Raw genomic sequence first — 121,896 nt, 5'->3', positions numbered from 1 at the left:
TTCCGCTTGCGTCGGCGAGTTTCTGGCAAGTCAAGGAGTCCAGACACGCAGCGGAATGAGTGGGTTGAGCGCGCAACTCCGACGTCACGGGCAGGTAGATACAAAGGTAAAAGGTGGAGGTATACGTATATATGTATAGGTGGATTAGGGCAAGGGCAGAGAGGCAGGTAGGCCAGACTTACGCTTCGCCGTCCTAATTATTGGTTCCGCCACAATTCCATCCGTGGAACGAGATGATAATAGATGAAAGCGATCAATTTTTAAATTGCGCCTGATGAACGGAAAAAAAGCGAGAATATCTCGCGCGGGATATTGGAAACTGTAAGGAGGACGCGATGCAAGAAAAATCTCGAACCACCTGGGGCCGATATAAGCTATCCGCGAGAAAAAAAAGTGTTTTAATGTAAGAACCTAAAGGACATTATATCTTAAAGTCATCTAGTGACTTGAGACACCTATTGTATCATTGATAATGTATGAGAATTTGTGATTTTTTAAAAATATTGTATAATATAGAACATGCATTATATATACATATTTCATTATACAAAACGCTTGTTTTATAAATATCTTCCTATTTGTTAAACAGAAAAATTCTAAAAATTGTAATTCTTAAAATTTCAAGTTTGAAGGCTTTTAACGTGAAAATCTAAATTCACGAATATCCGAAAGTATTAAGAAAGTAAGGAAAGTATACAATAAGCAAAGAGATTGCAATATCTAAAATTTCAAAATTTGAAAAGTTGAATTACGAAAATCAAGAATTTCTTCTTTCTTTACATTTTCCATTTGTTCTTTCTATCTCACAACTTTTTTGCATTTTTTTTTTTAAGGGAACATCGAAACACGCGAGACGAAATCGCGCGTCGAGCCGCGGAGACGCGCGCGTTCGCATTTTGCACGCGCGTCCCCGCCAAAAAAATACGGAAGGTTTTTAAGTAGAGGATTATCGTTCCGACTACTTAGGAAGAATTTTCGGGCGGCTGTGAGGCGATCTCCGAAATCCAAGACGGCTGCGCGCGCTCGGAATGGGGAATGACAGAGATCGGGTTGCCACGGACCACCGTGTCGCGGTCGCCGCAAACCTTATCCTACCTGTTTTCGCTAATTGAGCGAGTAAAGATGTAACTGGACCTTACGCCCTTAAAGTATTTGCACCCTTTTGTGTAGACGCGATCCGTTTTTATCTCGGGGAAAACCGGGCGAACCCGGGGTCTGTCGATCTCTCCCGGTTCACGTAGCGCTCGAACAGAGTTGTTGCATTCCGGAAAATGTCTAAATGATCTGTCTTCAGATCATATTTAGAGATTAAGCGTTTTTTATTACAAATCACTGCAACAAACATTCAAGAAACCTACCGAGTTTTTACGAGACGAAACGTTCTGGAGGTAAACCGACTCTCTTCGCACTGAATTTTCGCTAAACTTATCTATATAATCTTCCAACAAAAATATTGAAAAAAATGGCAAAACTCGCTTCTATGACAAATCGACTCTCTTCGCACTGAATTTTCGCTAAACTTATTTAATCTTTCAACAAAAATATTGAAAACAATGGCAAAACTCGCTTCTATGACATCCCCTGCATTCTAACAAATTACATTCCTGGATATATAGTTATATAAAATTCGTAAGGTGATCCAATTGCGATACTTAATACAATATTTTCCACCTGCCACGAGTGTCCGTTGTGTATCTGACCACAAGGTGCATATTCTCCCTTGCGCACATGTTAAGAGCAATTTTCCGGTGTCGCGCTTGAAGTGGCGCAAGAACATATCTACCGTAGAACGAGGAAGTGCCTTGACAGCAAGCATTATTACGAAGAGGGTGCCCTTCATCATTATTTCGTTTAATCGTGTTCGTATGTACATCGCGAAGAGCTCACGAAAATTTCATTACGCGTAACATAAGATGAAACTTCAGCAAGTCAATCCGACTGCAACCGAGCTTAACTCGCATTTTCGAGAATGCTTGACCGCGATTCATTCACTCGCTACTCAAGTTCCTCTGCTTACATCTTTTTATGCGCTATGACTTTAATGGCTACGCGGGGCTCCGTGTGCGAGGAGATCGTGCGTGTACGACGGAGGCGCCGGGCCACCTGTTGCGGCCCCCGCTCGCGTACCCCGAGTCCGGGGTCCTGGTACCCATCGTAAAGTGGGGAACCGAGCTCGGCCACGATTGGTGGCCCGGCACGTGCTACGCGAGGGTGCCTCGCTCCGCGAACGCATAAATATCCCGACGCCGGTCCACCCGGCTTCAGAACCACCCCGTGGCTCGACTCGACGTATCGATCGAGGCGCGAGAAAGTCATCCTCTAACTGTTGACAATCTTAGTATCATCGTGCCCTTCGACATATCGTTCGTCTCAATTTGCGATTCCGATAAAAGGAGCGAGGCCGCGGAACAAGAGGGGAGGCGGATTCTTCGTTCTCCACCCGTTCTCCGTTCAACGAAGTGCGAAGTTTCAGTGAAAGGATCTTTCCGAGCGGCGGAAGAAAAGAGCGGCGCGGGATCCTTCGCTCTTCACGTGGAGTAGTCGCGCGAGCGCGCGCGCGTGCATTGTTCCAACGCGTAAATCCTGCTATGGAACTGCAGGAGATGTTCCGTTACGGATACATGTTTCCGCCGCGCGAGGACGAGCCGCTTGTGCCTAGCTGCGCGTACCTGGACCTGCCGAGTTACGCGAAGACGACGGGCAAGACCGTTGGCCTGCCGCCCGTCAGCACCCTCGCCGTGCCGCAGAGCCTCGTCTACGACAGCAATAACTGCAGCGACGGCTGGCATACCCCGAGCCCCACCGCCAGTCTACGCTCCGTCAGTCCCGCCACTACGTTGTCGATCTCGTCGGAACCGGAAACGGTCAACAGCGCGCCGACGTATCGGCTGCTGGGCTCGATCATCAAGGATAAGAGAAACGCGACGATGAAGCGGGGATCGTCGACGACATTGGGCTTGAGCGACATCGGGAACAAACGGCTGCGCGTCGACGCGATGGACCATCTCGTGGCCGAGGAGATGATCAATCTGGACGGCGAGCGCGAGGACGTCGAGGAGACGATCAACCTGGACGCCGATAAAACGCGGTCCTGCCACGGCAGCGTCATCAGCAACTCCAGCAGCGGCCTGTCCGACCGGACGTTGGACGGCGACAGCGAGGAGGACGCGGACGAGGTCAGCGACGGTGGCGCGGATCATCCGGAGAACGCGCACATCACTTCCGGCGGACGTGACCCACGCAGGCGGGGCAAGTACGTCAACTCGACCATCGTGAGGAAACGCCGGCTGGCCGCGAACGCGCGCGAGAGAAGACGGATGCAGAATCTGAACAAGGCGTTCGACAGGCTGCGCACTTACCTGCCGTCCCTGGGCAACGATAGACAGTTATCGAAATACGAGACCCTGCAGATGGCTCAATCTTATATCACCGCGCTTTACGACCTGCTGCAGTGAGCAAGAGGAAGAGGAAGAGGAGGGAGTGCGTTTGTTCGCCACGATACCGGAAACCAATAAGTTTCTCTAAGCTCGGCAAAGAGAAGCCGATCGAACGATACGTGATTCGCGAGTTCGTCTCTCTCGACATTATTTAATATGCCGCGATCGAAGCTAAGCCAATTGCTAACGTAAGCGCTAACGTGAAAACTGTATCAGAAAGATAGAAAGTAGTAGATTGACTACGTAATATAGAGATTTGGAGAACGATTATTCTCTAATGCAGTTAATATTATCGCATCTGAGACACGTGCCTTTAAATTAAAAAATTGTTCGTACATAATTGACAAATTGAATGAACAGTTATCTTGACTTGTATCTATCGCTTTGAAAGCATGTTTGATAATATTTGTCAATATTTTCAACATTTAAAAAATTTTTGAAACTCATGAAGCTATTTCATATTCATAGCAATTGCATAAATACTGGAAAATGTGATAATAACAGATAACAGCGATCTCATACAGAATATTAACGATACGTATGTAAATAAACCTGTAAATTTTGTATCATAGTCCCTTAAGTTAGTTAGTGTTAAGTGCTGTATCATATCGCCCGCTAAACTGTGTATACTATAATTTATTTTTAATACAGCATATAGCTATACTTCTTGCGAGACTGAAAACGCGATGTATTTTTACAAAATAAAACTATATTCTACAGTAACTATTCTACAATAATTTTACACAGAAAAAAAAAGAAATGTCAAATCAAGACTTGTATACTCATATATACGCAACAATCTATAATCTTGAAATGATTATTATATTGCGTTAAACGAAGAAAACTTGCTTGAATAAAATTTATATTTTAACCAAGAAAAAGGATTGATATAAAGAGTAAATTAAAATTCTAGAAGATTATAGATTGTTTTACGTATATACGAGTATATAAGTTTTGATTTGACACTTCTTTATTTTCCGCGTACATACCTCGACCTTTAAATATCTACGATTGCGCGACATCGTATCACATATAATGTCTGAAATTATTTCGATTGCAGATCTAACTTCCCATATTGTTTCTCGTACTTTCAATTTCGCGCGATCCGTTATCGTCATCATCTTTCGCATTTCTCCCCGTCGCATTTGTCCCCGTCGACGTCGACGTCGATCGTCGATCCACTTTTCGTGCGTGCACGCAACTCCTCGGAGCAAGAATTCGCCAGCGCGACGGGGTCGATGGATGGATGAGTATCCGTCGAAGAAGCAAAAGAGATGGGCAGCACCACCATCGGTGGTCCGGTCGTTATATGAAACCCGCGCGACGCGTCGGTGCCTGGTTTCATCGCAATTTGAGAACCTGCAGACTTCTTCCTTCGGCAATGACTCCTTCCTTCCCTTTCTTCCTTCTCGCGCGTCCTGCGTGTGCACCTTACACATTCTCAGCCTATCCTTCCTTCAGCGGATGAAGCTTTTAAATTTCGCTTAGCGAAATTTAAAAAATCATGAACGACCATTATTCTCGTCTGCGACGAGAAAAATTATGCTTTTGAGAAACCGCTTTTTTATGCAACATGTAAAAAATATAGACAATGATTTGGTACAGTGACAATTCTAATCTTATCTTGACAGAAAACTCGCAAGAGACTATATGTTTTCTCCTTAAATCTCGACGTAGCTTCGCGCATGAAGTTAGGATTTTTCGAAACATTTAATTCCTCGGAGAATCTCTTGGATTTATTTAAGAGTTAAGCTAATATACTAGTAATTTGTTATTCATTGTTCGTCATCAAGCTATGTACGATTGGCGACTATAACAGTCAATACTAATACATATAAGAACATTAGGACTTTGTGCAACTGAAGCAATTCGCTTCCTTAAACAATTAAGAAAGTGGATAGCTTCAGTTTCATAAAGTTCGGCTTCCAAGTTTCGCGTGTGAAAACATGTAAGCGTGAACTTCCGTAAACGCTAGATAAATATGAAATTCTTCGGGATACCGATAAACGAAGTGATGCGGCGTCTAAGTCAACACTGTTGGAGAATCATAAACCGACCAGTGTTCCAGTGACAATAGAAGTGCCTCCGTCCTTTCCGTATTTAACGCTATTTGGGCGATAGAGCAAACTTCCGTGCGCAAACCGACAGACTCACGAGCATCCCTTTCAGCCAGAACGGCGAGAAAGGTAAATCCCAAGTGCTAACTTGTACTGCAACATCCCTTTTCCCGAAAAAGCGCGTTTTGCCAATTGCTTTATTACATTGCCGATAATAAAAAAAAAATTTTCCCCCATATTTCACATATTCATTGTAACTAAGCTAACAAGCTTAATTACAATTCCGCTGCAACAGAAATTATTATAACTGAGTACCTACATATGAAAATTATTACATTAAATACATATAACATCTATTTTAAAAATTCCACAACTTTGGGAACTAAAATTATTAATACGTTCGATGTGAGATCCTAAGATCTAATTATAATCTCTCTATAATAGCGCGTTCACAAGTTTTCTCCCTGCGTTATGAAACATATTAATTAAAACATTCAGGAAGCTAATTATACTTCTCGCGCTTCGTCACGTGGCATTTAACGTTTTTTCGCCCCCCGCTGCGGTCTCCGTCGCGATAAGATCAAACTACCGTAAGTGGTCATCGCGAAGCACCGATTCACGGTCGCATCTAACCGCGAGGATCTCCACGATGGAGGAGAAGGAGGAGGAATACCGAGGGACCCAGGGACCGTCGTGGGAGCGAAGAAGAAAGGTGGAGACAGGCGATGGGACAGGCCCTTTTGGACGAGAGAACGTAAATATTCCCCGAGGCGATTAATTCTGCGGAGTCGACTACCACCTCCGCTCTGTCAAGTAGGCTCTGTTTTCTGACAAAGGGGGAGTCCGGCTGCGGCCAGCGGTCAGCGCAATGGCTACTTTCGCGATCGGGCGGGAAGGGGAGGTGGATAAAGGGACAAACCGCCGCCGCGTCGTTGTCCGATCTTGGAGATTGCTTTATTTGAGAGACGGTCTAACGCGCGCGCTGAATACGCAGCCGAATATCTACGGTCCTCGGGATCGGGCTACCGCATCGCATCGGGATCGGGACCGGGACGGGGGATTAAGCGTCGGGATAGCGCAATCTCGCGACCGGATCGAGCGATAACCACGATCGGCCGGTCGAAATTTGTCGAATGCCGGCCGCGCATTCGGCAGCCCCCGCGCCGGTGTCTCCGCAGCACCTGTGTCTCCTCCTGGGCCCCTCTTCTTCGTGGGCACAGCCGGACAGACTGAATAATAATTTATGGATGAGATATCTAAGTGACTGGAATTAGGGATTGCGACGAAATATGCGGCGGAAATATGCGCGCTTGGTTGATAGGAGTGTTTTTTAAACCACACTAGCATCTGATATTAATTGTAGACTTCAGGAAGGATATTCTAAGCTTTTTATTTTTTCAGAAAGCTAAAGAGAAGATTTCTAATATTCATTACAGCTCTAACATGATGACTTGCTGTACTATAAGATACCTACATACCGCAGCTTTAATTTAACATTTGTAGAATCTAATTCCGATACTTTCAATTCACTAACGCAATAAAAAATAGATTCTATTAAACATTGCGTACCAATCGCAAGACTTACATACATTCTTAAGTATATTCTAAATAAGCAATACTTAAAAATAAAGCTCTAACGACCCTTCTAATATTTTAAAGCATATCCCGACTTTGAAGAATCGGACAATCGTTCGCTAAAAACATTTTCGCGTTTTTAATCGATCTCGTTGGAATTGAGAGGCATCGAGACACGTGGCAGAATGAGACTCGGCCACGTGGGAGAAGATAAACAGCGTATACGTCTACTTGTGCACCCGTCGCAGCGGAATTACTCGGAGTGCCGACCGCGGTGGACATGAATCAGTCGCTCCTCGTCGACGACGTTTCGCTGTCATTCGCTCGCACGACCAAGTCGCGACCAACGTACGCCTCCTGCCCGCTCGTTCAAGCTCGAGTCTGCTGTATAATACATTCAATGAACTCGCTCGAGCTTGTTCGCAGGGAAAATGTTTTCATTTTGCAAGGCAGAGATGAAGAAATGAATAAATGTACGGAGTGACTCTCAATCGCGGGCGCAGAAGTCCGTCGACGAACAATCGACAAATGCAATAGATAATTTCTGCTCCCTTTCAATAGGGGTATCACTTAGAAAAGCTCTAAAATCGTCGCACAGTCTCCCGCCCGGGTGGTCCGACGGAAGTCGATCGCGCGTATTATTTAAGAAGAAAGGGAAGAGGGGATCCAGGAGAAATTTCCTTTTCGTACGAGAGATCGTACGAAATCACATCGCGATCCCACGATGCGGTATCTCTTACAACGTGCCCGCTCGTGCGTGATCCCGCGAACGCTTCCGGATTATAGACGCAGGTAGACGGACAGTTCGATCCTGGAGAAGGCAACGAGCAACACGACCGCCCATTGTGCCCCGCGTCGACGATCCCGCGTTCGCGCGTCTCAAATCGTAAATCGACGGAGGATCCTGTACCTGCGGTCGTTTTTCCCAACGCGTTTCACAGACCGGCGCGTACTCGGCTCCACCCTCTAGAAGATACAATATCTCGTAATCTTTTCAAAGTCCTCAATCCTCGATTATCTCTAAGTATCGAAGGCTACACGAGATGTGGGCAAAATACCGTTCTATTATTTCCAAAGAAGTATTTATGTGACAAAATATCTTTCCTTTAGTAACTCTTTTCGATACTATTGAAATTTATAATAACAAATTTATTTATTTCGCTTTATAAATTCTTTTTTTCATTATCTAAGATTATAAAGTTATCTAAGATTATTCTTTTCACGCTGTCGTTTAAACAAATAAATTTATATCGTCACGAACAGCAACAAATGCTTTCCTTGCGATGCTCACGGAAGAAAATTGAACGTGTTTCGTTCACGATACACGTATATGTATAGAAGAAAATTAAAACTCAGCAGAACGTAAATGCGAGTTTGCATCCCCGGTATCCCAAGGGATGTCGACTCGTCGGAGATCAACATCCTTCCCATGGCACTCCTGTCGTCGTTACGCTTTGTACAATACGCGCGTACTGAAAACGAGTCGCTGACGCCAGTCAACGGTTTGTTTGCACGATCGTTTGGAGGCCAAATGAGATCCGCTTAATGCGATCGAGCGAACGGTTCGACGGCTCGATCCTCTCCCGGTTCCACGTGGAAAGGGCTTCCGCCGTGGCTGCAGCGGCCGCGGCGGAAGGGTCGGCCCAACCGGAGAAGCGGGCTCGAGAGGGCACGTGGGGTGGCGAAGGGGTGGCGAAGGGGTGACGGAGAATCGAGCCATGGCGACTTCGGGGAGGCACGCGCTCGTGACACGCGCTCGTCTCCCCTCACTCTCCGCCTTACCACTCGAGATCGCCCCGGGGACATTAATCCCGTTTAATCAAACACCGGCCGGACCCGTAACCGTCGTCGTCTCATTGTGTTTATTATTCGTTGCGGGAAAAAATGAAGCGGGGAGACCGTGTTTGTGCAAGCATTGCAGCATTGTTTAGAAAAAAAAGCACGACTTTGCGTAATTTAATCATCAGAATCGCAATCTTTCTTCTAAAAGTACGAACTCACTCGTAAGATTCTTGAGACATTTAACACGAGTGATATTAACAAGAGATTGTAAGAAAGGAACTGATAAGAAATACTTATGTTACAAGATTAAACGGTGAAATCGCATCAATCTTGTTTCATGCTCGCCCTTTATTTTAACTCCAACAATTAAGTATTTTGTTATAAGCAACTATTACGAATATAAAAACTGTTTTGTTACTTATTAATTCCCAAGAAGCTTAATTCGCGTGAAGTGCTCTTAATTTAGTATCATTAGTGCTTCAACGTTCTAGTTAATAAAAAAAATTATCTAAACGTTAATATCTAATTGGTGGAAGAATTTGCAAATAAAATAAGAGCGCGAAACTGAGCGACGATTTAACGTGTGCTATTTGCATTTTACCTTCGCAAGTTGATTAACATCGGTAGTACGCGTTAAAATTAAACGCACCGTTGTTTCTATTATCGTATAAGCATGATTTAATTGACAAATACAGCTCTTAAGACACGCTATTTAATTACATGCTACTTCTTAATTCGCTCGTAGGCTATTCTATTACTGAAGATTAATATCCTTTCATTATTATAAGACGAAGCAAGCTTAAGAAACAGGTTTTAAAAAATCTCATAGACACCTGGAATATTACATAAATAACCTCGATTAGAGAACAGATTCATTCCTGAACCGTTTTAGAAGATTCATCCGAATGATCGTCATCAGTATCGTCTGTCGCATCCTCGGCCAGATCATTCTCAATCTCCCGCCCGTTACTTCGTCGATTTCGCATATCGATCAACAAACTCTGCCTGCACAACGTCGAGATCGTGCTCATATTACCGCCATCGACGTTCCGGGTGCGAATCAATCGCGATAGCTTCAGTTTCCCGACGATCTTCGCCAACGGGCTCGAGGAGTCGCGGCGCTTCGCGATCACCCTCGGCAGAGACTCGCACCCGCGATCGGTCGTGACCAGCCGATCGAACGTATCGGGATCCACGTTGATCATGCCGGCGCTCGCCGATTTCACCAGGGAATCCGATCGAACGGCGACGTCGATCGTGCGATCTCCTACTTGGCGCGCGTCGACCTTGTCCTCGCCCAGAGAGACGGTTTCGTTTTCCGCGGTCAACGTCGTTGTTCCCGTTCGGTTTCTCACATCTTCCGGTTCTTCCGACTTCGAAGCAGTTTCCATGATTCCGTTCGATCCCGATATTTCCGTGGGCATCGATAACTGAGTCGTCAACGTCCGTCCCCAAGGATCTTCAGGGTTGGCGGCAACTTCCATCACGGAGCGACAGAAAGGACCGCCTCGCCGTGACAGGAAGCTCTCCTTGGCGCGCCGTATTCTAGAGGAACGCGATTCTAAGCTGCTGACCACGGAGGAGTCCGCCGTCGTCGTTCGCCCTTCTCTTTTCGCCGCGGCGTCCGAGAGTATCCTGAGCTTGTGCATCAAGTCCGACGGTACAGCGTCGCATCTCGCGTGATTCTCGTCTTGCTGCTTCGCTTCGCTCTGTTTCCGACCGAATTTTACCTCTTGCCATCTTTCTTCGCGCTTTTGACTGTGGTTTCTTTCCCTGTCGCCTCTACCTTCGAATTGCACTTGACTCCACTTGATATTGCGTTCTCCATCGTCCTGTGTCTGACTGCATTTGAGTTCGCCTCGTATTCGGCACGCGCTTTGATCCCACTCGGTTATCTTTGATTTCTCTAGATGCTCAGAAATTCGTGCAGAAGTTGTCTCGATCGAGCACACGTTCAAGGGAGCGGTCGCAAACTCTGTGTCTGATTGACGAATTTTTTCTTCATCTACATATTCTACATCAATGAATGGTGGCTCTTCGTTACTTAATTGTTTGTTCAGTTTTTTATTTTCCACGTTATTCTCTTCGTACGGTGAATTTTTCACCGGGGTCGTTGTTGCGTCTTCCACCTTGCTTCCTGAGCTTCTCCTGGACTCAGCTTGGAAGGAAACCTCGTTCTCCTTCGACGTCGAGCGCAGAGGCCACGGCAGCGACAACGAGACTCGCAGGAGAGCGTCCTGTCGGCACAATTTCGGCGACGCCGATCTCGATTTGCTCTTGGATTTCGACGAACGTCGGTCGGAAGATCGACCGTCGACGGAGCTGTCGCTCTGCTTTCTCGAGGACGGTCGATCCTCTGATCGACGAAACGGGCCGAAGATCATGCGCTTCGTCTTCACGAAGACGTTTTTGGTGGAAGAATCCTTCTTAACACCCTCGACTTGATGATCGCGTGTCATTTTTTTAGATACGTTATTATTGACGGCCGCGGTCTCGTCCAGGCTTGAGAAACGATCTCGAATTTTCTCCGCGGATTTCGTCCCGCTCTCCGTACACGCCGTGGGGACAATTATCTTATTTAAAGTCTCCTCGTTGATAAGAATTCTCTCTAAACAGCGTGTTTTGTCGTCCCTGGCGACGGTTATAGGAACAGTCTGAATGGTGGAATTGGTAAAAAGACCTCTCGGACTTTCCAGATTTGACTTCTTCATTTCCGGTAACGAAGAAATCTCTTTTACACAGTTACTTCTGTTGTCGTAGGAGCTGCAAATTTCGTGATAGTCGACTGGCTCGTACAGACGATTATCCATCGTATCGCCGCACATCTCGTTTTTAAACGTAAGAATTTCGTAATGCCGATCCGCATCGGTCTGCAACTCGGGTGACCCGCAACTCTCATAATGTGCTGAAGCCTCGTTTTCGCCATCAACGCGATATTCCAATGTATCCTTGTTATTCTCTGCGACAGAAGAATTAACATAATGAGATTCTTGTAAGAAAAAAAGATATAAAGTAACGGTAATTAAGGCAAACAAATAAAATAATGAAAGTTATAAAATTCAAGAAAAATATGAACTTACCTGAATTTAAATTTGACAATTTCAGTGAGATTTCCTTGGAATCGCGAGAGTCCGACGATGGTACCGTTTTTGTTGATTGATAAGCGCAAAAATCCGCGTCGAAAATTATCTCTCCTCGTTCGGCCTTCACGTCGTCTTCGTCATCTTGGAGATTCTTTGCCTCACTCGTCCGTTCGTTATTCGATAATTCATCCGCTAGACTCTCGATCGTCTTCTCACACGTCTCATCCTTACGCGCCTCGTCCATCCCCTTGCACGTGAGCGGTGGGTCCTGGTTGTACCGACAGGACTCTAATTTCAATTGCGTTATGATAAAACTTACTTTTCCAAAAAGTTTGAGCCTCGGGCGCAGTGACTCGATCGGTCTTGCGAATTTTGACGAGCGGGATAAAGCAAGTCTTACCCGTAAAATAGACGATTCGTTCTTTTATTATGCATTCATGCTTCGCGCGAAAAATATTATAGTTAGATAAATGGCAACGTGCGAAAAATTTATACATTAAAGTAAGATTAAAGTAAGATTGAACTTTAGTTTTAAATGTACCGTAAGTTCTCCCGCATTCGAAGCCGTCGATGAGGTTTCGAGACTCTTCGCAAAGTGCGTAGATTCGACGTTGTCACTTTCTGAAATAGAATATCGGAAAATAAGGAAAGTAATATTATCTTTGCTTTCCTTCCAAGGTGCGCAGTTTACGGGAAGTTGACAAACTTAGAAAACATCGCGAAATGAAAGACGTAATTAACTGTTAAAGACTTCAACTTGGTAATCGAAAAAAAAAATAGTATTTGGGATGTCTTACCGAGAAAGTCTTGCTTTCTTTTATCATTTTTACTCTCGCAAGTCGGCGTAGAGGGCAATTCGAGTCTCAGCGAATCTCTGAGAACACATCACCGATTTTTTACACGATTGTCAAAGAGCGATAACTTGTCGAGGAAACGATTCGTAGACTTACCTGTTTGCTTCATCGCCCGATTCGTCCCAAGTGTCTCGATTCCATCCGATTGAACAGTCGGACTTAACGGAATCGCCGGAATCCGGGATCGAGCGCCGCTTTTTCTCGGTCCATCCCGTCGAGTCGTCGTCCTCCTTGCTTTCCTTGCACCAGCTCGGCTCCCAGCTCGACCTGTCCTCGTCCAAAGACGTCGTTTTTCCGTGCCAGTCCTCAGACACCGGAAAGTATTCCGGACTCGGACTGTTCTCGCTCGAGCAAGCCTGCGGACCGATTTTCCCGCCGGTGTTCCATCGTTCGCAGGCCTCATCCTCCTCGGCCTTGATTAGGAACACCGGCGAGGGCTCGTGGCTCGATGTGACCGTGCCAAGAGGAACGGCAATGCTGGTGGTTTCGCTGGCCGCGACACAGTACACTGGCGTTTGATGGGGTTGCACTCCTGCCAAAGGGCTGGCGGTCTCCTCGATAACGTCCTCGATGTCGACAATCATCGCCTCTGGCTCGGAGTCCTCTACCATTGCGTCCTCCGGATCTTTGATCCCCTGTGAGTTATCTGCGACAAGTAAATGCAATAATTATTACTATTAGTAAATTGAGAGAAAATTAGATGTGACGGCAGGTATAACTTACAATTAGACAAATCAAACGTAAATAAGCAAAAGTGAGATATTTATATAATTAGGTGTGAAACAAAGTGTAAAATAATTAAGAATATAAATTCAGAATTTTTGTGTACAAATGTAAGGATTGTTTGAGAATGTTAAAAATGTTAAGAACGTTTCGGAAAGATCATTAGTAGAATAGCGTACTTACTAGAGACCGGTAAGACGCCCATCCGAGTGTCGTCTTCAAGCTTGTCTGCAGAAGTGAGAGATTGAAGACTCGCGGAGCGACGTAGCGTGATCGATTCGTCACGAAGGCTCCCTTCGAAGACGCTTCCGTCGGACTTAGATCTCTTCAGGGTCCAGTGGAATGCATGATTCTTGCCTGCAATTACGGAATAACAATATTTTAGCAGCTATTACTTCAGAATATCAAGTCTCGCAAAATTACTCAATATTACGCGTCGTACTTGGTTCTTCCAACGCAACTCCGTCCGAATCTTGCGCGAACGGCGTGTAGCCCGGCCCCAAGAGGCGGAACGTAGAGGATCTCGGTGATATCCCGCGGTACTTCTCCCAGTCGTACAGCTTCCTCGTAAATTCTCGAGATATACCCTCGAAACGGTAAGAGCCGACGGAGGTGCGAATCAACACTTCGTTGCCGCAGTTTACCCCTCGAGATGTAGTCATGAATCTTAAATTAATCAAAAATAATAATTCACAGAGCTCAGTTTCTATTTACTTTATATTTATATTTAATAAAAGTATCGCGATGAAAAAGGGATCCACTATATATTGTTTCTAAATCTTGAAATTATGTCCTTTACCATAAGAAAATTGAAGTTTCCTTTGTTTTGACACATAATAAAATTTATAGAAGCTTTTTCTGGTCTTATTTTTCTGCTTTAGTTTGCAAACTTATATATTGTGAAATTATACATTTTAAAATCAAAAGTTTTAAGTCAGAAATTGGTCGCAGCATTCAGAAACAAATTTAATAAATTAGATCTTTTTTCTATAGCGTACAGAGGACAGTGATTTAAAAAAGATAGAGCAAAGTACGCCCGCGAATCTGTAAATTAAATTAAAGCTATTCTTGCTACACCGCTCGAATTTTTATACCTTGAATCGCCATCGAAGCAATCGTTCAGCTGTCTCGCGTCACTCTCTCGAAGCTCCTTCCTGGTTCTCTGCCCGAACAGCAGTAGCAGCTTTTCCAGAGCGAGAAACTCCGTTTCGTCGATGTCAGACGCAACACGACTCGTCGTCGGTGACTTCGGTCTCTCGCTGCTTCGACACGCGGCCTCGCTCATCCTCCTCCACGTCTCCATCCTTTTGATGAAATCCTCGCAGAGATGCTGCTTCCCGTCGCTGCCGAAGCTCCCCGCGCTGCCGATACTCGCGCAGCTTCCGCGCGAGCCGGTCGAGTTCTGATTTTTCTGTCGTGCAAGACATGTCGAAAGAACAGTCAGAAATGTTGCGAATCAAAGAATAGGCATAGATATCGTATCATTCGCGACACGAAAAAGATCTCTTATAGTTGCGCGAAGTTTCAGAAGTGGTCCCTGATCTTAGATCTTACTCTAAAAGTCTAGAAGAACTAATCGTATAATAAAAGATTTTGCGATTTGAATCCAAGTCGTCCCAAACTTTACAAGATTACAAGCTTTAATCCGGCCCTCTTTTTCCCCGAGATACTTGTTACTTTTCACGCGATTGCTCGCGAGATCAACGTACACCGTAACATCTGGGCTCGGGTTTCGAGGAGGAGCGCCAGAGCTGCCAGTCGGTCAACCGTCGACGGCTAACGCGCTGCTGCTCGATGGCCGCGGCAGACCGACGACCTTTCTTCGCTCGCTTCCAGTCCTGCAGCTTCTTCCTAAACTCGGGCGCGAGCCGTTCCTCGTTCAACGGCAGGCCGTTGCGAGCGTTCTGCGCTGGCCCCTTCAGCCGCTCCCACTCGATCAGCTTCCGATGGAACTCGGCGCCGAACTTCTCCCGCAGCGCCTGATAATCCCTGCGCGCTTCCCGATAGTAATTGCCGTTGTTATTGGTACCTGCAACGGTTTTACCGAGATCCTCGACGCTTTCGCTACAGCTGCGAGCTCGGCGCGTATCTGCATTTACAACGAAGACATTTTATGCGGCGACGAGAAGCGCAGTGGTAAACATGCAAAACAGTTAAGAGACCTTCGGGATTTTTGCGGGATTTGCTCGTGTTTCTCAAGCATAGGCACTTAAAGCTAGAAATAGAAGGGTTTATAGAAGCTTGATGACTGACATTGAACTAAAAAGATACAGCGCGACGTACACTCATAAATCCGTACATTAAATTCAAGCTATTCTCGCGAGGTGCGTTTAATAGCAATAGTAGCAACACAGAGTACATATTAAGCGATAAGTATAATAAATAGTTCATAAAAATATTAACGTCCTCAAGAATCTTTTATTCTTATATTTAATGTGTATTTGAATTGACACTTTAATATTTCTTTTTAACCAAACCGATGTCTTTTGTTTATCACGCATATTCACGATTTTTATTTCGTTTTGACAAGAGCAACATGTGACACTTATGCGAGTGGGTATGTTGCCAAAAAATTTTCAAGTGTGCTGTCAAATTCTGAATAATGTTGCGAAAACTTCATTGCCCGTTCTTCACTTCAGTAAGAAAGTGACACGAAATGGCAAGTTTATCGAGTGGCCAGAAAACGAAATTCGTTTAACCCCCGAACAGTACCGAAAGAAACTTGAACGATGTCCAAAACCATCTCTCGCACAACTCTGCTGTAAGAAGTTGTTTTCCAAGCCTAAACCTAAAGTAAGTCGCAAGTTACTCTTCACCTTATTTTTAATCCAACCCCTACAAATTTTTGAATAAAACCATGCAAATAGGTTAAATACAAATTTTGAAAATGTTATGCGTTTAAAGTAGATCTCTCAATAATTTAGATAAAGTAATTGTGTTTTATTGAGAAAAATTAAATTATTGATATTATAAGAATTAAAAGCCCGTAACTCGAGTATCTGATTATTTAATAAAAATTGCTTTATAAAAATAGACTATCTCGTTGCTTCTAAAAATATCTTCGCAAAAAATATGTAACATATATGACAATATTATAATTTATTAATGTAATTTCATAAAGCGTAATAAATTTTAGTGCAAAGCAATTACAGCCGGTGACGATTATATAAAGGCGCGACAATCCCTAAAGCTCCACATTAAAAATCTGGTAAAATTCGTGGAGCATGAATCGCAATTGATTGCAAACGATGTGAAGAGTCGTTTAGATAGCAGTAAGGCTGCTCGTGCAACTCAATTGGAGGATCTCCTCAAGAAGACGACGAGGAAGCTGGATGAACTGATCAAGCTGGATGTTTCTTACGGCAGCTGGATGCGAAAGGAGACGTTGATGCTCAACGACGAGATAAGACGATCTTTCGATGCTCTAGAACGAGCGATCGAGCCGAATGTGAAGCGCATAGCATTTATGCTGAATAGATTGCGAAGCGACGTGTCGACCTCCGTCGAGAGCGCGGAGAGAAATCTCGTTGCATGTCGTAAATATGATGTTCTTCTCGATTTCGCGAAATGTACGAAGGAACAATCGGACGAAGCGACGAGGATTCTCGATCGGATGAACGAGGAAGCGCGTCGCAAGTTCGAGGAGATCGGCAAGTTTCGCGAGACGGTCCTGAGAGCGCACGAGATAATGGCGCGGGAAGCGATAGAGATAAACCGTAAAAAAACAGCCGATTTCTCGAGATACCTGGAGAAATGTATCGTCCAGCTGAGAAAGTCGGGCAAGTGGCGGAAAAAAGATAAAACTCGGAAATAAGCAAACAGCGTGAGCGAGCTGTTAAACAAACTCGAGAAATGTAACGAGAATCAAAATAATAGAAACGAAAAAGTTATCTCTAATTAATCATTTCATTGATCAAACGATCTTAAAATTGCGGATAATTCGGAGAACTCGACCCCCCCGCTGTTTCGAACTTCAGAAATAAATGCGTAACAGAATCGTTTACCTATCGCGTGCCTTTGTGTTTGGATATACGTACATAATGTTTCTTTTGAATGAAGATTTATGGCAGAAAAGTGTAAAAGACTTCGCGAGAATTGGTAGTAAAACTACTGGATGTGAAGACGAGATTCTAAAAGAGATCGAAAATTTACTCAGGCTTTTTTAAAGATTTAATTGATAGATTTAAAGATTTAATTAAAAATTTAATTGATAACTGATTCTATTATAGATATCTTGCATTAGTAGCTTCTTCGCAATTAATACAGTTACTAATGTTAATTCAGAATTCGCAGAATTCGGTCTAGCAATGTTCTCTGGGAAGCTTTACCGTACTGTTTAGTAAACTCTTACCATCGTTCGCGAACGATTGCGCCGCGACCACTCTAATCGGGCTCGGAGGAACGCTGAAGGTGGCGTTTGTCAGAAAGGCGCGTCTGACCTTGTTCCATTTCGAATCTTGCTGCTGTATCTTTGGCGCGGGCGTTACCGCTTCCTCGATCGTCGAATACTGGAAGTAAACATCAGATTCTGCGTGTCACGGCGACGTGACAACCGTTTGGCAAGGGAAAGCATCGCCGCGGAATTCGCGCTATTTACAGCCTCATTTTCTTCGTAGACGAATACGGGAGGCGCGTTTCGTCCAAATCCCGCAGCAATGCATCCCCAAACGCGCGTTAAAGACGGAAAGAAAGAAATTTTGTTTCAGTTTCGGCGAACGTCATAGGGGGAGTGGGCTTTCTCTCGACTTGACGATTAAAGTCTATATTTAACGGTGACGAAAGCAAATATGAAGATACAGGAAAATATCGCGAACGCCAGAAATTTGTGCGAATCACTCGTCCAACCTGCCGTTTGAATTCCCTCAGGCTTAAAATGTCCGGCCGCATCCTGGGACGTTGCGGCGAGCTTCCGCCGGAATCCTGCGCGCTCGACGGCAGAGGAGACATCGATTCCGGGGAGGACAAACTTCTGATCTCCTCCTCGTTCGACGGTATCGTGATCGTCAGAGTCGGCGTCGGTCTCTTCGCCGACACTTCAGGATCTTTCCCACTTCCGCTTGCAGCGTGCATCGTCGCGTCCGATTCCGGTATAATGCGAATCAGTGGTTTACCGCGATTAGCCTAATTGAGAGAACGCAAACATTTTACGCGATAATAATTTTTTAAGATTTCTATCTTCTTCTTTTAAACAAAAATAGAATACATTTATGAGTTCCACGGTAATCAATAACAAATAATGCCCGTTTATTAATACATGTAATATATGCCAAGAATAAATTAATATCTTGAATAAAAAACAATCCAAAACATTCTGTGGAAGAAGAAGAAACAAATTACACCCTTAAACATGGGACATGGAATCCGCATTTCCTCAATTCCAAAATCGGAGAATCGGGGATTCGCTCTAATTTAGATATCGAGATAATTGTTAACAACGGTAAAACTCAGTTACAAATGTACGAGCGCGATTTAAAGACTGTCTGGAAGAGATTTGTCTCATTGTCAGAATGCTGGAACCATCTGTCCGTTAACGGATACGCCCGCGACACGTTGATCAAAGAAATTCAACGGGCGCGGTCGTGCGCGGCACGCGCGCATGTTGCCGTGGATATTTTTAAGTCGGCACTTGTATGTACACCGCCACTCGTGTCGCGGAAAAGGAATTTCGCGAGACGTTCTTATCAAACTGCTGCTTTCGCGAATTACCGTCGACGCTGGCAATTGCGGACACGTTGCGCACGTAGAACAAAATTTGTACGAGAAAGACTGGTGCCATGCAATTAAATTACCAGATTTCCCGTAATTTAATTGCAGCATTAATTAAATTGTGGGATTTCCCCCATTTTGGCGTTACCTCATTATGAGATTCTATGGAATCGGCGCTCTCAGTAATGGGAGTGTCACGATCCAGCGATCGACCGTACCGATCTGGATCGTCCCTTTTCTTATCGTCCTTCACGAGAGGCGAATGTCGATCTGGATAGTTGACGATATTTTTGCGCGAATCTAAAAGGATGTATTATTATTAGCATAATTTTTTCTTATGCATAATTTTTCGTACTCCAAGACTCGAATTTACCAATTATTGTAAACGTGTAGAGAGGTAGTTTTGTAGTATTTTGTAATATTGCAATATTGTAAAGATACAAGTATGTCGTATCGTTGTTGCATTAAATTTTCAGCATATTAACAATCAAACATATTTATTATCAAATTTAAGATCAAGTTTGCTCTTTTAATATTAAGTATCTTGATAATTTTTTATTAAGGAGAAATCTGCTTACGGCTAAGAAACTTTTATAATTATCAATTTACAAATTTTAATATTAAATATCTTGGTAATTCTCCATTAAGAAAGAATCTACTTATGGCTAATCAGAATCTTTTATAATTATCAATTTTGAAATTTGGTCCGTAAACACCCTTAATTTTAAAACGACTCCGATATTAGTCTCGAAATTTCTGTCCTAGACCAATTTGCTTTTGAATCAATGAATGTATAATGCAGCGTCCACTTTGGGACTGCATTATGAAAACAGTAGATTCATATTCTCACCGTCGAACACGTCGTCGTTGGACGACGACGTGGACGATACTCTGCCGATCGGCGTGGATGGGCTGGAGACTTCGCTGGTGCAAGGCGACAGCGCCGATCCGGTGCTCCAGCTTCCGGCGGTGGTTGCATCCGGGATTCGCAGATACTTCGTTGTCGGCGTCGGCGACGTGGTCGCCGGTGGTGCGTCCGATTCCGCGATGTCCGCGAGATCGTTCGTGCACGCACGCTCCCATTTGAAGGCCGCCTTCACCCTGGTCCACTTGCTGATCTTCGGGCCGCCGTTGCGACCCGCGTTCCTCGCCCCACGTTTGTCCGCCTCGCCCGTCCGCTCGACCAGGCGCGATCCGAGATTCTGCTCGATCGGCACGAGCGATCGGCTCCGCTGTCTCGACGACGCGGACGATCGCACGCTCGAGCGCTCGCTCCTCCGTGGCGTCGAGGACCCGGCGTCCCGGCAGTTCGACAGCATCGCGTCCAGCAGCGACTCCGCGAAACCGGTGTCCTCGTCGGCGAAGTCATGATGCAGCTCCTCGCCGTTCGCCAGAGCGATCTCCAGCCGACGATTCGCGTTCCGCTGTACCTTCGCGCGCTCCAGACCCCGCACGCGCCGGAAGTACTCGGAGTTGCGCGCCCGCAGTTCCAGGATCTGCTCCGTCAGCGCGCACAGCCGGTCCAGGTGCTCGAACGCCTCCTCGGTGAAGGGGATCGCGTCACCCCCCATCGCCGAGGTCGCCGAGTTCGGCATGGTGTCGTAGTCGAACGAGTGACCCTCGAACGGCGACGCGCCGAGCTCGCCGAGATAAACCGCGAGATCCTCCTCTTCCTCCTCGCCGGGCCCACCGCGGGACGTCATCCCCGAGCGGTAATCCCGCGCGAGCGCGACCGGCGAGCACTGCGGATCCGGAGGCGGGGTCGGAAGTCGACCCTCCTCGGGCTTGTCCTTGACCCTGGCAGCTCCTCTTTGATCTCGCGAACGGCTCGGGCAGCCCGACCTGTCGAGCTTCCTCTCGGCTTCGAACGCGCCGGATTCCTCGGCCGGCCGGGCATTATCTTTCGCCATCGGATGGATCGCGGGAGCGAGGATGCGAGATCTAGATACTCCGCGGAACGCGACGGGCAATATTTAACGAACGACAATTATGGGAATTTAACGACGGTGTCATCTTTTATGTGGTTTTAGTGGTTTTACCGAAACAGCGCCGTAACGTGTCGTCACGTGCGGTTACACGTCCATAAAATTCGAGTAACTTGGATTTGTATCAGAAATCTTCTCGGATTCTAAATATTTATTTTAATTTTAATGTTAGGTAATATTATTTCATTATATATTTTGTTGTTTCAGTAAAAAGAAATCTGTAATATCGGAATATTTATATCTTGTTAAGCGATCATAAGCGCTGTTTTTTTTTTCTATTTCGTCATTATTATGCGTATCAAGCGGTTTTTATTGAAAGAATTTTATTACGTATTCTTTTACGCCACTCGTATATATTTCGTTTACTCCGGTTTACTTCGAGAAATCCGAATATCTTTGTCCAAATGTTTGTACCATAATAAATGTTCTTTGTCAGATTTGTTTCTGTACGCTCCGGTAGACGGAAATGCGATCTATAAATTGATGGTACGAGCGAAGTGTTGATTCCTCCCATAAACATCCGATCGTATAAATATTATGGGAAGCGAACGCGCGGTAATGGATTTCGAATGCACTAACGCCGCTTTTCCTCCTTGCCGTAAGAACCGGAGAAGCACAAAAACTACAAAGTAGAAACATCAATTCCTTTCTTTATTTATTCGGCACTGAGACTCTCCACCACGATTTACGCTTTCTATAGTGTTCATATGATTGCTTCATCCAGTTTCTTCACCCGTCTCTTTTTTTTATCCAATCGAACGTGATGTTTTTGGCTCGATGTATTAAAAAAGTTTATTAGATCTCACTCATATGGCGTATGACATTAGCTGCGATAATATTAAATCGCCAATTTAATTATCTATTTATATAGGTCAAAGAAGCACATCTTTTTGTTTTACGCGGAGCACGATTTCTTTGTTACGATCCGCCCGATTTCTTCCACGTCGCTCTATCCGGAGAAGAGAGTGATGTTACACCCCCGTTTTGAATTTTTACTCTCAAAATTCATTCCATCATAGAGTCTGTCTTTCAAAATATAGTTGATACAAACTGGGAATATATATTACTTTTTCACCACCCACGTACACCATTGTTACCATGGTATCGAAAGACTTTCTTGATGAAGCGTTTCGATTAATCAGTCGCAATTACGTCCACGCGAGAACGTGTCTTCCTTCCTTCTTTTTTTTTTATATTCAATCGCCGAAATTGAAATCGTAGATTCGCATTCTCGGCGCACTCTCGATCGTTTCGCCCTCGCGACGTCCTCCGAAACGACGGGAATCCGGTCGCGCGACCTCGCGAGGTCGCCTCTTCGCTGGCGAGAGCGAGAAGCACGTCGGACGCCGCGCGTTTCGAGACTTCGGCCGATAGCGCGCCGAATTATTTTCGGTGACGAGCATTCGGCCGTACGTATTTACGGCGGATGCGTGCGTGTGTGTGTGTGTGTGTCGAGTACACGCACGAGTTGCAAAGGCGTCGCGACGCCGAGACGGGAGTCTTCGCGTCGGTAGGCGGGCATGCGCGACTGCTCGCGTGCGAGAGCGCTCTTCCTGTTCCCGTCGTCGAAAATAGACGGGAAGGCGGCGGCGGGAAGACGCGACCGTACGGTCCTTATTTATAAGCGCCGCGAGCGCGGAATGACGCTACCGATCATAAAGGCTCGCCGTGCTACTTTCGCTATCGCGCGTTAGAGAACCCTTTCTAAGAATTGCGGGTCCATTATAGGAAAATGTAGAATATAAGATTTCTTGGCTTGCCTAGCGGGATATTAAGCTGATGTTTTAAGTTATACCTTATTGTTAGTGATAACAGAAGAAAAGAAGCGTCAAATCAAAATTTATATACTTGTATATACGCAACAATCTATAATCCTTTTATAAAAATTTTAACTTTTTTTCTTGGTTGAACTGTATAAAACTTTGTTAACTATAAATGACTTCATTCAAGCAAGTTTTCTTCGTTTAATGCAATATATAATCTCATTAATTCAAGTCTGTAAGTATTTATTTGACACTTCTTTTTTTTCTATGTGCAATTTAATAAATTTAACAAATTGTTCAACGCTGATGGACCTTGGCGAAGTGCGCGTAAAGTAAAATTTTATTTGAGAAAAATACAATTGCGACTCTGAAAAAGTACATCTTCCCTTATATACATATACATATATACGTATGAACTATTCCTTCATCGGTAATCTGGTTAAATCAGGCACTAGTAGCATCACAATCGCCGCACCTGCGAGATATTCGACATTTAGTACATCAAAATCATAAACACAACGAATCGCTTCTTCGTACCCATCAAGCTGGCCGACGCGACGATTATACTTAGCAGGCAGGTCGTCCTCAGGAAGAGCTGCAACGCGAAAACCGTCAAGTGGGGAAGTATCCTCGTCAGACCCATTACCGTGCCTCTGGAACCGATACCAGAAAAGCTATACGAATTTTATTACTACCGCGCGTCCGCAAACATTTGATTCCCGAAAACGCGTCTGATGGTCTAAGATTAGCCGGAACGTGCCGCGGAACGAACGTTCCGTTTCGCGCGACCTACCTCAGAGCGGTGGGATAATTTTCCAGCAGCAAAACGCACGTCGTCGTGCATCCGATAGCGTAAGCGGCCAGGAAAATCGACGACAGAATTACACGAATCGCGTGGTGCAATCGAAAAATAAGCATGAGCGAGGCCACGCCACCCGCCAGTCCCGAAAATACTGAAGGCAATCAAAGAAGAAATCCTTTTACGCTAAATATAATATAACGTAGTATATCTTCACGATTATATTAAAAAGATTTCAAGTCGATAATTTAGAAATTGTGAATTTTAGAAAACGTAAAGAACACAAAGTTTTGAAATTCAATTGAATAGTGCATTTTGGTTGGACGCTCTTAATTGCGATAGCAATCTTTGGCGGTCGTTTAGAAGTTTAGATGTTTACTTAAACACGGCCTTCTGCCAACGACGTCGATTCCAACGATGAGCAACGTCTCTCCCAGCACGTAGCCTAATGACACCAGGGACAGCAGCTCGAAACGTGTCTCGTTCACCTCGTCGCAGCTTCGTAAAAAGTCCAACGCTATGCTCTGGACGTCGACGTTACACGTGCCGTTCCCGCTTACGACGTAGGCCTTCTCCGTTTCCTGGAGAACGTGCGTGTTCCACAGAGCGAGCCAAGCGAATCTTAAACATCGTTCTCGTGATTCTCCTTGCGATCGGAGTGCAAGAGACAAATAGCTCACGAGGGAACCTCCTTTATTACCCGGGCAAGTGCAGAAGACACGCTAACATTCCGCACAGTGTCACACGCTTATACGGAGGCTTGTATATTCTGCGGATCCGTTCGCAGGTCTTCGTGAAGTACCTTTGAATACTGCCACTTTCATCTTCGTCGTCTGGACGCACGCAGCCTTCTAAGTCCCTGATCTGGATCTGGTAAAGAACAATTCCGGGGAAATAAAAGAGTCATCAAAGAGAATAAAATATATAAAAATATCAAAAGACACATATTCATTTCAGATAAATATTTAGATGCGATAAATTGAATGATAATTATATGATATAATTATATGAATGTAAATTAAATAATTAAATGATAAATTATTAAGATATTCATTCCTCATCTAGTTATAAATAAATTATCTTTCTGTAATTATATATGATTTAACTGTCCTATATATAATTTGCTATCCATGCTCCTGTTTTATCTCTTCCCACAAACCGAGTTTATAGAATCGTCTATTCAGGATTTGAGCGATAGCAGGCGAGGATTAGAAATGGAATGGTCTAGTCTAGGAAATAACGAGATCTTCGAGGGAGGATTGAATTGCCGTACCGGGTAGATGTCGGCGTGCTTCGAATTATTGATGGCGTACATCTGTTGGAGCACCGCAAGCGCTTGTCTCGGTCGTTGACGATGCAACGAGTACCGAGGACTTGGCAATAGGAGACCCGAGGTGCAGACGATCACCAAGCTCAGCGTGCCGCAGATAATGACGAGTACTCGCCAGGAACTCGGTCGGAATTCCTTGTCCAGCATGCGTATGACGGACGGCATCATGGACCAGGAAATGCCTTTCCGAACAAAGGAATCTCTTTGTAATTTTTCGACATAACGTTTCTCTCGACGAGAAAATAACTGAAAATTTCAGTAGAGTTTAAATCTTTCTGTAAATATTAAACATTAATCTTTGAACTCATTGTCAGTTGTTAATTGGATAAGATTAAATATAGATTGACTCTTCCTTTTAATCGGTCTACAACTGAATCTTCCATTTTCTTTATTTCGTTAACGTTGAATTGTAAAAAGCGCACAAATGAAATTATCTTTAAAAGTCGTTGTATTTTTTAAATAAACAAAGATGTCAAATGAAATAAAAATAATTTACGTAAATGTTCAGTCCAAAGCTTATCTTTTACACTCGTTAAAGTTACATTTTAACGCATTCGGAATGCAGATATCAGAGAAATAAATTGTTTAATAAAAAGAATAAATTATGAATTGAATTGGAATTATAATCAATGATCAAAAAGCATGGAGAGAGAATTTAATAAATTAAATAAATGTAATAAACTTAAATCATGAGGAATTATTTTGTAAAATCATTCGATATTACCTAAGGCTGATAAATAGCCGACCACCCAGAACATGTCGATTACAGCTAAACACGTTCCTCTCTTTCTCATCGGTAGGCACTCGATGAGATAAACTCTCAGAACGATATTATTTCCGGCCACTCTACGAATATCAACTTTACGTCAATGACGCAATTATCACCCGCATGTTAATAAAATTCACTGTCATGCAACTACGGAAGCATGATCTGCATTTTGATGTATTGTTTTTACGATATTTTTCGCTTCTTTGCATACCAAAAATGCAAGCAGAAATATTTTTAGTATTTTGATAAAAAAAACTGCAAATATGAAATACATATGCTAATAAAATTTCGTTATAAAAGGTTGAGAACTTACCCCAATCCTAACATGAATACCGACAAGTTTATCAAAAAATTAGCTTGGGCGAAGGAAAGAGTAGCTGAGGCGAAAAACACGATGCACATAGTAATCGGGATAGATTTTCTACGGCCTGCAACGTCTGATATAGTTCCAAACAGAAACGTACCTACTGCCATTCCTAAGTGTGATCAATGCGATTAAAAAACCATAGGGAACTGGTATATGTTTTAACGCGCGCACAACTAAAAATACATAATTTTGCTTTTGTATACAAATTTAGCTTTTGTATAATAAGAAAAGAGATATAAATTTATATTGGATAACTAATTCAATGGAATAATTTAATTTCAATCTGATTAAATTGCCAATTTAACATTTTAGTGTAAAATTCACTAAGATATTAGTTTTTAAATCGTATACCGAAACTGGAAGTAGCGATAGGCATTGTGGCTTGATCTCTATTGAGCTTTAAATCGCACGCTATCAGCGGTGCCACGATAGGAACAGTCAGGGAAGTGCTTGCTTCCGCAAGCGACAGTAAGCCGCATAAAGCGACGGTGAAATAATGCCAGATACCCCATCCTGCATTAAATTTACAAATTTAAAGTGTGCATTTTTAGATATTTTTCTAATTAGAAAAACTTATTTCTCAAATGCAGATGTAAGTATCATAATTATCGTGTAATGTCAAAGTTATGTAACGCGTCTCGTTATGGTTGGGTTTTTCTGTCCGGAAATATATAATTGATACAATATAATAAGCAATTTTCCCAGGAGAATGCAAATAATTTGGTCCAATTTTTCGTCCTTACCTGTTTCAGTTATTGCAGTCTCGCAATCGTCACTCATGCCACGTGATGTGACAATCTTATCGCAATAGGCAATAGCGTAGAAAATTCGCCAAAGAATAGGTTATTAAATCAAATATCAAACGTAAAATAAAGTTTTTTGCAATTTGCCAGCTCAAAATTCTCGTCGAAATCCTTATGTTGAATTACTAATTATGACACAAAGATTAATAAAGGAAAATATTGGCAGTTACGACTACTATAACGCGTTGAAAATAAGGCGGCATTTCTGACGACTTGAACTTGAACCTCGCACGGACTTCGATAGTAATATTCCAGTCATTTGAGCTTTTTCCTATCGAGATTTTTGTGCCGCTAAACTCACTCAGCATTTCTTAATCGATACTCGTGACGACTTGTGACAACCCGTTATCACGAGTACCGTCTGCGTATGTCTGTCTCGTCAATTGCTTTTGATATATCGATAACAAACGTTTCATAATTCGTACACGTAAGGTGATAAAATACTCTTTAAGAATGTATAGAAAATAAATCCGTTTATTAAACTAAAGACGGATATTTCAATGTGAAGATCGTGATATGTATATCTAACTATGCTAAGTAGAAACAGAATGTGTCAAACTCGAAGAGTACGCAGCGAAATAGTATAAAACACACATATACATGAGTGCAGTTAACAGTAGGTATGAAGAAACATTAGTATGAATTTATTGTCTATTGATCCTTGAAGTATTCCTTTGAGCCAACGACGTCGGGCTTCATAGTCTTCTTGCCAGGTTTCCAACCGGCCGGACAAACCTCACCGTGCTTGTCGGTGTATTGGAATGCTTGAACCAGACGCAGAGTCTCGTCCACGGATCTGCAATAAATATGCAAAATCATTAGTATTGCAAATATAATATGCAAGATCATTAGTATTACTAGCAATACCAAAATCGCATTAAATCCTATATTTTTAAATCCCTTATATCGCGAGGTACAAAACAAATTTTTAAATTTTAAATTTGCCACAACTTTAATAATTGAGCAAGAGCCTCACCTTCCTACGGGCAGATCGTTGATGGTGACCTGACGCAACTTCTGCTTGTCATCGATGATGAAAAGACCACGGAAGGGGATTCCCGACTCCTCGTCGAGCACGCCGTAGTCGCGGGCGATCTTGCAGCTCTTGTCCGCCAACAGAGGAATGTTCATCTCACCGAGACCGCCCTGTTTGCGCGGCGTATTTACCCACGCGAGGTGGCTGAAGTGGGAATCGGTGGACGCGGCAATCACATGGCAGCCGATGTCGGTAAACTCCTTCACTCGGTCGGAGAAAGCGATGATTTCCGTCGGGCACACGAAAGTGCTGCGGTTAAATAATTATGCAAATCGTAGCCCATGACAGTCCACTTAAATTGTCTATTTCTTACTCCGAAAGCTTTAAGTTGTGCAATGTGATTTTAAAAATGTTTTTCCTGTAAATACAAATCTCTCGAAATTCAGGTATTTCTTCGTTAAATCCATCAGCCAATTGTTAACCGTAATTGAGATAAATGCGTGACGTAAATTGCTATAAACTCTAATTAGCAGCGCGATTTTAAAACGTGGAGCTGTTTTCCAGATCTCTTAAAATGTAGAACACAATATCTCTTTGTTATCGTTTCAAATGTATCAGCTAAGAGTCAAGAACGTACTTTGTGCAAATACTAAGCAACTACACAACAGCACTTCTTGTACAGCGGCGACTGAGGATAGCATAACTGTCTTGTTACATCCCGCCTATGAAAGTACGATAGTAATGTGCTTACAAGTCCAACGGGTAGAAGAAGAGTACAACATATTTGCCCTTGTAGTCGGAGAGCTTAATATCCTTGAATTGTCCGTTCACAACAGCGGTGCCGGAGAAAGCGGGCGCCGGTTTCTGGAGCTCAGGCACTGGCATGGTTACTGCTGTTTTGTTGCTGCAATCAAGAATACAAAGGAACTATAATATGAACTATACAATCTCAGATCTTGCGACGATGATGACATGCATTCATTAACATGCGACTTACTCCTAATATTATCTAATATTATTATCCAATAAGTCGTTACGCAAAATCTCGCAGAAGCTTTGCAACGAATCCGCATCTGCCTCCCCGCGATAAACGTAAATTCAACGATGCATTACAAAGCTTTTTTTTATTGCCAAGTCTCTGCCAAGAAACGACCCTGAGCATTCGCAAGTTCGCGCGATAAGACCTTTCTGGAAATATCAAATAGCGGAAATATCGCGTTTCGATAGAGAACGCACTTAAGATTAAATAAGTCGTAAAAGTAATCAACAGCGTTAAGTCAGCACCACTCAGCACGAGTGGATTCGCGCGATAAGGTTTCCAGCACCGTCACTAGCTAAACGTTTGGTCAACGATAAGTTGTGTAAAGATCCCCGCGTGTTTTGTGTATCAACTTGTCACGAATTCACATGGCGCACGCATGCCATTATTATCTCCGTTGATGACCAATAAATACGAAATGTCAATCGCGACAACGGGACAGATGAAAACACGAATAAGAAATAACGCGACCCGTAGGAATTCGATGACGCAGAAACGCGGGAATCAATAATGATTTAACATACCGAATTTATTCGTCGGAATAATATTAATTATTAAATATTATTTACTCGGAAACCGCGAGTAAATAAATATTTAAATGAGCCGTCGGTCTAAGAAAAAGCCATCCGCGAATTTTATGAATAGTCAACTCGTTTATTTGAATGTCTCGCATGTCAGTTTATTATAAATCGGTAATATATATATCTTTGACGCACGCTAGGCACCGAATTAAAATTTACATAGAGCTTTCCGCATTCTGCATAAATTAACATTAAAGATTTACTCGGTAGTTCTTGAACTTTCGATAATGCAAGAGGGACGCTTTACGGGAAAAAGATTCAGTTATTTCCCCAGGACCAAATGGGATAAACACCGAGGGATCGATTGAACCAGGGACACCAGGTGGGAGCCTTCGGGTCAAGGCAGGTATACACAAGCCGAGATTTCGTGTGAAAAAGGAAAGGAAAATAAAGAGGCACGTATGGTATAAAGGAAAAGAACTGTCGCTTGTATAAAGCGACTTCGCGCAGAAGTGCGGAAAAGGACATTTCAACTAATCGCACAGACGACCTCGCGTTATAGCGAAACTTTTCTTTGTTGCACGGCTCCATTCCGAGCTCGCTAATTCCAGTAATAATGTGCACTCCAGCGATAACCGCAACCTTGCATTCTTTCTATCTTAAAGAGAGAGAAATGAGTTAAGGGCTAGTTTTACGGAATTTAATGTTTACTCTTGTATCCGTAATAATGTTAAACATCGAATCTGGATCCTAATTGACATTCCAGATTAGGAGGCAATTTGTTTTTTTCTCATACTTCGACGAATTGTCAAATATTATAAAATACATTACGTAGACAATGTGAAGATTGTATTGTGTATTGCACGCGATTAATATAATAAATTAATACATAACATGTAATTAATATTTGGTACTCAATTTATTGTAGTATATAACACTCAGTGTGTTATTCGTGTTTCCATTAGAACCTCGTTGGATTATGATCGAACGTGAAAGTCACATTTAACGGAATTTAATGTTTACTCTTGTAACGCTACATCGAATCATAACAGTGTCGAACAACGTGGAATGTCCTTGACATTCAAAACTAGGAGGCAAATTTCCTTGTTTACACCGAAGAATTACCAAATATTATAAAATATATTATGTAGACAATATAAAGATTATGTAATTGTGCATGTGATTAATATTATAACTTGATACATAATACAACGTAATTAATTATATCTGATTTGTTGCCTTCCACACGTTCACAACATTATTCATGTTTATCGTTAGAACCGCCGTTAAATTTCAATTCGTTTCTGACGACGACGTATTCTCGAAGGAATTTTCATGAGAAACAATACGACTAATCTGTTCGGTAATTTGCTCGACGTAATTAGCTGACGGTGATTACCGCGCATAAATCCATACGCGATGCGTGCCGGCAAAAGCAACTCAACCTGGCATCGTTCTGCATACCGAATTGCGTTAATTTGCGCAACGACAGAACTCGGAATCGGTCTAACAAAAAAAAAGATCTGCCACGAATTCGATATCGTCGTTTCTTTTTTCCTTGCTATCACGCGAACGTGAACGTTTCCAAGAAAAAATGTTTTCCAATCGTCGAAAGAGTTAAAAGAAAAATACGTTCCAAAGATTTATAAAACGCCAAGAAAGTTTTTTAAGTTGAGTCAGATTAAATAAAATTTTAATGTTGAACAAAAATACACACAAGACTATATTTTCAGTCTTTCGTTCTCGAAATTAAGAGCAGAATTAACGGTAAGAACGCAAAAATTCACACATTTTCCCCGACGGCACACTAAATTCTCGGCGACGGGATTCTTAGGCTGTCGCTCCGATATTCACTGTCAGTACTGAAAATCTACAATATGTGCGCGACGTAAACTATAGATTTCGAGTACTGGCATGGTGAATATCGGAACACAAACACAGCCTTAGTCGAGAGAATAATTATTTCCTCGAAATTATTTGCGTTCCTGTTCCGACGGAACGCATAAGTCTCCGCAAACTCGTTTCGTTCCGTAATACGCGACTCGCCGGATAGTGACGGTGCCGACGGCCGAATAGTTGTGGTAATCTGATGATCTGAATCCTCTCCAACTCTATCTCTCTCTCTCTCTTTCTCTCTCTCGGCTGACCTCCGGTCTTGCGAAATAGAGCGCAATCACGCGAAATGGAATCGCGAAACGGTATTACGCGCCGGAACTGCCGAATTACGTAATTCGTTTTCGTGGCCCGCCCGGTGGTGCCTCGATCACAATAACGCGAGCGGTTTCGTCGTCCGATAAACCGCCGGGTTTCGACCGTCGGCGTCGGACAGGGAAAAATAGGCCGCCACATTTAGAGCGATCGTCTCCGGCGTAATTCGTCCGTTTGCTCCAGTTTGCTCGCAAATGTCTTGATTTCACAGGAAATTACATGACGCACGGCGAACGAGCGTAGCGGGAAAATTCGTTGACGACGGTGGTTACCTTGAGTAGCTTCCTCGAAGAAGACTGCGATCTCCGAAAGACGTAACGGTGACGAGAAAGGAATCAGGAACGTCAGGAACTCGCCGGCGACCGGTCTCTGAGAACCTTTTGGTATCGACCGCTACATATATATACCACGAAGAAGCCGAGCGGCGTCGGGGATCGTCGCGACATCTAGCAGTCGGCCGTTCTACCGCGTGAACTTAGGAACAAATAGGAACAAAAGATCCGAGGTTCGTCTTGCACTTTGTGCACTCGCGCGTTTCGCCTCTCTTTCTCCCCCGAGCGCCCGCGAGTGCATCCATCTCTTTTCGGGTGCGAAGAACGAACTGCTAGGGAGTGCAAACAAAACAAAAACCTTCGGGCTTTGCTCTAATTAGATATTAGATTATATTTTTTGCACTTCGAAGGAGACGAGTCCTTAATCGGAAGAAAAGAGAGGGAAGTTGACGTCTGTGAAAAGTTCTGTTATTTCGAGGACAATGGAAATCGGTTGAGAAATCCCCAGATTGATTTTCCTTCGGTTGACGTATGAAACGCGAGAACGGCTGGTCCCCCGCGGGTCTCGCGAGAGAGAGCTGGGGGGAACGAGCCTCCTGAAGTTAGCCGCACTGATATTTACCTACCGGGCGGATAACAGCGGATGCAGTGACGCCGGTGACAGGTGACAGATTTGTTCGAGTATCTTGCAACGTTTGCTCCGAATTTACGTCGCGGCCGGATTCCATCAGATTACGTTTCGGTTCGCGCGTGCTCTGGCGTATTTACGTTTTACATCGTTTGAAGGAAATTACGTTTGTCGCACAGTTAACGACAGCTAACCTCTCCAGCGGACGTTATCGTTGTCGGAAAGTTATCGCTTAAAGGTAAGTTTCTCTCGTCGCTATTGTTTCCTCATTTAATTTGCCTTGAGAAGTTGAGTAAGAATTTCTTAAAAAAATAATGTTTGAAAATGTCGAAAGACGAAATGTCCTTCCTTTCCTTCATTTTCTCCTTACACAAATTAGCATGTCTCTTTATAGCGCGCTATAACCACTTTGCACAAGAAAATATATATAGTGAAGAGAACGTAATAATAACAATAGAGTGAAGATAATAAATAGTGAAGACTGAAGAGAAACGTAATAATGAGCACTAGAGTGAAGATAATAAATAGCGAAGAGAAGACAGTCGGGGATGAATAAATCGCCGTCTCGTAAACCATAATGTGTCGTACGTGCTAATTATTTCTGCGTTATTTGTTCTTTAATAACAACAATCTGTATAAATAATACATCTTTCGCGTTATGCCGCGACATCGAAAGAACGATGCTATAGCGAACGTGTTTCTACGCGCGATTCCGCGGCGTCGCGTCGCCGCCGCGGATCCCGGGCGGGATACACGATTCCGATATATAAATAACACGCCAATTATATCTGCGTGTGCGTTATACCTCTTATCTGTAAGAATGATAATATACTTTTTGGCACTTACTAATAATTAATCGAGACCTCGGGAGGGGAGGGGGGGGGGTGAAAGGGAGGGGGATTTCTTTATTGAACGTTAGATTGCGTTAGGCTCGATTTCGCGAGAAATTCCTCGCACAATCCCATCCTTTTTTCTCTCGCTTTTCTCCTCCGTTTTCCCCGAACTCCGCCTTAAGGTCGTTTTCGAAGCGAATCTTATATATAGGAGAGCCGATCTCTTTTCTCGCTAGAGAATGTCCGGGATAGTTCAGTACGTGGTGGTGCGGGGAGATCTTATGAGGACGATGGGGTGGCCGTTGGGCGCCGTGGTCGCCCAAGCGTGTCACGCGTGCACCGCCGTTATCCATCTCTTTTACAACGACGCCCACACGCAGGCCTACCTCGCCGATTTAGACAACATGCACAAGGTGGTCCTCGAGGTGAGTATTGACTTTCGCGAAGGGAGCTCCTGACCCTTAAGGAAGCTTAATCCGCGAGAGGATCGTCCGCTCGACGCGGTTGCATGCGCAGGGAGAATTAACTTTTCAATCGAAGAAATCACGAGTAATGAATAATAGGCCGCCGATGAAGCCGATCTGCGGAAGCTGTGCGCGAAATTGACGGAGGACGACATTCAGCACAAACTGTGGATAGAACAGCCCGAGAACGTCGCGACGTGCCTGGTGACGAAGCCCTACCCCAAGGACAAGGTGCAGCCGTACCTCAAGAAGTATAAATTACTCAAAATGTGACGGGTATAAATGGTAATAAACACCCGCATTACAGATAAAGAACGGAATATCTCGAGTTACTTTCCACGTTACGCTTGAATCCAAATTAATCCTCCCGGCGCGGGCGCCGCGCCGCATCTGGAGAAAATCCAGCCGTCTGCGGGGGAAAAAGATCTCCGGAAAAATTTTGCACGGCCGTGATCGAACGCGATAACCGAAAGATCCGACAGGCTCTGAGAGGGCTCTACAGATGAGATACGACTCTCCGGCGCTCGCACGAGATAAATACCAACCTCGGAAGGGGAATGCCATTTATATTTTACTCTATTCGTGCGGGGAGGATCAATGCGCCGGAGATAAGCCGCGCTCTACGCGCGTAGCCTAGAACACGTAGCGTCTGAACGTCGATACTGCAACGGGCAACACCTCGGCATAATTTTTTTCTTTTCTTTGTTTTCCCCTTTTTTTCCACGAGCGACGTCGTATGGAAAATATCCGCGCGTGTGGGGGACGGGCCACGAACGTCCGGGAGAGACCGAAAAAGAAAACGGCTGCGAGACGCCGCGGCGCGGTCCGATATTTCTGACATCGGGAAGATATACCCTCGCTGATTCATTCCGCGATGTACCTCGCAGGTATCGACAACGCGCGTGCCCTGCGTTTACGCACAGTACTAGCGTTAAAATATATAATTCTAATCTAGACGGGACGGCGCGTCGCTAATCAACTAGTCGTATCAAAAAAACTCCCTCCCGTCGCGCGAGTCTACGGTTGTTCTATCTATGTGGTAAAAGTACGGCGAAGCTCGTCTCTTCACAGGTACGAATCGGCGTCTCTCCCGCGGGATTAGCTGAAAGGCGGCCTGACCGCGCGCCGGGATAAAACGCAATTCTTCAGGAATTTTCCCGGATATCCTATCTTAATATGGTCTCGCATTTTTTTTGAAATTTTACGCAAAATGTTTGCAAGACGAAAGAAAAAAGAGAATGAAAAGGGGGGCATTCGAAACGCGCCTCAGGCCGTGGCTAAGAGCTAATCCATCGGTTGCGATTTTTTCCCACTCTTCGTTCGTGTCTCGTAGCTCTCGTCTCAAATCCGCGGAGAACACGTCCTTCCACGGAGAATATGTCGCCGCCGCGAGACTCGCATGAAAAGCGCGATCCTCCTTCCCCATCTCTCGGCACCATCACGTTCGTCCGCGAGATGCGTCCTTCGCGCACTTCACTGCGATTCTTTCGGGATTATCCCTCGTCTCCGACTTTGCTCCGGAGGGTCTCCGCGGTCCTGTGACGCAGTCCCGACGTTCCTCCGCGCGAGAGGATCGTCGGCGAATCTCCATCCCGGAAGACTCCTTCCCCGTCTTCCCTCGCGCACGGAAACCGGAGAGTATCGATCGCGGATCCGTCACCGTATACTTTTTGTATGCATGTGTGTATGTGTGTGGTATTAGCCGACGATACCGACGACCGTCGTCGTCGCCGATACGATCGTAGATTCGCAGTAAGCTCTAATTACTTATGTACACGCACTGCGGACGCTAGACACTGTAAGTACACATATTTACAACACTCTCGATGGCAAGATGATTATTTTGGCGTATATATAATATGTATATATATATATTTTTTTTTTCTTTCTCGTAACGCGGTCGAAACGAGACGGGGGCGGGAACGGGAGGGTATACAGAAGTCCTTATGAAAAAAATGCGCTATTGTCCTTGCAACATCACTGCCGCTCGTTCTCCACCTCCTCCCCATCCTCCTCCTCTTCCTCCAGCCATTGGCGCAGGATGTTGATCCTCGGCTGCAAAAGCAAAAAGGACAATTAGTCCACCGTTTCCTTTTATTCTCCGCACAAGCAAGCTTGAGATCGTTTATTCCCGAATGGAAAATCGTCTCGATGCGTCCAATGGGCGCAAGACAGAAGCTAGAGAAGAAGATCTAGCTGCACTAGATTTCTAGAAATCTTTCCGAGAGTCTGCCAGCTTAATTTCGAGACGTAGAGAGTCGTGTGTGGAGGAGAGAAACGAGCAAACAAGCGAGCGGGTAGTAACATGCAGACAGCTATAAGCAATAAAATCTTGGACATTGAGTGTGAGATGTTCTCATTTAATCTCGCATTTAATACTTCTTTTCTTACGAACTCTAGTATCTTTGGATGGTCTCCAAATTTTTTTATCGCGTTGCATTAATAAATTACAAAGGGATGAGAAAGAATTCGCGTGCTGTCTATAACTACACATACATTTAATAATTAATAAAAATTAGGAAGCCGTTGATTCTGGATACATGCAACATAGGAGTTCGTGAGTACGTTGATATGGCGAATAAAAAATATGCGAGGGATTTGCGTCTAAAGAGATAGGCTTAGGGATTCTAGCTAATTCTACTCGCACGGCAAATTCCGCTAGGTTTCAAACACGCGTAAAGCAACGTTTTGTCCTCGGTATCGCAACCGATATTACCGATAGATATCGCATTAGGAAGCGGTGAGCGCAAATAAGATCTCGACAGCGAGACCAAGCTGTCGACGAGCATCACATTGCGTTAGTATTATCACGGGATTCGCAATTACCGGGGACCACGTTAGTTTGGGAGAACGGGGTGAGACGAGTGATGAGGGTGGCAGTGGTGGTGATGGTGGTGGTGGTGGTGGTGGTGGTGGTGATAGTTGTCGGTGGTTATTAGTGCAGCGCACAAAAACGAGCATTATTGCTCGGCTAGGTTCCCGTTCGGGTCCGTATAGTCCTCGTACTCGTCCTCCGGCTCCTCGTAATCCGTCTCCGCGGGCTCGGGACCCTCGATCGCCGGCGTGGACGTGCTCGTGACGTCCTGCTAAGCACACACCAGAATCCAAGCATACTCCGCCACTACTACTACCCCTCTATCCCTTTTATCTCGCGTTCGGTGTTAGTAGACTATTAGTGTCCGCGCTGTTGTTACAATACCCCCGCGATAACTTGCAAAGAAGCACCGTTTTTGCTCGGATAATCCGATTTTACCGAACAACACTTGCAGAGAAGTTCTATTAATGATCAATCGATTAACTCGAAATCCGCGAAAAACTCGTGGAGCATTCCTTCATTTTATTTCTCTATCGCGCCGCGAGATAATTGGCGTTCAATGGAATACCCGTGCATTTCTCCCATCTTGCGAAAGCGACTCGTTAATTTTATCGGAAGCTGCGTACTACAACTGCCATTGATAATTGATCAATTATATCGTTATAAATCTGAGATATTCGTAAAAATTTCGTAATATACGTGTACATTTGTCTCAATACTTTGTTAATTTACTGCGCTACGAGTACGAGTCGAGATTATACACGGGGGCGTAACTTTTATTCCCACAATTCCTCCTGCCCACAAACTCCGAAGCAAAATAAAGCTATCGATTACCTGCGGTGGTCTCCAGCCGCAGCCCGGTAAGGGGAGTCCGTCCGGTCCCAGCGGACACGGGGCATCCAATCCTGGAACACCTTGATCTCCCTTGTTGCCCTTGTCGCCTTTTCTGCCGCGTTTACCCGGCGGCCCCTGCGCGCACACGCGAAATGCATCATCTCTCTGGACAGCGCGAAACACCCGATGCAAAGTACGCGACGTGCAAATAAGGCCAGGCATAATATTTTTGGATTATGCATTATAGTACTTGATCGATCCGGTGCAACAATACCCCGACGAGTACAAAGAGCGAAGGTGAGCCTGTCGCGGGTCGCACGTTTAATTATAACGGATTTTTAACTGATAATCACTACCGTGTAGGTCTTTTTTATTCCTCGGTGCCGACCGTGCCCTTTTGACTTAATTCGCTAACATTTACCGGATCGCTGAGGCACGATCTTTTCTGTCATCAAAGCTGAGAGAGAAAGAGACAGAAAGAGAGAGAAAGAGAGAGATAAAGGCGACGGCGACAGCGCTCCCGTTGGCGCTTCGTTCGTCGAGCGTTTAATGTTAGCGTCTCTCTAACATTATTCGCGCCTCGTCACTATACGTTTTCGCGGAACGGTGGTGGCAGCATATATATATATATATATATATATTTTTTTCAAATTTCTATGCACGCGTAAAGTATGTTAGTCTCATGTGGAACTTGGTGGGAGTGGTGGGCGGTGTGTGAGGATATTCTCCTCGTGTTCCTACAACTAGAGCTTCCTCCGCTTCCTACTTTTCGTGACCTTGTGGCTCCGCGGAGATCCCGCAGTCTCCTCGTCGCGAACGACGACGATGACGACGACGACGTCGGCGTGGGCGGCACGGAGGAGAGAGTCCCACCGACGTGCTTGCAGCAATAGTCGTGAATAAAATATGAAGTACGAGGATGCGAAAGGTACGAGAGTCGCGCGCGACGATCTTGTTTGCTCAACGGTCACGAAACTCGATACGTGCTTCCCGCTCGTTCTAATTCAAAACGTCGCCCCGGAATCGAGCTAATCAAGCGAAGTCCCGAAGACGTTGCGGAGCCAACGACGGTAATTAATTTCGCCCCCGCGCCGTCGGTCGTCCGACGTCTCCAACTCGATGACTTTGACAAGTAAGGTAAACTAATCGACTAATGCAAGGATCCTCCGTGTACGAGAGTATTCGCTAACTTGCCAGGACACGTGCATATAATTGTACGTCCGTTCGGAGGCGAGCGCAGCATCCGGATACAGCACTCTTTTCGCGGTTCATCAGTTATCTCTCGGCAAATAATCCCCGTAAAGCGTACGAGCGATTACGATCGCTTTCGCATCCTCGCGAGAAAAAGAGAGAGAGAGAGAGAGAGAGAGAGAGAAAGAAAGAAGGAGAGAGAAAATGACGATATAACTCCGAGTGGATCGCGCACAATCGGCGTCGCGCGGCGGAGCACGCGCGTCGAGAACGTGAATTACTCGAATTAAGTCAATACTCACAGATTCGCCTTTGGCACCTTTCTCTCCCTTCGGTCCCTGGAATTGGTGAACACGGGTCAAAAGGAATTTATTCGGTAAACGTTGGCCGTCGTTTTGCGCGCGCGAGACGCACGGTCGTTCCAGAAAAGAAGCGGTTTCCAAGGGCCTCGAAAGGGGGCTCGAGGAAGGGTGCCGCGTGTGACCGCGATAGTCGTATAACGTTATATCGATCTCAGCGGCAAGCTTTTCCGTTACCGTCAACCGTCACCTATCGAGCCGTAACGGGTGGGTATAGGGTGGCATATCGATTCGCGGCCGGAACCACGGGCACGGCATTTCGAGTGGATCACTTGGTTATTGCTCTTCCCTCCGACGAGAGACGTCAATAAACCGAGAATATCCGATGTCAATAAACGGCACCGATACGAGAGAGGGTGAGACGCAGGCATAGAGAGCTCTCCGTTTTAGATTCAGTTTAACTTTCCGGGCAATTAGAATTTTGTTAGCTGCACAGACTCACGTGCGATTATTTGCGTAAATGTCACGATTAAATTTTCAAAATTGCAAACTTGAAAGAAAAATAAAAGCCAGCAAGATATGGAGGGGTAAAAGCCATAGTGGGGTAAGTCAAATTTTTTAAGATATTGACTCGTGTACGTAGATGCAATCCATACAATATATAAATTGCATCTATGAACAAGAGTCAATATTTTAAAAAATTTGACTTACACCACTATGGCTTTTACCCCTCCATATATAAATAATTTTCCAACTTCTTTCCCCGATATATTAAAAACACGCTGCGCATACTGAAGGTACAGCTTAATAAATATCAAGCTGCGACATTTGTCACAAAATTAATAATAAATATCACGCCGCGACATTTGCCGCAAAGGAACGAGTGCTTTTAAACACGCATGCTTTTAAAAGGATAACTGCTCTCTTAAATAAAAAGGAAATACTGCGCGCCGCGGTTCGAGATATAGCTGTCGTATGTCCAGAGGTGAAAGGGATTATCCTCTCTCGAATACCTTCCTGTGCATTCGAGCGTACATACGAGAGAGTCGGTCCGTTTATACACTCCCGCATTAATGCGCATCGAGCGGTCACACGAGCACTTGCTCGAGCATCCTTCCGGACACTCCAGAGAGAAGCATGAAGGAGTTGCGCGTTTCCCCCTCCGTTTATAATTCGGCCGTAAATTTTGATCGGGCGCGACCCTCTCCAACTTGATCGTATATATCGAAAAGGTGGCACATGAGTCTTTCCCAGTTCTTAAATCGGTTCAACAGCTACTTGCCCGCGCAAATAATATCAGGCATGACCTGGTCTTCTTTTCACAAACGCCGAATATTATTATGCGCGAAAATATTAAACGATATACGAAATCGATCGTGTTGAGTAAACGACTCCAAAAAAATCCTCTATATAACTCTATATAACTGAACGTTAATTGAGAGTCTAATTATTGAAAAATCATCTGCGCAGATTATGATACGTGAAGGACTTTTTCATGAGTGTAATTGAATGCGACATGCCGAAAAGAATACAAAAAAAAGAGTTTGCAAGAACAGATTCCGAACGAAAGAGGGAGAAAGGCGCAAGACGCTGCTCCGTTCTCTTCGAAATCGGACGGAGGAGGCAGAAAGAGGACGGCGATTTTCGATTTCTTTTTTTTTCTTTTTCTTTTTCTTTTTTTTTTTCCGAGACAGTCCCCGGGGTAGATCAGGCGGAATGTGTCGTCGTTACCCCGGGCTGGTCAGACCGTGTCAGACTGTGTCGCAGTCGCGCCGGAGGACGAGCGATAATCGAAAGCCAACTGTACCTCCGCGCCGGGAATCCCGTCGGTACCCTGGGGACAAACACAGATCGACTCGTTAGCGTGTCTCTCTCCGTGACGACGGTGAGATGTAATCGAGTCAACGGGTTGACTCGACGCCGTTCCTCGGACATGACTCGATCTCGGTACGTGCCCGCGCGACGATCACGGGACTCGGGAAATCGCGGGCGGTGTGAAACAGAGAGATCAAGAGGGATCGGCAATCGACGGAGAGGAACTTCGCGATTGACGATTTGATCGAATTCCAACGTGGCAAGAGAACGGCGAGATCCGCGCGAGATTTTATTCGAAGCTTATTTGTCAAGGAATTCGATTCGCCGATGGAAGATCGACTTTAAATGTATAAAGAGAGAAATCTATATCGGTAAAATATTTATTCGGGAGCGCGCCTCAAATGATCCGAAACCGCGAAACCGGAAAATTATTGTTTGATGAAGATTGCCCCGGGATAATACTCGATAAATCTCGGGATATATATACCCGAGAGTTCTCGATAAACACGAGTGGCAAGCGGGCGGTATCGCGCGTTCAGACGGATCAGATTCGACGGCGGATAAATACTTGATGAAGCGTTAGGACTTACAGGCAATCCCGGATCTCCTCTTTCTCCCTTCGTCCCTGGCTCGCCCTGCGCGCCCTGAAAGTACGAAGGAACATGACGGGCGATTTTGGGGAACTCGGCTCGCTCTCGTCGTTAAGGTAAAAAGCCAATGAGGATGAAACACGCTCGCGACTTTTCTCGGCTCGGCGTCTAATTTCGGCCGATCGATCATAATATTTCGGATCGCGTGACGTGACGAGACGAGACGAGACGAGACGGAAATAGAGCGTGTCCGAGAACGAGAAAGGTATAATTTTATAGTGAAAACGGGGTCGTCCCGTGGATCGCTCACCTTCATGCCGTCTAATCCTGGTGATCCCTGAAAGGTAGAGGAAACCTCGTCAGATACACGGCGTAGCCCATCGATAATATCGAGCGTGTAATTATTGTCGACAGCGACTTAAAAAACTATGTCGCGCAGGGGGAGAGGGGGGAACTTTTTTTATTATAATATTTAGAGATCGCCCTTTTGACACCGTCGCTGCGCCCTCGAGTGTTTCAGGATCGGTCCTCGTTTTAATTCCCGCGTGTCGCGCGTCGATCGATTTCGCGCGAAAATTTGTCGCTGGCTCGGCGAGAAAGAATATTTGCACAGCGCCGCTGTTTCGCTATATAAATACATATAGCTGCAACTCTCGATCGCGTTACATCCCCCGCAGCTTCCCCGCGCGCCGCGATGAAGTTTCGAAACTCTCGTTCGGATTTTCAAATTAAGTTATAGTTGCGCTGTATCGGCGCTTGATGTGCCCGGGTACAGATATTGGCCGGGGATATTCGATCGGTTTTCGTTGTAACGAAATTGCGTTTCTATTGAATTCTGTACTGGCGCGCTCTTGTTACAACGAATATATCCCCGTCCTCGGTAAATATTTGAGGTGTAATTGCGGATTTATTATACCTATATATAAATTTCGAGGTGGGGAACGCTTCGAGCTATTTCCGCCCTTAAAAACGGATGTGCAAACATTTCTTCCGCGGAGTAAAACTCTCACTTGGCGTGTAATGAATTAGATTCGTTTAGTTGCCGTTCTTCAGGCGTTTCAACTACGAAACTCATCTTCGACCCATCGTCGCGTCGCAAGATAATCTCCACTCCCGCTTTCATATTATCAAAATTAATCCCGACACCGAGAGAGAGAGGAAGAAAGAGAGAGTGATAGAGAGAAAGAGAGAGGGACAGACTGACAATCGAGGGCGGTCGGCGTCGTGGAAGGTAAAGCAAGAACTTGAGTAAAGTTGAAAAAAAAACGAGCGCGTACTTCGTACCGAAGCGTCGACGCTTTTGCATCGCGTCTTTGTGTTCATCCATTTTTTTATATATCTTTTTTCTTCTTTCCGATCTTATTTCTAAGGCAAGATTAATCGTCGGCCTGAATGATCCGCCGATTAACGCCACCGTCGTGGTCGCAGCAAATTAACACGTGTTAATTTTTTGGTTGTTTCTTTTTTCCTTGTCTTTAATCGTTTTCCATTGCAACTTGCAAACAGATGCAAATATACATAGAGAGAACGGAAGAACGAATAGTGAGCGGAGACTCGTTTATCCGGACTTGGGCCGGATCGCAAAAAAAAAAAAAAAACAGTCGGAGCACAATGCAAAAGAAGCGGGTATCTGATTATGTTACTGGATTAACCGTGTGTGAAAGCATTAATCTGGTAGGCAGTTTTAGAAGCAAAGGACACAGGCACATGCACATTCTGTTTATTAATCGGGACAATGTAAAACAAAACTGCTGTTAGAGTCAGTATTCACATACGCATTCAATTAGGTCGCCTTAAGTTGATCGGCTTAAGAGGAGCGCCGCCTTAACAATTATCGCACGCACACACACGCCTGGGGGGCGTCTCGTGTGTACATATACCGTACATATATCTATATACATATACATACATATATGTATATACGTATCATGTGCACACACAGAGCGTCTCCTGTGTCTACCGTGAAACATTCCTCCAATTACATGGGTTCTTCCGCGAACTCGCGCAGTCGACTTTTCGTTCGGGCGAAAATTTGATCAAATATTTGGCAGGCAAAGTTGAAATTTTTGCTAAGACAAAACTTGTTTTATGAATTACCTGAAAAATTAGCTGCTCCAGTACCAGAGTAAAATTTTAATTCGGGAAAACCCTTTAATCTTGGATGTCGGGGAAACATCGTAATTAGATTCCGTTCGAATTTTCGTCAGGGGATCGTCGACGAATCCGTAGCGAGAAGAGGCCTTCGACACGACGTGACAGCCTCTGTGTGTGTGTGTGGGTATACCTGCACACGACACGCATTTACGTGTGTGCACCTTTTACTTGTACTTACATTTATAGACATACACATACAAATGAGTATACAGCGCGAGTTTCATCCGGCGAACTTTCGCGATCCATCCGGAGCACTAAAACGGAACTTTTTAATGGGCACTCTCGCCCGCCACTGAATTTCGACGAGGATGGAGAGAATAATACATCGAATCGACTTAAAACAAGCGTGGATATCCTCCTGCAGGATCGATAATTACAGCTCTATCCATATCGGCTTACACTCCAGCTTCCTTGCCGAGATAATGAGATACTCTCGCGGGCGAGGGTATCTAATAAAAATTGAGAAATTCCGTTCCGGCGTTCCCGAAGAAACCGTACATTCGCCGGATAGGATTGAGAAATCGCCCTGTATATTTATATACACATCTCTCGACTTGCGCATCTCGACGCGACTGCGTTTCTCGTTTCACGCATACGTTCCTTCGTGTATATGCCAACGTGTGTGTCGCGCGTGTACGTGTGAGCGTTTTGTATACATATATGACGTGTTCGTGCTCGTGTATTAAATATGTATATGTGGGCGGTCGTAGACTCTCTTTACACGCACAGGAGAATTGCCGCCGGATAGGGTCGTCGTCGGTGTTGGAGTCGACGTGGAGCGCCTCGTTTCGCTCTCGCGCAGTCTCTCTCGTCCAGTTATCCTCTTAAGACTAAATCTGCGTTAATTTATCGGGGGGTGTACACACAGGGATAAGGTGTTAGAAGTAATCCGCTCGTACAAGTCCGTGGTATACGGTACATCGATTGTGTGACGGCGCGCCGAGAGCCACCGTCTATTCTACACTGTACATTCTCTCGCGATTCTTCTTGCTCCTTGTATTTTTAGACGCCGAGGATGGTGCGCGCGATCGATCGGCGCGGAAGTTGATTTAAACGACTCAAAATACTGTACTCGACGTACGCGTATAGTGGTACAACAGCACTTTGCGACACGAATTTGGTTCAATTAATTGTCAGCAGTTCCTGGGTGAAAATTGTTATTAATTCCTGTACCTATTCGTGGATGAGACGGTTTTCTATTAACGTTTCAGAGTTTTAAAACTGAAGGGACAATTTCAAGTGATCCAAATCAATTTCCGTGCGACCGGAGCGGCGCACCAGCCGCCGATATCCTCCGCAGAAAGTGGTTAGTACCTTCGACTTTCCTACCGAGATCGTCTTTAAAGATGCTTTTTAATAGGGCATCTTGTTGCACTTGGAAAAAGATCCTTCTTAGGCCGAGCGATTACCTACCGGTAATTACATTTTTTTTTGCGTGTATCGTGCGATTCCCGCGAGTCGACGTGAGGATCGTAACTCACGGTATCGAAACTCTTCTCACATTTCCGTCAGCATTCGCGAGACATTCTCGTAAAAGAACAAAAGGACTTGGTTAACTCCAGAATTTGTCGACCTCGTCGCCGAGAAACGCTTGTCGAAATTATTGACTACCGTAAACGTTAAATCGCGTCCGCAGACGCTTATGTATAGTTGACGTCTAGTTTATCGCCAGCGAGCATGTCGTATCGACTTTATTATTGATGAAAACGTCACGCACCCGTGTTTCTCAGCTACGTTAGAGTTTCCGCAGGAAAATATCGCGAACTATCGATAGCGCACGTTAGTGCACCCGACGGGATAGTAGCGGAAAAGCCGAAAGCGGGCAGAGAGAGAGAAAGAGAGAGAAAGAGAGAGAGAGAGAGAGAGGGAGAGAAAGAGGCAGAGAGACAGGTGTATCTCCCACTTGTTATTCGTGACGGCCAGCCTTGGAAACGGCTTTACTGCTGTACAGCGAACGTGAAATTTTCTCGCGACCGATGCTCACGCGCGATATCACCAACGTTTCCCACGACTCTCGTAAAAGGTTCCTGCCGAATGTAAGGGGGCCGAATACCCCGGCCTTTTTCCCGCCGCTCTCCCTCTCTCGCTGCCACGCCTCGACTGCTGCTTCTTTATGCAAGCTTTGTGCAAGCGATGATTTAAAACGCATCCAGCTGTTCTGCGCGAGGGAAAAGCCGCTTTTAGCGAATTTAATTGTCAATCAACGCGTTCTTATCAACGTTCGCGTCCGGATCGAGCAGCGTTGAGAGATGAGAGACGTTATTGATGTTCAATCGATGTTTCCTGATGAAGCCATCCTGACGCCACCAACGAGTAATCAGGAGAATTTTTAACGCGATACCTATGCGTCGATATAAAGTTTTGTTTTTATATATTTGTGTTTTAATTTCTATCACAAAAGAAAGGATCTCTCTTCACGTCCGATTTCTCGCTTATGACGTCACAATTTAGTACAATAGCGATGCGATATCAAGAGTCTTAATTTTTTATTCCCTTCTATTTTCTCCACTTTTTTTCTCCTTCATCGATATATCTTGCAGAATTCCCCACGTAACCGTGCGGAATTCTTGATGGTTCGTGAAATGCGACTGGAATGCTACGAAGAAATGTAGAACGAAGAGGAATCATGATAAATGGCTGGGTTATTATTAGGTGCCGGCGATGCTGCGAGAGCGAGCTTTCGTTAAGTACAAGCCGACTGAATTATTCTCAGGAGAGGCACAACGGAAAAGTAGATTTTGCCAGACAAGGGCCAGACTGCAAATTGTTTCTCGAAACGCGTCAAATTAGTTTTGACGGAAATTAAACCTCTATACTTTCGATTTTGCTAGGCCAGTGTAACTTGATCGTTTCTGTCCATCAAATTTACCATTTAATTCTTTTTTCCTTTCTCGTGACTCATGTTTGTAAGAAATATTTAATTTTTAAATAAAAATTGAATCCTAAATTGAAAAAAGCACGCTCCTCAAGTTTTATGCATAACTTCCTACGCAAATTTGTCGAATGCGATTCGAGAAGGTAAAATATCGCGAAATTACCGGAGAACGTTTACGAATATTTCGTACATATGCGTGATTCGCGATGAAATGTCGTATACTTTACTTTTGCTGCAACAGTGCGGTAACTAAAGTGCCTTTACGTTTTACTCGATAAGATCGTGAAGTCCTTACACGCTTACACTAATGACTCGTTCGGAGAACAGAGTCCGAACGCTTTTTTTTTCTCGTATACGCTGATGATACAAAATTCAGCGGGACGGCGAAATTCGTATCCTTTCCTATCTTTCCACCAAACTCTGAGTAACTCGTGTCCGCGATCGAGAATCTGTTCTCGGTCGGCGCGAGCGGTTTGCCGACGTGTAGAGTAAGTTAAGAGGACGGATGGTGGCGATGCGTTAACGCTGCGTTAACGTGCGGTCGCGCGCGCGCGCGAGTTACGCGCGGACCGAGCGAGCAGCTTACTTTGAAAGTGGCGCAAACCAAATCTCGTGGACCTCGTTAAAACGGCTACGGTGGGTATCGCGGTTTCTCTTTACCCGCGAATTATACATTAACGCCATTTCCCGTAGATCTGGTTTAAACCTTTTGCAAAATTAGCGGCTCCGCGACGTACGCGGCATCGAACGTACAGGGATGATCTCGGGAAGATATTTTAGCGACGATTTTTTTGACGAATCGGAATCGGAATTTTTTCTCAGCCGATATAATTTCAGGGCGATTTAATTAAAGGAAATGTGTCACATCGAAAATACGCCTTTAAAAATTCGTCAAAGAATCCGTCTTCTAAAATAATTTTAGGCAGTAATCGGACAGCCCGTGTACAGCCGTAATTTTCACTTCCTGGCCAACTTCGACGAGCTTTAATAACCTGGAAGACGTTCCTTCCGCGTTCTTGTAGTCCCCAACGTCCGGCATCGGCATTCGATTTCAATCGACTCACTCGACAAATCTATCCCACGCCTGTGAACGCTGTGAAAAATTACAATCGCAGTCTACAGGGAACTTGCATCCAGCTTCTGGGTTTCGTTCTCGAGCACGAAGTCGCGCGCGAAGAAACACGCGTATTATTTCGGAACAGGCGAGACACCCGCGTGTCTCTCAGACATTCGATCGAAATTATACAGCGACGTATGCGTACCACTTCCCGACACGTCGGGAGGGAAAACGCGCGGCCTCGGCGTTCCGGCGCACCGAGTTTTCTCAATTCCGGAGAAGGCTGACGTAGAATCTCGCGTTAAGACACCTCGAACGTAGAGTCTGTGGTCACAGCGATCTCGCTGAGCAGAGGAGACCGACCGACGACGGCGCTCGAGATCCATCTCGGACGATGGCGGAGTCCAGCCGACTCCGGGACTGAACACCCCGCGATTGCTATTTCTATCGATCTAACGCGTTAACGGCAGTCGTCGTTGGCGAAAGCGACTGTCCTCGCGAGCGCCAAGTGTTCACTAGGCTTCCTCTCGAATCGCCGCTCTCTCGACGGTGACGACGACCGCGCTCGTCGACGCTCCCTCCTTACCCTATGCCCCCTTTTTTTTTTATGTATGTATCGTATGTACACTCAGAAGCAAGCGTACTCGAGAGGCGATCGAGAGGCACGCTCGCTAGGCTGCGTCGCGGGCGATAATGTGAACGCACTTATCGGCTTATCAGCGAATTCCGCGGCGGCGAAGCCAAGTTACGATGACGTTAGGAGCGGGAGGTCCGCGATCTTACCATGGCGCCAGGTTTCCCGGAATCCCCGGGCTTTCCGGACTCTCCCCTCAGTCCCATGGGGCCCTGAAAGTAGATAGACAGAACGCCCATCAGCATGTCTCGTCGCCGATTCGACGCGCGGTTTTGCGACCCCCGTCAGCGGGTCTTTCGCACGTTTTTGCAGGTGATGGCCAAGCGCGCGACTTTTTCGCCGCTTGTGGGGGAGGATGAGGAATATGTGCAGGATGTGCTCTAACGCTGCTTGTATTCGTATTCGTATTCTTTTTGTCATGCAGAGAGATTGCGTATACCTTCGTAACATTGTGCGCACGCCTCCTCCCGTCTTTCTTTCTCGTGTACCTACTTCTGCCGATAAAGTTCAATTCGTTAATTATACCACGTGTGCCAATACCCTACAACCCTTTCAGTCTCAAGTTTTTCAAGTTGCCAAGGAATGGGGAAAGAAATCTCATACATCACATATTCGGGGGTGTTGGTCAAAGATAAACTCGTAGACGATGTTATTTTCCTCTGTTTTCGCGTGAAAAGTGTACCGATAAATTGCAGTAAACTCACAAAATTGACTGAAAGAGATACTAACGCTAACAACGCAACGTTCGCGGAATTTTCGGAACGCGATTTTTGCAGAAAAAGCAAAAGCGAGGACACAGGATTTTTTTTCCCCCCCCGAGAATCCCCGTTCGGGGGGTCCTGTCTGCGTTCTATCCTGCCTTTGTGCGTCCTGTATCCGCGTTTCCTTTTTAGAGCGCGCTTAAGGCTAAAGGCTATATATGTGCGCGTGTGTATATGTGTGCGTGTGCATGCCGTGTGTAATCTGGAGAGAAAATACATACGGGCAGTCCCATCGGACCAGGATCCCCTTTGGCACCCTTTTCTCCCTGTAACGTGAAAAAAGAAAGAGCGGCGCGTGAGAACGGGCTTGTCCGCATCGCGATGGTGTCGCGCACGCAAAAAGGTGATCTCAAAGATCACCAGCGTGAATAGAGCTTCACGCCTCGAGAGTCACATCGCAAACGCGATCTTCCTTGCGTTCGGAAGGTTCTCAACCACGCGCGTCCTTCGCCGGGTTCCTGTCTGCCTTTACCTCGCGAATATTTTTCTCGACTCGTCATTTACTTTTAACATCACCGCGAGATGAAAAAAAAGAGATATTAGAAAGTTTTAAAGTATCGAAAAGAATGAGTGAAATTTTTTTATCGCGTTAGTTGTAACGTGTTGTTAACATTTTTTTGTTCGTTACAATATGAACTAAAAACTAAATTAATAATGTGAAAAAATAACATCATCTATTATTGCGATCATAACCGGACTCGCTGTAGTTATTACATTTCCCAAATTCAGTGATAGTATAACGGAGGTAAATAAAAATATAAAGCTACAGTTGATGTGTAAAAGGTTTTCACGACGGTTATGCGCACGAAACGGGGGCGACGCAAACAGATCGATTCTGTTATTCGATGTCTGTAGTCTCGGAGAGAGAAATCAACATTCATTTTCCATCGCGCGAACGCGAACGCGAACGCGTGTAACTGCGCTTTTATATCTATATGCGCGCACAACAGATAGATAATAGTTACTGACAGAATCGCCCTTGGCGCCATCGTGTCCTCTGTCACCCTTGATCCCGGGTGGGCCCTGTAGTCCGGGGGTACCAGCGGGTCCTGGAGGTCCAGGCGGGCCCATTATCTACGCATCGACAACGTTACGAATTAAAAACGATCGCACCGACGCTTACCGGTGAAAAAAAGGTTGCTCCTCCGCAGCGAATTAATTTCGAGTTCTAAAATTGATTTGCTGTAGATTTTAATCAAATATAATTATCCAAAAAATAAATAATGCATTTATAAATTCCTATAAATCCCCAACACACGAATGAATGTACCGTAAAATCGAGGAGGGAAAACGGATTTTGTTCGACAATTTTTACAGCTTTGGGCGAATCACTTTATAATCCCCATAAATCGTGCCGCAAAGGGTTACGTAACTACATAAAACGCGGCCATAACGGAACACAGAGTCGATGTCGCGATGACGAAAATTTAAAACACGCTCAAACAGACGATACGGAAGCGAAGTGATATCCATTCACCGTATTTTTTTTTTCAACTCGACATTACCGTATACCGCGTGTAAATAGCGTGTCAATAGCGAACGCATTCGCGAGAACGCGCTTTCCTGAGATTTAACTTACCACTTCCCCGGCGTTCATCTCGAACGTGCCGTCTCCCTGCGAACAAACACGCACATTCGCCGTGTTCATATACACATGTCGCATCAATATCATGTTACATGCTCTTCGATGTAACATTAAGGATCCTCTTTCGCGCATCCTTCCTCGATCAAGGACGATTCTTTTGTCGCGCGATCGAGGATGAAGACACGAAGATATCTCGAATACAAACTGTCATACATACCTGTCTTCGCCTGAGCTTTTTGTACTTCTACGGGTGGAAGGTCGGTGTCCCAGCCATGAAAAGAAATTCATTTTATCGTGAGATTCTGCCTAACACACTGCCTGCGCCGCGATCGCAGTTTCGGCGCTATCGCGATCGCACCGAAACTGCGATCGGTGAAGCTATTGTGACGAAAAATACGATGGCATCTATGGAAGAGATGCGCCAACTTCGCGATCAATCGGAAATAGCAGCAGCTGCATTTATTGATCGTAAAAGATGTATTATTTTTCGATAATAGAATCTTGCTTAAATTTATTGGATCCGGAATGAAACTAATTTCTGTGAAATCGCATTGGTTAGATCGTATTTCGTACAAACTTTGCTGTGTACGCGATTCGGTATATGTCACGATGTTAAAAAAAGACAATAACCAAAAATATAGTTAAAAATGATATGCGAATAAAAAATATTAAATAGAAATTTTTATACAAATCCTATACATAATTTCTCATACTTTTCTACCATATAATTCACATTATACTTATATAATTTTTTCTATATATCATCCAATCTCTTATTAGTCTTATTATATTATTAATCTTTTATTTTTTCCTTATTGAGTAGAGATTAATTATAATGTGTCACATTAATTTTCGAAGCAGCGGAATGCAGTTCGAAGTTCGATGAACGCAAGTAACAAATTTGACAAACGTACTCACCGATTCGCCTTTTTCTCCTTTTTCGCCTTTCATCCCGGGATAGCCCTACCGACAGAATCACATAAGATAAAATATTTACGATAAGACGGGTCCGTTGAAGCGATGGCGTTTACGGCCGTCTACGTACCGGTGGGCCGGGTAGACCTGGAGGTCCCATAAGGCCGGGGGGACCAATGTCGCCATAGTCGCCCTTTTCACCTTTAGGTCCGGATATTCCCTGAAAAGAGAGACGCGGCGTACATCAAATGTTACAGATTTATTCTTTCTTAATTCCATAAAAAAATCCTCCGCGTGTTACGTAATACCGCGCATATTAATTAGATTCAACATACGATACTTGTATAACATTACATAATATTATAATGCAACTGATCAGAGAGTTGCATTGATATAATATTCGATATAATATTACAAGTATTCTGTATTGAAAGTTTAGCGCGCAATGGAAGGAATATCTAACATTTAACGAATATATTATGATATTTAATATATTGTGGATGTATTCTTTTTGAACTAATAATGCGCTTAATATTCTTTTAATGTCTATTCGGACAACGTTTATCATATTACGAGAATCCAGTTACGCGGAAACACGGAAAGATATTCAATCCGATCCTCAAAATACGCGGCGATTACTTATTACTGGCGGGACTAAAAAAAAGCTTTACGTAATAATGCACGCATTTATTTTTATAACATTAAAATCTATCAGTCACGTAAATAATATGCGGATGGTACCGAAAGAAACGCTAAATCTTGAAGCGTTGGAAAATATAGCGAACAATATGTAATATATGCTATACGAATTCATTTTCCTCGAATTCTCTTGGGAGTTTCTCTCTCGCATTTTCTCAACTTGTTTCAACAATCGTTGCAACGTATAAAATACGCCGCGTGACATTGTGCAAAAGTCCGACGGCGAGAGGAATATTAAATTTTCGCTACCTTTGTAAAACACACGTATAACGTCTCCCGAATATTACACGTCGTAAAGGGCATGGGAGACGAGATTTCGGAGGAACCATTTCTCATTTGCGTTCCACTTACCGGTAATCCGGGGGGTCCTTGAATACCGGGATCGCCGTCGGTTCCGTTAAGTCCCGGTAAGCCCTGCAGTCCCACCTCTCCCTTGGGCCCTGAAAGCGAATTTGCCGGCCGTGAGCCGCCCGCTTGCTTCGAGCTCGCCGAAGTTAGATTAATTCGCGCGCGCGAGACACAGCGGCGATCGATGACGGTCCCGCAATTCCGCAAACGCGCGCGTGGCAAGAAAACCTCCCCCGCGCGCACTTGCCCCACTTCGCCTTCCTTCCCCGCCTTCGTTTTTCCGCCTCCAACTTTCTCATTTTGCCCCGAGCGACTTCCCCCGTGCCGGGAATACTTCCGGCGTGTTTATCGCGTCTCGGTAGAATAGCTCACCCGAGGGATTACCCGCGAGACACACTCGATGTTTATTGTCAATCGGGGGATCTTTAAATACACGCGGATTTCTTCATATATTTTTTAACGGTGAAAAAATGATGGTGGGTAACTTTTTAAACAACAAAAAAGTTTCGTGTGTCAACGACGTTATTTATACACATTGACGAGTCTCGTCTGTGCTTGGACATATTTGGTTTACACGCCGGTTTTAAAGCGACAGTCAGTGAAATATTGTCAATGCATTATTATCTTTTGTATACTCCGCCGATACCTTGATTGACGCTTTGAAAAGCACACGTCAAAAGACCGTCACGCTTCAACGTTTGTCGCTAAACGCGCAATAATATTCGCGACGCGAATAGCAATGATAAATATCGATCGCCCCGATGGCCCTGTTAGAAAAACAAACGTTTAATTAAATATCCAATTCGGCGCGAAACGGATTAATATTTAATTTCCTCACCGAACGAATCGGCGTTATTAACTTTTGATTAAAATTTTTCACGGAAGGCGAAGCGCTGGCCGCTTTACGTCCGGAAGAGAATTGAGGGCACAGCCTTCGAATTCTTTCCCTAGGGACCGACGCGGGGTCGTTTTCAAGTTTCGCGAAAGAACTTTTCGAATCGTTCCGCTATTACATATCTTCGGAAAGTTAAACAAGAAACCCGAACTGATCTCGCGCGCCCGTGTTCAGTGGACCCGCATTGTTCTCCGTACGTTTGCATAATCAAATGGAAAAATACGATTTTTTAACATCACGTTCACTTCGCACATATACTGTGAAATTATGAGACAAAATATTCATTATGTGCAAAAATATTCAAAAGAAGGTGCGGTGCCACTGAAGATCGACTAAAATTAAACGAACCGTGTGACGAACATTTGACTGTTTATTTTCCTAGAAAAAATTCGATAAGCCGTGAATCTTAACGCTCCTCTCATCGAACTCTTCAAAAATCAAATAAAGACAAAAGAAAAAAACAGGAAATAAACTTTAATAATGAAATCAAATCTGATTGGCAGTATTAAACGTCGTCGATCGTATTATGTTAGGAGAGAAGACGTGGCTATTACTGCTAACCATTGGCCTAGAAAAGATCACACGAATTTGCATAATTTTCGGATTTTTCGCGCGGGTGCACTAGGGTAGAGAGGCGCGGCCGAAGGTACGAAGAAAATGCGAATCTTCGTGGGAGGACATCCCACGAATATAAGGGGGCGGATACGATCGTTTTTTTCGGTGCTTATCCTCGCCAATTTTCCCGCCGCGGTAGAATGGCTTTCGTGGTAATCTACCTGGTGAACCCGCGTCTCCCATGGCGCCCTTTTCGCCCCGGTAACCCCGTTCGCCGGGCTCACCCTTCGGACCCGGCAGGCCGGGGACACCCCTCGCCAATGCCAAACCGCTCTCACCCTTGAAACCCTACAATGACACTGCAAGGTCAGATCCAACCAGGTCCTCCATGTGCGCTGTCAATTTTTCTTTTTCATTTTTGCTTCTATAACGAAGCGTTAATCTGTCTTCTTTCAGAGAGGAGGGAGAGGAGGAGAGGATGGCGTTTCGAGATCTACGTCAATTATTCGGACGATCTTAGTACCTTGAATGGTCCGTTAAATTTTCACAATTTGTCTTTATACGTGAAATCTGCATAATCTTTTTTTATCTTAGGTGCCAAGATCGTCCAGCTACTTCTGCACTACACAATAAACACAGTTGCGGTTCAAACGAGTATCAGGGTTTACATCGTGACGTAGACAACGATTACTAACATTCATGCGACTATAGAGGATTCGTTAGTTGGGGTAAAAATTTAGTAGAAAATCGAGGACTACTAGTATATCTCTTTCTCTCTCGTGCTAGACGATAATATATCTATGATTTATAGTCTCCCCGCATAATTACAACCTGTAGAGCCAGTCCTACTGTGCCTAATAGGTTCCTTTCTTATTCGCAAAACGCAAAAAGGTATCCCATAAATTGTGATTTATTATATATTGGCAATTCCGTGCATTTACACAGCAATAAAAACTTTCAATTTACATGCATCGTTAAAATGTAACGTGAAACATTTACATTTGATTTGTATACCTTGAAATATTATTAACAAGTTAATATAACAAAAACAAAGACGTTCCTTATTAAATTCAGAAAATAATAATTATAATAATTATAATTGGAATGTAAACACGAGAAATACTATGCGAGAGAGAAGGAGAGGGATGAACGAGGGGTAGGACCGACAGAAACATTATTAAATAAAAACAGATAATATTAATATCGCGCGTAAAATAGAGCATAGAGAGAGAAAGAGAGAGAGACACCATAGTCGCGACAGTAAGCTACATACTTTGAATACTTACGCGACAGCCTGCAGGCGCTTGCGATCGCCGGTCGATAGGGTTGCGAGAACCTCAACACAACAACAAGCCAGGGGTAGTAGTGGTTATTAGTGATTAGTGAATCGAACCGATATACGGGAGAGAAGTAGTGGGATGGTGTTACTCGCTACATAAACACAAATTAGTTACACAAGCTACGTACGCTACACACCGAGGATCACTACTCACTAATTATACACGCGCACACGCACGCACGCACGCACACACACGCACGCACGCACGCTGTCAAAAGCGCTCGATATCGCCCCCGTCATCCCAAAAAGGACAGTGGCGAATGCGACGGACATCTACACGGTGGTCCAATCAAAAATATCTCAGGGATTCTTCGACGAATTTTGGAGGTCTGGCTTTCCTTAGCGAAAATGTCGGATCGCTAGCTTCTCTATGTCCGGAAATTGTTCAATGTTGAATTAAATTTAGCATATAAATTTAAATCTGATGAAAAACAACTTAAAGGACCAGTCGCAAAAGTCAAGATACTTTCAAAAGAGATTAACTCCAGGTATCGAGGAACCATTTCCAAGATATTTTCGAACAAATCTGTCACACTCCGTATACGTTAGCTGTAGTTAGACGTACACTTGGCCGCGGCTTTGCAATCGGGACGCACGCAGCGTATCCGGGACAAGCACCTCCCGGCTTCGCGTCTCGTTAGAGAGGCAAATCGAGCGGACGGGCGAAATTGCGAGCGAGCTTGCTTTGTGGTCGGATGGCAAATTTTACGGTTCGGTGAGCCGGAGGTAAATATCGCGGGCGGACACGTGTATCCGCGAGTTTACCGTCGTGGTTCGACCGCGAAACTGCAGCGGAACTGCCGAAGTTGCCCCGAAGTAACTCTCAGCGTCCGAGACCGCGTCTATAAGGGCCACGGGGTTACAAGACTTGCGTTATATTTCGTACATTTAGTCGCGTTTCCTACAGACGTACATTTCCGTTACTTGCGAAATTATTCCACGGTACCCCATAATCGCGAAAAAAATTACGAAGCGCAATTGCAATTATATTGAGAACAAACCTCTCCTTAAGACAGAAAATTTAATTTTACGCAAAGAAAAGTACGAGATATTTTGCTAACTCCTATATGTGGTAAAACTTTAGTAAATATCATTCGGTCTCTCATTGCACCTTAATTCAGTTTGGTTTATTCGTTTGGATATATATGTACTTTTCCATTGGAAAATGTGAAATTCGTGGATTTGTTCTTTTATTCATTAATCAAAAGTTTGTCATGCTTTTAGCATTGCACGTGGTAAAATCGCCAAAAGGGTACCGTTGACTTACTAGCCACTTCGCTGCAAAAACCGGCTCGCTGTAAATCCACGAAAATAAAATACACAGAGTTACGGAGAATTTAATATAACTTCGAAATGGAACGGAGTACTTTTCCGTCATGAGCATACGAACAGGTGAAACCTTCACACATTACGGCAAGAAACACACACTTTTGCATTAAATATAAATGAGCGTATTTGAAAATTAATTTTGTTAACGAAATTTTGTTCCGTGGAACAATAATTATTGTACAAGTCTTCAATTTACTCTGCAAGAACTTTTGACCAACTAATTTATATAGTGCTCCATGCTTTCAATCATTTCAATTGTTATATTTAATTTAGCAAAGAATTCATTATATACATCCTAAAATACTGTATGTGCAAAATACAGAGGTATAATAAGAGCCGCTAAAATAAAACAGAAAAAAATTAATAGAATTATATTTTCTTCATTAGATTAACCCCTATTTCCCTGTATAACATTATGTTTCGAGACAATTGAATTTCTACTTGCTTACCATGCTAAGATTGACAAAAAGTATATTAAAATGGACAGCAAGAGGAATCTTGAACTAATATTCCTTGCAAAATTAGAGTAACTAAACTTCAACGATGAAATTACATCTCGAATCACATTTCCACAGACAATTTCAAACACGTTAAATGCCACACAGTGGTCACCTATGGTCAGTGCAATCACGCCGAAGCGTTTCATTAATTTTCGATGCGACCACGAGCGTTCAGGAAGTCACGCGTTGTATCAGTGGATCAATTAACGAACGAGCTAACGAATACATGCGTCAAGAAAATTTCACTTTGTCTTTCACATAATTAAATACGTCGCGCGTTCTCAATTCCAGCGATATTAATATTCGTGGAAAACGTGTTGTACGAATACTGGTCTGGGGATGCGCCGCGTGTGGGGTCTCCGTTTGCAACAGCCGTCGGGAGAGAGAGTTACGATCACTCGGCAGATCTACGAGTATACTTACGATGGACCCGAAAGAGCAGTACGGTCGTACGCCAAGCTCTTAGGCGCACTAGTTTACAGGTGTTAGGCGCGTAGGCGTGTAATTCGGCCGGAAGGAGAACGCTTTAAGCCCGCCACCCCCTGTGTTCGCTCGCTCGTTTGCTTGCTTGTTTGTTTGCCAGCTCAGTCTGCGGTTCGCGAATGTCGCTGGTGATGATGCGCACGAATGCGTGGAGACGATCGACGTCTCGACGTTCGCGCGAAGGGCAAAAAAACGAGAAAAAGAAAGAGAAAGAGAGAGAGAGAGAGAGAGAGAGAGAGAGAGAGAGAGAGAGAGAGAGAGAGAGAGAGAGAGAGAGAGAGAAACAGAGAGAGAAAAAGAAAGAGTTAGGGGGTGAGAAGAGGGAGACTCCGAGGGGAAGCCTCGGATACCACAATATGGATACGTGTTATTTGCTGCCACCAACGTTTCTTTTTTTTTCCTGCTTTCTTTTCCCGTTCCTGCCTACTATTCTACTCTTTTTCTCTTTTCATTTTCCATGTCATTGTTTCTCTTTTCGCATTTTTTGTATGGGACAGACGAGTCCCGACAGTCGCTCGAGGTATGTATGCAATTCCGAGGACGGACACGGGCGGGCGAGGAAAGTTCCCGAAGGAGGCGCGAGAAAATATCGCGTGTAAAAAGATATGCATATATGATTTCGCGAATCGAATGGCGACATAACCGTAACAACGTTGCCGAATAATAAATAACACGTGAAATATTCTGTGGTCAATTTATAAATGTATGAATTTCAGATTCGCTGTTACCTGATTCTATACGGGGAACGAATATGCGCGTGCGACCGCATTTGAAAACCGTCGCCGTTCGGTTAATTTACATTGCGCGCACAAACAAGAGGAATAGTTAGTCAATCGAAAAATAAATTTTTTACGCGGCATTCAAAAGTTGTAGACGCAAAACAAAATGGAGAGAATTCGTTTTCGCGTTCTTTCTCGTCGCCGTTTCTTCTCGCATCCACATTCCGTCGTGGATGCAAACATCTTCGCGAAGCGCGGATATTATAAATCGCCTCACGGCGGAGGAGCTTCCCTCGGAGCCCGTAACCGTAACCGAGTGACGATGCTGTTCGGCTGCAGTTTATTCGACGATGCAAATGTGACGGAGTGACGTACGTGCTCATGCTCGCGTGACTGCGTGAAGAGTGCTGTGTGCCGTGCCGTGCTGTGCACGCGCGCGCCGTGCTTGCGGCTCGAAGAAGCGTCTCGTGGAGTCGCTCGTTTTCGCGACTGGAGATCTCGGGGATTACGAAATCTAATATTCCGCGAGAAAGGCGCGAGACGTCGGCGACAATGCTCAAAAGTAGGGCGAACGAGACCAAGAAGGCGAGAAGGAGCGAGGATGGACGAAAAAAGAAAGTCGGACGTTTTTCTCGCGCAGAAAGGAAAATTACGGCGTTTGTTCTCCGCGGAACTGCGGAGAATTATTTAATCGATAAAAATAGAAGATTGAAATCTCCAGAAGAATCGAGCGCAATTTCAAATTTAAGTTTACCGGGATAATTAATGGCTGTGAAATTCATTAAATCGTCGTTAGGCAAAAATCGAAGAATGATACATTTTTTACTAATTCTGTGAATTAAGTTGTTTAGCAACTCTCGAAATCGAAGTACGAGCAAACAAACGAAATGTGACAAAATCGAAATGTAAGCGCAAATGCGACGCGAGATCCGCTCCTCCAATTACAACGCGGAATTAAGAGCGACGTAATCGGGAATATCAAATCAGGCAATCTAGGGCCGCGCGACGGAAACTTCGCTGACGCTAAAACACTCGGTCTATATGTACCTATATATAGATACTGAAGAGGCATGGTGTTGTGACGCGATGTAAAAGACAGACTGTACTCCCACGCGAAAATAAACTACGGTTACGTCATGCTACGCAACGTGAGGGATCTAAGTAGTGACAATTCAAGTCAAGAGGCATGCGGTTATCAGCGTCCGAAGGGACGTGAGTGTCCGATGTATTTCGCTATACCATGCAAAAGCATGCACACAGCATGCGGGACGCAGGATGCAAAGGAGGGGGGGGGGGTTCAAGAGGATATCGGGGAACAGATTGGATGGACCATCCCTTTCTTTCCGTTTCCTTTTTTTTTGTCCTTTTTTAGATTTCTTTCTGCTTCCTGCTACGTTCGGATTCAATCAACGGATAACGGGATCGGTCGGGACGAATGGGACGGCTGGGTTAGGGGACGGGTGGGGCGGATGGTCGTACGGGGGGTTACTTTGGTCGATGGTCGGCGGCGGTCGGAGGACCTCGCTGAAGCTTACCCTCTTCCCTTGCTTTCCCCGAGCACCCTTCTCGCCGGGCAGGCCGGGCGGTCCTGTCGGGCCCAGTTCTCCCTTCTCGCCCGGGGACCCTGCGTGCCGTGCATAAGATGAAACATGGTGCCCGCACACCACGCTGGCTCGTCCGCACGCACGCACGCACGCACGCACGCACGCGAACGAGCAGCGCGGAATTTCCGGGATCGGCGGTGTTTTTCGAAGATTCTCTTCGAGTGATCGAACGCCGAGCGGCGGCGTTTGACGAATCGCGTGATCGGAATTTTACGGAAGTGAATATCTGGACCGAGAGAAACGCGGCTCGCGGCGATTTTGGAACGGGACGAATTATAAGAAATTTTACGACGAGTAACGCGATCGGGTGAAATGCTGCAATGTAAACTCGAATGTAACATTATCAATCAAGATTTAAGCGGCTAAGAACTGGAATCACGGTCTGTCATACGGATTAACACTTCATTTATGGCGACGTATTCAACCGTTACTATTTTATCAGCAAAATTCTGACTTATCGCGTCTACGGTTCTCCGATAGAACTGACAGCTAACAACATGGTATATGTCGCAACGAGAACGATCAATGTTGTTTCTGTCACACGGCAAAGAAACTTCTATATCTGCATAATAAGATTTTCTTTCATTTGCTCGCCAGTAATAGAGTGACATTTGTCGTAACTTCCGTAATACTGATACAATGATTAGAGAATATTCTGTCTCTATAAAATTTATATAAATTCAATTCGATTAAATAATAACTTTATTACTATGTTCTTTTATATTTTATTAAAAAAACTTCCCTGAAAAGTGAATATAAAATTTGCTTATCTTCCTGTAGCGAATAGCATCGATATACCTATAAACTGTTAACTTGCAATGTTTCAACGCACGAGCTACCTTTCTATGTTTTATCCGTACCTACTATAAAGTCACAACTACCATAAAGCTGCAACTGCAAAAACTGTTCCCGCGTGCACGAAACGAAATTCGCGGATCGCGCCGTGCCAGAGTAAATACGCCGGTGTGGCGCACGTCGTTGATTCTAAAATACGACTTCGTACAATATCGACAGTAGCTTTGTACAACACCGAGAGTTTCCGCGACTCCGCGCTCGCTGCAGTTCGTGCCATGAAATTGCGAGACGGATTTGTATGTGGCTAAATTAATTCTGTCAGGCGCGCATGTATAATGCCCGGAAACGTTGTTACTCGTCCTTGCTTCTCTGCCGTCGTCGCACAACGGTATAAAGACGGATTAGCGTTCGCGTAATTTCGTTCTGTCGAATGCATCGGACTCGCAGTTTGCTAGCCACGCTTTTCGCGACGTTGTCCTCGACACGATCGTTTCCCCGGAGCTATCTTACCAAGGCTAGATTACCTTCTCGCGCGACAAGATAAATCGATGTAAAGCTCTTCATCTAAAATTCGCAAGATCTACGAAAAAGATTTAATTCGGTCTTTCTATTAAATCCCTTTTAAAGTCTTTATCTTTACTTTGTTCTTGATTAGGATAAAAGGATTTGTTGTCGAGATATTATCTAATTAGCTTTCATTGTAGAAATGATTAATCCCAATGCTATTCGAATCAAATTAATTTATTTTCGAGAAACGAGCATGTGTATTTCTGTGCAAATGCATAAATCGTGTAATTTCGAACGATTGTCACGTTCCGACAGTCTCTTTAAACCCAGCTAAAGATTTCAGAGCGTAAACGAGCGTGTTTAAAACTGTTTCGGTGTTTTCCTATTTTCCCGACGCGATTCTCAATTATAATCACGGAATTCTCCCCGCGGATCAATCATGTCGCGAGGCAGGTAACTGATACTCGGCGACGCTTTTGCCAATATCCAACGTATCACGGTCAACACGGCGTGCTGTAAACGGTCGTTTACGAGAGTAGCGAGATCGGATTCTGAATACGTCCGCGATCGTAAATCATTTTCTCGCCGTCGTCGTCGTCGCGCAGTACGGCGGGGTGGCGCGCGAACATTGACGAACGACCGAGTCGTGAGATATTGGCGCGAGGAGAGGGTCGGAAATTTTTTTTTTTTTTTAAGTCGGCAGTCGCCGCTCGCATCTTTTCGCGACGAGATATTCCTCGGCTCGCGCGAACGCCGTGCCTCAGGACTGCGCATTTATTACCCTCTGCACTATTCACGAGGAGCGTTGCGCGTGGTGTCTCTTGCCTTGTAATTTTAAGCAGGGAGCTGAATCTTTTACACGCGGAGTATCTCGGAATTGTCGTGACAGTTCCCGGAGGCAACAGATTTCTCGGTTGCACTTATAGTGGCGCGCTTTTTCTCGGCGAATATTTCATGGAAATTTCACGTCGGTCATATTTTTATAACGTTAATACCACTAAGTATGTTAGTCTAATGAAATTTAGATTAATTGTGTTATAAAGCCAATCCAATTTTTTACAAAATTTACTTCTGCATTTTTAAAATCTGTTTTTCACACACACACACGTCCTATTTACTTTCTGTATGACTATATAATTTTGGCTTCAGAGCAACGTTGCGCACAGTAATACTTTAACGTGCTTAAATATAACGTTGACATTTAATTATATTTTTCTTTCATTACAGAAAATTTTCCTAATGTTTCTTGCGTGTGGGTGTGTGATCGCCATTTTTATACGAGATTAATTTCACGACGAACTGAGTATGAATTTCGAGATACCATCATGTATATAAATGCGTAGCGCAGTTTTTTGGACGGTGCTCCTCGCGGACACTCAACTCCCGAAGGGTTAACGTCCGATCCGCACGGGACGAGTGGCGGCGTAGAGAGAAAAAAAAAAGGAAGCTCGCGCGAATGGCAAAGAAAGATTTGCTCACGGCCGCATACATTACTACATGGCCGAGACATAGCACGTGTATACGCCCACCGTATAACCGCGCGATCGCCTCTCGATCCTCTCGAGGAACAACCTGCACGGTCATCCAAGTCAAGATTTCCTCATCAAACATTTCCGCGTTTTCTTCGCCTGAGGTCACGCCGACGCACGAAGATAATCGATTCACGGATGAGTGCCTCGTCGTGTTCCGATTCCGAACGAATCCGCGGCACGGATCGACTTAATCGTTTCGCCGGATCGCGATACTAATGATTCCTTAATCGCGCACTGCCCATTCAAAAGAATTCTTCGCGATTATAAAGTGGAAGATTATAGCATGTCGAAATAAACAGATAATAATGTGAAAAATATCGATTTCAATAAAACGATAATAAAACGTGTAAACTAAAAATGTTAACTAAAAATACTGTCGAGAAAATGAAAAGTAAACATAACTATGCGAGTAACGAAAAAAACAAATTGGGCTTAGCCCGCGGTATGTGATTTCCTAATACAATTGGATAAAGCTACCAAATAAAGATATCAAATTCAAAATGAAGTGCTGACGAAATAAATAATTTGCATAAGAAGATTCGTAGAGAGTTACCGTAACGCCGTTCTCGTATTCCTCACGGGGATGCAATTGACGCGTAATGTTTAATCATTTATTTCGTATGCAGATTATCTCGTTTGTATGCTTACCAGGTGGTCCTGGTGGACCAGGTGGGCCTTCGAATACTCCACTTGGAAACTGCTCACCCTTTAAGGTCGTCGTGAAGCCCCGATCGCCTTTATCACCCCTGTCACCCTGTCGAAAATAAACTTTCGATGACTTTTCGATATTTATTACATACTACATAGCCTCCCTCATATATTCCTCGCTTCATTACAATAATTATTTCCTGAAAATGAAATTATCTTATTTATTTTCCGCGACAATTCTGTCCAGCGAGTACGGCAAGTTAATTAAAAGAACACTTTCCTAAATGGATAGCGTTTGATGATCCTTTACCGTGGCAGTATCAAGCGTTAGTAATTAATATGCAGGAACGTGCTTTCGAATGTAATTAATTATAGTTGGATTAAATTAACAATGCGCCGGACGTAATTAATACTCCATTGTTCTGTAATCGCTCTGTTGTACTCCATTAATAATTATCGGTTGCGTAACCTCTTGAATGACGCAATATTAAGTGTATAATACCTATGTAACGCTGCGCTTCTTTTTTAACGATGGACAGCTATACATAATAGCTTACTTGTTTAAGTGCAAAAAGTGCAGCCTTTGCGCGAAAAACAATGCATATTCTTTTCGCCTTTGCGCCAATTGGATTGAAAGATTCATCGCGATTAAGCGAAATTGAGAGAACGCCGCGTCGGTTGAAATTTGAGAGTAATTCAAAATCCCGTGAGATTAGCTGGATTTGTTTCAAACCACGTACTTGAAAGCTCGCGGCCCGTAATCATTACATAATTCCACGGTATAACGTGGTTACCTGCGGTGATATATCCGTAATATTAAATCATTCCCTGCGGAATTTTGAACACGGTATCGGACGTTTGATATTTCGTAATACGCAAGCCCACGATTATGCGTGAAATCACGCTTTATAATTTCTATTGGGTATAAATAAAGTTAAGTTTAAACTCCGTATTATCAATCCAGCCATTAACGAACCGGTAATAGGGATAATTTATGCAACAATGTGACATAATATATTTATGAAAGTAAAATCTGTTACTATTATTATGTAAACGCATGTATGTTTACGCGGAAATCCCCCCTATTTTAAAAATATTATATATTTTTTGCTCTTTGTCTTCATTTCTTTAATCTTGGGATAATTATAAATTCTTTTAACGCACGTTTTCAATTAATATTAATGAGAATTATTCATCATTATTCGGGAGATAATTTAGTTTCTGCATTATCTGTCCTATTTCTATGCAATCTCAACTTCGCTTAATTATTTCCGTAATAACATTTTTGACATGTTTGAAAATTACCGTTATATGCAAAAAGGATTCGAGAATGAGATTTATTAATTTTAATAGAATTTTTCAAAAATTCCTTATGGGATATTTTTTAAAATATTTCAATATATTAAAAAGAGTATATATAGTAGTAGAAAAATCTTTTAAATAAATCACTTGTCCCTCATCTTTTTAAATGTCCGTGCGTTCTCCACCTAAGAGAATGCATGCTACTTTCACCCCTTTCGTGACGGAATGCCACCTGTCACGCCAAGAGGAGGACAGCTGACCGAGGAAAGCTCTTCAAATCTAGGGAAACGGATGATATTTGATACCTCGATGTCCCAAAGACCGGGACATGGCCGACGTGTAACCGGAGATACGGCGTGGATTAATTTCTCTCGGACTCACCTTGGGACCTGCAAGTCCAGGCGTGCCCGTCGGGCCGATGGGCCCGATCGGCCCGGGCGGGCCCTTCTCCCCTGGTGCGCCGACCTCGCCCGGAATCCCTTGTCTGCCCTCGTGCCCGGGAAGACCCTCGGCTCCTGGCGGACCGGGTGGTCCCGGCGGTCCAGGTTCACCCGGCTCTCCCTGTTACGTCCCAAGAGCGTTACGTCGTTACGGCTTTTCTCTCCGGCGAGAGCCCTCGACACAAGAGTGTCTCTCGGTACTCGTCGGTTTGTGCCACGGACTGACGGGGGATCGACAAGGGGAAGAGAGAAGAAGGGGGGTTCAAAGAAGAAGGAGAGTCGTATATATGGTGTACGATCTCTCGGGTGAGCATATGAGGAAGGTGAAACAGTAAAAAGAAGTAGATAGCGAGAGAACAAAAGATAGACAGAGCCAAAGAGATAAAGAGTGAGGTAGACGAAGTTAGTAAAGAGTCCAGAGAGAAAGACAGAGAGAAAGACAGAGAGAGAGAGAGAGGGGGGGGGGGAGTATGTGGACTGGCGGGTAGACGCAGGAAAAAGGATGAAAACTCGCGAAAGAATAGTGCATGGAAACGAGAAAGATCTCGGCGCGCGTGCGCGGGGGTACGAGGTTGCTCTTTTGCGCGGATTTATGGTTTCACGATGCGGCGAATAACAACAGCGAGCTACGGAATGATGAACTTTTTACCGTATTATCGTATTACTACTACGCGCCGCTTCGACTACGGCGCGATAAGGCGAGCGAAGAGTTTTCGTTTAGCGCGAGAGAATTTTTCATTATCTCTCTCGTAAGAAGACGCCCAAAGATGCTCGAGGTGTAACCGGATCCCGCGAAGAAACACCTCCGTGATGGTTCTTAGGGTCGTTTCTTTCTTCCATGGATACTTTCGCGCGATCGTTTTCGACGTAATGTAGAAAACTTTCCGACGTGCCGGGAGCCGTTAAAAGACGGTGTCCGTTGGACGGATCCGGAGCTAAAATCGCGGCACGATAAGTTCGAAGGCAATTTTGAAATATCTTTAAGCGAACGAGTTTTATCTTTTCTTCCGCAGTTCCGCAGTTATTGGCACTTATTCCTCAAGTAAAGTAATTTAGCGAAACAGAAAGAGCTAAAGGAAAAGTGAGAGAAGATAAGTTTTGATTATATTCTTAATTAGTTTTAAGTAATAGGATCTTTGTGAAAATGCTTAATTAATTCTCGTTTTTACAGGTTTCATCATTATCGGAAAGAGAAAGCCAACAGCGGATTTCTTGTCGAGAAAATCTGACGAAAGCCGACGTATGTCAGAATTTGTCAATTTTTTTCTAAATTAAATATCTCGATAATAAAATCGTAAATATTTTTAAATTCCTATCGGCTTAAAATTTCGCTGAAATTATCCGGGGGATCAGAATTCTTTTTTTTTTTTAATACTTGGCGCGGCCGCGTTATATGACGGTACGAAAAATATCGCTGTTAGTACGTGTCATATGCGGTCCGCTACGCGTGCTCTCGGGTCAAATATTAATTAGACCCTTCATCAAACGCATTCGGGACGATGAATGCCGCGGTTCGTCGAAGGCCCGGGCTATTGAAACAGCATTTTCCAGCGGCGATGAGACAGCCCGCGTACACGAACGAGCAATTAATTTCTGTCACGACCGGCGAGAGACACATCAGCTGCCGAGCGCGACCACCCCCCGAGAGCAACCACCCCCCGGGAGCAAATGCGCGCGGAGAACACGTGTTTATATATGCGCTCGCGAGAGATAACGGCGGGGAAGACGATAGATGCACGATACGCGTCGCGATTCGACCACATCGAGCGCGCATACACATGCATGCGATCGCGACGCATCCCCGACTGAATGATATGGCCGAGACAAATAACGATGAATCGTCGTTCGGTGCGTATAGCGGGACACCACATACACGCACAATATGGCCAGGCATACACAGAAATGTACGAGCAACGTTTAGAGAAGTCTACGACACGCGGCATGCATTGGGCCAGACGTATCTACACGCACGTACACATATCCCGAGGGCGCAGGTGCCCCGCGGATGAAAACTCAACCGGAATGGCCCGACGAGACGCGTTTTCGGAGATATACGCGGTCGTCGCGGGCATTTTGCGTGGGGGCAACATGTTTCATGGTTTTGGAGCGAAAAAAACAGAGAGAGAAGGTAGAATAACTTCGGCGCAGCCTATTTTTCAATTTCTCTCCCGCATACGCCGGAACCGATAGGAGGCCTGAGGCACCGAGAGCCGTAATTAAACAGGTCTGAATATTCATGCAAATATGAGAACTCCGTCATATCGAAAGATGATTAAATTTTTCCATGTTGTTATAAAAGTGAATTAAAAATTTACATATGAAATGATACGGCGTGCTATTAAATATTTTTAGAGAAATTCAGTTGCGTAAAGTCCTTTTGTGTGTGTGTGCTTGATTCTAATATAATAAATATCATTTCTCGATGGACTACGCTAGTCGATACGACTAATTAAACTGGCGTAAAATATTTCTTTTAACTTCGCTTTCGCGGAATCTTCCGTGAAAAAGGGAGAAGGGATGAAAAACGACAAACTTCTCGCATCTCATGAATACTTACAATTAAACGTAACGAGGTTCTTTAACGGGATAATTAACTGCAGTTAGCGTTTCATTATTGAATCCTCGAACGTAGCTCTAGCTGTAACGTCGCTGGAGAAAGGGAATTTAGCTCATTATGGTTAACCGCCTCTCCCAATATTCCCGTGGTTGCGCTATTGTCATTTATTATTTGTGTTACCCTTATGCATTACCACTGCCATTGTGTCAGGCGCTCGTGTATTTTCATGTAAATATATTACAACGCGCCTGTATCTTCAAAAGCATGTCTGTAATTCTGTATCGATGCTCGCAATCGCGTCCCGCAATTCTCGAAATAGGTCAGGCGCGCTTCTCTTCTAGCAGTGCACCTGTCGAAGCAGCATCTTCGAAATGAGCATTGTTATCTCCAAATCGACTCTCGGTGCAAATCGCCTCTGACATTCTTTTCCTTCGCTGCTACTCTTTTTTTAATAACGCGCGCGATCCGATAATCGGGATATAATCGTGTCTCGCGAGTACATTGAATATTCGAGTTACGGTTGACCAACGCCCGCCGGAGGACCAGCAGTTACTCATTCATTCCCGACAGCTACATCAATACACCATCATCGTGCGATCATGCGACTGCGATACGATCACAGGCAAAGTCTACGGATACCACCTACGCGCTTTTAAGTCGCCCGCGCATTCATCCAGCGGGTGGATGGACACACACACACGCGCATCGCACACCCGCATGCGTAGGTGGGTAGCGCACACACGCGCATCGCACTACGCCACAGAGAGAAAACAGGATAGACTGCAGATGTTACAAAATAGTATCATGCAACGCACGCACGCACGCACGCGCCCCGTGTGTTGCGGAGGCGCGCGTGCGATTTTCGCATCGGCATGCGGGACGAATGCGGCGGGGTCGTGCATTTTTTACTCGCGCCTTATGTGCGCCAGCGTAGCGCGGCACACCGTTGCCCCCTTTTTTTCCTCCTCTTTTTTTTCGCACACGCGCGTTTCCGCCAGGATTTTTTCGCGGCTACACGACCACGTAATCCGCGCCTCTCTCGCGTAAAATTCCCTCTCTCGCGGAGGCGTTCGTGAATTTCGGACGTTATTTTTTTTCCCTCTATGGTTTTTTTTAGTATTGACATCTTGCCTACGTGTCGCGTCGAATGCGAAACTCAATCATTATGAAGATTTAGTCGAAAAATATCGTTGATAATAATTTTGAATATTCTACCAAGTTAAACTCGAAAGTTTTGTCATTATCAGTATTTGTTTTATCAAAATCTTGTAATTCTAGTTTCACTTATTATTATTATTATAAATATCTTGTATGCATATAATGTTTCTATAAAAATAGATAATTTGATAATCGCAAAGACTTATCACAGACATCGTGTACAAAATTTCAAATAAAAGATCTTCAAAAAATTCTGAAAGATCTGAATTTCTTTCATCGTAAAATTTAAGTTGGAAATTCCTACGTCGGCGTAACCGAATAGCTGAAAATTCTTCGACTGTAAATTTGACTCTGAAAATGTCTACGTTGTAAAACTAATTCTAAAAATCTTCCTTCGGAATTTGATAAAGCGATGCGTCTCGAGCAACGACGGGGACGATATCCCCTTTGAAACTCAAACGGCGCTCGTGGAAGCCGCCGCCGTTGTGTCAAGTCAAAGCACTAGCGCGGAGTGGATGTATGAAATGTGCGAGGAGAGGCCGGCCTCATCTCTTACTCTGAAAGAGTATAGGATATCGCGCTGTGTGTGCTGGCACTCCACTACCGGCCGCCTCTTCGATCTTTCGAGTCGAATACGAATTCGACACCGAGACTGGCAGCCGAGAGAGGCTGTGTGTCTGCCTTTCGCGAGAGGATTTGCATTCGCCCGAGTGGTGGAATACCGCGAGACGGCAAAGACGGCGGCTTCCCTCCGCGGATTTTCGAGCGGTCTTTCCTTACGGCGTATCTCGGGACAATCGATTGCCGGGATGGTATACGAGGCGCGCGGTAACTTGTACACGACCCCCGATAGAAGAGAGTAGAGTAGAGAGAAAGAGAGAGGGAGATGGGGTATCGAAAGAATGGAGGTATCGAACCGTAAAGTAAAAGGGTACGTTGTAAGAGTCTAGCGAACCTCGCAAATGTTCGATATGGCGCGAGCACAGCGGGATGTGATTCGACCAGAGTTACAACTGCTTCGAAACTTCCTTCCGCCGTGTTCGCGCCTCGATTCGTTCCCTCTCGATCGAACGGTGCTCGGCATGAAGCCGCCGCGTCGACCGCGACAAAATTCCGCCGTGCGATTAAGGGACCGGACATAGACAGGCGCGCGCTCGGTATCGGTTATCCGACCGATAAATAAATCCTCCCGACAACTTCCGGTTGTCGCGACAGCGGGGCGAGAACTAAGTTTGCAATCTCGGCGAAAGGGAGAATTAAATCGCCCCGGGATTCCTTCGAGGTGGGCAAACTTTTGCAACTTCTTTCCGGCGCGACAGCTCGTTTCAACGGCGCGTTTTCTACTTTCACCAGCGAATTTAGAATGATCCCGTGGTGTTTAAGTGTTCTCGAGAAAGTATGAATAAACAAAAGGTAAGTTTTAAAGATATTCAAATAATTCATTCATCTGCGGCATTTCCTCCCGTTTTTTTTTTTTTAATTTAAATATCTCCAAGTAACTTAAAAAATTTAACGTGTCTTGGAAATAACAGTTGCAATACGACATTCACGAAAATAATAACGAGCGATTGACATATCTTAGATTTATAAAAATTTTAAAAATAAAATTTATCTTCTAAAAAAGCCGAAGTGTACCGCAAAATTCGAATCGAGCACCATTCGTCGAGGGATCGACGAAAAGGGGAAGGAAATGGGGGAACTCCCGAAAAGCAGGCGCACTTACTTTCAGTGGTATGATGTTCTGCGCTGAGATATTAACCCCTTTCTCCTGAAGATCCTAAAAGTAGGTCAATACTACGGGTAAAAAACCAAATCGCTACAAGACAAAAACGGGGGGGGGGGGACGATTTTCGGTACCGGGCGGGAAGCGTATCGGGGAATTCATATCTTTTTTTATCAGGGGTTGAGTGGAGGAGGGTACGGGTTCTCGTATCTCACTGCTCTTCCGAATCCAAGGCATGCCCAGAGATATACCTAAATACTGTAACTTAAAGTAAACACCATTACCAACCAAAAACCAAAGTGAAAAAGTGCGTCGCCGATGGCCGTTCGTTCAGCAGTCTCTCATTATCGTTCAATCACGATCAACAAATAAATTATCTCGCATGATATACTTATCGCAATTATTTTATCCTACGTATGTATTAAAACAAATTCGGGATCGACAGAGACAAGAGAGGCCCCGAATCGACGATGGAGCATCGACGACGCACTTCGTTTCATATAAACCAACGAGAGAACGCTACACCGAAAGCACCGCACGAGGCAACGACTAGCTAAAGAACAACTGGACGACGAGAGATCCGGCCTGTCGCGCATCCGGGATGTATATGCGACGGCGCGCGGACACAAAAATAACTGACATACAGGTGGTACAACAGGGGATGAACGGTGGGGAAAGTGGGGACAGCGGACGGGGGATGAAAAGAAGAAGAGAAGAAGCGACGACTACGGCAGTGTTGGACAATGACGAGATGACGGGTGAGAAACAGCGGGGAGAGACGATTGAGGGGATTGGAGGATGTCCGTCCGGATCGCGACACCGAGAAGCGTGTCGCGCCTTCCGAGGAGGAGGAGGCCGGTTTACCTTGAGGGCGACGATTTCCGCGTAGCCGAGCGTCCCGCCGCGGAGCGTCGTCACCGACCTCTTTAACCCCAATCCCTGTGCATTGACCCGTAGGCGAGAAAAAAGGCAAGGTTTATTTATTTACTCTCGTACTGCGATGTCGCGTCGCTGTTGGCTGTTGGCGATCGACGCGTCGAACGGGCGCGAACGAGCGCGAAACAGATTTTGCGTGAAATTCGTTTTTTACGAATTCAGGCGCGGAGTCCACGTGCGGGAAAGAGGCGCGACGAGACGCCAGAGATTGACGTGATTCTTCTTTTCTCGCGCCTGTCGTTCACACCGGTTAAGGCAATCACGCCGATTTTGCGCCGCCGTCTGCATTTTGACGGATGGCGTGCGACGGAATGAACGTAGATTAGTGCGCGATAACTGACGCGATTTTTTTCTCGAACGATGATCTTCATCCTGCCGTTATTTAATCAGGGAACGGGCACCTAGGGTGATTTTTACACCCCAGTATCAAAAACATTAAGCTCACGATAATATTTTAATGCGCTTCTTTCATTTTTAAATATTTTTTTTGTTTCTCTTTACTTTTTTTTTTCCAGAAAATGTTGAGTAAACTTACTTACATATTGTCCTCAAATACTAATAAATTTTAGAACAATAAAAATACGATATGTAATTAATAACAATGACTTTTAATTGGAGTGTAAAAATCACCAGTTGACCATTTATGCAAAAAAAGGGGCGACCGTTCCCGGGTTAATTGGCAAATGTTTACACTGTACGAGCGCCGCGATACGATAAAACGGTAAAAATCGTTTTCTTTCGTACAGCAAATGCATAAAATAAAGTATCACTTTCGACTAATTTAATTTACAGAACTTCTAAAAGCATCTAATTATGTACTCGAAAATAAAATTAATTATCGCTTCCTAATGACTACTTTAATATCCAAAACCTGTATCTGTTGATTAATCTGGAATCAATTTTTGTCTTTAGGCAAAAACATAGAAAAGTATGAATAATCATCGAATTGTGATGATCTCTTTTCAGCCGTCAATCGTCTTCTGGGCTTCGTCGCACGCGGACTCCGCGTGTGATGTGCTCGTCGTCGCGCGGCAAACGCACACCGATCGATACACCGGGCGCGCTTGTTGCACGCTGGATCGAGAGAACACGGAGCTCCGGTGATTTCGCCCTGGACACGAGCGTATGCATATGCATGTGCACGGACGAACGCGTCGTGCACGCATCGTCGTCCTCGCAATAAAATCAACGGACGGTCGCTCGATTTCCAGGGCGAAGCTGGCTAGATTCTCGAACGCGAGACGAGACGACAGGAGGAAGTGCCCTCTTGTCGTACATGACACTTGGTGAAAGAAATCGCGCGCGATCGACGACGCGCGCAAGTGCGCTCGAGCGGAATGAAGAAGCGTACTCCTCGACCTAAAAAAAAAGCGACGGGGGGTTAAATAAAATGTTGGGTCTTTTACCCTCACGGGCGCGCGCGCGGAATCGCGGATTGCCGCGCGAAATGTTATTTCAGGTGCTTTGACGATTTTACAAATCTCGCTTTCGCGCGAGAGCTGAGATTTAATTATCACGGATAAACGCGGTGGGCGAATTAGGCCAGCCGGAGAGCCTCGGTTATATGATTTCCCAGAGGATTCGTATATAAAAGAGTCCTCGTTCCACTCCGGATCGTTCCAAAGGGAGCTTTCCCTGTGCGTGACACTAATTTCTTTGCATCGACTCGCTCCCGATACTTTGTGAAATTCCTCGGGCTGAAATCACGAAATCCGCGTAATTTATTCGATTAACCGTCGGTCTTTTGACGCTTCACGGCGACGCGATCGAGAAGACGTTAATAACGTTCCCGCTCGAGTGCACTTTTACCACGTAAAATGAGATTTGCAGCTTTACGCGCGATGAAAATATCGTTTTATTTCTTCCGCCCGCGCACCCCCTCCGCCATCCCTTCAGGATTTATCCCGTATTCTTCTCGCCTCTTTCTCTCTCCGCTCTGTGCGTCGGCCGCGCCGGCGATACACACGTCCCGTGATACACACGGGGCTTTACGAGATTGCTCTCTGAAGGACAGCGGAGGCTGTAAGGTGAGAAATGAGAGAGCGCGGGGGCACGCATTTTCGCGTTACGAGTGCGCCGGCGGATATTGCTTTATTCCGCGCCAGATAGCGTAGCTTAGATACCTTCACTGCGGACAAGACGTCGAATCCGGGGCTGCCCAGCTCGCCCTTCTGCCCTTTGTCACCGGGTCGGCCCTGCGAACAAAGGGATGCTGTGTATTACGTGGAGTAATAACGATGAAATGAACAAGCTTTTTCCGAATGAGCGTCTCCTCTCTGTTATATCATAACTGTACAGCGATCAAATATCTCACGGCTCTTGTTGAGCATTACCTCTCTAATTTGTAAACCAGCTAACTCCGAGAGAAAGTTGGAATTTTTTTCGAGATTTATACGCGATTCTGTGCAATATTTTGAAAGAATTTTATTATCTACTTTTATCTTTTGATCTGCTAAAAATGTTAGAACGATGCGCCGGGATTTCGTTTTCATATCAACTTTGCGTATTGAATCATTATGAAAGCACTTTCAGCTTTAATTAAGAATTCTGGCGCTCTCGTTCCCTTTCAAAAATACCCAATAGCGTAGAGCTCAAATTGTCTGTACGGAGATTCTGCGATTATTAAGATTAAATTAAAGGAGATTTCCTTCCAAGTAATTTGCGTTTCTAAAATTTACGAAGAAGATGCGTGTACGAGTTCTCGAACTTTAATCTCGTTGCAATTATTCTTCATAATAACATACACGTAACTAGTTCTCAGCTACTTTAATTTCACGCAACATAATTAGTCTTTAACTATTTCAACTTCACAAACATAATTACTTATATCGATGCAAAGTCGACAGATATAAATGCTCGCTATATAATTCATGCCAATAGATTAGAAAGCAACAAATTATACCTCTCTTATTCACCTCTCTAACAAATGGGAAAAAAATAAAATTATTAGACGAATTAGAAGACAAATAAAAAAAAAGATAGGTAAATTTAAATCAAATCGCATATATTTTTATACTGTATAAAATGCAATAGGATCAGATTTAATCTACAAAGGTGCTGTACTGGAGAGGGGAGGAGAGTATTCGATCAAAAAAGCCTGAAGCATTCTATTTCACTCTGGACGCGGTTTATTCAGATCCATTTCTGCGTACTGTATCAATGCACGAGAACCACCATTATCGTGCGGCGTGAGTAACCTTCGCGACGTATCTCGGCGAAGAGAACGCAGACCCGCATAAAATTTCGGACTCCGCAAACCTGCGGACACACCCGAGGGAGATTCAACGATTACGCGATTCAACGAGGGTTAAAATCGCGATTTAATATTTCGCCCGGGTACGTAGGTCGCGGCGCAGGATAGCGCGGTTGTAAATTTCCAAGAAGATAAACCTGTGTGTGTTTGCGCGGCGGATCCTTGCCCCCGGAGTAGCGAGTAGAGAGTAAACTCCGCGATCCCGAGGCAAATTGCGGAGTCACCGCTACCGCTGTAACCCGCGCGCTATGACTATTTGCACGAAATCCGATATAAACGCCGGATTCGTTATTCGAATCTCGGAATACCCTTAGTACGGATCCGCGCCGGGTATTGGTCGCCCGGCGACTGTGTACACACTCGTTTGCCACACTCGTTTAAAAAGAAAACGCCGGGCCGGGCAAAGAGAGGAACGCGAGGGAAGGAGCCGATCGTGCGGGTCCTTTCTTCCCGGCCATCGACAGAACAAACAACTCGCGATATTTGCAATGCACTTATTGCTCTCTCCCTCTCTCTCCCTCCCTCCCTCCCTCCCTCCCTCCCTTCCTTCCTCTCTCTCTCTTTCAATCGCGCACGTACTCGGTCTTTTCTTCTCGGACACATTTCCTCGCTATCTGTTTGCTCTGTCGTTTGTACCTTACCGCCACCGAGATCCAGTCACGTCAGTGTCCTACCACACAACACGGTTCCTCATGTATACGAAACCATCGTCCGTGAATTCTTCGAAACGGATTGTTCTTTAATGAAAATTTTATCGGACACAATCTTTTTTCACAATCTTACCACCCGGTGCCCTGGTGACTGCGTGTCTCAAATTATGACAATTCAATTAAAGTCCACTCGAGATCGAGATTAAAAAATTACATTTTCTTATCTAGTCGCCCGCATCGCGAAAACACTTATTAGCGTGTCGTCAACCTTCTTAATTTATCACGTAGCGTCAGTAATTAAAGGAAATAGCAGTAATTCCGCGACATCCTGCGCGAGATCAAACGTATACGCGACACACCGCCGAGCACGTGTGTGTACACGAATAGACAGAGGCTGCTCTCTATACGGCAAGGCAAACTAGGTGGCCGCAAAGGGCCACCGACGCGCATACAAGGGCCTGTCATGCGAAAAGACTTTGCGTGTCACGAGGACCTTGCATAACCGAGAGAGTCACGCATATATATACGAGGATGTATGTGCGGAGATTATAATACAAGGACCCCGTCGTGTAACCAGCACGAGCATCTGCAAGCATCTCTCGTGTGCCGGGATGGGTCGTCGAAGTGAACACGCAGACTATGGAACTTCTATGTCCTAATACGCGAATTTAGTTAATAATAACGTATTCCGTTAGATGATGGTTCTCATCTTACCTCTCTCGAATACAGATCTGGTTTCGTCGAAAGCGCAATAACGTATCGCATATCCGCAATCGATTTGCGTGTGCAACGGCTAGACGGATGTATAATAGGACGGCGAAATAAGGAACGATCAATCTATGCTCGCGTCAATCCGATTTCCGTGTCTGTTTCCTCGAAGAGACACGTCGCCATTATCTATGTATAGACTGTTATACATTTATGGATAAGCGAAAGGCGAGTGACAAAGAACGGCCGTTTGCGTGTCGCGACTTTGCACGTCTTACGTCCGTAGCGCGAAAAAAAGGTGATGGCAGGCCAGGTGACGAATAGGTTCGAACGATGAATCGGATTGGAGTTAAAAAAAATCGCATCTCGGAGAAAATATAACGATCGTGCGCAGACGAGTACCTAACTGCTTCCCAACGAACAGCGGAGTTAATAGAGTAAGTGAGTGCAAGTGAGTGAGCAAATCTTCAATTTAAAATCCGATTCATCTTCCAATCCTATTCGCGACCGCCGCCGCTACAACCGCGAATAAGGATATAGAGTTGTCTTAATAAATCACGATAACTCGAACTACGGAGTGCTGGCATGTTAAAAAAAATACAATGTGAATTTGTATACTGGATGAATAAATATAATAAATTACATTTATTTGCCGAGAGCTGAATAATTTGATTTATTAACCCTACGATAACGACGTTGTACAGCGCAATAACGGTAACGTCGCTCTTGCAACGTTTTGTTTCCTTTTATAACAAAGCTCTTCTCGCTGCGTAAATATATTCACAGGTAAGTGGAATTAACGGTAATCTTCTCCAATATTTTTTTACTTGAAAAAGTTGCCTGTAGCTAAAAAGTCGACGTCTGTCTGTAAACCCGTAGATTATTACTGCAACTTTAAAATACTTTATATTGTTTATCAATACGCGCTATGCATTGTATTAGAATTCTAGAGAATACTTTGTTTAACCATTTTTTTCAGACCATCAAAGCAACAATAAGACGATGATCCTCTCGATTAATCGTATTTTCGTAGTTCGTATCCGTATAAATGTCAGCACAAAATATCTGCATCGAATAATGTTCTATTTGATTTTGAATTTCGATATGTTTTTATTCGCATTGCCTGCGTTTGATCCGTGCCCGTCAAAAACCGAGTCTGATAGCGAAATGCATGATATATACCGAATGTATATATATATCACTTATATGATTGATCATCCTGCATTTTTGCGGCTAATTCGTTCAACATACGTCAGCTGCTCCGAACAAGAGACTCGAGAAAAAGTGTGCCAGAACAAGATGAGCCCGAAGCGATTGGTATATGAACGCGTTCCCGTTCGTGTAATCATTGATTGCGACTCGAATACTGATCGAGCTGTATCTCGAAATATCAAGACTAAATATCGTACTCCGATTTCTACTGAAATACGACCAGAAGTAGACCGGAAAAGTTTCATCTTTTAGGAACAGCTGCGTTTGACGGAAACTCGATATCAAAATTCTCGCTCTCCTTACTCTCTCTCTCTCTCTCTTTCTCTCGTATCATTATCTTACGTCTGTCATTTCGAGCGTTCGATTTCATTGCTTTTTTGATCTTCTCCGACGACGTCCCTTCGTCACCGGGACGCGTGACTTCATAAAATAAAGTACTTATTTAACTAAATCGATTGGGAAGAAAGAGAGAGGTACGTTATTTAAATAAACTGTCGCTCTCGTATTTGAGAACAGTAATATAGATGCTCTCAAAATGTCTTAAGTGACCTCGTTTCGCACCTGTGCAATTAGGACAGAAAATTTAGATAAGACATCTAAATTTATATCGTATTGATTAAAATATATACGAACAATCGGCAGTTATCGACAATTCAGTCAAGCAAAAAATTTCATGGATATCATCTATATTTAATTGCGAGCTGATTGTCTCGCAGTTTCTAGTGTTTGTTTTTGTACCGATCGACTTCGTGAAATTAAAATGTTTAAAATATCATAAATTTAATGCAGCCTGGACATATTTACGTGATCGCAATAAAAAGAGAAGAAATTATCGGATTTATTACGATGACACCTCGCGCAGGTATAAATTTCGATAAAACAGGTTCCTCGCCGCACGAGATACATTATGATTAAAGCTCTCTCACGCCCATAACCATTATTCTATCAAATAATGTTATTCTCAGAACGTTAAGCGTTCGCGAAATAAAATATTGCCTCTCGCGTTTTTTACGAAGCAATTAATTTCGCACGCTTCGTAACGCCATGACGAAAATTAAAATGGTAAATTATGCGGCGAACTTACCGGATCACCTTTGGGCCCGTCCAAGCCGATAGGTCCCTGAAAGAACACCGCCAGTGAGTGCCAGTCGTCGCTCACGCGTCCGTAACGACGAACGAAGAAAAGTGAAAAATTGCGTGCGGGCCGAGCGAGCCCTTGGAAATATTCATTCCTTGTGTATGTAACATGTAATAAACACGGGCGAGCGCGACAAACCAGAACCGATGATGAGTCGTTATGCTTCCAGGCGCGACAAAAGTGCATTCGCATGATCCTGTCTGTGATATGGCGCGTACATTTGCGACGAAGCGAGAAACGCGAGGAAGCGCTGTTAATAGAAATTTTATTCGGCACACGTGAATGTTTAATTTTGCGCAGCTTCGTTCCTGATGGGGCAACTTTCATATTTGATGCCGGGTCATATCTCGAAATTGGTGTTTCGCCGTGGCGCCAATTTTTACACGGAATTTCTTTCGATATCGTTGCTACCGTGATTAATCAGATTCGACAGATAAATGTCAGTTATTTCTGTATCTAATTTACATATTTTTGATTACCGGCAATTTAAATAAGAGGAAACGCACAACATTCTTCATCAATTAAGCGAATTTTATAAATTGTGTATTCAACATTGTAAAAGATTAATTTCCCGCGAGAGAATTTGACTTTCCGACGCGATCTAAATTTTATTAAAACGAACATTTCGCAAAGTACTTCTCGAGATATTCATTTCGTCCACGGATAGATTGATCTCCATTCGGCAATTACAGCTTCGTCGAAAGGATAACTTGATACTTAGTAAGTCGGAAACGTTGATAGGCGGCTCAAAATTGCCAGCAATTAAAACGAGGAGTGATACTCGGAGCGAAGAATGCAATTAACCCGGTTCCTCGACGCGTATAACAGTTGCACCTTCAGTCGTCAAAGCGACGCGCGCGATACAATGATGGAAGCGAGAATGCCGAAGTACGATTTCGTGCTTCGATCGCGCGTACGAATCGCGCTGATGCACGATAAAAAAAAAGAGAATAAAAAATCCAGATGAATAGCTTACAATCGAGAGCCGGAAGAGGATCCAGATCGAGAGACAGCTCGCGGATAAAGAAGCGGGTCAAACGAGCAAAAATCGCACATCAGCGGGCTACATGATACGCATTAATGGCACTTAATGACTGTTATGTTTGATGCACATAGTGTGGTGAGAGTCCGTGGTGTTTGAGAGACAGAGTGACAGCGAGAAAGAGACAGGCAGAGAAACACGGAGAGACGATAATGCAAATGTGGAGGATATGAGACAGACAGACGTACACAGACAGAGATAGAAGCGAGAAGGAGTGTACTTCAGAAAGAAAATAAAAAATAATATACCGGAAAACCGTTCTTGCCCGGCGTCCCGGCCACACCCTGTAAGAAGGGGTATAAAAAATTAAAAACTCGTTTACACGAGAAGGCAGGAGAGGGAGAGAGGTGGGGGGATTTACTTAGGGTACTCTCTCGCGCGCATGCAAAAGCGATTATTTCGCGGGCCGGCCGATCGTGCCCGCGATATTATCGGCCCCAGTCCCGTATGTACTATATATACGTGTATGTGTGTATACGATCCCGGCTGTAAGGATCCGTATACACTGCCGCCCGCCGATAATTATTCCGGCCAATTAGATATTCCACGGGCGTATAAGCACGCGCGCACGCACACTAGTTGATGCCGATCCATTCCCTCCCCGTTCTCCCGGTGTTCCGCCAATCCGATCTTTGATTACGCGACGATGCGCTCGCTCGATCGGCAATCGCGAGGGAAATCCGATCGCGCGCCTCTGGAACACCCACGATGCTGCGCAGCCGAAGAGAGAACCTGCTCGTCGCGACGGGCGAACAAAATTTCGACGTCGATTATTAAGTTCGACAGATAACGATCCGGGGCTCTTTAAATTCCATTATTTCTTATAATTTTGAAATTCAATTCGGCGGACGATAGGTCGGGAAATAAAAAAATAAACACAAGATTTGGCAATAAATCAAATTTAAGGAGAGAATAATAGCCTTTGAGTTTTGTATTAGGATCGAAAATGTGAATAAGTTGTTGTATGTAACGTATAACTTTGCAACTAATTAATTACTCCTTGACGTAATGTAAGTTGGTATCGCGCGAGTGAGATTAATTTGTTTCTCCACAACGTTATGTTGTAACTTCAGGATTTTAATCGCCGAGTCATCCGGCATCGATATTTCTTTATAAAATGCAACTGGCAGGAAAGTGCCAATTAAATACCAAATAAGCTCTTTCTGCAACTGGAATGTAGCTTTATTTTTGATCCGGCGTAATTACGCGAGAAAGTTTTCGATAATGCTCGTGTTGAATTAAAGACACCGCCCGCAGGAGCAGTCTAACAAACTTCTACTTTTCCTTAATAGGAGGAAGAAAAATTGATTTCTCTTGAAGTTTATAGCGTACACCATGATTAATACACGGTCGCTCTCAGCTCGTTTCTTTAAAACTTTATAGTTTTGGACCGTCTTCGCGGGAGTGTGACTTCAATTCTCCTTGTACCGGTCGCGCGTGTGCGCGAGTCTCGCAAAAAAGCGCGTACTGCTTACATTAGTCACCGCTCAGTGTACTTAGTCTCGAGTCCAGAAAACAGGGGGACAGGGGGAGTAATATAACGCGTACCGTTAACTACTACTTCATGCATGGAGCTGCTGATGCACTCCCTAATAAACACACTCGCGCACACACACAACTGCACGTGCGATGTATCAGTGCACTAATACCGTATGTGTATATATACGGCGTGCTCTTCGCACGATACCGAAGCATCAGCACGAAGGTACTCACCGGCGCACCGGGCTCCCCGGGATCGCCCTTCTTCCCTTTCTTGCCCCTCTTTCCGGGTGGACCCGGCTCACCGGGTGGACCTGAAACACGAACAATGAAACTATTAAGTCGACGAACTATATATAATACCTGAAATACTTCCCATTCTCTTTTAGCAATAGAATGGCAAGTGAAGTTTCGGTTTTCTTGTTGTCGAACAAGAAAAATGTATAAAATGTATACTAGGGATAGATATTTCAACTTGTCTCACAACTACGTTAAAGAACCGAGCTTGTGTAAGTCTTTAAACAAGTCGTTTGGCTGCCCGATTTAAGCAAGCTATCCATCTCGCGTGTTTCACGCTTCAAGGTGTACAAAGTGTACAAAAATTTCCTGGTATTCGAAACTGCAATTATTCGCTATCTACGTGACATTTTAAATCTGCACAGCTGAGTGCAGTTTCAAATATTTCATTTTTAGATAAAAGTATCGTTGTTACAAAATTCTAGTCGCAGCCGCTGTTTCAGCTCTACGAGAATGAGTTGATCTTCAGCAAAATAAGAATGTCTATTGAAGTTTACGAGAAAGAATTTTTATCCTATGACCAATCGCTCTTGAGAATAAAATCACCACGGACACCCTATACAGCCCGAGTATTACAGCTAACGAAGTGTTACCATCGCGATGAAAATGAGTTTTCGGGATTGCGCCCGCGGATAAACTTCGGCGATAAGCTATATAGGGTGCCAGGATACCGTTCGATATCTTGTTCATAGATATTTATATAGGGATAAATTCGAAATGAGAGACATGACTCTATAATTATTGTCATATATGGCTCGTAGCTTTCCAACTATTAATATCGCAATTTATTTATATCCTGTCTCCCCGTTCAGTTCCACTCGCTTCTCGTCTATTTCGAGGCGCTGCAACATTCGGATTTGCAACTTTAAGTAGTTTCGCAATCATACGTAACTCGACGTTCGGACAAATCTATCATTATCCTAACTTCATTCCCGCGGTTGCGTGATGAAAGGGCATCCGGTAACGGCGGACCACCCCGTAGCGCGCGAATGCCGGCGGGTTCGAAGTGAATGGGCGAAAAGACCGATAGATTTGACGCGTAATGAAATTACATCGTCGTACTCGTCCGTAGGATTTCCGAAAATCGAGGGGAACGAATGCGCGGCAATGCAGGCGAAAATCTGATCGACCAGGCTCCGCGGCATGAAATGTAACGGGACTAATTCTTTTATTTGACATTTGATTTTGTTTCATTTTATTTGACATGGCTTCGGCCAGTGGACGGTTACGTACGTGTATGTATCCCCTTTTCGGCTTCATTACTTGGAAAAACGAAAAATCCGCGCTCGCCCGGTTTCGACGAGCGCAACGAATGGAAATATATTGTACAACGCTATGTTCCAACGTGGTTCGACTCATCGTGATTAAACAATATCATTCTAAAAAAGGGGAAACTGTATTTACACGATTTCCTATCCCAAAGCATGGAACACTTTTAATGAATTGTTATATAAGCGGACTAGCCCGCGCAGTTCACGAAATAAAAGACAATTTTTTCACAGTATATATAGATTGTAACACATTCGAAAATAAAATAACTAACGAAGCATTTAGACAATAAAATTTACTGCATTTTTTGATTTATGGAGAAGCTAACCATAATTCGTGACTCATTAAGTGCTTCGCATTTCTGACAGAAACTGCACGTTTTTTTTTAGCAACCAAATTGAAAATTGTTACAAATTATAGCAAATGGGCATAGCATAGACATGCATTTCCACGATGATACGAACGCTGCGCCTGAGGGTGGGATGCTGCTGCAACTCGTCTCTTGTCGTTCGCGTTATTCTAATTTCCGGCAGGGACTTGCCTGACATTCAGGGTCGGGGAACCCTCCCTCTGCCCCTCCCCCCTTCTCTCTTTTGGGGAACAATTCGATCGTGATTTATTCCCGGGGCTGCTGGCCGCTCGGACAAAGGCGTGACGAGCGGTTCTCCTTTTATTTTCCATTTATCGCCACCGGCAAACATCGCGCAGGGGATGATGTCATATCCTCCGAGGAGGGAACGAGGGAAGCCGCGAACTGAAGTCGCCCACGGGGACGAAGCGCATCACGTCACAGTGGATAGTAACTCGGGCAGATTTTTTTACAATTAAAGAGCTTGGGGCGGTAACGCGCGAAACTGCGCGAGGGAAAAGTTGCGCGGAAACATTTTTTTTTTTTTTTTTTTTTTTGTAGAAAGTGGCAACTTGGCAAACCGTCAGCTGACGTCTGATATCAGCTGACAGCTTTTGTTTACGTAGCCTATTAACGATTCATTTATACAGATTTCATCTGCGGATTTTGAATAATTCGAACTTGATTTTTCTTAAATAAAAAAAGGATATATATATATATATATATCTCAAATAAAAAAAAAAGATATAAGCAATTGGAAATCTAGATTTATCCAATATTTTAAATTTTAGAACAGATATTATTATTCAATTTGAAATGGACTACATTTCAAAAAAATTTTTACCTAGAGAGAATTATTTGAATTTTAGAAGAGAAAAAACTTCGTAATTTCAATATCATATAATATCGATTTTATTTAAAATTTCACGAGAGGAGCAACGTTTTTATCGCAGCGGTATAAATACGCATGAATAAACGAATGAATAATTAACTGATTACATATCATAAAACTGATCGATATTATGAATTAATTAATATTGATAAGAGTTTTATTTAGCTGTCCATGATTAAATTGACAAAGTACGATTAGAGAGTTGCCGCACAATCGGTTGTTTGACCGCGAAAATTGGTCGGAACCCAACTCCCTCTCGAGGGGTGGATATGAGAGCACACTCCATTTAGTTAGACACGAAACTGTCAGTACGATCGTTCGTAGCGTTCCACAGCAATTCTGGATAATCTGCACTGACGGTTACACCTCGGCCGTAATCCACGACGTGTGTAGAAATAACGACGTACGTGCCGATCGCGCGTATTTCTCGACGGCAGCTGGCGGACGCGTATGGACGTGTACGTCTACGCGTCTCGAGAGAGCGCACCGGTTTGTATCTCGGTATCTCCGAGAATAAAAAGTCAGAGAAGGCAGATGGTATAATCCCGCCATCACACGTCGAGAAGCATGGCCCTTTCGAGGATTACGCGACGGGGATATGCGCTGCGGCTACTGGATATCCGACAGACAGCTCTATCAAAATTATATAAGTGAAGCGCGGTGCGCCACTTTTAAATCCGACACGGATTTGCAGGGATGTAAGCTCGCGAAAGACGCTATATAAATGAATCAATTCGAACGAGTTATTTAATATTCGAATAATATACGACATATATGTTCTAATAATTATAAAAAAAATGTTATAATTTCAAAGTTGCATATAGGAAAATGTTTAAGTAAGGAAAATGTCTTCTAGCTTTTTTTATATCTATATTACAGTCTTTAGTTTCGAGTTCTTCGTGACTCGGAAAAATTCATATTAATGAATATACGAAACGATAAAAATACACTGTTCTACTTTGAAAAATTGGCACGTCACTCTCGTCGAACTCGACGATTCGCTTTTTGCAACGTAACACGATATCCAGTTCCTGCAGCGGTACCGTACGCGATAAGAAACGACGAGTGCGCGTTCGGTAATGCTCCGGTACGGGGAAGAAGAAGCGGAGGCAGGCGCGAACGGGACGAAGAAGCCGACGACGCACGGCGAAGCAACGATCGATCGATGTCGATCAGTATCGAGATAAAAAAGAGGTGACTCCCCCCTCGCTCGTCCCGGCTGCGCCCGCTATTCTCTCGGCGCGGCGCGGCAAGTTTTCGCCACCCCGCGGTTCTCATCAGACCGCGCAGATGACGGGTGCCGCCGCCTCGCCTCCTCGAATACTTGTACTTGTCGCGAATACCCGGGGTATAACGAGGAAAGTTTGCGCCGGCGGACATCGTTGATCGCTGCCGCCGCTCTCTCTCTCGCGGCTCGGCAAGAAGCGACCAAAACGAACTTTGCGAGCCGCAACGCGGCCGTCATGTCGAGCGGATTGCGATATGTCGAGCAAATACATGAAAGGGAGGAGAATGACAGCTGTCGCAGGATTAAAGAAAACTTTGGAATACATTTATGTTTGTAAACGGAATAAATCATTCGCGTTGCCTTTCGGAGGTTTCGGAACCAGTAAATTTTCATTTTATGGGGAAGCAAGATTCAAGCATACAACGTCTAGTAAAACCTCCATTTAAATTAAATTATTTATTAATTGCAATTTATATAAGATATTTAATTATAAAAATATTTAATTTAATTAGAAATTAATTAGAAAAATTCAGCTAATATGTTATAATAAACAATGACATATTTTAAAGCTTTCATTGAAGTAAATTGAATAAAATTCCATAAATAGTTTGTCATTTAAAGGGAGGTGCAGAATAAGGTTGTACATTTCAGGAATCTCTTTTAGGATATTAAAAACCTAAATTCGATGTATACTTACTAAAAAAAAAAATGTAATTTTTAATTTCAATATTATTTTTCCCATGTCTTATTTTTTCACGTTAACTAGCTATATTGCTTATTTATTCTATAGTGCGACATGTAGTAACATACCTTTCTTTATAAAAACAAAGCTGAATTGCAGTACGTTCACAGAACATTCAACAATTTCCTGCTCCAATCGACTCGTAGAATGCACCGTTCGCGCTTGTTCATTTCGCCCACCGGGATAGTTCGCATACGTGCGATTCCAGCGACATAGCGGCCCAATTGCTCGGTAATTCGGTGTGTGTCTTCATCTTTTCACCGGGCGATTCGCACGAATGTACCGTACGAAGGTGCGAGATGAGGCGAAGCGAGGCGTGACAAAAGGAGCGCGCGCGCGTCGCGCCGAGAACGAGACAAAGAGAAAATGACGAAGAAACACGCGCGAGAAATAACCGCGTAGTCTAGACACGACTGAAATACTTCGGGACGGCCATGTGCAACACACTGAACAGGGAGAGAAACTTTCATCTTTCGCTCCCGCGGGAAACCTCCTCGCGGCTCTCTCTCTTTCTCTACCGCAGCTTCCGACATTGTCAACCCTCTTGGAATCTCTCGCGTGAATAAGAACGAGATTAACGCGACGTTTTGGCAAAGTTCCGAGGAGAGAGAAAGAGAGGAAGAGAGGAAGAGATGGAGAGAGAGACAAGGAAGGGACCGTGTATACAACGCGCACCGCGTTAACGACACACCGCGCGCTCGTTCCGTAAAATAGAGTCACGCGGCTGGAAAATGATCGCGGTGGCGGCGACGGCCGTAAAGCCCCGGTACACGTAGGAGCATTCTCCGACAGGCGCATTTTCCGCGGGATTTCTCCCTTTTCTATTAGGCGCCGGTGAGACGCGCGGTGGCCCTTTCTCCACGAGCGCCGAGCGTTCGACGGGAAAAGAAATCGACCGAATTCCCCCACGGTCCACGGAGCAGCCGCAGCCGCGAGGACTACTGAACCGGGATGCTATGCATCAGGATCGGCTGACGCTGATTAGCCCCATTTTTTTCTTCCGCGCCCCTGTGTAATAACTGGGGCTATAATTCAGAGAGGTACGACGGCCCGCTGGAATTGATTAATCATCGCCGCGCTTTCAATCCTGAATATTCTTTGTTTCATTTGTAATATGCATGCAAACGCATAATAATCAATATCATCGTTATAATTTATGGAGATATTCTGAATTCAAATCAGTTGACGCTAAAAGGGCTCAAGCGAGAAGGTGACGTGAGGTACCTATCGATATTACGATGTCTCTGAGATGTATCTTGAAAATATTTGGCAGAATTTTTCAAAATTTTTAGTGATAAATAAATAAATTGATACATACGAGAAATACATGTTCTACATCAATATCATATGATAAATATAATAAATAATAAATCTACGCAAATATAATAAAAATGCTGGCTTATGATAGTTTGTTTTCAGATCGTTTAGTGTTGCGCGTGACAGAAATTCGTCGATTGATATGAGCACCAGACACAGTTTAGATAACGCGTAAAAAAAAAGCCAAACGGATTTATCGGCTCCAATTTTCGTCGAAAAAGCCAATACATTTCTGAATATGACAGCTGTCCGCACAATCGAAACTTTTGTGCGCGAAACCAAAAAGCACTGCATCTTCATTCTACAGCTGTTTAAGTCTTTAAAGTAAAAGAAAATATTTCGTAAAATCTCAATGTGTTTCGAGTGTGACTTTTTTCACCTTTTCCCTCGCCACGTCCTGAGAAGAACTCATTTGGTATCCCCGGCAAACCTTTGGTTGCACTTCCGTAAAATTCATTTTCGCAGAACGCTCCGTGACGTTTATTCTGTTCCTTTTTCCCCAAAAACTTTTCACGAGCGCGGTGCATCTCTGTCAGAGAACGGTCGTTATACGCGTACGCCGATGCGACCTTCGCGTAGCTCGTCTCTGAAACACTGACAGTTAATTGCCTTTGTCGGGTTGTTAAAAAGCAATTACTCGCCGCGACCGTATTTGCGAACCGTGCCCGTCGGTCGGGGAGGGACTCCCGGGAGTGTATTTAGCGGAAGCCGGCGGAGAGCCGTCGATAGCCAAAGAAAATAATTACCCTTCCGCCGTCCGCGTTTCTTGCGGAACGCGCACGATCAAAATCAACATCGGTTCCCCTCGGCCTCACCTTTGGTACACTTTTATCTGTGCGATCAAGCAACGCATTATATTCCCACCTCCACGAAGATGACTGAGCGAGAATTATCGATCTTTTCCATCAAATCAATTTGTTTTTATAAGCTTTCTGTAATATCAAAAACATAAATGAAGCAATATTTGATACACAAGACGTATACGACGACCACGAGCGAAATAAAATAAAACAAATCAGATCCAGCTCAAAAAAGGTTGTATAAAAATTTTTCAAATTCAATAATATTTTTCGATGCGGCCATTTGTCATTACGTTCCAAAATACGTTACGATATATTTGAAAGCGAAATATTTATTTTTTAAAAGTAAATATTACACAATTTTTATGATATAAATTTATCAACAAATGTTAACATAACATATATAAGATATTTTTTATGTACGTATAATATAAAAAATTATTTGATTATTTTCAATTCAGTATCACAATAGGTACATATAGAAGCTTCATGCTCAAATTGCAAATTAAATTAGAACGACATCAAATCAGATGTAAATTTAGTTCGAATTAATTTTTTAAGCAAACTGAACCGACCGTTTTGTTACAATTTTCAACAGGAGGAACAGAATATAAACTTTGTTGCTACGATATCGCATTCTCCCCTTCGATGCACTCCCGCAATTATATCGAGCCACCGCTGACAAGCTTTAATGCGACCAGCCGGGAGTTAGTTTCCACTATCTGCCTTCGGGAACGGGAAATATCGTCTTCGTAATCGAGTAGCCCCTCGGTTCCGCAACGCGCAGGGGTTTATCTCTACACAGGGACGAGGAGTTTCGGTATTGACGCCCGAGAGTTGCAAGATACGACGCCGATGCGCTCTTGGTCGCGTCGCGACAACCCGAATATCCCAGATTTATACGCAATGTTTTCGCTGCTCCCGTTTTTTCCTCTCTCGCTTTTTTTTTTGCGCGCCATGCAGGAAGCGCGCGGAAAAACGGAGCGCGGCGATCGTAAAATCCATTACGTATCCCCGTCCGCCTCTCTCGCGGTTATTAAAAAAAACAACGTTCTCTGAATATGCGTTTATCAAACGCGGCGCCATGAGTTCGCGCATAGCTCGCGAGGCAGAATGCTATTTGAACGAGGAAACCGAGTAAAGTTGCTACAATGAGGTAAGAAGTATGCTAAGGGCGCAGTAGTTACCGCGCGCCGTAATCGTCACTCCGTCAATAAACCTGTTCTCGCGAGTCCGCCGTTGCAAACATAACATATGTAAAACTTGTGAACGCGAAACGACATTTGCTTCTTGCGATTTACGATAGAATAGAAAATTCATCCGAATTCTTTAAAAAAAAAAACAGAGTTTTGTTAACACAAAACAATGTTCATGTTACAATATATTGTACAGCTTTTAATTAAAAAATTTTTAACGTTCTTTCAGAGAAGAAACTTTCAATAATGTAACGAATAGTCGACACACGTCTTATGACTTCGTGATATCCACCAAACAAGAATTTATGGCTTTAAATAACCTTATGATTATCATCAGGCTCATCGTTGAAGGATAGTTTACTTAACCACGTGGCAAAATTACCCCGATCGACCTTATACGTTTTGCTTTTATATTTAGACTCTCGAGCGCTAATCAAGACGCATAGTGTAACCGGACTCTCTAAGCTTCCGAGAGATAGTTGAGAGACTCTGCTGACGGCACGAGAGAGCAGCCACGACAGACAGAAGAGCAGGCGGGCAGGCAGGCAAGCCGGCGGGCAGGACGTGAAAGAGAGAGGGACCTCACATGTCGCGGCCGCGGGGCAGTACGGTTATGCCGGGCCGCCGAGCTCCGATTCCCGCCCCGGTAGTTTCCCATGATTGAGATACATAATCGGTACTCCCCGATGTATACTACCCTATCCTGCAACGACCTACCGTCTCGCGAAGACGTACTCTCTCTTCTTTTCCGTTTAGCTGTCTCTTTTTCTCTCTCGCTGTGTACGTCATCTCCGACTGCATCCTGCGTTGTTCTTTTTGATTAAAAGAAAGATAAGAAATGCATTTTAGCTTTCGCTATCCTGCTCGATATACAAACGCACATACGAGTCTAGTTGCTATATTCTTATATTAGGTTGTATCTTCACTATTAAACTCATAGTGTCAAATTAAATATACTCAATTTGAGTCATTTTTAATCATTCCTATAAGTCGCCACTGCTTTTACTCAATATGTTAATTTAACTAAAACAATTTAACTAAACCAATGGAGTTAAAATAATACTGTTTTGTGTTAAAATAATAAATGTCGACTCACATGGTAAAACAAGTTAAAAATAACAAAATTTTATTTAACTCGAGGTATTGGTTTAATTCTATCTTTTAATATTTAACAGTTTGCCGCCACTTTTCCTCAAATGTTTATTTGAGAATTATCGTTCACGAAAACGTGTGTATATGAATGATTCCAATGTATAAATGTATGTGAGTTATCCGTAGTGTATTGAACTCGGGTCCATGGTTCGCTAAGCCCAAATGACTGTATTGACCAGTCATCCCTGCGGGAGTAATCTGCATTGGGAATTTGAGATAGGAGATTCAACGTTTTGGAATTCAGTTTTTGAAAATTCGATAGGATATGCATGATAAGAAAACTTATTGATGCGGTAAAGACGTATCTTGTTTCGGTATATCAAAGTTACATATTAGAAGATATCTTATTCTTTGCTGAAATCTGAAACAAATGTAAGCAACCTTGGAAGATGCTTTCACAAATTGAAAAACTTATTCTATTGGAAAAGATATGCTACATATATAAATGTATCGTACTCGTTGCGTTTGCACAAATCACAAATGATTGATTCCACCCAGCGAAAAGGATGCGTTTGAAAGCGGTCAAGTAAGCGTTTTTATTGCTAATTTAACATTGAATTTAGAAGAGAGCTAATATAGCAATAATTTAAAAAAATTAATATAGTCTTTTGATATAATTTTCTTCAGTGAGGTTTGACAATAGTTTTTAAAAATAGTTTTTAAAAATTGTACTTTTTCTTTGGCAAATGTAAACTAGCAGCATAAAATAACGTTGCCGTTGTGCTCGGCGATGTGATTAGAGTTAAAAAAAAACTCGCATACCAAAAACAAATCTAGTCAATCAAGCAATCGCTTCTCTCTCAGATGCAAACATCGTACTTTAGCGATAACTGCGTTCCAATCAACGCGGGGTATTCTTCCGCTGGCTAGTAGGACAGGATTTCACCGTGGGGAGAAACGTTCTGCGGGGCCCCGCAGGCGCAGCGGTAGTCCCGCGGCCCTCCCTCTAAATCATACGCTTCGTCCGATGACGATGAATACCTCCGTGCCACAGCGGAGACCCCCGGGCGCGAGGAAACCAGGGGTTCCGCAGGGCTTGTTGCGATCGTGTCGGCAATCCCGCTACCGAACGCTGGCAGGCTCTTAGTTTATCTATCGCATTTGTGGATTGCGCGGACTTTGACTAACTTTGCATGAGCTCGATTAAAAGCGGGAGCATCCAAGAGTACAATAATTTATAACGAATAGACGGCTGAATGCCTGATGCACAATACCCAAAATTTCAATAATCGATTAACATGAAGAAGATAAAGGTCCTTTGTATTCCTATCTTTCTAAATTTAAACAACAAATTTTGAAGCACTTTTAAGGACAGAATTATGTAGTTTTATATATATTTACATGCGTTATTTGCATTTTGCTACACAAATGAAGATAGAAAACCTTCAGTTTTTCGATGATTCTCGTAATTGTAACGTGTGGATAATACCTGACCCACCTTTAATCCAACACATAAATATCTAGTTCGAACCTTGATCCTACCAGGATTAAACTACGTAAAAACGTATAATACATATTTATATTCACATGGGGAATTAATAGCAATAAAGCGGATGTATCTCATGCGAGACTTTCTAAATGAGGATTTATATCCAGGGCGGGGTTTCCGAAGTTAAAGGCTGGATTCCGCAGCAGATAGCAGTGGCGCAAAGCAGAGGAGATTGCCTTTTCGACTACGATAAAACGCTTAATGGGCATATCACGGCGACAATATTTGCAACATAAATGGCCGAAAGCTTTCTCGTCGTAATCGCTAGATAATAGTACGACACTAAATAGATTTTCAGAAAAACGCCGCGATAAAATCCGAGTGCCTACCACTTTTGCTCGCCTAGTTTAAGTACCAGACTGGTTTCGCTTAAGCCTGTGAAGATGAATTCAACAGGATCCTCGGCGGAAACGGAATTTCATTCAAGGATGACAACGCATTTAAATCGGGTATTAGATTTTAAAATACGAGTATGATTCGGAGATATCAAACGATAAAATTCTGCGTTTGTATTCTAATGGTAAATTTGGCATTAACGATGCAACGTCCGTAAAATTGTCGGTATGGTTGACACGTGACGAAAATGTATGCGCACCTCTGTAGCGCGATTTAAAAACTTAATGACCGTATATTGTGTGCAAAATATTCGTGAGGCGACTGATAAAAAGCTATATCAAGCGAATTGTTACGTTCTCGTATTAGTAGAAACGTGATTGTAATACAAACTCACTTTCGATAATATATTTATTGCCTTATCTTTTACAAATAGATGTTTTTTCTATATTTGATTACAATGAATACGAGAGTATCGTTCATTAAAATGGTATAGAATTTTATTTAATAAAAAAGTGGAAAATTACAAGTTAAATTAATAAAATTCGATCTAATTAAATGCAATGCTGTTTCATCTTCGATGCTTCGACGACACATTTTCGAATTGAAATTCGATAGTCAGCTAAAACCGAGTAAAATAGCGACGTGCAACGACGCGAACTTGAATAGACGAGATGATGGACCCGCAATTACCGGCGCATTGGTATCGGTCGGTCTATAACAGCGTCATGCCGAGATATACGATCTTAAAATGAGATATAAAGCCGAAACGCGCGGACACATATCGGTCCATAAACCGACGCTCGTTCGCAGACCTGTTTTTGCATAGCGCCGTAAAATTGCTGACATATTATTCGACGCGAAGCATTACGCGCGACGGGAACGCGAAAAGGTATAATCAATAACTGTTTAGCGCTGCGGGGCGATACAACAGCGAATTTACACGCTCCATTCCTGATGGACCATTATTCAAAGCCAAAGAAAAATGAATCATTAAACGATGAACAAAGATAATTATTCGCGTTAAAAAAAGGAAAGAGATCACCATTTACAGTCATTAAACACGCAAGAAGGCTTCTTGCGGTTCATGTTCGAGCAATGAAAAGTAATGACGAATATAATTAAACATAATCGCGAGATACCCTTTTTGCTCGCTCTGTCTCTTCCTGACGTCGTCCTGACGACATAATTCGTGGCGGTAAACGACGTTCCCCGTGGAGATCGTCGAGCTTAAATTGCTCGAATACACCGCGTGGATAAAGAGCGGTGGAAACGCGAGCGGAAGCGCGATCCCTACGCAAGATCGGATCCATCTCCGCAACGCATACACTCGTGGCTCGTATAACCATAACTTACAATCCAGGACACGAATTTCGGTGCCTCCTGCCCGGCTCCTAAGGCGGAATCCGGCGCTGCACGCAACGGGGGGTCCCGTCGGAGCGCGGGAGGACCGCACGCGGCGAGCTACACAATGAGGAGTCGTCCAACCCGTGTCTTATTATCCGTCTTTCTTCTTTGAATTGTTTCGCTGCGCTTCGCTTTCATTCTCGATGGAGCATCATCTCACCGTCCCGAAACCCGAGACTATTCTCTCTTTCTCCATCTCCCCTTCTCAGCTGCGAAACGTGCGAACGTTCGTTGCGATTCTCTTCGGAGAAGCATGCTATCACATCGATATAATTCGCTCGAACTTATAACTGTCCGCCCGAGAAGAGATATCGTGACATGAAACTCGATATGTTTGGCGAATCGCGGTTTAGATTCCCTCACGTGAAATCTATTTTAAACTCGGCTTAAGATAATTTCGAAACGCGCGTTATAAATGACGACGATGAATATCTAGTTCTTATTTCATATCTTGTTAGCATTGTCTAATATTATAAACGATTTTTTTCTAAAAGATCGAGGAAGAATTACGATCAGACTTTCACTGTCAAACTTAAAATTACAAAATATTTAAAATTTCTTATAATTATTTTACATATTATGCTTGATTTGCATTCTTAATTGTCAAATTTGTCTCTTTTAGTCTCCAACCTTAATTATTACCCGTTTATGCCTAAACTTTCGAGACTGCGTCTTGATCATGAGTCAAGTCGAGTCTTCGGATTTTGCGTTTCTGCCTGCGAAATTGTCGAAGTTACTCAAAGGCGTCATTATTATTAATAACCGAACTGTCGAAAATTGCTTCGTTAATCAGTCTTCCTGACGTAACTGTTGGACCCAATTACATCCCAACTACCTTCAATTCTCGCCGCTCTATAGAAATCTTCTCCTCTATACAGAGAATAACTTCCACAGGGAGGAAAACACATTTCCGAGCCCTTCTCCTGCTTGTGCGACCCTGCTTCAACGAACCCTACACGCCCGTATCCAGATCCCGCGTCCTTCCTGCCTCTCCAGTCTCTTTCTGAAATACTGGCTAACGGAATCACGTAGGCGCCTGTAGTAATGGCCCTCGAGTCGGCACTTACTTGCGAAGTTCGAGTAAATTAGGCACAAATCATTTTACCTTCGTCAACGTTATTTATTCTTTCTTATTAATATTCATATTATTCACCATGATATTCATATCATTCACATTATTCTCAGCATTCATAAAAATACTAACAATCCAAAACACAATATATATTTTATACCTTACCTAAAGATTTTCTGCACAATGCTAAAAAGTGGAAAAAATGTGCGAGAGATTTATTTATTCTATTTTCCGTAACGAAATGAAAGATAATATCAGTATAATATGAAAATTGCCACGAGATATATCCTGCTTTACAGAACAGAATATTCCAGCGTTTATTCGTCAGTTTCGTACAACAAACTCACTAATGTCACGCGCGAGGGAATCGGCCCCATCGCTATATAGAGCCGCACATACGACCACGTGGGCGGTGCTTTATCGTGTGTTCTTTTCACGCGAGATTTACGCCGTCGACGACAATGAACTCGTTATCCCGTGGATTCCGTGCCGGTGGGATTTCCGATTACACGCGCGTCCGCCCCAAGGCCGATCGCGCCGTGATCGCTCGTTCTCTCATGTTGATCGTCTTCTACGATATCGAAGCATCAAGCCCGTGTTGTCAAGATCGATACGATCGCGAGGGTTTCAGTTACTTCACTGTACGCGAATTCTCTGTCTCTCTTTTCCCGAAGCGATCGAATGATAAATAAAAGTGCCATTCGAGACAAATTTCGTCGAGTTTCTATTAATGAGGGACAAATGTGTGGGCTTTGTACTCGCGGTTGTACAAAGCGCAACAAAAGTACAGACTTTAATGTAACAAGCGGGAAAAAATTATTACTACTTGTTTAATATTGTTTTTGCAAATTGCATCATTTTTATTTATAGTGGCAGAACGAGATCAGAGAGAGCGACGTTTCTAAAGGTTGGAAAATACGGTCCTTGAGCCTCTACCGCGATTATTGCGAGATATACGAGACTCTCTCTCTCTCTCTCTCTCTAATTGGAAGATTTAATGGTACTTCAATATACAAAGCTAAGCATGTCAAATTGTACGCTCGTGATACATCGAGATTTTCACTCTCGCGCGGCGTAGGACATCTTATCTGATACATTTTACTTTACATTAATGCATCATGATAAACATCGGAAATAATCCGCGCCTTGACTATCGCGTAACGCGAACACGACTGCTGGATTTGAATATTATGCAAGTCGTTATACTCGTCCGTCGTAAAGTGATGTATCTGTTTCATCTAATTGTAAGTAAATCTTTTCACAATAGAATTACTAATCTGCGCGCAATCATATTTGCGTAATAATCTAAAAAAATAAAATAAGTTTTGAGAATGCAAATTTCTATATAGCTATATGTAATAACTTAATTAAGAACCAAGTGTGTTTGGGAAACAACTCTCTCTTATTACACAATATCCTGAACAACAATAAGTTAAACAACGTAATAAGAAGTTAATATTATAGCAAGTTAAGTCAGGCAAAACTGTTTGCGTTTTATACTGTTAAACATGAAATTCCGATGAATTTTTCTTTAAGAATAGTACATCGCGCAAGATAAATTCTGGAGCTGAATATTAATCTCGATAATGTTTTACTCTTCGTTAGCTAGAGCCTCTTAAATCCGCTTCACGTGGCACTGTACGTCCAGTACAGTGGAACTCTATTCACGTTCACCTCCGAGAGTCTTTCAATTTCGCAAAATGCATTGTGCGCGGTAATACAATGCCACAGAGAGCTCACGGATAATCTCTCCTGCTGGATTACGTTTTCTATCTCGTATTTCTCTTATCCATCTTTTCTGGTATCTCACCGGTACATCGTGTGATTAAACTTCTTGCTAATATCTCGAATCTATTTCCACGCTTTCGATTTCAATGCCTGCTCACAATCAATATAAACGGCGCTAGTTGATCTACTGAATCCACGCTATTATTATATCTCAACTAAATTATATATCAATAAAAAAAAGCAGACGTAGTTGAAAAGATAAAATTCTCGGCTTATATATATTTTCATGCGCTTGCATAAATTTTCGCAACTAATAATGCGATAATTATAACAAGACCATCATTACGTCATTATGTAGTAAGGGCAACATTAATTTTTCAAATATGTCCTGTCCTTTCAATGCACCTAATTCGTAGATTTAGCTATACATGCTTCTCTCAGCACAACATTTGCCGTTTTCCGGAACAGTCACTCGTGGCGGAAACGGGCGCCTTCGTAGAAGCAGTTTGCACTGGCAGTGTCAACGATGATCGCGACAAGCGAGAAATGGCTTAGGCAGCGAAAAGGCCGGGAGACACGGGTGATACGAGGTGCGAAGTTACGGATACACGGAACCGTATTCGTGGCGAGACGCGGGACGAAAGGCGACATGGCAAAAGGATGTCTCGAAGTGGCGAAGAGGAGAAAAGAGAAGGTGGAGGAGAGAGGCAGGAAGAGGTGGAGAAGAGAAGTCGCGCTATTTATGCGTCTGACTCGAGTCTTGGTCTCGTCGAGTTCCAGCGAGGGAACCACGGTCGGCTAGGTGGATACGTTTATTAGGTGGAGTGGTCGAAAGATGAGAGGGTTTTCGAGAGGAGGAAAGAGCGCACGAGCGCGCGAAAGGGCATCCACGTGGACCGCCCGCTTGCCCGGTGTGACGGGTAGATAAAGGCTAACTTACACGGCTCAGAATCGACGTTCCTTCCAGAACAGCCAGGAAATTCAAATAAAGGCGGACGCACGGTCCTTCCACCTTTCCCACCCTCACGCTGACCTCAGCGTTTTCCAAGCGCTTCTCCGCGTCAAGGGAAATAGAAAATGATAGTATTCTTACGGCCCGTTGGGGGGTAAACTGATAGAACTTCGTAACGTTCTACAGGATTTGATAAAAAATTTCATTATGTCGTTGAAAAATAATGTGGCTATCAATATTCGGCATTATAAAAGTGTCAGATATTATGACGTACTTAATGCTAAAATTTATGTACGCGAGCTTATTGTATTGTTATTATTAAAAACATTAAATTTTTGTGAAAAAATTAGAAGATATCTATATCGTTACTTTGGATATATTACTTTTGTATTCAAATAACGTACTTATTTTGCCCGGTGTTAGCTCCCAAGGGATTTAGTCGGGACTTAGAGTTTGTAATAAATAGTATTTCTCTCTCTTTCTCCTCCGCTTTCTCTCCATTTTATCTGCCCCTCGCGGTCGTCGCAAACAACGGGAGGTGAATTAACGCAGGACTGGTTAATGAGCAAAGCATTTTAACCCGCCTGCGTGACATGCTCTAAAAGCAGACGCGACTCTACAAATCACGAAACCTTGCGAGATTTCTCAGATGAGATCGCGTTTAGTTAAGTGATGCAAGTCTAACATTGAGGATACATGCGGTAGAAGAATGTAATTTCCACTCGCGATTTATACAGTTATCTCGAAGTGCATCTCGTGATATAAAATGTTAGATATATCTCCAGTAAATTTTATCTAAAACCTTCGTTTCCCACGAAACTTAACCCAGCATTACTAACTAAGGTGAAAATATGTGGCACAATTATTAAAGGGGAGCTTATTAAACCTCAGCTAATCTAATCGTAACGCAAAATTTTAAATCAAGTCTGGTACAGTGAAACCAAATTATACCAATAAAAGTGGTATGATTCAAAACTATTAAACATTTTTTTTTATTACAGGGATAGACGCAGAACAGTTGTAAAAATAACACTGTACTTGTAGTATCTGGAGTTTGTCCGCCTTAGTAACGCCGGATTAATAATACAGAAACTTCAGAATCGAGAATCAATCGAAAAAAAAGACAAATTTCGAAAGCTGCAGCAGCTGCATAATGAACGGATTGATACTCAATTATTCGCAATGAATGCGGGAGAGTGTGCTGAAAGATTTAGTCTCGATCGACTAAAAGTACGGCTTCTCGAGAGGCAAAGACGAGAATCTGAATTTACATATTTACCAAAAACGTTTCCACGGTAAATGTACTATCTCCGGTAAACACATGGCGAAGCGCTCAAAGATACGCGAGCGCAAACATGCAACTTCTTAGAGAAGAGGACATCGCCGGAGATGCCTACGGCAACGCTCGTATGTCGCTGCGGTGAACCTCGTCGGAGCGGAAAAAGAAAGAGAAGCGTGTATGAGAAGAGAGCGAGGAGCGCGTTAAAAAATATATATTCGCCATGTTAAAGGCGTTCGGTCGGCGCTTCTGGCCGACTGCCATAACGTCGTTCCGCAAGTGAAGTACGTACTCTCGAACGAACATGTATCTATGATGTCGACCGTAAGATACATCAAGATCGAACATTACCGTGTTAAATCATGATCAACATTTGTAGGCCAACTTTATCTCGTTGCTATGCGAAAGCTCGCAAATGGCCGGCTCGATAGCACGCAAATCAAGTATTCTACGTATTTGACATATTTTTTAATGTCTATTTTAAAAGTTTTCGTTTTAGGAATGTACGAGTATTTGTGTAAAATGCCGATATCGGACATGGAGGTGCGAACGTTTTCGAGACGAATTTAAGTAACTTGCTAAATTATTCGAGACGAATTTAAAAACTGCCAAATGTTATTTTAGCGTCAATAATTTCGAGTCACAGAAATCGAAAATTCTACATGCGAATACAAGCACATCGAGAATCATTTCACACAGCCGTAAATATTGGAATATTGAAAAAATACTCAGAATTAATATCTGTAATTAAATCTAGTCGATTCGAGCAGATTTTGATCAAATATCCGTTCAAGTTTACTTGATATGTGTACACAAATTACAAAATAACTAATATAACTAATATAACTAATATAATAATAGAAACTGAAGAGATGTAAACATTTATACATATACAAAAAGCATGTACAACAACATGCATATACAAAAAGAGAATCCTACTTCCCGTTGTAGCGTTAGATGAGCGTTCACGACGAAATTGTCGTCGTTGATGAAAGTCATTTGATATTAAGTATTCATATATATGGTCACTGATGTTGGATTATACATAATTGCGCGAAAACGAGGGAACGCGAAATCTCGAGGGCTACCAACGCGCTCGTAACGTAGCCATCGTGTACCAGGCACGCATTAGACAAACAACGAAGAGTAAAGCTACAAAATACAGCGGTATGCGGCAGGCTCAACATATGGTACGTAGGCGTGCAAAAGCGAGTCGCGGCATTTCGACGCGGCGCGATCATCAACGTGGGCGGAACGAAACTTCATCGCTGTACCGTTTTCGCGATGGTTCAATAATGAGCCATTTGTCTGACGAATGATATAAGTCGTATCTGGTAACGCATGGTAAACGAACAGACAGCTCGAGAAAGTATCGTGCATTTAAGAATGACGAGAAATGCATCCGGCGACAGACCAAAGATTGCACTAATTGGGCCTTAAAAATAGACGGAAAATATACGGTTAAATATTATTTAAAAAAACCAATACTTTGAGTTAAATAACATTTTGTTATTTTTAACTACCATGTGTGTCGATGATTTTAACACAAAACAGTATTATTTTAACTCCATTGGTTTAATTAAATTAACATTATTTTTGTTCAATTAACGACATATTGAGTAGGAGCAGTGGCGACCTATAGAAATGGTTAAAAATGACTCAAATTGAGTATAATTTGACACTATGAATTTAACAGTGCAGATTATCTGAAGTCTCTCAGATTGTATCGAATTTCGATAACGGTTCCCTTTAAATTGTTCCAAGTCCAACACGCTTGTTTTGTCTCACTCAATGAAGTAAACGCGATGAAAATCAGGCTGCGTCGTAAATAAGACAGGCGGGCAAGCCGACAGGAAAATGTCGACTATTTTGTCACGAGCGATGAAGAGTGTGGATTGATACATGAAACGCGAAATAGTTATTATGCACAATTAAGCGGTTAGAAAATAAGAGGCGGATGTCTCCTGCGTGTCGCTTATTACGCGAGCGAGTTTATCGAAGCGGAGCCTAATAGCATGCACGAGACATGCATACCGCACGAGACATGGCGGAATCACGGATGCTTACGCGCAAGAAGCTTTTTTTATATTTTTTATTTAATTATATTTAATTACAACATAGATAAGGATTGATTCTAAAAATATATTTACTTTATACACTCATTATTTTTGTTGACACGTTAATTTACGACTACAAAGGGTTTTTCTTTGCCAAGCGCGATACCAATACTGCGAATATCGGTCGGTATTCGCAAGAGTAAAATATCATCTCTTATACGTTATTGGATTCAAACATCGCTAACAATAAGTAAGACATGCTGCGACAAATCAGATTGATCCGACGTGTTTGTCGAATAATTGCTCAACTTTCGCTACGCGTTTTATCCCAACGGAATCCCGTGAGGATTTTAATATTCTCTTTACTTTTGCGTTTCTGTATCGTTCTACCGTCAGAATCGCTCGCGAAGCAAGGTTTAATAGTTTTGTTTGCTCTTTGCCGTTTCTCTGTCGCGAGCGTTACTTTATCGCACCGTAGCGTATAATTACGGATACGCGAGATTTTTAATATTTTTGCCGCTTTCTCGTTGCGACCGTTCGTGTTGCGAGGCTCTCGATAATTCTTTTTAACTCTTTGCTTTGTTCCTTCTTTATTAGTCGTTCCGTTTGCTAAGAGAGATTAAGTGCATATTGCTAACTTCATATTTTAACACACACATTAACATTTTATTTTAATATATAATAAAGGAGCCAAGTTATGAACGGAAATACATGTCTGCATCGTAAACACATTAACAATGCATGAAATTTTTCGCGTTTTAATGCTTTCAGATGTTCCTGTCTTATAAACGATTAATGCTACGAAGCGGGTATTATCTGGTGGATGTGTTCTCCATTACACTATCTGTTTTGATTATGATTAAACCGACCAACTTCCCGGACATCAACGGATAATAGAATGTAGCGCTGGCCCGCAATTCGCGTGTCGCGCATTTGGAAAACCTAATTAGACTAGACAAATATGTAGCATCGATCCCGCAGCGAAAAGCAATTACGTCTCTGTCGCTTCTCGATTTGTAGGTTTAATCGTCTCGACGAGTATGCAAACTGCCGTATAGAGCGTCGATTGCTGTATCTCGCTGGTAAATTCGTAGAGCCTAGATGTATACTCATGCGCTGCGTTCATAATGATCCGATTAGAACTGGCAAAAAATCTATATCGATATGTCCCGACGCCTATTTGTGTCGTAAAAAAATAGATGTGTACATATGGCCATTTCAAACGAACAAAATTTTTTACAAATTAACACCCCGTCTAATTTAATTTAATTTATCATTCTTAAGTAATATTAACCAAATCAATATTAAATCGATATCGACGAAAAAGAGGGATTACCATTATGCAAAAGTATTATAAAAATATAAAACAATGCACGATCCAACAAAGAGAAAAATTCAATTTTAGATTAATTAAAGAATCAATAAATAAAAAGAATGAGGATAATTTTGAAAGATTCACTATGTATTAATGAGAAAATATGGTCGATGTTTTCTTTTGGCAAAATTTAATTTACTGTAGTTTTACCGTATATTAAAAGAATTACAAAACTGTATTTTATCGTTGTAAAAAAATCTTTCACGTCTTTATTTCCGATAGCATCTCTATTTTGAATCTTTTTCGAGATGATATTCGACTACATGATACATTGTCTATGATATATATGCGTAACATTTCCTTTCTCTTACTTCTAACAATAAGTCGATGATATAAAGCACCGAATTGGAAAAGCTGAAAATAAAATTCAAATATATACGATGTTACCGCGAAGTCACATCCTCATGTTAGGTATAGGATTAACATTAAACCGGGGATGTGAAATTCTTGTTCTATTTTAAAATTCAAACATGCAGGAACACGTTTCCGATTGCAGCACTGGCTTACAGCAGCGTTCCACTCAAAAATATTTCTTTTTACGGACGCGACATTTTTTATGGTAAAAACCGGAGAAATAAATCGCCGTGGCGTAGCATTGCGCACACGGAAAATTCAGAGATCCGACAGACGTCCCGGCGCTAGACGAGTCTCGTACTACGTATTTCTGTATACAATTATTATATAATTCTATTCTACGCTAACGACTCTTGTGCTCGATTTCACATTATCTACGCACGGAAACAAGGCACGCAGTGTTAAGTGCTCGAGTGTGCTGCATTCGAAACCGCATCGGCAAACGCACGCACGCACGAAACGTGGAGACGATTGCTCGCGCGAGTTTGTGAACGTGCAAGCATAATAGAGCAATTATACTCGATAAAATGTGAGAGGGAGAGAGCAGTCGCGACAGAGGGAGAATTATACGCGATCCGTTTACTTTACCGACGAGCTTAATTCTGCATCGGCAGGTACCAATTTCTTGTCGCCCGATTATACCGCAGACGAGCCGGAGGCCGTTTACGAAGGGAAGTCAAGCACGTCTCTTCCTTTCCATGTCGACATCTCCTTTATGTTTCTCTTATTCCCGTACGGTTCTACCTTTTCATTTGTGCCAAATTTCAATAATATGTTCCTCGAGAAATTTAAGTTTGAGTCAGTTTGAGAGTTTCGAGAACACGAACAGGTAGGAAAATTCTATTTCTTTACTCCGAGGTAGATTTTACTCTCCGACATTTTAAGATCTATTTGCCGAGATATTTAATCGTCTTATAAATTGATTTCCATCTGACCGACGCGACGTGGCATCTGTCATTAGAATTTAATACGATAAAAACGCTATGTATATTTGCTCGCGGGAGTCGCTCTTATTGCTGAGTCTACGACCTTCCACGTTAACTCTGAGTGCGATTTTATATTCCCGTCCTCTTCGATGTGATTTCCTGCGAAATCTTATTACTCAGCGTCAGCGTTCAGCTTTTCAAGTGTTTTTATGAATATTCCGTACTCTGAAAAAAAAATGCAAATATCACCGCGTAAAGCTTCGCTCGGAGGAATTAATAATATCATTGGATACGGTTCATTAGATCACTATCGTAATTACTATTATCCTGAATACGAAAATGTTCCAATTAATGTACTTAAACGTAAGCTGTATTTATGACTGCAGAAAGTTATATTCGATGCAATGTCGTATGTGTACGCGTATTTTTACGAAAGTCTAACTCCGTAATACGGCGCTGCAAGAAGTTATTATGATTTCAAGTCTCCGCGTGTCTCTCTCTCCCGGAGATCGATTATTATTTTAATATCGACTTCCTGACGAATGGCCGCTCCCGTCCTCGTAAAATATAATTGCAGCATATTCTATTATACAGTCGGGACACGTTGCGCTTACCTGCTTATTATCGCATTCGAATTATAGTGGAATAAATGATTTTATTAAATCCATCGCGAATTAATTGCATTAGATGGTTACCTGTTGGATATTCAATCAACGGCAAAATATTATAATTAATATCGTTTTTCATCCTCTCTCACGCACGATTCGTTTATCTTGAAGGGAATACATGTAAACAGATTTACAGAGAAAATTGATGAAATTATCATCGCTTTTTATTGGTATCATTTTATAGGTATCATTTAAATTTATCGTATTTCAAAATTTCCTCGACTTTTTACTATAAATAATCCTCTCTTCGCACAAAGAGGATATTTCCTGTCTAGAGTTGCGTTAAAAAATAAAAGAAAGACTTCTAATCTGTATCAGACGTATTACTCAACGTTTTTCTCGTTTCTGAAGCTTCACGCAACATTAAGTCGCTCTAAACGTACGCCACGTGACATCGCAGTTAGCCACGTGGAACATCTCACGCTCTAAATTTAAGTCGCGAGTAAAGCTCTCCACGACGCGATACACCGATCGCCCGTCCGTTCCACCCGACGGAAGAAGAATGTTGTTTTTAGGGCATTCCGACTTGAGGCTCGGACAGGGAAGCTCGCGTCGCCGTTGTTTTACGGCTTTATGCCGGATTCCGGCGACCGATTAATTTTCACGAGCGTAAGAAGTTATTTACGAGGCAACCATCTGCTATCGCTTATTTTGCTCCTCTCGCCCTTCCCGACGGCGGCGGCGCGGTGGTCCTAGTGATTTCACGCGATCTTTCTCTTCTTAAAATTTATCTGCTTATTCGCTCGCGTTCGCTTCCGTAGTGCAAGTATTTTGCATAAATGCGACTTTAGACGGAATCGTCGTCGTCTCTATCTGTACTTTAAGCAGGGCTTAAAGTCCAAATTCGGGGCCGCTGGAGAATTAGACATCTGAACTGCACAGCAGTTCGAGGACGGCTTAAATTCTTCATAGCTGCGGGTTACTTCGAGTTTAAGCTAATCTGGGTATATGGTGAGAGTTAATTGGAATTAGCCTAGATAGAGAGAGACGCGGTGCAATATAATAAAACGATTTAAATTCCTACCCTAGCTTCATCGTTAGTTGAAAGATATTAGCGCGAATAATATTCCTCGAAGAAATAAAAGAGTAAGAGTGTTAATTAGAAGAGTGTATTGTTTCTTAGTAAGATTACCTCGATCGATCGTTATACTAATTAGTAATCAACGTAGACCACGTTGTTCTGTCTCGCACGTTAATAACAGTTCGCGAACTCGCTAAAGCGAAGACTCGATCGAACCTGAAGGCAAAGTTAAACGACGTCGTTGAGGGTTGTCATAAAACCGTTCAATTGTTCCGGTTTGAAAATCAAAGCGGCTTATTTACCGAGCCGGACAGGTGAAATTGCGGACGAAACATTTGTCCGGCGGCGTCGACAAACAGCGAAACCAGAATAATCCGCAGCAATGATAAATTGAGAATAATGGAGGATAAATAATAACGGTTCGTATGTGCTGTGTGCGACGATCCTCGCGCGACCCCCTCATTGTCGTTCTCGCCACTGTAAATTTCCCACACGTCCAACACGGTCCCAGCGTATCGTACCGTATAGCGCGATTCGTTGTATATCATTTATTCTTACTTCCATGCTACTGCCGGCTTTTATCGTGAAACGCGTTATTCGTTCCGTATTTCCCCCGGATGAGCAGCTCGCTTGTCCACTGTTGTTCTTTTTTTCAGGGTGTTTTTCTTTCTGTGTGCGCTATCCTCGGTCTCCTGGTTCCACCATTTCCTGCTTCTAGCACGAAAAACCGTTTGCGGAAGATCCTGTCAACCGGGAATCCGTCGTTGTCTACGACGAACTGCTCGCGCGTGTCTCTTTCTCTTTCTCTCTCTTATTCGCGTGCTGTCTTCGGAAAGCATCACGTTCTCTGCAAACAACTGCGGAGACTGTGCATATCCGAACTGTCTACATAAGCAATTAGCGGAATTTCTGAAGCTGAAGGCTCTCCAGAGATCTCGGTGAAGGAATACCGCAATTGCCAAGCAAAATCATATTAGTTATGTAACGTTAAACTTTGCATACGCCTATTTTCTAAAGAAAATTAACACCGATAATAACGAAATTAATAACGATTCCTGTTAAATTAATTTGAATGTATCCAAGTCAATGTTTTTCGTAACTTAAAACCAAATAATAATAATATCTAAAAGTATATACCTATAAATATATATATGTAAAACTAGATTTAAATTAGATTTCATGTAACTCAAGAAATTTTTAGACGTTAGAAACGTTGCATTGTTTGAGAGTCAATCTTTTTCTCGTTTCGTTCTTATAACATATATTTTATATATAGTAGACCTCCGTATAACACGAGAAATGCGTTATATGAAATTATATGAGGGTCTGTACTTATATTCTATTTACATTATTTTAAGAAAGTCTTTACTAGCAGACATTATAATATATTGCGATAGGAAAAGAATAAGATAAAATATATTGTGACGGTTATCACAGTATAGTTTCGATAGTGAAGTCAGCATTCTCTCTCGGAAATAATATCGTCCATAAAGGATCTTGGAACTCCCAACTTTGGGTGTTAGAACCCAAACACGCATTTTCTTTCCGATCCACGGTCGTCGACCGTTTATCTTCCTGCGGGAAGCCATCTCGCACCCTTCGTGAAGAAAGTTCACCCTCCCGACACTCGAGATAGCCATTAACCCCGAAAAAGCCAGATGCGATTTTCTCGACGGACTGGCAGAAATTAGTTCGCGGTTACTTGGTGAAAGGCAGCACGCGTCGCACCATTTATTAGATCGTCCGGATTACGAATTGCGAATACCAAAGTCTGAGCAACTTGGCACTTTAGCACTTACAACTTGTTAGTAAAATATGACTCCATTTTGACACTAACTAAACTAATTGATATTCGCAGAATATTTTATAAGTCAATATGAATTAGAATCAAATCTTGGAAGATAATAAATAAATAAATATATATATATATACCTTAGCCCTATAGGAATATAAAGTTATTCATAGCAAAACTATCGTATTAATCAAGTTTCGTTATAAATTGGAGATTTATATATCATTTTCATTATTTCAGCTATACAATTGTATTGTAATTAAATTACATCAATGAATTAAGGATCAATCGGACGTTATTTTGTGACAGAGCAAAGCACAGCAACGAATTACATATGCCACACATATCCATGTTCTGGCTGAAGTATTTCTATCCGCTATTACAAGATCGACATCTTAATCAGCGTCGGTAGACGATATAACACGAGCATGTTGGCAAAGAGGAGGAGGCGAAAACGGCGCGACGCGAGTGGAGTGGAGATGACGGAAGACGGAGAGATGATACATGCTATATAGATGGATGCAATTTATTATGTCCTTGAACGAGCAGCGAACGCCTGCTCGAACGTGGAACGAGTCGCAAACTTTGCGCGCTTTAGACAGTAGGAAATACAAGGGACAAACTACGGGGAGTAATAAAGTTGCTGCAACGTGGCGGCTGATTTAATAGAAAATATGCAGATTATGGCGGCGCGAGCGGCGCAAAGACCAAGTTAAATAAGGAAGAGGCGGGCGCAATGATGCGCATCCTGCAATGATGCGTCTTTACCGAAGCCGCTCTAAGCACCGTCATTAAAATAAATGCGCGAGCGACGTTTCGCACGTGTTAACTCTCTTCGGTTCTGTGAGATTCAGATAGAATTATAGCCATAGTCTGTTTTCCGTGTGTTCTTTAGCTTCTAAGATAATAAAAATGGTATCAAGAATTGTTACTGGCGTTCACCCCGAGTCGCTAACACACCTTTATTCGATTGGCGAGAAAATGCGGTGCAAGTGTTCTGTATCAATTTTTGAAAGTACCCAAACACGTGGCAGAAATAAAATTCCTCTGAAAATATCTGAGAGGTAATATGAGAATATCTACTGTAGTAGCGACATGTGCGGAATGGAGAAACCTTCGATTGGAAAAGGGAGAACCCTTCATCTCTCGAAACAAGCAATACCCTCGAAACACTCAGCTTCGAAGTAGAGGGTTGCGCCCGACACGCGATGAAATAGGCGAGGTATCCAATTATTTGGAACACAAATCCTACGTAAAATTAATAAAGTTTCGGTTGTCGCGTTGTATTTCTGTCTAAAGGCTACCCGTACGTAAAAACGATATATCGTACCCTTCTGGACCACTATTTCGGCAAAGCGAGGAGCGGCGGCCGCGGAGAACGCTCCGCTCTGTCTGGCAATCTGCATAATTCACTCGAGAGTGTGCACGCACGATACGCGAAACCAGAAGCTCGAGCAACCTGCGGGAAAAAGAACTGTTTGCTCCCGCCTCTCCTGTTTCCCTTTTTTTCCTTTCCTCCTTTAATAAGGCGCCGTCTTTGATGTGCTTACGCTCGCTTACGCTCTTGACTTTGCGTACGCACCGGCTTCCGACCTCGGCCCCGATACGGGGAGAATTTTGCCAAGGCGGACGTGCCTCAGAGTCGTGCACGCAGATCTTGGCAGCGAAAGACTGGAATTTCACAAACGATAATAATCCTACATTTTCTTCTTAAGTGAATTAAAAGAAGTAAAAGAAATGTATATCCTAAAATACGCGATTGTAATAATGAGAAATGTAATAAAAAATGTAATAACAATGATAAAAGTGTAATAATGGGAAGAAAAGTGTATATTAATTCTGACTCCGACAGCTATTGTTATAACAAATTATTCTCGATTCAGATGTGAACTCGCTGCAGTTGCCCCTGGTGGAGCGCACGTGTGAGTGAGTTCAGCGAATACGAACGTGGGTGTATTGCGACGGTGGAGGAATTTCAACTCGTCTCGTCAAGGAAACGAGTAAGTGCTCTCGTTGTTGCACGAGCTTTACTACGTGGCCGACCCACGAAGCTATACGTAGCTGTGTCTAGCCTGCAATACAACGCCCACGGCAGTGTGCTCGCGCTGCACTTACGCGAGAGCGACGCGCATCGATCGGGTTTAATCTCATTTTGACCTTCCGAGGCACATGGCATGCAACTTTTAAAACTGCCTCTAAGGCTCCGGGATCTACCGTCGAAATAAAAGCTGCAGGCGCGTAACCGTGCAAATTTTTATATCGCTGCTGCATTCGTTTAGTTATACTACTTGCCGTCGCCGCTACTCATCCGGAAAGCGTTATTTCGGCGAGAGAGAAAGCGCGTATACTTTAGGAGAGCTCGTTTAATGTTACATGCTTGTTAAATATTTTAATGGGACATACATTATGAGAAAGCATCACATTATTTTGTATCTCTATCATCCTCGCAAATTTACGTGATAATTCCAAGTATAATCTAATAAAACGCAATGTTTAATAGCGTAGAAATAATTTTTTCTATATTTCGGGAAATTAGCTAAATGAAAATGTCTTTAGTCGACTATATAGTTGAGTTAATCGACCGTATACTTGTTAAATTTCACATCTAAGTTCAAGCTCTTCCAATTTAATTAAGCTTCGATTAGCCTAGTAGGACTTTGTCACCTCGCACAGACTGATGTAAATTCCTTACGCTCTATATTGTCACATAGGCGCCACATTGAATTATCGCAACTGCTACAGCTGTTTGTGCCGTCGCAAGCAGTTACAAATGTATCCTCGACTTCTCCGTCTTCACTCCGATCGCGATCCTTGGATGTTTCATTAGCGTTAACGATCCACGAGAGAACGGTTAACGTGGCAATACGTGAAGGTGACGTTTGTAGTGTCGCGAGGCCGTGAAGTGCCAAGGCAACTCGATAACACGTATTTCAGGGTTTACGAGCGTCGTTGGATTGCCGAACAAACGAACGGATAGAACTTTCCGTACTTGAATACAATAAAATAATGCGTACGCATAAAAATGCATACGAAGGATGACCGCAAGCTGATTTTTTTTTTAATTAAAAGATATAAGTAAGAAATGAGCTTCAGCTTTCGTTATCTGCTCTTAGTTCTTATGCTTACTTTTCCTATTATTCTTAAATATTAGATTGTATAATCTTGCTTCTTCTCCTCAGATGTTTGTCATCAAGAAAATATATGTATGTAAATGGTATATACAATGTGTCAATGTATGTGTATGTGTCCATAGTATACTGATTGTGAGCTCGGGTTCGATAGGTTTGCTAGACCCAAATGACTGAGGACCATTCATCCTTGCGGGGACGAGCGGATATGTTTGACACGCTGCCTGCCGCGGCACCTAATAAAAAATGTTAATATGTATGCTTCCCTTGAGAAACCGGCGAGTGTCCCGCGACAGTCGGATAGACGTGAACGCCTACAACTCAAACGCAGAGAAACAGAAATCCGAGATGTTTGGAACACCCGGAAAGCCCAGGTAAGAGGGAGTGAGAGAGGAATTTGAGTGTTTAGGAAACGGCGCTATATCGCGCGCGTCTGTCGCCAGTCGACGAGAATAACGACGCGAGAAACCGGAGACGAATCGATCCAAGTTTGCGTTTCTCTCTAAAGTCATCGCGGTGCTAATTAATCCATACGATGAAGATTCTTGCGTTTGCAAATAAACGAGTAAGCGGTCGGTTTGCTTAGCGTGTTCGCTCTTATCTTTAGTAGTCCATCTAAGATGCTTCCACCTCCATTTGTCCACGATTTTTATTAAGTAATCGTTCTGTTCGTTTCACCAAACCATGCAGATAAAATGGCTTTCGGTGGAAGAGACATTGCCAAGATAAGAGTAATTTCCCGGCAATCTTTCGTTCTATGTTAGCGGAGAAAACTAAGGAAAAGCGCCTGTGTAACATAATGATGATAAAGAGACCCGGTGTGTGTTTGTCACTATTTGTCACTATTATTTATACAGTAATTTTTCATTGTATGTACAAGATGTTGCACAATGAATAAATTTGAATAATAAATTCTTTGATCTTATTTCAGTATTAATTCTGTCTTAATAAGCATTTAATACGGATGACACCATCGTGCAATTTTAGATTAGATTAAGTATCTCTTCAAACTCTTAATAATAATAATCGACAAAATATAAGACAAAATTTCTTACGTATATTAACAAGTACTATTATAAAAATTAATGTGGTCATTCGCACTAACTCGTTCATGCGAAATCAATATTCTAAGCATTGTCTTGTAAAATATGATAAGGACGATTTGATCGAAAAATCAGAGAGATTGTGCAATACAAAAAGTGGAAGGATCAACCGAATGTTTTACGAAACGACACCTTCGTCAGAATCAGTGTGCAAGCAGGATCGGCATTACGGAATCGGCGATGGCGTTGGTCGCGCTCGTAACTCCGGCGCGGATTATCTCGATTCTGCGTTACGAGCACGCCCCATGTCGCGCCCTTTCAGAGTCATCGTAATATCTGCCTCCACACTACCCTTCGTGGGCCGTTCCTACATGCAGGCGTTACATTGAAATCCCGCAAAGTCACTTAACGTCGAACGCCGGCGGTTTAAGATCCTGTAACATCGCCGGAAACAGCGTAATAAATTCTGCAGATAAGCGCCACCGGCATTCTCTTTCTCCTCCGTGTATGCAAAGAAACCACACAGTCGCGCATTCCCCCCCCCCCCCCGTCTACCGTGTAACTTGTCCTTTTTCGCAGGACGACGATTCTGTTCTTATAGACTTGGCTTTACCGTTGATAATGTGTGCTCGATCGCGACCATTGCTCGCACGAGTCTTTCAACATCTAGAGAATTTCGCACGACACGAATAAACCAGTTATTGCAAAAGCATTAGTCAGGTTTGCAGCGAACAAATAAAACGAGAATTAATTATCGTTATTAATAACTTTTTCAGGATCCGTCGTAAGAGGTATCAATTTTTACACAGTTTTCAACAAATTAAAAAAAAAGAAAATAATATAATTATAAGTCTCGCATAATGCATCGCAATCATTTTCATTTGCATATTATTGTAAGAAAAATAAAATTGCAAGAAAAATGAACTTTTATACTTGTGCCTAACAAGTATATATTTTTCCTACCTGGATAACAAGAAATGAAAATAAAAATATAAAATAGCGTATCAAGACGCATGGAGAAAATCAATATTAAATGATCGTTAGTTCAATTTTCATATATACAACGTCTTTTGTAGTCTTTCTCTTACCTAATCCTTGTACAAATTGCACTCGATTTCGCATCGTCCCGTTTTCACGTGGCAATTTTCGGAAAGATAGCTTCAGTTCAATGTACCTATCACCGTAATCATGTGCGCTCGGTAACGATCGATTGGCTGCTCGCTCTACGAGCCGAAGGAAGTCCTCGTCACGAACCAAACTGATTGTAACGCGAGTCGTAATACGCGTACGTGTACGACATCGCGAACGCGACCGAGCGCGACGAATCGAACGAGCGTCGCGGAAAATATCCGTACGTGAGCTCTCGGTTATGGTCGGTCGCGCAAACTGTTAAACCATACCGCATCGCACCGCACCGCATGTGGCCACACTGGCCACGTGCGGCATGCTGTTCGCGAGTGCAAAAGTGCCGACGTGCGCCTTCGTTTTTTCCCTTCCTTTTCCTAAATCGCTGACATCGCGCTCAGATACAGCTGCGGATGGCGAGCGTCAGCCGGCGATATTTCCCCGCGCGCCCGCTGGTTTCGGGAGGGAAATTCGCGTTTTCACAAGCTGTGTGTGATAACGCGGTACCCAATAATTGCATTAACTTCCACCGGTTTGACGGGGCGTGAGTGCGAACCCAGCCACATTAAAAACGAGGTAACGATATCGGTTTTCCTATTTAATTAACTTTTGTTTAAATTGAGTACGATCAGCGGGCTTCTTTCGACAATGATAAACTAGGCATTGAAATTAGCGCTGGAATACCATAACTCTGTTATCCAATTAATTTTCATTTACATCGTTTAGCGGGGCTTGTTTTGTAAGAACCAAATAGAAATACAAGAACAGAACGTTGAATTACGCAGCCAAGACTATTGAATTGATATTACTTTTCCTAATTAATTCTCATTTTAATCACATTTTAACCATATATAACAATGAGAATTTACTGTAAAAATAGTGCTAATTAAATGACGTTGGAGAGCCAATTTTCGCGCATTATCATATTACGAGCACGAATTAATATACGCTGTTATAATATAATAACGCTTGTAAAATTTGACTTCCGACATTTTGGAGAAGAATGGCTCATATGCTCACGCGGCGTTACATTATTCGCAAAGAAACAAATACGTAAACACGGGTGCATAATAAACGCATAAACAACGGAAATTATCTCGGGCCGCGTTTCCGCCTAGCTCGCCGGCGCCCTTGATATTGCGTATTTCAAGCGAGTCTGCAGTGCGAGATGCATGCGTGGTGCCCAACGCAACCGAGAAATTTCTCCCCGTATTTTTACACGTATGCAGAGACTTATCGCCGTGATGGCGGAAATTAACGAACAAAAAGAAAAAGAGAAAGAGAGAGAGAAATGGCGATGCGCTTATACGCAAATAATGAAGCAGCCGACACGTTTCCAGTATTTACCGTGCAGGGAACGGATGCTGGGTGAATCGCGATTGCGATAATATAAAGCCGTGTCGGTATGTACCTATGCAAATGCCACCATGTCGGCCGGCATTTTTTCTTTCTGTCGTAATCGTTTTCCCGCGCGGAGTGCGCGAACACTCTCCGATTTTTCTCCACGATCGTGCGCAAGATCGATCGTTATCGATCCATCACGGCGAAGCGCGAGCATTAGCGGCGTGAGGCCGGACGAGGAAACGAGAACCGACCTGTCGAGTCGGTTTTATCTGTTCTCCGCCTTTCTTTTCCCTTTCCTCCTCCTTTACACCGTAATGCTTTTCGTTTAACGAAGTACGATCGCCTTCGGGTACGTCTCTTCCCTCGAATTAATCCACGAAAGCTGCACCCGACCGCCCGATATGCCCGACGGCGTTTCGTCGCAGCGCAAACGACTGGCTCCGCTTAATTAGGTAAATAAATTTTCGTCGCGTCTCTCGTCGCCATCGTCGAGCCGTCTCCGAGACGGTTTCTCTTGTAACAAGCATGGGCCGCATCGCGCGCGTCGGTCGTCGATACAAGGCGGGCGCGTAATTAATTCACACGCCCGTTACTTATCCCTCCGGAGGGAACGAATTTGTTCCTCCGGCTACGGGGGCTTAATAGGTCGCGAAGAGACAGGTAACGACGGACCCGACGAGAAGGCAGTAATAATCCCGACGAGCGTGCGAAACGAGAAACGTTTATCGAGGGAAAAGCGTCGCCCGGGAGATCTGGCGCACCGTCAATTACTTCTGAATGCACAAAATTATTACTGGCACCTCTAATAATTACTGTTTCACACATTTGTAGAATGTAACAGTAGACTTTGCAGAATTAAAAAATGAATTTAAAGTTGTATGCGTATGTGATAAAGAGAGATGTAAATATAAGAAACAAACATCAGCTTCCGCGTCACTAATCGTACACGAGCAGAAACGAGAAGAAGCAGGAAACTCAATCCGGAATCTCAAGTTCAGACGAAACGGCCGGCGGGGAATGGTATGCGGTTCTTTTACTATCGTCAGTACCATCGCGGAGAAGTGCCCGGGGGGGGGGGGGGGAGTAGGGAGACTGTGTGAGATACAACAATCACAATTTCAGGTTTCGCTGCTAAATGGCCGGCCCGTGCGATAAGGAGGTTGCGGAACAACGGGTGCGCGTCGTTCGTGGAATTACACTCGCGCGGAAAGTTTTAATTATCCGGGAGACGAGCAGCGGGCGGTGTTCCGCGAGCGGTGGAGAGTTTCCGCACCCCCGCACTCCCGCGCTCGTCCGCCCGTCAGCCCGCGGTATCGCGAGTTCGCGGCGACGGCAGCGGCAGCGGCAGCGGCAGCACGTGCTACCTCTAACGAAGTTTCGCGCGCGCTCGCTAGTTTGCAGTTAGTTTCGCGAGTAAATACAATATCGTCGTGTAAGCGGATGACTTTGCCGCGGCGGCATCGACGACGCACAGCGGGCTCCGGAATAAAGCGTCGGAGCTTCCTGGGTCCTCCTGCCCACCGTCGCCCTCGCTACCGTCGTACATTTTCGTCGGGTCTCCCTTTCCTTCCTACGGATGCGCGCGAGAGAGGATGCGGCCGCATCGCGTGAGGCAGGAAGAAAGTTTACGCGCGATTGAGCTCTCGAATACACGACTACACGGTCCCCCTATTACGCGATTCGAAATCCCTCATAGCGATAACTATCACTCGAAACTACTAGAAATTCTGAACTAAGAGGATTTTTATTGGGGAACATTATAGTGGTGGAAAACGCTTGTTCGCTTATTCAATGTTTACACATTGTTTAAAATTAACTGAATTAAACTTAATTAATCAAAACTAACTAATCATAATGTCTCGAACATGGTTACAATTTAAAAAACGAATGTTACAATTATATCAACTGCGGCTTTAAAAATGGTCCTTCTTGTCAGTGTGAACAATAAGTTAGGATGACAGGTTCAAAACTGGTTTTGGAGCCACGGACACATGCTTTCGTGTTTGCTGGTTACGGGTGGTCGTGAATAATAGCTGACGAGTAGTCGTCTTGATATACCGTCCGTCAACTCGACGTAGGAAGTCTCGTCGTCGACGGGATATTTTGGCGTATGTCCAGCTGTATTCCACGAAACTCGCAAACTTGTATGTACACCGTGAAGGGGAGGAAATACAGAGTTGCATTTGCAACACGCTTGATGTTTAACAACGGAGAATTAAAGCAAATAAATAAAATAATAAAACTAATTAGACTGTGAGAATGAAAGAAAAGTAATCATAAAAGAGAGAGAGAGACTAATAAAAAAAAAACTAACTATAAGATTAGAAAATAAGAGAAAAATCACAAGAAAAATAATTACTAAGATAACGAAGAAACCTTAGAATTTGATTGGCTCTTAATAATAGATCTTAGCGATATGTGACGCAGAATGAGAATATTATGTTCACTATATTATTCAGGCACGTCACAGAATGAATAGATATATCTGTGAACAGATTTAACGAAGGAGAGACGTATCCGGCTGATTGAGTTACCTATCTCTATTCTTTGTTGAGTTTATCGTAATTGCTTTGCGGGCGCGTTCTAATATCTCTAGCGATTGAGCTAGGAAAGGTCGGTAGAAAGGGATTCCAGTGGAGATAACTAACTTTCTATTCGATCACTTCGTCCGTTCCTCGTTACTCTCGCCGCTATTAGGACCTTTACTACCTATTTCCAACGGTTTGGCTTTTAATTTTAAGACTATATAGCAAACAGCGCTTGTAACTTAAAAAAACCGTAGTGATTTTCGATGATCTTCGAATGTTCGTTCTAAAATTTATTATATATTTTTATTTAAAAAAATCTTTAAATACATATTCGTGCGTTTGGTTATTAAGTAGACCAAGGCCTACGTTACGATGCTGTAAATTACTCACGTGGCCTAGAATACCGTCCCATAATTTTTCTCCGCGGAGAAAGCTTTAGGACGCTATACTTCAGTTTTGAGATACGGTCGCTTCGTTTCATAAAAAGGACATCCAGTTATTCTTGCTGATATCCCTAGCACGAGTGTCCACGGTGAATTTCCGCGATCGTGGTAAATCCCCGGGGCGTATAAACGGGAAACCTCTCGACGTGTAACGCCTTACAACCGCCGGTCGTCGCAACGCGCTTTCGCAGCAACGGCGCGGAACGAATTCGAACATTTGTATGTGCCCGGTTACAATCCGCGAGCGTAACATCCATCTCCGTGCACGGCGGACGACGGTTGTTTAACCCCCTTCCCTGAAAATGACGAGTCGTATGCTCGTGTCTGGCAACGACGGTGGTCTAAAAGCGGCCAGTGACACTTGTGATCCTTTGAAGTGATATATGCAGTTTGTTATACACGTCCACTTTATACGCAAGTTTAGAACTGTAAGCATTTCACAGTCGTCGTATGGTTTACGACGCTCGCGGCATGTAAAAATATTATTGTGTACAATAATTTAGAAAGATGATGATATTCATTTTCAATGTTTGCGCGTAAAAAAGTACTTTCAAGGATTTCCCATCTTTTGCGTCAGAAAAATAAATTACCTCTTCTCGACAAGTTACGCTCTCTCCGGTAAGTTTATCGGAAAATTAATTCCGTATATTTTTCCTCTTTTTCAGACTCGAGATTAATTAGGCAATTGCAGTTCGATTTCAAAAAGCGACAGATGTCGAGGCATGGAGTTAACGCGCTAACGGCCGCTCGATCCCTGGCGAGAGAGAACCTAGAAACAACTAATCCCCGACATAATTAACTCGCTCAACGTGCGCGCCGTGCTCCGTTTATTTTCGTTGCGTTAGCTGTTCCGAGTGCTTTGAAGATCGCCGCGCCGTCGCGGATTTAAAAGAGCTGTAGGAAGTGCTTCGGGCGTGCAAACACAAGCGTGGGAGGAAATCCTAGCGGCGCTACGACGCGCAGCGTCTTCCGGCTAAACATTTGCCTTTAGGAGGACAATGCGATGCGGGGGGGGGGGGGGGGAATCGGTGATCTGCATACACCCGTCTTTAAGCCGCTTAACGTCAGAAGGCATTCCGACCCGATGCCTTCTCGACTCGTGTCGCAACGTCGGGCAATATCGAGAGATACCTGAGAGAGCCGCTCGATGTCGATCGGCAGCAGCGAAAGGACCATGTTTTCCAGTATGCGATTAATCTCCCGCGCAATTAACTCGCCGTCGTGCAACCGGTTTATTTTCAGCGCCTCGCGCCACTTTATTTTTACCGACTGACGCTTTTACCGCGATCGCCCCCGTTTTTTCTCATAACAATCCTTCATTTCTAGACACCAAGTATTTTTACCAGAATATCTCCGCGACGGTATTTACTCTGCTATTTAGAGAATTTTTTTTTTAAGACAGAATGAACGAGCAGTCGTCAATCACGGTTTATTATTTCATCGATTTTTATTTTTTAATATATTAAGCTTCGAATAATAAATCCACCCTTTTTTACGCGCAACGCAAAATTTTTAAATAATTCTTAAAATTTATAATAAGAGAACTCTTTTTATTTTTTAATAACGTGAATTTTTCTCTTTGATATACAATGCTAACTTACTTTCATAAAGAACAAGTCAGAAGATACACGATCTGTCAAAAGTCAGACGTAAAAATTAAATATTATTTCATTTCCAGAGTCAAATTTTCAACTCAATGCGCCGTGATATGACGCTCTAAAATCGCGGAAGCAATATCCGACTTACGTTCGTAAAAGTCAGAGAGCCGTCGCGTGTAAACGTCATTTCGTAACTCCCTTTCGTAAAAAGTTTCCTTAATATCCGCGGAACGCGATCTCGTACTTTTCTCAGCGGGACAAGCAACATCTTGCGGCAAGGGGTTTGCGGTTGTCGCGACGACACGACGACGGGAACCCGGGCATTTGCATGCGCCGCTTGCTGTAGTGTACTGTGTGTACCTGTAACAGCAGCGTGCACCAGGGACAACGACAACAACAACGACGACAACGACGGCGACGACGACGACGACGACGACGACGACGACGACGACAACGATGTTAAGGTCACTGCACCGAGAAAACACGAGAGCGTAAAGAATGTCGGCACCGCGAAGCGCGCATAAAGCGGAGATCCCTTATAAACGGCTCGGCTTTCATACTTTAATGTAACGAGGGGCCGGCCTCGGCCCCGCGGTTAATTTTCCGGAAGTGGCCGCTCGGAGACCGCCGCACGGCGGCGTTAAATAATCCAGAATTTCGGCGGAATGCGAAACCGCATCGCACTGTCCCTCCCCGGGGAGTAATCGCCCGGATAACGCAAATAAACGTTCCATTTTAATGTCTTGATACGCGGCAGACGCGACTCGCGCCGATATAACTGCTTATAGCACGTTTTACGGATTATCCCTTAATCTACAACGGATACATGCTATCGTCCATGTCTCTTCCTCTCATTCTTGTTATGAATGTTGATTAGTAGCATTTATTTAGTTTGAATTATCTTTCGCTTCATGATATTACAAAAACATTTTCATAACTTTAGAGATAAAAAATATATCATTATAAAAGAGTTTTGCGGAGAGAAGAAAGCTAACTAGCTTATACAATTTTCTTGAAACTCGGATATTTCTTCTGACATTTTCCTTCTATCTCTAACTTAATATACACTATGCATTTTCAAGACCATGGTTAAATACCATATACGACGACATACATATGAGATACTTGAAATATTGTATCAGAATGAACAACTTTTCATAAGAACGGTTTTAATAATTGCGCGATACACGATATACAAATAATATAGAAATAATACGATACCATAGCAATTGACTCGAATAACATGTGGTATGCTATTATTCACTTAATAATAAATGAGATAATAAACGAGAACATATGTCTATTTAAAAGCGAATGCAAGTTATTATTTATAAACAGCTATTATTTGATATTAATTGATGCGTTGATTGCGCCAGTGAGCACGATCGAGTCATTCTCTAAACAGACAATTGCTGCGGGAATTAAACTTCGACTGTCCGATATGCAGCGTTAATTCTCGTCGTGGAAGTCGATCTGCAAACGTCATCGTATAATCTCACGGTGATTCCCATTCGGGAATGGCGGGGGATAAAACGAAGAAAGACGACGAATTTCGACACGGGCGCGCTCGTCGCGCGATGTGAAGTCGCGGCAATAACGACGTCGCGTCTAATTAACGTAATGGCTCGCCGTGACCGCGGCGACGTCGAAGCCAGCCATTACCGTAACGATTCGCCCCGTAATTCATTCTAAGTAGAATCATTCCCAGGCTCGTTTCCCGGCCGGCCGACTGGTCGGGAAGAAACACGATAATCGGTCGTTGCGCGCCTACGTGCGATTGCCGATAATACGTCGCGCAACATGGAACCCGGCGCGAGGGAGGAAGAGGCCGATTCCTACCCGGTTCGTTGACTTCCACCGCGCGTTCGCTCGTTTCTCTTCTTTTTTTTTCCGCGCGCGTCTGAAAGATTCCCCGAAATTGCTCTTTCTTCGCGGATATTGGCAACCACGGCTCTACACGGCTCTCGTACGGATAAATACGCGACGAGCGTGCCAATCGAGGATGCTGCGTGGGTGACGACACGGCTCAAGCTGATCGTGATCGAGCGGGGAAAGTAAGAACGCCGATTATCTATATGTGCTCGTAAAGCGACGCTTATAGCCTCATGGAGAATAATACGAATTACTGCGAGTGGTACGATGTAAGTTATTCGATGCAGTCATAGATAAATAGCGAGAGCGATCCGCTTTATGATAATTAGGGGAAAATGGAAAAATAGTTGGAGAAACTTATTTATGATAAGATGTTCAATGAACGAGATAATGCGCTCCAAATTATTTAAAATGTTATAATATATATCTTTGTACATTCCCACCCTATATGAAGAAGTTATAATAGAATCCATCGAAACTTCCACCGAAGAATATTCGACTTCGAAAGTTTCCTTAGTTAACTGACAGTTACTGACAATTGAATCATCCGCGAAACGGATGATTGGTCCGGCTATTCATTGGACAAATCTCTGGACGACGAGAGTCAGCAGCGTATGACGATACGCGCTCGTGGCTCAGTAACGAGCGAATTCGATCATCGAGCGTAAACGACAAATCGGCCCCGCGAAACCGGAAGCCAGTCATTGAGCCGGTGCACAGGGACGATCCGACTTCCCCGATTTATTATGCTAAACACTCCGGTCTCGGGCGTCGAAGCGTGGCGGAAACGGGCAGCGCGTCAGTCTCCCGGATCGATATTTTAACTGGATTAATGCCGTCGGCGTGCAAAATCGTCTAAATCGAAGTTAATCACGCGGGTGCGTCCTTGCACCCGAACGTGAAGTCTTTAATCATTCCGGGAGTCTCCACCGACTGGCAAGCTGCACGTCGTGGAGTTTATTATACTGATAAAGGAGAACGAGCGAGCGAAGGGAAACTGCCTGCAACACAAACGAAACGTTTGCCACGCACTTTTTACGACGCTTCCGGTGGCGTGCGAACGTATATAAACGCGAACGTATAAATGCATATCGACATTTGCGCTCGCGGAGCTCGCTCGTTATTTCATCGCGGCGTTGTGTATACGTAAACGCTTGCTCGGATTGCAGTCCGTTGGTTTAGATTAGCACGCGCGTTCACACGCGCGCTTAGTGGCTTATTATTCCAAAGCACATAATGGGTCTCGAGTATAGTGCCTTACGCTGGTACACGTGATTCGTCAGTAACAAATTCTCCTGTGCTTATCTTGTCGAGAGAGTGCACGGTATTACGGGGTATTACCGACAAATAGTATCGTATAACTGCCGTGTAACACGATCGCGAATGCGATATGAGAGAGTAAGCGAGCGCGCGGACTCGAAGATTTGTTGGACCGCGTCGTGTGACACGTTTTACGGTCGCGCGCGAGTATTTACGATTACGACGGGACGTTTGCACGGACCATTCGCGTTGATTAAAAAAAAATAAAAAGGGAAAAGAATGCTGAAACCCCCCCCCCTCAAAGTTCGTGCAGAATCGAAAAGATTATTGAAATTAATCGCGCTCGCCTGATTACGAACTCGTCGCTTCCGCTTGGCGTGTCGCGACGTAAATTGCCAAAGTTTCACGCGAGCGACGAACCTCTCTCGTCAGCTCCCTTCCGCGTGGTTCTTCCTAAAAACCCTCCGAATTATTCAACGGCGTAATTCGCGAGCGTCGCTTCGTCAACGAATAATTCTGTCCCGCGCGCGCAATCAGCGCGTGGTTCGGTCGTTTTTGCTAATTAACCGTCCGCGAAAAATTCACTAGTCCTCGCTAAATCGCTAAACGCATTACATCCCCACGCTCTGGAGCCTCATTATCGATCGCGTGGCCAAATCGACGCGTGTCACAGATTCGATATCAATTTTTAATCAATTTATATGCTATCGAAATATAGTTCTTATTTTTCGGTAATTGGGGAAATTGGAAACTGATTTCCCGTTACAGAGTATTGAATTTTATTATATTCCCGTGTTTTTTTCTCCATCT

General features: G+C 43.6%; 7 protein-coding genes across 11 annotated transcripts; 3 read left to right on the top strand and 4 right to left on the bottom strand.

The window, feature by feature from the left end:
* Positions 1 to 682: 682 nt before the first annotated feature.
* Ato (atonal) lies at positions 683 to 4,160 on the top strand. Its single transcript, XM_071709569.1, has one exon. The coding sequence runs from the start codon at positions 2,589 to 2,591 to the stop codon at positions 3,453 to 3,455; it is 867 nt and encodes a 288-aa protein (XP_071565670.1). The 5' UTR covers positions 683 to 2,588; the 3' UTR covers positions 3,456 to 4,160.
* A 2,705-nt stretch (positions 4,161 to 6,865) lies between these two features.
* LOC139774354 (uncharacterized) lies at positions 6,866 to 22,571 on the bottom strand. 2 transcript variants are annotated; one of them, XM_071709565.1, is made up of 13 exons: positions 20,068 to 22,571; positions 19,366 to 19,517; positions 18,357 to 18,632; positions 17,863 to 18,019; positions 15,221 to 15,600; positions 14,606 to 14,922; positions 13,954 to 14,177; positions 13,695 to 13,868; positions 12,885 to 13,434; positions 12,732 to 12,808; positions 12,476 to 12,555; positions 11,932 to 12,202; positions 6,866 to 11,810 (listed from the first exon to the last, which is right to left on the bottom strand). In XM_071709565.1, the coding sequence occupies exons 1-13, from the start codon at positions 21,125 to 21,127 to the stop codon at positions 9,724 to 9,726; spliced, it is 5,805 nt and encodes a 1,934-aa protein (XP_071565666.1). In that variant the 5' UTR covers positions 21,128 to 22,571; the 3' UTR covers positions 6,866 to 9,723. The 2 variants fall into 2 exon arrangements, with proteins under 2 accessions (XP_071565666.1, XP_071565667.1); XM_071709566.1 differs by having other exon boundaries at positions 15,221 to 15,540.
* On the top strand, positions 15,405 to 17,325 carry LOC139774351 (uncharacterized). Its single transcript, XM_071709556.1, has 2 exons — positions 15,405 to 16,304; positions 16,648 to 17,325. The coding sequence occupies exons 1-2, from the start codon at positions 16,059 to 16,061 to the stop codon at positions 17,323 to 17,325; spliced, it is 924 nt and encodes a 307-aa protein (XP_071565657.1). The 5' UTR covers positions 15,405 to 16,058.
* A 703-nt stretch (positions 22,572 to 23,274) lies between the features above and the next one.
* Positions 23,275 to 27,366, bottom strand: LOC139774355 (synaptic vesicle 2-related protein). Its single transcript, XM_071709568.1, has 10 exons — positions 26,974 to 27,366; positions 26,582 to 26,743; positions 26,177 to 26,339; positions 25,819 to 25,940; positions 25,038 to 25,276; positions 24,465 to 24,634; positions 24,144 to 24,385; positions 23,759 to 23,918; positions 23,503 to 23,618; positions 23,275 to 23,440 (listed from the first exon to the last, which is right to left on the bottom strand). The coding sequence occupies exons 1-10, from the start codon at positions 27,008 to 27,010 to the stop codon at positions 23,382 to 23,384; spliced, it is 1,470 nt and encodes a 489-aa protein (XP_071565669.1). The 5' UTR covers positions 27,011 to 27,366; the 3' UTR covers positions 23,275 to 23,381.
* Positions 27,367 to 27,489: 123 nt separating this feature from the next.
* Prx2 (Peroxiredoxin 2) lies at positions 27,490 to 32,204 on the bottom strand. 4 transcript variants are annotated; one of them, XM_071709570.1, is made up of 4 exons: positions 32,050 to 32,204; positions 28,761 to 28,913; positions 28,010 to 28,318; positions 27,490 to 27,829 (listed from the first exon to the last, which is right to left on the bottom strand). In XM_071709570.1, the coding sequence occupies exons 2-4, from the start codon at positions 28,892 to 28,894 to the stop codon at positions 27,685 to 27,687; spliced, it is 588 nt and encodes a 195-aa protein (XP_071565671.1). In that variant the 5' UTR covers positions 28,895 to 28,913; positions 32,050 to 32,204; the 3' UTR covers positions 27,490 to 27,684. The 4 variants fall into 4 exon arrangements, with proteins under 4 accessions (XP_071565671.1, XP_071565673.1, XP_071565672.1 ...); XM_071709572.1 differs by lacking the exon at positions 32,050 to 32,204 and adding an exon at positions 31,287 to 31,619; XM_071709571.1 differs by lacking the exon at positions 32,050 to 32,204 and adding an exon at positions 30,969 to 31,173.
* Positions 32,205 to 32,670: 466 nt separating this feature from the next.
* LOC139774358 (putative peptidyl-tRNA hydrolase PTRHD1) lies at positions 32,671 to 34,289 on the top strand. The gene is made up of 3 exons (XM_071709574.1): positions 32,671 to 32,915; positions 33,747 to 33,935; positions 34,074 to 34,289. Exons 2-3 carry the CDS (start codon positions 33,750 to 33,752, stop codon positions 34,245 to 34,247), a joined length of 360 nt encoding a protein of 119 aa, XP_071565675.1. The 5' UTR covers positions 32,671 to 32,915; positions 33,747 to 33,749; the 3' UTR covers positions 34,248 to 34,289.
* LOC139774385 (uncharacterized) lies at positions 33,246 to 81,364 on the bottom strand (the record flags this gene model as incomplete). The annotated part of the gene is made up of 23 exons (XM_071709619.1): positions 33,246 to 36,029; positions 37,624 to 37,758; positions 39,117 to 39,152; positions 40,921 to 40,947; positions 41,519 to 41,572; positions 41,829 to 41,855; positions 48,388 to 48,450; positions 49,221 to 49,265; positions 49,969 to 50,073; positions 50,579 to 50,614; positions 50,802 to 50,828; positions 51,503 to 51,547; positions 51,630 to 51,719; positions 52,550 to 52,638; positions 54,218 to 54,344; positions 59,902 to 59,990; positions 63,453 to 63,558; positions 65,136 to 65,315; positions 71,497 to 71,584; positions 73,693 to 73,763; positions 78,476 to 78,511; positions 79,820 to 79,855; positions 81,285 to 81,364. Coding segments are annotated over 23 exons (1,670 nt in total), but the record flags the coding sequence as incomplete, so codon positions are not given.
* Positions 81,365 to 121,896: the final 40,532 nt, after the last annotated feature.

This window comes from Temnothorax nylanderi, unplaced genomic scaffold, assembly GCF_030848795.1.
Source record: "Temnothorax nylanderi isolate EJ_2023f unplaced genomic scaffold, tnyl_v1.0 TNYL_tig0080_pilon, whole genome shotgun sequence".
Classification (NCBI taxonomy): Eukaryota; Metazoa; Arthropoda; class Insecta; order Hymenoptera; family Formicidae; genus Temnothorax; species Temnothorax nylanderi.
The sequence above is the reverse complement of the archived record's forward strand: the minus strand, read 5'-3'. Positions and strand labels throughout refer to the sequence as shown.

Excerpts from the sequence above, each read along its gene's own strand:
- LOC139774354 (XM_071709565.1), bottom strand. The coding sequence starts at position 21,127 with ATGGCGAAAGATAATGCCCGGCCGGCCGAGGAATCCGGCGCGTTCGAA. Across the intron at positions 15,601-17,862 it reads GCAATCGTTCGCGAACGATG|ATACGCGCCGAGCTCGCAGC; the intron begins GTAAGAGTTTAC and ends TTGTAAATGCAG. Across the intron at positions 12,203-12,475 it reads CGAATGCGGGAGAACTTACG|GACCCACCGCTCACGTGCAA; the intron begins GTACATTTAAAA and ends CGGTACAACCAG.
- LOC139774358 (XM_071709574.1), top strand. The coding sequence starts at position 33,750 with ATGTCCGGGATAGTTCAGTACGTGGTGGTGCGGGGAGATCTTATGAGG. Across the intron at positions 33,936-34,073 it reads TGCACAAGGTGGTCCTCGAG|GCCGCCGATGAAGCCGATCT; the intron begins GTGAGTATTGAC and ends AATGAATAATAG.
- Ato (XM_071709569.1), top strand. The coding sequence starts at position 2,589 with ATGGAACTGCAGGAGATGTTCCGTTACGGATACATGTTTCCGCCGCGC.
- Prx2 (XM_071709570.1), bottom strand. The coding sequence starts at position 28,894 with ATGCCAGTGCCTGAGCTCCAGAAACCGGCGCCCGCTTTCTCCGGCACC. Across the intron at positions 28,319-28,760 it reads TTCTTCTACCCGTTGGACTT|CACTTTCGTGTGCCCGACGG; the intron begins GTAAGCACATTA and ends ATTTAACCGCAG. Across the intron at positions 27,830-28,009 it reads AACGATCTGCCCGTAGGAAG|ATCCGTGGACGAGACTCTGC; the intron begins GTGAGGCTCTTG and ends TATTTATTGCAG.
- LOC139774355 (XM_071709568.1), bottom strand. The coding sequence starts at position 27,010 with ATGAGTGACGATTGCGAGACTGCAATAACTGAAACAG. Across the intron at positions 26,744-26,973 it reads GACTGCAATAACTGAAACAG|GATGGGGTATCTGGCATTAT; the intron begins GTAAGGACGAAA and ends AATTTAATGCAG. Across the intron at positions 24,635-25,037 it reads AGCACGCCGACATCTACCCG|ATCCAGATCAGGGACTTAGA; the intron begins GTACGGCAATTC and ends GTTCTTTACCAG.
- LOC139774351 (XM_071709556.1), top strand. The coding sequence starts at position 16,059 with ATGCGAGTGGGTATGTTGCCAAAAAATTTTCAAGTGTGCTGTCAAATT. Across the intron at positions 16,305-16,647 it reads TTTCCAAGCCTAAACCTAAA|TGCAAAGCAATTACAGCCGG; the intron begins GTAAGTCGCAAG and ends AATAAATTTTAG.